This window comes from Eschrichtius robustus, chromosome 11 (assembly GCF_028021215.1).
Source record: "Eschrichtius robustus isolate mEscRob2 chromosome 11, mEscRob2.pri, whole genome shotgun sequence".
In the NCBI taxonomy this organism is placed as follows: Eukaryota; Metazoa; Chordata; class Mammalia; order Artiodactyla; family Eschrichtiidae; genus Eschrichtius; species Eschrichtius robustus.
Window position 1 is genome coordinate 71220511 of NC_090834.1, and position 144179 is coordinate 71364689.

Sequence of the window (144179 nt, forward strand, 5' to 3'; positions counted from 1 at the left end):
ATAATGCAAGATGTCTTGAAAGCTGCTGCTGAATGAACCAGGGAGTGAGGGATGGAGGATAAGGAGTGAAAATCAAAATTCCACAAAGCTGTCTTACCAAGATTCACCTGTTTTTTTTTTTTCTTGATTAAGCATTTGCTTGGTTGTGAACTTTTTATTACTTTCTAGAGGTTCTGATAAAGTTGGTTTTGACAGTTTTGTGGGTTTTTTCCCAGTTTATTTACTGCTTTTATGGAGGGGAAGAACTTTGGATTTCCCTCTCTACTTTAAAATTTTCACTGATGTGGGAGTTCCCTGGTGGTCTAGTGGTTAGGATTTGGTGCTTTCACTGCTGTGGCCCAGGTTCAATCCCTAGTCAGGGGAGTGAGATCCCGCAAGCCGTGCAGGTGGCCAAAATTTTAAAAATTAAAAAATTAAAAATAAAAATAATAAAAAAATTAAAATTTTCACTGATGTCACTCTGATTTAGGTTTCTGAAACTCATTTAAGGACTTTCTACATCTAGAATTATAAATCTATTCCCTTAAATTTTCTTTTATTCTTTGAAAGATATGTTTTTTAAAAGACACATGGGTCTGAGGGACTTCCCTGGTGGTCCAGTGACTAAGACTCCACACTCCCAATGCAGGGGGCCCGGGTTCGAGCCCTGGTCAGAGAACTAGATCCCACATGCCGCAACTAAGAGTTTTCATACTGCAACTAAAGATCCCGCATGGCGCAACTAAAGCCCACATGCCGCAACAAAGATCCCACATGTGGCAATGAAGATCCTTAGCACCAAACCAAGACCTGGCGCAACCAAATAAATAAATAAATAAATAAAATATTTTAAAAAATAAAAATAAAAAACACATGGGCCTGAAATTCATCAGAATTTATGTTTATGAACAATGTGAGAAAGAGATTGTGGTAGGCTGAATAGTGGTCCCCCAAGAACCACTGAATGTTATCATATATAGCAAAAGGAACTTTGCAGATGTGATTAAGGATTTTTAAATGGGGAAATTATCCTGTATTATTGGAGTGGGTCTGAAGTAATCACAAGGGTCCTAGGGTCTCCAGATCTCCTAGGAGATCTGAAAGTGGAAGCAAGAAGTTGGAGTGTTGCAAGGAATGAGCCATGAGGCAAGAAATGGGCCATGAGGAAAGAAATGCAGGCAGCCTCTAGAAGCTAAAAAAGGCAAAGATACATTCTTTCCTGAAGCCTCCAGAATGAATACAGCCCTGCTGATATCTTGATTTTAGTCTTCTGACCTCCAGAACTGTAAGAGAATAAATTTGTTTCGTTTTAAGCCACTAAGTTTGTGGTAATTTTTAACACAGAAATAGGAAACTAATACAGATTTCTTACTTTAAATTTTAGCCAAAGGAATGAGATATGACCTCACACCTGTCAGAATGGCTATCATCAAAAAGTCTACAAATAACAAATGTGGGGAAACGTGTACCCTAGTACACTGTTGGTGGGAAGGAAAATTGGTGTGCACTATGGAAAACAGTATTGAAGTTCCTCAAAACACAAAAATAGAGTTACCATATGATCCAGCAATTCCACTCCTGGGTATATATCCAGAAAAAAATGAAAACACTAATTTGAAAAGATCCATGCACCCTGATGTTCATAGCAGCATTATTTACAATAGCCAAGAAATGGAAGCAACTTAAGTGTCCATCAACAGATGAATGGATAAAGAAGATGTGGTATATATGCAATACAATATTAATTAGCCATATAAAAAGAATGAAATTTTGCCATTTGCAACAAGTGAATGGACCTGGAGGGTATTATTGCTTAGTGAAATAAGTCAGATGGAGAAAGACAAATACCGTATGTTACCACATATGTGGTATCTAAAAAATAAAAGAAACAAATGAACATAACAAAACAGAAACAGACTCACAGATATAGAAAACAAACAGTGGTTACCAGTGGGGAGGAGCAAGATAGGGGTAGGGGATTAAGAGGTACAAACTACTATGTATAAAATAAGTACACTGCAAAGATATATTGTACAGCACAAGAATATAGGCAACATTTTATAACTTTAAATTTATAAAATCTATTTAATCTATAAAAATATTGAGTCACTATGTGATACACCTGAAACTAATATGATATTTTAAATCAATTATGCTTCAATAAAAATATTTAACCAAAGGACTATCCAAATATACCCAATGCCAAGTACTGAAAATGTATCCTCTCACTGATTGGAAATGCAGGGGTTGGGGTGGGGTAGAAGGGTTGTGCAAGAGTAACATGATCTGAATTATGTATTAAAAGGATCATTATGGCTGCTGTCTTAACAATAGACTATGTGGGAAGGTGGGGATAGAAACACAGGAAGATAAGTGAGGAGGCTATTAATCCAGATGAGAGCTATGGTGGCTTGAAACAGGGTAGCATAAGTGGTGGTGATAAATGGCTAGATTCAAGTTATATTTTAAAGGTAGAAGAAACAGGATTTCCAGAGGGAGTGGATATGAGGTGTTAGAGGAATCCAGGATCATTTTTTGTCTGAGCAATGGATAGAATGGAGTTGCCACTTATTAAAATAAGAAAAACTATACGAAGAGCAGGTTTGGGGGAAGAAAGACAGTGTTGGACATGTAAACTTTTACACTCTCCAAGTGGAGACACCAAGAAGTGGTTGTAAAAGTTATTGACTTGGGAGTGGGGTAAAGGTCAGGACTAGAGATAAGAATTTGGGGGAGTCATCAGCATATAGATGCCACTTAAAGTAATGATACTGGATGAGATAATCTAGGGAGGCAAGGTGGATAAAGAAGAGAGCTGGGCATTAAGCCTTGGTAGACTCCAATAAATGCTGAGGAGGAGAAATCAACAATGGAGGCTCTGAACGAATGGTCTATGAGGTAGAAGGAAAATCAAAGAGATATGATGCCCTTAAAGCCAAGTGAAGAAATATTTCAAGAAAGAGGAAATGATCAAGTGTGCCAAACACTGCTGGCGGTTAACAAGATGAAGCTGAAAAATAATCATTGGACCTGGAAACATGAAGATTGATTACTTTGCCAAAGTTATAGAGATAAAGCCTGAATGAAGTGAATATAAGAGGGAATATGAGGATAGGAAATAAAATAGAGATAATAGACAACCCTTTTGAGGAGTTTTGCGGTAAGGTGGAGTTGAGAAATAAAGAAGCTTTTGCAAAGGGAAGTGTGGTCAAGAAGCATTTTTTGAAAGATGGACGTACTAAATTATACAGCTCTGAGCATCCTCTAGCTAGTGATCTGACGCAGTATCATATTCCTCTGCAACTTCCCCAATACACTCTGCCCTTTGGAAGTCTTTGTCATAAACAAAATGTTCCATTCTCTCAACCTGTTCTCTGAAACTTTGCCTATTTATATGGATCAGCCCCATGTACACCAAGTTGGGCTGGGAGTAGAAGAGATCAAATCCCAATCACAGATATTCCCTGCTCCTTCTCCTTTATGGGGAATTTATCACTAGATACCTTTTGTTTTCAAAGATGCATTTCCTAGGGATTCTCAAATTAGAATCACTTTTGGCCTGTGTTAATGATGTAAATACCTTGCTTCTACCCCAGACCATTTATGGCCCATGCTGACCAAGTAACCCTGTTTTATATTATGTGACTACCTCACCCCATACCACATGGCCACAGCTGATTGAGGCCAGGTAGGCACCTGACTGAAGAACCACCAATACATAGGCTGGCCCACATCCTGTACGGTGGAATGACATGAAATTCTTTGCCTTAACTGAGGAAGGAGTTTGCTTACTAAAGACTGAACCTTACAAAAAGAGTAGATGCAAGAACATTTTCATTTTATATGCTGCAAGCACCTTCTGCCACACAGGATGGAAAAACAGATTACTTTTAGGAGCAGACCCTCCCCGTACTCTGGAAAGTATTATTTTTGCATGACTTTTTAGTTACATGAATATGAGTCAAGTATCTATCAACTTTCCTTGGGGAATTCAGTAAAAATATACAAATATAGATGGTTTATGTTGAAAAATTGAGTGTCATATTTAGAGGGGTAAATTGGTTTTTTTTTTTTTTAGCAGAACCACATCCTTGAAAATGATATTAAAAACATTTTTTCTTAATCTGGAAATAGAATAGCCTACACCTAAAAATCACTGTTTTGAAGGAAGGGATGTGATTTTGTTCAAGTAACTAGAAGTAGGAAATATCCAAAACGAGCTTGACTGCTTGGTTGTAAGCCTACATGTGATATTATAAAAGATTGAGTTGTTCACATTTTGGAAAATGGATGGCTCATTATTTTCAGAGGAATCTTATGATGAGAGCCTAAGGTAAGGGAGAATAGGTCTGAGAATCGGGGGGTGAAGAGAATGTGTGCTTCCACCTTCAATCACCCTGGGACAAGGTAAATTCTGGAGCATAATATGAGGACTCCGTGGGAAAGATAAAAGCAAAGGCCCCCTCCCAGAACCTTGGGGATTTGAGGAATGTACTTTAGGGAGGGGAAATTGGCTCAAGGGCACTCTAGCAAGCATTAGGCCAGCCCTCCAAACACTGTGCTGAGGCAGTCCAGGGCCAGCACTAGGGTGAGGCCAGCAAGACCGCCATGGGGCAACATATCAGGAGGCGTTCCCTCTTGGGGTTGTACAAGTGTGTGGTTGGCATCACAGAGTGCATGCCTTTGAAATTCTGTTCTCTGGGGGCCTTGCTTGCTTCACCCTAGTCCTGGCCCTGTGTGGCACTCTGATTATTGGGGAATGAGCTGTGGCAGAGTCTCACTCACAGAAGTTTACTTGCTGAATCCTGAAAGTTTCAGTAAATTAAGGATGAAAGCAGAGGCTCAGAAGCCTGATCCCTGAGGGGAGCAGAACATGCCAAATGGGAATTGAAATACGCAGCTTTGACACATTGATTATTTTGAGTGGAAGGCATTTGAGAAACAGCAGATGCAGGAAGGGCTCTCTGAACGTCTCCTTTCTACGTAAAAGCAGATCATAAAATTTCCCATAAGAAAAGTGTCCTCCACGTATCAGGAAGAGAAGAACATTCTTATCACCAGAGACTGGTAGTCAATGCCAAAATTGATCTGTACAAACCAACCTACTAAAACAACCCTTATCTTTTATTACTTTCCCCTAATATTTCCTAGTCACTTCCTCACAATTTACCACTTCTAGAAGGTTAAACTCTTTTCCTTTGTCTTGTCATTTCTCCACAAATTTATTGCCTTTTTGATTAAAAAAAGAAAAAAGGTATATAAGCTCTTGGTCCTAATTGCTTCTTCGGGTCTTCAGTTTTCCTATAAAGGCTCCAAGTGCACATAACAATATTAAATAAAATTTGTATATATTTCTCCTGTTAATCTCTCTTATGTCAGTTTAATTCTCAGGCCTGGCGACAGAACCTAAGAGGGTAGAGGAATGGTTTTCCCTCCCCTGAAGGGGTCATGAATGTGTTGAAGAGACTAATTGAAAGTTTGAGTATACAGGAACTGTGAGCTGGAGAAAAGATAAAGGGTGAGGATGAATTCGTAGTAGGGAAAGAAACAGATGCAGAGAATAGCAGACAAAGAATAGTTGATCATGGGGCACTAGAGAGATAGTACTTCAGTTTTTACTGCTGAGGACCCAAGAGCTGTTTTGGATTCTGCATGACCACCCAGTCCCATGGGACCCAGCTCTACCATGGTTCCAGCCATTCATGAGTGAAGCTCTCTGTGGCAAGCTGCAGAAAATGGCTCTAACTTAAGCAGAAGGGAATTTATTCAAAAGGCATTGGGGGGGACTTCCCTGGTGGTCCAGTGGTTAAGACTCTGCTCTCCTAATGCAGGGGGCCTGAGTTCGATCCCTGGTCGGGGAACTAGATCCCGCATGCATGCTGCAACTAAAAGATCCCGCGTGGGGCTTCCCCGGTGGCGCAGTGGTTGAGAATCTGCCTGCCAATGCAGGGAACACGGGTTCGAGCCCTGTTCTGGGAAGATCCCACATGCCGCGGAGCAACTGGGCCCGTGAGCCACAACTACTGAGCCTGCGCGTCTGGAGCCTGTGCTCCGCAACAAGAGAGGCCGCGATAGTGAGAGGCCCGCGCACCGCGATGAAGAGTGGCCCCCACTTGCCGCAACTAGAGAAGGCCCTCGCACAGAAGCGAAGACCCAACACAGCCATAAATAAATAAATTAAATAAATAAATAAACCCAAAAAAAGTTAAAAAAAAAAAAAAGATCCCACGTGCTGCAACTAAGACCCAGCGCAGCTAAATAAATAGATAAATAAATTTTTTTTTTTTAAAAGGGGGCATTAGGGGGATAATCAAATTGACAGGAGGTGGGAGAGTCAGACTTGAGGACTGGTGGGAAGCAAGACAGCCCTAGAGACAATAGCTGTCTCGGTGGCAGGAATGGTCTGGTCAAGATGCTGCTATACAGACAGAAGGGAAATTTGATCATTGATAGCTTCAGTCTCTTTGTCCCTGTGCCAGAGATTCAAATTCCAGGGAGGGAATATACAATGCCCTAGCTTGGGTCATGGGCCTGCCATCCTAGCTTGGGTTACAAGCCAAATCTCAAATAATAGCTCCAAATTAATCAAAGTGGAAGAGGCAATAGGGGAAAAGGAAACTGGGGGGCTAAGAACAGGAAAAGATGAATATTGGGAAGCCAAACCAAGAACTGTCCACTGCCCAGCAACATGGCTTTCTGTCCTTTCCTGTGTTGCCATAGGCCTTCCCATATGATTCTGATTCCTGTCTTGTGATTCCTGTGAGTACCATTACCCCGGCTATCCCATAACTGTTACTTGAATGATTCTCAGTCCCTTGCAACAGAGAAAGCTGAGGCAGATTGTGAGGAAAAGGGTGCTCTTCTGCTTTTTTTTGGTCTGTCTCCTACAGAAATTATTAAAAACCTCTCAAAAAAAGATCCCAACTTGCTTCTTCAGAGACTGTTTGGCTCTGCTGGATTCTCTTGACTTGTCAGCTTTTTCTTGGGACATTTTCCATGTGGGAAGGGAAAGGGGTCATAACATAATAGTATTACTTTCTCAGTTAATGTTTAGCATGGTTCGGCTCAGAGATCAGCCTAAAGGGGCAATACATGGGCCCTTACACTCCCTCATTCTTTTTTTAATTGAGCTATAATTCACATGCCATAAAATTCACCCTTTTAAGGAATGCAACTCAGTGGTTGCTGTATATTCACAAACTTGTGCAACTATCACTACTATATACCAGAACATTTTCATCAGTTACTCCCCATTTTCACCTCCCTTCAACCCCTGACAACTACTAGTCTATTTTCTTTTAATAAATGTATTTATTTATTTATTTATTTTTGGCAGTGTTGGGTCTTCGTTGCTGCGCATGGTCTTTCTCTAGTTGCCAAGAGCGGGGGCTATTCTTTGTTGCAGTGCACAGGATTCTCATTGCGGTGGCTTCTCTTTGTTGCAGAGCACAGGCTCTAGGTGCGTGGGCTTCAGTAGTTGTGGCACACAGGCTCAGTAGTTGTGTCTCACGGGCTCTAGAGCGCAGGCTCAGTAGCTGTGGCGCACGGGTTTAGTTGCTCCCCGGCATGTGGGATCTTCCCAGACCAGGGATCAAACCCATGTCCCCTGCATTGGCAGGCGGATTCTTAACCACTGCGCCACCAGGGAAGTCCCTACTAGTCTATTTTCTGTCTCTATGAATTTGCCTATTCTGGACATTTCATATAAATAGAATCATATAATATGTGGCATTGTGTGTCTGGCTTCTTTCATTTAGCATAATGTTTCAAGGCTCATCCATGTTGTAACATGTATTAGTACTTATTTCTTTTTATGGCTAAACAACATGCCATTGTATGGATACATCACAATTTGTTTATCCACTCATAATGATAGATATTTGGGTTGTTTCTACTTTATAGCTACTGTAAATAATGCAGTTATGAACATCATGTACAATTTTTTGTGTCCATGTGTGTTTTCAATTCTACTGGGTATACACCTAGGAGTGTAATTACTGGGTCATGTGGTAATTCTATGTATAACATTTTGAGAAACTGACAAACACCATCTGCAAGCTATAAGGTTCTATTCCAGATCCTCAGCAACACTTGGCCCTCATTTTTATTTTTACCATTCTAGGGGGTGTGAAATGGTATCTCATCGTGGTTTCCTTTTGCATTTCCCTAATGGCTGATGATGCTGAACATCTTTTCATGTGCTTATTGGCTATTTATGTAACTTCCCTGGAGAAATGTCTATTCAAATCCTTTGCCCATATTTTAGTTGGATTGTCTTTTTACCATTTAGTTGAAAGTGCCCTTTATGTATTCTGGATACTAGTTTCTTATCTGATATATAATTTGCAAATATTTTCTCCCATTCTGTGGTTAGTTATTTCACTTTCTTGACATTGAAGCACAAACATTTTAAATTTTGATGAAGTCCAATCTAATTTTTATTTGGTGGCCTTTTTTTTTTTTAACATCTTTTTTGGAGTATAATTGCTTTACAATGGTGTGCCAGCTTCTGCTGTATAACAAAGTGAATCAGCTATACATAAACATATATCCCCCTATCTCCTCCCTCTTGCGTCTCCCTCCCACCATCCCTATCCACCCCTCTAGGTGGACACAAAGCACCGAGTTGATCTCCCTGTGCTATGTGGCTGCTTCCCACTAGACATCTATTTTACATTTGGTAGTGTATATATGTCCATGCCACTCTCTCACTTCATCCCAGCTTACCCTTCCCCCTCACTGTGTCCTCAAGTCCATTCTCTACCTCTGCGTCTTTATTCCTGTCCTGCCCCTTGGTTCTTCAGAGCCTTTTTTTTTTTGTTTAGATTCCACATATGTGTGTTAGCATACGGTATCTGTTTTCCTCTTTCTGACTTACTTCACTGACAGTCTCTAGGTCCATCCACCCCACTGCAAATAACTCAATTTCGTTTCTTTTTATGGCTGAGTAATATTCCATTGTATATATGTGCCACATCTTCTTTATCCATTCATCTGTCGATGGACACTTAGGTTACTTCCATGTCCTGGCTATTGTAAATAGAGCTGCAATGAACATTGTGGTACGTGACTCTTTTTGAATTATGGTTTTCTCAGGGTATGTGCCCAGTAGTGGGATTGCTGGGTCGTATGGTAGTTCTATTTTTAGTTTTTTAAGGAACCTCCGTACTGTTCTCCATAGTGGCTGTATCAATTTGCATTCCCATATTTGGTGGCATATTTAAGAAATCATTGGTTAATCTAAGGTTATAAAACCTTATACTCATGCTTTCTTCTAAGAGTTTTACAGTTTAAATGTTTACATTTAGTTCTTTGATTCATTTTGAGTTAATTTTTTTATATGGTGTGAGGTGGGGGTACAAATTCACTCTTTTGCATATGGATATCTTGCTGTCCCTGTGTCATTTGTTGAAAAGATTATTCTTTTCCCCTTGAGTTGTTTTGGTATCCTTGTTGAAATCAAATGACTGTAAATATAAGGGTTTATTTCTGGACTGTCAACTTGATTCCATTAATCTATATTGCTATCTTTATGCCAGTACCACAATGCCTTGATAATTGTAGTTTTGTAGTAAGTTTTGAAATCAAGAATTGTGTGTCCTCCAACTTTGATCTTTTTCAAGATTACTTTCGCTATTCCAAATCCCTTGCTATTCCATGTGAATTTTAGGATCAAAAGAAAAGCTGTTGGTATTTTGATAGTGATTGCACTGGATCTGTATATCAACTTGGGGTATATTGCCATCTTAACAATATTAATTTTTCCAATCTGTGACCATGTCTTTACATTTATTTAGGTCTTCTTTAATTTTTTTCAAAATTTTTAATAATTAAAAAAATTATTTCTAAATATTTTATTTGTTTGATGCTATTGAAAATGGAATTGTTTTCTTAATCTTATTTTCTTACTGTTGTTTGCTGGTGTACCTAGGTACAATTGATATTTGTATATTGATCTTCTATTTTGCAACTTCAGTGAGTAAATTTATTTCTTAGTTTTAATGGTCTTAATGGAGTCTTGGGATTTCCTATGTACAAGATTATGTCATCTACAAGTAGAAGTAGTTTTACTTCTTCCTTTCCAGTCTGAATGGGGCTTTTCTTTTTTCTTTTCTTTTCTTTTTTTTTCTTTTTGCCTAATTGCACTGACTAGACTCTCTAGCACAACGTTGAATAGAAGCGGCAAGAGCAAACATCCTTGTCTTGTTCCTGATCTTAGGGGGAAGCTTTAAAACTTTCACCATTAAGTATGATGTTTGCTGTGGTTTTTTCACAGATGCCCTTTATCAGATTGAGGAAGTTGCCTTCTATTCTTAGTTTGTTGAATGTTTTTATCAGAAATATAGAGATTAGATGATTTTTTAACTTTATTCTATTAATGTGGTGTATTACATAGCTTGATTTTTGTATGTTAAACCAACATTGCATTCTTGGGATAAGTCCCAATTGGTCATGGTATATAATCCTTTTTCTATATGTTGCTAGATGTGGTCTGCAAATGAACAAATATGCAGCTATTATTTTGCTGAGGATTTTTGTGACTATATTCACAGGGATGTTGGTCTGTAGTTTGGTTTTGTCGTTTTCCTTGTGACGCCTTTGTCTGGTTTTGGCATTAGGGTAACACTGGCCTCATAGAATTAGTCAGGAAGTTTTCCCTCCTCTTCCATTTTTTTGAAGTTTGGAAAGGACTTTAGTAATGCAATTAAAGCCAAGAAAATGAAAGACGGTTTTGTGCTGCATAATTCTACCCTTAGAATACAAAATATTACATACCAAGATAGACTATTACGAACAAGGTACTAAATATTTAAAAGACAAAAATCAAGCCAACAAGTTTTGTCCCAGATTAAGTTTACCCCCTCCTAAAATTCCTAGAGATAATTTACTTAATCTATATCACAAATTTATTTTTAAACCAATGACTACTGTGTTAGTGAAATGGCAAATAAAGCATACTCTTTGAAAAGCATTCAAGAAGCACAGCAACATATTAATAAGAAAGTAAAAAGAAATAAAAATACTACCCTCCAGAAATAATCATCAGAAATATTCGGTGAACACCATTTCAGACCATGCTCTATATCACAGTTATTTAACTCCATATTTAAATGTACTCATTGTTTACCACCAATCCTCTTACTTTACCTTCTCTATACTTAAATCTCATGGATATATGGATTTTTTTTTTAAGTAGTTTCGTGCTAGGACTCCTGGGTAATGTGATTCCTGAGTTCCTTTCTGCTTAGGGATGTTAATATGCTTCCTTACATGTGCAGTATTCTTGTCTCACATTTTAACTTACTAGAGATTGTTCTATTATTTCCTGGCATGAATACTGTTGTGGAAGAGTCAAAGGATAATCCCATTTCCCCCTCTTATAGATCACCTTCTTTTTCTGGGTTGAGGCTTGAAGAACATTCTTTAATCCTTGAAATTCAACTTAATTTGACATGTTTCATCTCAGGTAGATCATTCTGGAATGATCAAAATCAGCCCTTTAATTTACAGTTTCAGTTTCTTTTAATACTTTTTTTTGCTGCATTTTTTTGGTCACCTCTATTTAGACCTTTTTAAAAATTTTTTTATTGGAGTATCATTTATTTACAAGGTTGTGTTACTTTCTGCTATACAGCAAAGTGAATTAGTTATACATATACATATATCCACTCTGCATTTTTTAAGCTCACTCTTTTAGGGATAATAATTAGTCTTATGTTGGATAATGTTTGTCCTCTGCAATGACTAACTTCTAATTGCTTTCACCTTTGTTTTCTTCTCTTATAAGTGATTAACCAGGCTTTCTTTTGTGTTAGATATCTCTTTTCAGTTGTGTCCATTCTATTTCTTCCTATTTCATATTAATTTGTTAGAGAAAGTTAGTGTTATTTTGGTCCTTGAATTGTTTTCGCAACTCTGCAATTTCCCTTTCCATCTCCTGGTCTCATTTTATCTGGTATTTGAGCTCTTGCTTTATTGAACTGAAATTCTTATTAAATTTTCCTTAGGTGTACTTATGAACATTTTTATTCCGCAAAGTATTTAAATAGTTCCAGATGTTTCTTCTTTAACATCCCACACTCATCTAAACTCTCACCATTTGGGTATTTTGCAGGGGCAGAGAATGTTTAATGCATGTCCTTATTTCTGTCATGTTTTAATACTATCAATAAGGATGCTTTTGCCTGCAAATAACAGAAACTCTAACTAACAATGTTTTAAACAATAAATACTTTCTGTTATCTTACATATCTAGTATCTAGAGGTAGTCAGCTCCAAGGTTATTTCTGCAGTTTAACTATGTCCTTGAGGATATAAGCTCTTCCCATTTTTCTGTTCTGCCATACCTCAAAATCACAGGATAGCTGCCACAGCTCCAAGATTCAAGTTTATACACACCAGCATCCCAGGCAGCAAGGAAGGGGATGGGCTAAAAGGGCCTTATCATTTTTTATCTCTCTTTTTTTCCAAAAAGAAACTTTTCCTAAGAACCTCTCTCCCTTCCACCCCAACCCCTAAGCAGACTTCTCCTTTCTTTTTTCCAGAACTTGATCATATGCTCTTCTGTAAATAAGTCACTGAAAAAGGAGAACTGGATTGTCATGATTGGTCTAAGACAGTGATTCTCAACTTAGGGTGATTTTGACCTCCAGGGGACATTTGGCAATATCTGTGAACAGTTTTGGTTGTTACAACTTCAAACCAAAATCAAACCAAAACCAATATTGGCAAGGATATAGGGGGAGAATAGTAGTGGAGTATATGCACTACCTACCTATACACCATTGTCTAGTGGAAGGAAACCCATTTTCAGCTAGAATACTAATGAATAATTTATTTTTCTCACCAAAAGGGTTGTTAAATTGTCCTTCCTTTGCCATACAAAGGACAAAATAGAACTCAGAGAGAATGTAGAGGTCCTAGATATATAGAGAGAAATGCTTCAAAATCATGCAGTCAGAAAAAGAGAAAAGTAATTGGGGTTTAACAAGTGAAAAATACTTCTGCAGAGTATAAGAAGAATAAACATATGAAAATAAACTAATCAAAACAGTCCTTAATGTGAACTTTGTAAATAACTCTACGAACAAAAGTAAAGGTTAAGTAAAATAGAGGATAAATTAGAAAAAAGGACATCTGTGGTAGACAGAATAATAAGTCCTCAAAGATACCCATGTCCTAATCCCTGGAATCTATAAATGTTACATGCAAAAGGGGTTAAGATATGAATAAATTGTCATGAAATAATCAAAAAATTGTCATGAAATAATCAAAAAATCAAATATTTTTTGATTATCCTCTGAGGCCCAGTGTAATCACCAAAGTTCTTACAAAAGGGAGGCAGGAGGGTCAGAGTCAGAATAAGAAAAGTGACAACAGAAGCAGAGTTGAAGTGATGCCATAGCCAAGGAATGCAGATGGCCTCCCCAAACTAGAAAAGGAAAGGAAATGGATTCTCCGTTGGAGCCTCCAGAAGGAATGTAGCCCTGCTGACACCCGTGTGAGACTTGATCTCCAGAACCGTAAGATAATAAATTTAAGTTGTTTTAGGCCACTAAGTTTGGGATAATTTGTTACAGCAGCATTACAGCATCCAAGTACAGGCTGACATACAATAAGAACAGCATGAGACAAAGCAAAGATCATCTACAGGACTTGGACAATGCAGACAAGAGGAATCAAAACTGGATCAAAACAGAGGCAATACCTAGCTAAACACTAATTAAGAGTTTTCATCATTTTTCATAGTAAGAAAACTGGACATTTCTATGGAAATTCACTGTGTATTTGTTACAGTTTGATGTATGTATTATTTAAGGTTCTCCAGAGAAACAGATCCAATAGGAGATTTTATATACGTGAGGTGGTGTGTGTGTGTGTGTGTGTGTGTGTGTTTTAAGGAATTGTCTCATACAATTGGGAGGGCTGGCAAGTTTGAAATCTGTAGGGCTGGCCAGCAGCCTGGCAATTCAGGTTGATGTTACAGTACTGAGAATTCTGTAGGGCAGCAGGCTACGAACTCAGTTAAGGTTTCTATGTTGCAGTTGTGAGAATTCCTTTTTCAGGAAACCTCAGTCTTTGCTCTTAAGGCCTTGAACTGATTGAATGAGGCCCCATCATATTATTCAAATTGCACTGATTTAAGTGTTAATCACATGTTAAAAAAAAAAAGCCCTTACAGAACATCTAGTCTGTTGTTTGACCAAACAACTGAGCATATAATCTAATCAAGTTGACAGATAAAATTAACCATCACAATGTACACATGTACATTTAACTCTATAGTAGAATACACTCATTAATTAACAACAAATCCCTTGTATTCATCAATTTGCTTTACTAGTATTTAGATAAAGATTCTTCATCTGGAATCCATGGACCTCTAGAGGGTCTCCCATCTTCAGGTGGGGGGAGGAGGTCCATGAAACATTCTAATTATATACAGCATTTTGAGTTGATGTGTGTTCATTTTTCTGGGTGATGAGTCCATAGTTTTCACCATATTCTCAGAAGACTCTAGAAGGGTATGAAACTGGCCAAGAAAGGTCAAGAAGCCACTATAGACAGTCATCTAAACTGAGTGGACCACTTTTGCCATTTGAAGACTGGGTTCTCATGTCTGAACAAGCAGCACCCTTACCAACTGCCCTGGGAGTTACTCATTACACAAAGTCCTCACCAACTGCAAATAATAGATTAAATATAAATCTTTGCTTTCCAACAAAGTTTTCTATATCTTACTCTGATATGATAATACAAAGTGGGGGGATGGAATGGTCCCATAGTTCAGTCCCAAATGAGTCTTTCAGAAGCAATTTTTGGGTCATTATAATTTTATGGGTGAGCTATTTAGTTAATTCCTGGCAGTGGAGTGAGCAGCAGTGAGGAGCCTTCTAAAATTTTAGAAATGAGAAAGAATGCTGCTCTTTGAATCCTAAACCTATCAACTCAACACATATAAGAAGCCAGCAAAATGTCTCCTAGGCCCTGAGAACAGCTACATAGTTAAAGTGAATAAATCAATTAATAGGAAAAACTAGTATTTTAAAGCAGTTCAGACTACAAATGGGCTGCACAGGGGAATTTATAGGGTGATGGAAATACTCTATATGATGCTGTAGTTGTAGACAGATGACTTATGTCTTTGTCACAACCCATAGAATTATGCATCACAAATAGTGAACTTCTGCATGCAAATTTCAAAAATATCAACCAGGATGCCCAGGGATCCCAGGATGGAATGCAGACAATGACTAATGAACATAATTGTATTACAAATGTATAATGTAACTTGACTGAAGGAAGTGAGGAAAACAGGAGCTAACTTAAGTAACTTTGGAAAACCATGTTTTGACTGGATACTTTAAGGCTAAAGACAAAAGTAGTTGACCTGAGTTAGCATTTCTGAAACTGCTTTATATATATACTAGGGTAGAAGAATTAAATAAGTTGTGGATAATAGGAGGCAGATTTCCAACTGTCAGATAATAGTTAAAAAATTAATTACAGAGAAAGAGGCTACAGTTAATCCTATAGTGCTGTATTAGAGTTGGGGATGTATGGACTCATGTTTATTTTAAGATATATGCAGGCAGATACAGAAACATATATATGTGTGTTTACATGGGTTAGTATCTACGTGTACACACGCATACATACACACACACACACACACATTTGCTAGCTTTGTTCACTGAGTGGGCTGAGAAACAGTGGCAACTCAGTAGCAATGAGCACACCCAGGACCCAAACCTTGGTTTCTAAGTATAATTCTCCAATAAAAGGATACTGGAGGTAACCTGAAATAGCTCTCAAAGCTAGAAAAATTTGGCCAAAGCTGGAACTATTTGAGCAACAAAATAATGACAGTACTCTATTATGACCCAAAGAATAAAATATCCATGAACCTATACTGATATAAACAATTGAATAAATAAGTAGATAGGTAAGTGCTGAAGAAAGAACAAATTTTTCTTACAGAAGAATTCAAAACAATATTTGTAGATACTTCCTCCTCCAGGAAGTAGAGATAATTCCCCTCTCCTTGAGTGTGGGCTGGACTTAGTGACTTGCTTCCAAAGAAAGTATGGGAAAGAAAAATAGTAACTTTCAGTGGAGAAAACTGGCAGGTACTACCTTAACCAAGGGAATAAGGTTAACATCATCAGTAATAAATCATTTTGATATCATATACCTCCTGATACATGATGTGCAGAGAAGGCACTTCACCTTTGTGGTAATTTCCCCCAAAACTCATAACTCTCATGTAATCATGAGAAAAACCCAAACTGAAGGACATTCTCAAAGTATCTGACCAGCTCTCATCAAAACTGTCAAAGTCATAAAGAACAAAGAGACTGAGAAACTTTCAAAGATTGGAGGGGATTAAGGAACCGTGATGACTAAACGCAGTATGGGATACCGGGTAGGTTCCTCAAATGGAAAAAGGACATTAGCGGAAAAACTGGTAAAATACAAACAAAGTGCAAGGTTAATGGTATTATAACTATGTTAATTTCTTAGTTTTGACAACTGTACCATGTTTGTGTTAAGATGTTAACAGTAGGGGAAGCTGGGTGAAGCGTACATGGGAACTCTTGATACTACCTTTGCAACTTTTTGGTAAATCTAAAATTATTCCAAAAGCATAAGGTGGTTCTGAAAAGCAAATTCTGACAGAGTGCCTAGTACAAGAATAACGTTCTTCTGTGGGTCAAGAATATTTCCCCAGGCCTGAGCTGGCTGAAATACACCTCAGGTCTAACTATATGCTTTTACTGGAACTCCCTGCTTATCCAACAACTTTCAGAATGTTGATTCAGCCTACAAGAGACTGTGGTCTTGGGAAAGGAATGCAGTGAAGAGGGCACAGGAGCATAATGTCACTAGAAAGATATATCCCCTTAATATAAATCAATCATCCAGCATTCAAGCTAATTGCACCAACTCAGAAAATTCTGTTATGAATCTCTTACTGAGAACCTGTTCATTCTAGGGTCCGAAGTCTATTTTCTGGACTAGCAAGCCTCAAATTCAGACCTTACAGTCTGGTGGGTTCCCTCCCCAATTCCTCCCCACCCCCACTCCCAGCACCCCTTTATCCACGTTGTTGTTCCAGCCCATTAGGCCTCCCAATAGTCAGCTCTCCCAGTGATACCTCCAGTAACACCATACCAGCTATATACAAGGTATTTCTGGTATCTTGGCATCCCTTTTACTTTCTTGAATAACATGAATACCAGTTTAAAAAGTGAGACTCCCTCAGCTCCCTTGATATTTTTACTAAGTAAATGTTGTGGCTGTATCCTATAAAAATTAGGGCACAACACCAATAAACAATGACTCTAGAATCCAGCCTCTACCAGGTTTTTACTGTGCTGAAAGAAAAGAACTTGATTCTCTCCCTCCTGTATAACTAATTTTTCTTTAATCTCTGTGTACATTACTTGTGCTTTTCCTTATCATTCTACGTTTGAAGGCCTATGTAACCTGAATTGCCACTTTCCTTTTCAGAGATGAAGAGAGAAGTACTCATGTCATTTGTATTTCAAGTATGAAGTCATTCCTCTTTCTCACTTTTTTATCCATTCTAAAATTTTGCCTTGAACTTCAAGTTCTTCTGGCCCACATGACTCTAACCTGGTTGTCAATAATTTTTAGTAACTATTGTAACTGAGAGCTTTCCTTTCCACTCAAAGTTCACCAAACCCTACACTAAAAACAGAAATGTGTTAGTGAATCAAGCAGAGGCATGCAGAGCATCTTATTGTGTAAGCCACAATGAAAAGTAAAGTTGCCGAATATTTGTTTCCTTTTCATTATTCAAACTTGATTACATATAATTTTGTGTGTGTGTGTTTCCTACGGTAAATACACACTTAACTTTGAGAAATGGATGGGGTGATTTTTGACTGAGAGAATTTCTATCTTATTACTAGAGACAAGCCTGGACCTTGAAATGCCTGACTTCTGTGTATTTCTCTCACAGGATTGGGTAAAGAGTGGGAAATTTCCTTCCCTTTTCATTGTGGATGAGCAGTTAACCCCCCTCATTCTTCTCTCTGGGAGCTGATCCTTGCCAGGGTCCCAGGGCCTTGACTCAGTTTCCTCCTCATTCTGGTCCCCTGTTCCATACTGTGCTCACAGTAGGTGAGGTGAAGGGGAAAGCAAGCAAGGAAGGGGAAAAAAAGCCCAACCTGCTGTTGCCACGGTATTAGTCAACACCATGTCCTTCTGCATCACCTCCTTCCTAACTTTTATACTACCCTCATGGTCAAGAAAGGCTGACTGGACTGGGAACTTCCCCAGTTGAGATTTTATGAGAAGAAGGAGTGAGAAAGGGTAAACTCCATCCCAATACATCTTCAGACCCTAATTCTCCCACTCCCTGACATAATGCCTCACCCTTTTCCATAGAACTTTCTTTTAGGTTCTTTGTAGACTAATTTCTTGCCTCATGTTTCAGCCTTTGGTCAGCCCCTATTCTCCCTGCTCCTCAACCATCCCACACCCTACTCCATTGTCATGCTGTTCTTGCACCAGTGCCGGTAACGTGGAGGGTCCACTCTCATTGTCACAGGGAAGAGAACAGCACCTCCAGGGAATGGTACTGAAGAAAGATTTGCTTCTAGCACCTCAAGATGGAATTCTGTCATTTACCTTGATAAACCTAAAGAATAAGCATATACCACTATCTCTTGATTCATTTGTTTTATCAATGAATGATCAATTAACTGCCTAGTCTCTCCATCTTTTCAACGTACTCACATATTTCCAAGTGAAGATACTTAGTAGGCAAAGTTCAGGGGACAGGAAAAGCCTGGATGTTTAAATTTGGGAGTTGTCAGCATCCATATGATATCTGACATACAGATTGAATAAAGGCGCAAGCTTCAATCCTTATAATAAATTTTAGTAAAGCTCAATTTCTTTTTCATTTCTGTATATATACATAGTTTAAAAACACATCTATAGAAGTTCTCACATTTTCTTCCCACACATGCCTGGGGTGCTAGAGCCTTGCTTTAGAGAAAAGTGCTCAGGGATACAGAAATCCAATGGCCAAATTCTATGAAATGTACATTTCCAGTTTTACTGCAAACTGCCAAATTGCTTTTCTAAACGCAACGTACTAATCTGCAAGCAGTTTATGAAAGAGTTCCTGTTTCTTCACGTCCTTTCTTAAACTTTATATTATCAGACTTCATACCTGCCAGTCTGTGGATTGATCTGTCCCCTCAGGGATCAGATTCCTGCTCTATCTCATTAGAGGAGGAACTGCCACTCTCACCTTAGCACAAGACTTTTGACCATTTAATGTCCCTGAAAATAAGATTATTCCACAGAAATAAAAGTTTCATTAGTGGGCCAGTAATTAAATGTGGATTTAATACTTTCTTTTCTGATCCCTATAATCACATAACGTTAAGACATTGTCCCAGGAGCCCATTAAGCACTACTACCTACTACTTGGCACATAAGTAAGCCTTCAATAAATATTTTGTGAATGAACAGAAGGAGATGTCACTACATAGCCATGTACAAATACAACTGGGCATCTCTCTTGATCCCTCTCTTTTTGTTGCTTCCCTGACATGAATTACCAGGTCCCGTCAGTTCTACTTCTGAGATATCTTTTGTGGCCCTGTCTTATGGATTCCCACTACCATTGCCCAAGTTATGGCCATCTAAATCTCCTCTCTTCCTTTCTCATTCTTCCATCCCCAAACTGAAAATGCGTGGGTTAGTCTCTCATGTTTATGTGACATTCTACATGCTCATCTTCTGCCTGGAAAATACTCACCTGACAATATTCTTACTTATCCTTCGGAATTCAAGTCAAATATTACCTCCTCTGTGAAGACTTTCTTGACTCTTGGGCAGTTTCTCCTCTGTGCTCCCACAGACGTTCTAGTGACTCTTCTCATTGGACTTACATTCTATTGTGTTCATCTTTTTTGCTATCTTGACCAATGCTGTCCAATAGAAATATAATACAAGCCACATGTAATTTTTCTAGTAGCCACATTAAAAAGTGTAAAGAGAAACAGATGAAAAGAATTTAAATAGTTTAATTTAACCTGATACATCCCAAATACTATCATTTCAACATGTAACAAATGTAACATTTATTAATGAGGTATTTTATTTTTTGGTACTAAGTCTTCAAAATTCTGTGTGTTTTTTATACTTATAACATATTCCACTCCAGACCGGCCACATTTCAGGTACTCAATAGCCACATGTGGTTAATGGCTCCTGTACTGAAAGACTAGTGTGACGTTCAAAAGGAATCATATCTTGTTAATTTTTGTATTCCCAGGTGTTCGACTTGTCAGAAATACCTAACAAATGCTTGCTAAATGAATTAATGAATAAATGAACAATGATAAAAATAGCTAGTGCTGATTGCATGTGAAAGGCACTGTGGTAAGCAATATACATAACTTCATTCCTTTCCCTACCAGCAAATGCTTAGTTGGTATTCAATGGCTACTTAACAGTCATTAAGTAATTAGTCTTGGGAAAGCCACTTGTTTGTTAAGAACTCAGTTTTCCTACTTGTGAAAGACAGAGGGGATGGGCCAAGTGAGTCTTAGACCAGTTCTGAAATAGTGTGGATATAAATAAATGCAGAGCATTTAGAGTGGAGTCATGAAAACAATGAATGATCAGATAAATTTTAGGAGACAATGTTGCACAGTGGAAGGGCACAGGCTTTGGAATTAGGCACACCTGGTTAGAATTCCCAGCTCCACTACTCAGTTATGTGTTCTTAGGCAAAGAAATTAAATTTCCCAGTCTTCCACTTCTTCCCTGTAAAATGGAGACAATAATACCTACCTGTTGTGGGGTTCGGAAATAATATCTATAAAGTGTTTGGCATATTAGTATATCTTTAAAAAACAGAAGACATTATTATTGGTTCTGAGAAGTCTTTCATTCTATTTTTTCCCCCTTAGGATTTAACAATCGTAAAGGTAAGCCTTTAGATAGGGCTTACCATGTGCCGGAAACTGTGATAAAAAGCTTAAAAATATTAACTCATTCAGCTTGATAGCACCCCTGTGAGGCAAGTGCTATTACTGTCATTTCCATTTTACCCCCAGGGAACTGAGGCATAGAGGGTACGTAACTTGCCCAGGGTCCCACACATAGTAAGTGGTAGTGCTTGGATTCTACACCCAGGTGTTCAGTGCCAGAGTCAGGACTCTTAATCACTGCTCTATTCTTCTCAAGCCAACCACTGACTAATTTATTAGAAAAAACCTACAATTGGCTGCTGTAATAAATATCATAACAGAGTAGTTCAATGGCTTTTTTATGGAGAACCTAATCTGCGCACTGTTCTCTGATCTGGAGAATAAGTGATTAGGAACTGAGTTAAACATAAGTTTTATTTCCTTAAGAGTCATACCTGTGTATACACTGAGTTTTGTTTTACACATAGGTGTGGTTTGCTGTCTGAGGTTCTCCCAGTTCAGGTGCTTTGTTTCAACTGTTTCTGGGAAGAGGCCTTTCCCTAGAAGCTCAAGGGTGAGCTGATACTGGTCTCGGAGACTTCAGGCACAGTTCTCAAAAAGCACCACCCAGAGAGCAGGACATAGGGGAGTCAGTCTGTGGCTTACACCTTGGACACGCTGTGATGTTCTAATACAGATGCTGAGCTAGTGATTCCCACTTCTGGGCATCTGCAGCAGCTCGGTTCTGACTCATGTGCAAAGAGAGTAAATCCCTGAAAAAGAAAGAAAAAGAAAAAAAGAATAATCTCCAGGTCTCAGGGTCCTACTGAGTTACTACTGCCCCCAAAGTGAGCTCCAAACAATGACAATGCCACCCACAAAAGAAGGGCAAATGACCACCAAATCAGTTGTGGGAAGAAACTGACCAGCAAGATGGTTACTTCTTTCCATAGTGACACTTGGAAAAAAGACAGCAGATGGTATTTAAAGAAATGTTACAAATACTGTTCCTCTTCCTCCCAATACCTGTGAGTCAGGTAACACCAGAACACTGTTAGCAATAAACAGGGTCTGGAGGAGACACTTGAGAATGTAGGGAAGGCAAAATTTTACCTCTACCTTCTTAGGGGTTTTCAGCTGGGCCTGAGAATTAAACTGACATAAGACAGGAGAAATGTATACAAATTTATATGTTTTACGTGACACGGGGGCTCTGATAAGAAAACGAAGATGCAGAGAAATGGCAAAACCTACAGGCTTTTACATTAGGTTGAACAAAGAGAGGAAATTGTGGGAAAGTAACTAAATTATATGGGGAGGTTAAAGGAAGATAAGAATTAACAGTTCTGTTTATACAGGATTCTCTCAGCTTTGATTCCCCATTGAAGAAAGTTTCTTTCTCCTGGTATAGGAAGGGTATCTTTCACATGGGAGATTTTATCTCCTGTTTTCAGGAAGAAATGGGGAGATTAGAAGGCCATTTTGGCATCTGCTATTCTTTCAAGTGCCTTTAGTTCAAAATAATCCCTATGTCACAGTAGCATATTTTGGGGTGGTATATTCTGCCACTTTTTATTCCTCCCCTCTGAAACTTCACCCCAAAGATTCATAGTGCAGAATCTGAGCTGGCAGATTATTCTGTTTCTCCTCGAATTAGTCTTGAGAATAGGTCAGTTTATTTGAACAGTTGTGTCTTAGTTCAGGAGGCAGTGGTGCAGGTGAGAGCAGTAGCTCATCTAAGTTAGATCTCTATATGATGTGAACAATCACGCATTTAGTGAGGGGTATTTTTTAATGGAAACAAAAGAAAAACAAATATTAATAGTTAGAAATCTAGTTTCTGAGTCCAGAGGACAGCAGGTAAGAAGATTTCTAGACTTAAGCTTAGAAGCATCTTTAGATGGTGGAATGAGGATAGCAGTTTGTAATTTGACAAATTTCCTGGTTTGAAGTTTGAATGTTTCTGGTTATGGCATTGGGTATTCTGGTGAATTTTCTGAGTGGCCCACACAGCAGCAGGCATGAAGGTTGTTTATATATGTTTTATTGTGGTGATTTTTCTGAAGTTTATATCAAGTCATCTAGCTTTAGCTTGTAGGGCTTGGGGAAAAGGGCAGTTTTAGTTCTTAGTGATTTCAAGTCAGAAGAGTGGGAGAAAAATTGGAAATGGTAACTTGGAGAGTTGTAGCCATATATTTTAGGAAGTTAAAAGAATTCAGGATCCAGACCAGTTTATAAGTAGATAACAAAACCTCAAAGACAGTGAACACAGCTAGAATCTAGTAATCACAAGAGTGTGTTATAGTTTTTCACTGAAACATAATTTTCTCTCTAGAGTCAACCCCATTTTTACTAAATATAATTACAGTAAGACTTTTTTTGTAAAGTCTTGTTAAACTTGGCATGATTATTTACATAAGTGCAGCAAGAATGATTTATCATATAGGTTCTTTATAAGTCTGCTTTGTTAGAACTTTTAATAAGGAATCTTAGATTGAACCTTTAAAAGTCTTTCAAGGATAAGAAGCCATGTCAAGAATTCACCAACAGACTTTGCCTACAGCACCCATATATTTGGGTGAATTCCTCTCTTCCTGAGGTACCCAATATATCTGAAGGTTCTTGGGCCTGCCAGGAAGTGACCTTCCTTACTCAGCTGTAGGGCTGGGAACCCTGTAAGCAAGGTATCAGGGTGGTATTTCAAGGGACTTTATAAGCACTGACTTCATAAAGTCAACTTCAGTTTCTTAAATCTGTCTAGTTAATTGAGTATATGTACATCACTGTCAAATATGACATTACAATCAAAGTCTTGATAATATAACCAATGTTTCCAATTGTGTTCTGTTATAAAGAGAAGAAATTCGTATTGAATCTGTGTAAATAACTGTATTCCCATGAATAAGAATATTTCTTAAGAATTTCCAAATTCTCAGCGGATACGAAGAGAGAAAAAGATCAATGTTTTAATTTTTGTTTACAAAGGTATAATTGCTGTAAGTTAATAGACAGCTTAAGAAAAAGAGAAATGGGGTCTTCTTAAATCTGGAAAACCAACAATGCTTTAAACAAGTTATAAAATTATAATTATCCTCATTGGTTCATTCAGTCCCATGTAATTACTTTTTGTTTGCTTGATCTTGAGTTAGCAGTTTTATGAATCAAACAGTTTTTCCATTAGAATTCTAGAAATAGTTATCCAGTTTAGTGGTATGATCTTAGAGTTATCAGAAACCTATATTCTAGAGTATTTCTCAGGGTCCTTTTCATGAATCTCCTTGAAGATGAAGCATTTTCCCTTGTAGATGATTGTAAAAGCTTTCCAAGAAGAATCAAGAGTGAAACAATAACTGTCTGTGAATGACAAAAGACTTCAAAATAGCCATGGTTAAAGATCTGGTGAGAGTTCACTATTTAAAGAAATGATACAATTATAAGGGACAGTTGGTTATTTCTGTGACATGCAATGTTTCAAAATAATAATTGGGTTTATGATTGCTTATACAGATAATAAGGGCACTGACAAATTTCTAGGAACTTTGTAAAATTTTTGAAATATTAGTAACATATGCCCATACAAATATAACCTTAACAAAGTTAATCAGCAATTTGACAATGTTTTCTATGTAATTTAATACATCAAATAAGCTAATTAGTTTAATCTCTCTCTCTCTCTCTCTCTTTTTTAAAGGAGAGAGAACAAATCTTTTGAGATCTTCCAGGGGCCATCTGGAAAATCCCAAAGTTAGTTCAAGGTCAAAAAGTCTTCATTTTGAATTTGATTTGGGGAAGTTTAGCAAAATTGTCAAAAGGTTTAAAACACTTGATTAAGTAAGTATCACAGGTCACAGAAAAACAGATACTTAGTTACCCATCTAATTAAGGTTGACAACTGAAAGATTTTAAAGATAAATTAAAAAATTACATAATTGTAAAATAAAAACCGCTCAGCTTCTTTAATACTGAAGACTCAGTTTTTGTAAGTAATCAAAGACCTGATAAAGACAATGCGAAGCATAGGAAATTATTTTGATAAGACACAAAATCTTTGTTTCCTTGACAGATTATATGAAAGGTAAAGAAAAAAACCTTTTATAATCTCTTATTAAAAGCAGACCAAATGGAGCATAACCTTTAAAAACTGTACAAAAAAATTAAAAATTAAAAAAAAGCAGACAATCTAATAAACTTTGTCATGTTAACAGAGAGAAAATTAAACTCTAGTTTTGTATCAGTACATTATTGCGCTCATTTAAAGAAGTCTTATAAGTAAATGCATTTAATTTTAGCCAGCTTTGACCTTGCAACAAAAAATTTCTGTTCTACAAACCTTCTGTAATTTTCTATATCCATTTTGATTTTGTCCTGTTCCTTTTCTCTTTCTCAATCTGGAACATTCAGTCATTTTACTTTAGGACAAAAATTACTTTTTTTATTTTTTAACAGAAACACATCCTACATTCCTTATATGCTCTTCATAATAAGAATACACCTCATTCTCCACCTATACTTTGCTTACAAAGTTGTTTTCCTTTGCTGTTATTGTTTTTAGTAGTTTTATTTTTATATATTGATTATAAATTGTAGGCAGGCAATTATAAACTGTCATATATTAGCATTCTTAGTAGATTTGCAAATTTATGAATACAGGCATACCTCAATGATATTGTAGGTTCAGTTTCAGACCAATACAATAAAGTAAATAACACAATAAAGCAAGTCCACAAATTTTTTGAGTTCACAATGCATATAAAAGTTATGTTTACACTATACTGTAGACTGTTAAGTGTGCAATAGCATTATGTCTAAAACAATGGACATGCCTTAATTAAGAATACTTTATTGCTAAAAAATGCTAACCATCACCTGAGTCTTCAGCAAGTCATAACCTTTTTACTGGTGGAGGGTTTGAAATATTGTGAGAATTACCAAAATGTGACAAAGAAACACTAAGTAAGCAAATCCTGTTGGAAAAGTGGTGCTGATAACAAAGTATTATGAAAAAGACTGATAGATTGATTAAAATTTGCTATAGCTGGGAATGTCAAAAAAGAAAAAAAAAAAGGAAAAGAAAAAAAAAGGAAAATAAAAGTGGTGCTGATAGACTTGTTCAATGTGGGGTTGCCACAAACTTTCAGTTTGTAAAAAACACAATATTGGGACTTCCCTGGTGGTCCAGGGGTTAAGACTCTGTGCTTCCACTGCAGGGAGCGGGGGTTCAATCCCTGGTCGGGGAACTAGGATCCTGCATGCTGTGCGGTGGTCAAAAATAAAAAAACACCCCTCCCACACACAATCCAATATCTGTGAAGTGTAATAAAATGAGATATACCTGTACATTATTATAAAAATTTATAATTTTTAGAGACATATGTACAATTTTTTAATGTGGCAAAAATATGTGTAGTTAACAGACCACCAAATATCTTTTTTCTCTTTGTAAAAATTAAGAAGCCAAAAGTAGATAAACTTATGTTTAGCAATTAATGTTTTAGTGTACTATCTCATTTAGAAATGATCTAGATATTCAATGAATAGCCATAATTTAACATAACTTAAGGCCTCAAGTTTCAAAAAAGATTTTGGAAACTATTTTTAAGTAGATGTAACACTTTGTTATGTTAATGTTGTTAATGAAACAAAGCCAGGATAATCTTAAATTATTTTTCTTGTAGATAAATCAGGCAAATATTTTTTAAAAATCACAGAAATACTACCAAATGTAAAATAAATAGCTAGTGGGAAGCAGCCGCATAGCACAGGGAGATCAGCTCGGTGCTTTGTGACAACCTAGAGGGATGGGATAGCGAGGGTGGGAGGGAGACGCAAGAGGGAGGAGATATGGGGATATATGTATGTGTATAGCTGATTCACTTTTTTATAAAGCAGAAACTAACACACCACTGTAAAGCAATTATACTCGAATAAAGATGTTAAAAAAAAAAAAAGAATAGATATGAAACTGATAACACTGGTTGACTCAGGGAATAGAACTAAAAGGCTGAGGACAGAAATGAAAGTTAAACTTTTCACATATACCCTTCGAATCTTATGAATTTTGAACTGTGTAATGGTGTTAAATATTTTTAAGGTTATTTTTTGTTTGTTTGTTTTGCTTTTGTTTTGTTTTTTTTGGTTGCACCAGGTCTTGGTTGCAGCAGGCGGGCTCCTTAGTCATGGCTCGCCTGTTCCTTAGTTGTGGCATGTGAACTCTTAGTTACGGCATGCGTGTGGGATCTAGTTCCCTGACCAGGGATCAAACCTGGGTCCCCTGCACTGCGAGCTCGGAGTCTTGACCACTGCACCACCAGGGAAGTCCCAATATTTTTAAGTTTTAACACTGAAAAAAATCTTTTAACTCACGAATTCCAATTCTAGGAACTAATTCTATAATGTATTTACACATGTTCCATATGTACAAAGATATTCACTGCAGTATATTATATAATGGCCAAAGACTGGAGACATCCTAAATGTTCGCTAATAGAGGAGGGCTTAATAAATTACAGTACAGTCATACAAAGAGTTGCATGCGTTGATTAAAAAGAATAAGGAAAAAATAACTTGGTAGCACTATGTGGGCTGATAGAGAATAATCTTAAACAGTTTTGAATGAAAAAAGACTGTATGTAGTCTGTATTATCTGCTTATGGTATGCTTGCATATACATAGACTATTTATGGAAGAGTATACAAGAAATTGCTAATCTTGGTTGACAGGGAGGGGTACTGAGTGGTTGGAGGACAGATGTGGGAACACAATTTTCTTTTCACTGTATATCCCTTCGTAGCTTATGAATATTTTACCATATGGCAAATACAACCTAATCAACAAAAAATGTTTAAGCACATTATGTTCAAAACTAGGGGAGTGTCTGGGGGACGTTCCTGGTGGTGCAGTGGTTAAGAATCCGCCTGTCAGTGCAGGGGACACGGGTTCGAGCCCTGGTACAGGAAGATCCCACATGCCACGGAGCAACTAAGGCCATGTGCCACAACTATTGAGCCTGCGTGCTACAACTACTGAAGACTGCGGGCCTAGAGCCCGTGCTCTGCAACAAAGAGTAGCCCCCACTCGCCGCAACTAGAGAAAGCCCGTGTGCAGCAACGAAGACCCAACACAGCCAAAAATAAATAAAATAAAATAAAAAATTAAAAAAAAAAAACCCCACAGAAGTGGGACTTCCCTGGTGGTCCAGTGGTTAAGACTCCACACTCCCAATGCAGGGGGGCCGGGTTCGATCTCTGGTCAGGGAACTAGATCCCACATGCTGCAACTAAAAGAGCCCTCATGCCGCAACGAAGATCCCACGTGCCGCAACGAAGATCCCTCATGCCACAACTAAGACCCGGCACAGCCAAATAAATAAATAAATAAACATCACACACACAAAAAATCACAGAAGCAAAGAACCTAGAAGTTAAAACATGACTTTCTCCAACTTTTTTAATGTACTGCTGTGTTTAACATACATCAAGCAATTTATTTGTACTATACGTCCTGATTTTAAATTGAGTTTAAAATTTTACAATCTTAAACATCTAGTAGAGATAACATAAGTTCATTTGACTAGTAAACCCAAATAGAATAAGTGCTATGTCTTCATTACATTTAATGTTGACAACTCTGAAGACATGACTTAAACAAGCTTTTATCCCAGATCCTGTGAAATTAAGGAACATTTGGGTTAGTTTCTATATTTCTGAGAGTTTTAGGAATACTTTTTATAAGCATTTATTTTTTTAAACCAATTAAATAGAACTCCTTCACAGAGTAATTTTGGCAATATCATCCAGAGGTAGAAAAATATTACATATATACATAGACATATAGAGACATATACAAAAGAGATCTTACAGTTTTCATTTTAAACCTTAGCCATGAGTTAGGTATAAATATAGAAACACAAAATTTACTAACTTATACAAGAGTTATCTTTGTCTTATTAATTTTTTCCTTTCAATTTGACCTTCCCATAGGTAACAATAGGATAATTGTATAGGGTGAGAGCTCTCTAAAAACTCCTTTTAGATCTAAAAGTCCAAATATTCAAGAGCATACCTATTTTAATTATGACTCAAAACCAATAAGCCTTTTATGGTTTAGCCACAGACATGAGAGGCATCCCCAAAGAGAGTACAAAAGATGCAGCCCCCCCAAGATCCAGAAAGTTCACTCCCAGAGTTAGCCTAAGAATGCAAAGAGCTTTACTGTCACAGGCAGTAAGAATAGTGTTTGTGAAACTGGTGTCTCTTGTTTCCTACAGGAACTTGAAATGTCTCCAGCTATAGACCAGCTAATTTGTGGCATTGGGTGGGTGACATTAGGATAAGGGCTCCCTGGCACTATGAAGACAACAAAGGTAAGACAACAAAGGCTCCTTATGGACTGGACTCTCTCAAGACAAACTGGAATCTCGCTTAGGACACACTTCTCTGAGAGGTGGCAAGGTTGGACAAAGAGAATGCTGCTTGTCATTTTGTGCCTTGATTTCCAGCCTGTTTGGCTGGTTACCTGACTCAAGCCAATACTTGTACTGTACAGTCCAGCTGCTGGAGACCAGAGAGAATATTTTACCTGGTCACAAAGCCAAGCTGTGAAGATGTGAAACAAGATGAATGGAGCAGCTCATTTTATGATTTTCCTCCTTATGACAAACACCACTAAAGACAGAGACAAAGAAACAAAGACTAGGAGGCTGTGGGTTATAACCAATGGGTACCCAGAACCAAATACAAAGGTCACAACTCAAAGAACTAATTTTACAAACTTTTTCTCCTGCCAAGCTACATTTAGAAAGGGAAAAAGATGAGGAGAGACTTTTATTATTCTTGCTTTGGTTGGGCCATGCAGGCAGAGATCTAAGGGATTGATGTGTAAGAATTCTTACCTTCTGCTGGCTTTTTGTCAGCTGTCCCAGGATCTCTCAGTGTCCCAACCATTGAAATCCCAACCTCACAACCAGAAACCGTAGAGGAGGCAAAATTTTACCTCTATCTTCTTAAGGTTTTTTGGCTGGGCCTGAGAATTAAATTGGCATAAAACAGATTAACAGTAGAATTGTATACACATTTATGTTAAATGAAGACTCAAAGAAATGGCAAAATCTACAGGCTTTTATACTAGGTTGAACAAATAAAGGCAATTGTGATAAAGTAAATTATATGGGGAGGCTAAAGGAAGATACGACTTATTTTAACAAAAAGTCTATGTATACAGGATACTAGGCTTTGATTTGCCACTGAAGAATGTTTCTTTTCTTCTGGTATAAGAAGAGCATCCTTCACATGGGAGCTTTTATCTCCTGTTTTCAGGAAGAAAAGGGGAGCTTAGAAGGCTCTTCTTGCATCTGCTGTTTCTTTAGTGACTTTAGCTCAAAATAATCCTTATGCTAAAGTGGCATATTTTGGGGTGGCATATTCTGCCACTCTTCAAGAACCAGAAAGTCAGTGGTCAGGACACAAGGAATATTTTAGAAGAGCCAAGAACATAGCAGCTCCATTTTTGTTCCACGTAGATTAAAGCTGTTGAATAACAGGGTCAGATGATTCGCCTCCACGTGAAAACCAAACTTATTTCACAGATCTCTAAAACACTCAGAACAGATACTGGGCATTAAATTTCACCCTCCTTTTAGAGATGAGGAAATGAAGCCACAGAAACCTGTGTGTACTCATTCAGACTGACAATTGATATATTAGCAGAAATGTTAGAAACCTGGTAGAATTTTTTTGTTTGCTTTTTAATAACAAGCTTTAAAAATATGTTTAAAGCAGACCAATTCTGGACGTCATAATTGAATACAGGGCAAGGTAGGGATCACCAAATGAATTGCAGAGGGTAACTGTGCTCACTAGAAATTTGGTTCTCTTGAGAAAAGCTGCCTGAAACCCTTTCTATGCTGTGCTCAGCCTATGCTACGAAAGTGAGCATCTCTGATGCACTCTAGATAGCTGTAATGGGTTCTTCACTGCAACTACAAAGTTGTGTTCCCTTTAGTTTTGTCAAAAGAAGTAGTTTCTTTTAAATAGTTCACACTCTCTTTTGTCATGAAATCTGTAAAGATGAAGCATGGTGAAAATAATTATTAACACCATGAGTTCCATGAGAGACATACGTAAGATTCTGTGCTACTCATTGTGGGGAACACAAAGATGTATGAGAAGGCAAAGTGACCAGATCTTGTTTTGGAGGAGGCAAATGTGGCATAGTAAAAAGATTATGGAATTTGCCTTCAAATAGACCTAGATTTCAATCCCACTTCGGCCACCTAACAGCTGTGTGACTTTGGGCAAATTACTTGTCTCATTGAACCTCAATTTTCTCTTCTACAAAATTCAGATGAATAGATGAACATTTGCACAGGGTTGTTGTAAAGATGGAGTGAAGAACCTCAACAGAACTATGTTTAATGAGACGTTGACAGAACAATATATCATATGAGTTAGAAAATGATACATGCCATGAGAAAAGTATTTCCTCAGAGCAGGTACTGTTTGCATAAAAAAATTAATGCTTGACCTTACTTGACTTTGGTTTTTAAAGAAGTTATGGAAGTCTGAGGGAATGCATAAATAGCTATAACTAGTTTATGAGTAACATATGTGGTTTTTTTTTTTCACTGTATTTTATTTTTACAAGAGATAAATAGACTGACACCAAGCATTGTACATGGATGACCACAACAAAAGCAACAATGATTGCAATTACCAAACATGAAACACACTCATACTATGTCATAATATTGACATTCAGTCCAGTAATCCTCCACTGTAACAGCTCCTTTACTTTGCAGTGAAAATTGATTTGTATATTCTTTGCCTCTGAGTCCTTGTTGGATTTTTTTTTTTTTAAATTCAGACAGAAAGTCACAAAAATTATACTCATCCTCATCAGTTCACTCAGTCCCATGTAATTAATTTTTTTTTCATCTTGATCTTTTGTTAGCACTTTTATGAGTTCTTCAGTTTTTCATTAGAGTTCTGAAAATTCAGTTCTGCTTATTCATTCAGTTCAGCAGTACAGTCAGTTACCAGAAACCTGTACTTGTCAGAGTCTTTTCCATGAATTTCTTAAAGATGAAACCCTTTTATAGGAACATATTTGCAATAGCAACATATGTGTTTTTGGTGTCTATTCCTATTTATTTTCTCAGTAATATATGGTATCCTTAGGCTGTAAACTATAGTAATACATTTTTGGCTTGGTATAATTTACCTTCATTTACAGAACTGTGTTTCTGTAGCAAGAATCAAAAGTATATACAGGTGTTCCATATGTGAATAAAATTACAATGTAGTAGATTCCAATATATGGCAGCCCAATTTTCGGGGCTCTTGTTGAAAAGAGATGGGAAAAGCATTTGAATGAATTATTACTTTTTTTTGGTATTACTATATTTTAAGTGTTAGACTCTGGGCAAAATCCTTCATTACCTTTTGTGAAGACTATTAGTCACTTTTTATAGATATATGACTTGGAATTCACTTAAAAATGGTGGTGCACTACAAGGGACATGAGCCACACAACATGCCCATGAGACTGTACCATCTTGGATAGTAAACCGTTGTTTTAATTTTAAGTCCTCTTCCAGAATGCATGCTGCCCATCTGTGGGGGGGGTCTCTGCTGGAGGGACATGTTACATACACATCGACTTGAATCAAATGAATGCCTTTAAGCCTGCAACCCTAAAGTTATTTTTGAAAGTCATAATGTATTCATTAAGCAATTACTTAATTTCTTCACGTTTTTCTCCGAACTAAGTATTAATTTATATATTTATATATAGCTATTGTATTGTTATATTTACATATAACTATTTTTAAAAAATCAAGCTTTGCACAAAAATTTAAAAATTTGTAATGAAAGTACTCTCCAGAAATAGTGCCTAATTGCTTATGGTATGGTGACAAACCTTAGCAGTGGTTAACTTAGCTCTGTGTCTTCTAAGATGCCCCTAAATTCCCTAGGCTGGGTTAGATCCTTTTTATATATATTCTCTCATCCTGCATTATACTGGAATTATCTGTTTAGGTCTGTCTCCCTGTTACACCCTATGCTCTGTGGGAAATACTGTCTTACCTAACTTTATGTGCCTAGTTCAGGGACAAGTACTTTAAACAAAGGTATTTATCTGAAATGAACAACTTAATGACTGAATTAATAAACACGAATCCTGTAATCTTTAACTTGTTTTGTTGCTGATGCCCTTCCACAGGCTAGCATTTGGCCCATAGTTCTTACGGCTATTTTGGGAAGAATATTACTCACCTATAGCTAAGAAGTGTTTCATCTGACCCTGGATATTTCAGAATTTTGCTAATGGACTGGGTTTTAGACACACACACATCTTGCCTAGCCTAGGGAAATGACTCATCCCTGAGGGTAGGCAGCTGTATTAGTTTTGTGTTCTGTGCCCTCCGTCAGGAATGACTGTACCGGTAGCCTCAGTAACCGTAGGTTCCACATCTGTGAATTCAAATAACTGTGGATTGAAAATATTCAGAAAAAAAATTCTAGAAAAGTTCCAAAAAGCAAAAGGTTGAATTTGCTATTTGTCAGCAACTATTTACCCAGCATTTACATTGTATTTACAACTACTTACATAGCATTTACATTGTATTAGGTATTATAAGTTACCTAGAGATGATTTAAAGAATGTGGGAGGATGTGCACAGTGGTTATGTTAGCAGTGGTTAACTTAATTTTGCATCTTCTAAGAAGATGCCCCTAAATTCCCTAGGCTGGGTAAGATCCTGTTTATATGTATTCCCTCATCCTGCATTATAGTGGAATTATCTGTTTATGTCTGTGTCCTTATTATATCCTGTGCTCTGTGGAAAATACTATCTTACCTAACTTTATATGCCAAGTTCAGAAACAAAGATTCTTCACCATCTTACATAAGGAACATGAATATCTGTGGATTTTGATATTTGTGGGGGTGGGGTGGGGTGGGGAGAGTGTGTCCTGGAGCCAATTCCCCACAGATACAGAGGGTGACTGCACTTGGTACTGGACTGCGAGCTCCTCCAAGGCAGAAGCCACGGTCTTCAAAACAAAGTAAAGTACGCAGCTCCGTAAACTTCTGTAGTTCCCAATTGGGTGCAGCACCACGGGTGCTTTAGTTCTAGTAACAGTGTCAGGCACTGAAACAAGCTCTAAATCCTCAGAGAAAAATCATTCTGAACCATCTTAGCTCATCCTTAAAGCACCAACCTGTGAATGTTATTCACCGTGCCAGGAGCTTTCACTCACTTTAAATTCTCACAGTCCTTTTTTTCTTCCTCTGGTTTCTAGTTTTTGAATGCTAGCTAGCTAAATCCTAGTGGGATTGTTTATACCGTGGGTGCCCCTGGAGCCTAAGGTTATGGTAATATTAGAGTTTTTCTCACAATCCTTTTATCATTTAAAAAATTGAGATATTATACATCAAGTGCGTTGAGTGAACTAATCTTAAGTGTACAACTCGGTGAAGTTGTACCTAGGCAGACACCACCTCGGTAACTACCACCCAGATCAAGAGACAGAACGCTCCGAGCTTCCGTGAGGTTCCCTTGTGCCCTTTCCATTTCCCCTCCTCCCCCGCGAGATAACCATTATTCTAATTTCTCTCACCATGGATAAATTTTGTATGAAATTACTCTGGAAGCAGTGTTAAGTGGAAATATTTGACCCACAGTCCTGCGGGGCTGGACGAGACGCACGCTCGGCTCCCTCTCTATAGGGCACCCCGCGGAGGCGCCAGGGGACCACAGAGCCACGGCTCCGCTCTCACCGACCGAAACCAGCCCCGCCAAGAGGCGCGTCGGGCCTCACGAAGACAGTGGGGGAGCACACCACAATGGCTGCCAGCGGTCACCCGCGGCTGCCTCGCCGCATCCTCCCCACCTTTCCAGCGGGCGTCGCTCCTAAACGACGGGCAGCCCGGGCGTGTCCCTGGAGGCGACCCGCTGGAACACGAGCTGCCGGCGGGGGCGCTCGTGAGCTCGGGATGTGGGGTGCGCGCCCATTGGATGAACTTTCCCCGCGAGCTGGCCGGGCGCAGAGCCCACCTCCCGGCCCTCTCTCCGCCCTCCCATTGGCCGTTCGCGTCCCACCCGCGCCCGCTCTCGTCCTCCTCCCGCCCGGATAGAAACGGGGTTGAGGGGGTGGGAGGCCGAAGCCAGGAGGAGGGTGAGCGGTCCTCCTAGTAAGGGGGCGCGAGAGAGCCAATCAGGACAAGACGTGGAAAAGAGGCGCCGCGTCAGCCAGTCACATTCCGAGGTCCGGGTCGGGGTCGGCTGACGCGAGCGCGGACCGCAGCCAATGGGCGTGCCACCACTCGTCCGCTCTTCAGCGGCCGGTCGCGGGCGGTGGAGGAGCGAGTGAAGGGAGCGCGACGGCGACGCCGACAGAGACCTCGCTGGACTGCCGGGAGGAAAGCGAGGCCCGAGCCTCTGCGTCTAGGTGAGAGGCGGGGACGCCGGGCGGGAGAGGCGGGCTGTGGGTCCCTCCTCGCCTGGACGGGGCCGCGGCTCTGGGAGCCGGGGAGGCAGGCCTGGCCGAGGCGGGGGCTACACCCGCTGCCCCGCCCCCGCCCACCGCTGCGTAGAGCGGGGGGCACCCGCTTCTGCCCGGATGGTCTATGCGAGGCTTGGCGGGGCCACCGCCCTCTGGAGAGCCGGGACTGAGAGCGGTGCCATAGGGAGGGGCCTGGTTTGCAGACGCGGAGCCTGGGGGCGCCGCCTGGGGCGGAGAGACCGCGTAGAGGTGGCGAAGGTGGGGCGGGGTAGTTAACGGAGGAGCAGGTTTGTGCGCCTGAGGGTGGCAGTGAAAGGAGGCCTGTGATGGAAGGATTCTGGGTCTGGGGACGAAGAAAGTGATGGGAATAGGGTGATGCTCAGAAAAGGGTGCCCGGGGAGAAGGTGCGGAGCCGGGGCGTGTGGTTGGCCTCTTGGAAGTAGGCATTGATTGAGACTGGGGGGAAATCAGCTGGGAGTGAAGGGAGGACAGGCTTGGGACACGTGAATCTGGAGTAAGAGGCACTTACTAAAGCCGGAAGGTGACCGAGAGGCAAAGGTTTTAGGTGAGGTGTAGATGGAGGCTGTTTGACTAGAAGGCGTTAGGTGGCCAGTTAGGAGAAAGTATACAAGGAGCAAACGAGGTAGGTTTATGTATGGTAACTGAAGGGTGTGGATCTTTTATGAGTAAGTCAGCAAGAATAACTGTCGGTTTTGTCAGGTAGGAGTCAGTCAGCCACGTCCATAGGTTCATTCACTACTCATCGATGGCCAAACTCTCAGACTTGTTAACTCTCACTGCTGAGGTTGATTGTCCTCCCTCCCCGACCCTCCTCCTTCCTCCCCAACCCTTCTCCCACCCGTGTGACAGTTCATCTCATTGTTTTGCCTCAGCAGCGCACGAACTCATCTTCTCACAAGCCATGGCACAAATATTGTTTGCTTTTGATTGGATGGCAGTGAGGAATCGATTAATTCTTATATCAAAAAAAAGTAGAATATGTTTGTTTAAAGACAACATCAGAGGATACTTTCCGAAAACTGCAATACAGGGGAGTTTCTCAACAGTCATGTGTAATATAGCATAAAAATGATGCAAGATCTCTTACAGTAACACAAGTAAGAGTGAACATAAGTACAATTCTGTTACTCTATAAGAATGAAGCATTTTGATGTAGAATTTGATTATGCATCATGCTTGTTGGGAAATTTTTCAGCCTTGGGAAGAGTTTTATAGCTAAATAGGTTCAAAGTTCTTTTCACTTAGAGGAAAGAAAAACATGGTGTCACTGCTACTACCTTTCTGTTTAAAGCTTTGGAAGTTTTATTTGTGGGGTATGGGCAGAGGTTGGGGGCAGAGAAAAGATAGTAGAAAAGAAAATGGTCCATTACTACATTTTCATTGGATTTAAACAGGAGGAGGTGATACAACTGAGGTATAATTTCTGCCTGAGGATAGGACAAAAGGATTGTGAAGAGTTAAGTGCTTCTTTACCAACATGAAATAGTACAGTGTTAAGGACAAAACCCAAAGAGGGCATTTGTCATATAGGATGTTTCCTTATTAACCAAATCAACAAAGCATTATGGGTAATGGACCATTCTTTAGGATGTAGAAATAGTTTTGTGGAAGTAATTTCTTGGTAATGCTATTCACTGATCACATTTTACTCTTAGTATAACAGAGTACCTAAGTGCTGAGGTGCTGAGGCGACTTGGAGCAGAGAAGTAATCTGAGTGGTGTGGAGTTAATCAGGGAAAGTTTCCTGGAAGAGGTGAGTGTTGAGCCATCTTTTGAACTAGGAGTTGGGACATGGGTTATTGCAAGATAAGAGGATGGCATTCCAGTAGTATGGACATGTTATAAGCAACTGTGGACAAGAGTGACAAATTAAAAATGGTTTTTAAGGAGGATTGAAGATTTGAATGAAGATTTTTTTTAAATAAATTTATTTATTTTATTTATTTATTTTTGGCTGAGTTGGGTCTTCGTTGCTGCGCGCAGACTTTCTCTAGTTGCGGTGCGCTGGGGTTACTCTTCTTTGTGATGCTTGGGCTTCTCATTGCGGTGGCTTCTCTTGTTGTGGAGCACCGGCTGTAGGTGTGCAGGCTTCAGCAGTTGTGGCATGCGGGCTCTAGAGCGCAGGCTCAGTAGTTGTGGCGTACGGGCGTAGTTGCTCCACAGCATGTGGGATCTTCCCGGACCAGGTTTTGAACCCGTGTCCCCTGCATTGGCAGGTGGATTCTTAACCACTGCACCACCAGGGAAGCCCATGAATGAAGATGTAAAGGTGTAGAAACCAACTAAGTTTGTTGTTATAGCTTAGTTGATAAATGATGGTTTTGTATGGTGGCTAGGAGAGAAAAATTAGAATAGTTGATGATGGATTGGAGATAAGTAGTGAAGAGTACAAAAATGTTTTTTGATAGTTATGATAAGAGGAATATGGTGAAAGTAAATTGGGTTGTTGAGAGGTAGATTTGGTGTTCAACTGTATATAATAGTAAGTATTTTTGATTCCTGTACTAGATTATGTTGATAATAATAGCAAAATTTATTGGGTGCTACTTTGTGCCAGAAACTGTTTTGAGCTTTCCAAGCATCATCTTCCTTTGATTATCCCTACTTTATAGGTGAGAAAACTGAGGTTCAGAGAGATTTAATTTAACCAAGGTAACACAACTAGTAAGTGGCAGGTCAGGGTTGGCAAAGTCAGTAAGTAAACGTGAATTGAGCATCTGCTTCATGCCAGGCATTGTGTTATTAAGTGCTAGGGATTCAAGGTTGACAAGCAAATTCAAGGTCAGGCCTGAGCCATGTTTTAGAGATTGTCAGGAGTTAACAGAAGAGAACCAGTGAAGAAATAGAAAAAGATTAATTGGAGAGACTTTTGTAGACACTGAGGAATATACTGTTTAGGGAAACTTAGTATAGAGTTTTAAGAAAGAGGAAGTGATCAGCAGCAAAATATGTAGCTGAGAGACTCAGAAGAACAGAGATTGAGAAGAAACCATTGAGTTAAGTAACGAAAAACATAGTGTGAATTTGGTCTCAAGAAAGCCAAAATGAAGATACTAACATACAGGCTGGTAGTTAATTGTGTTTAGTGGCAAGTGCTCTATACAGATTTAAAGTTTGGTATGATCACAATTATGGTCAAATTCATAGGAAAGATGTTGGTATGTCCCTTTGTAATATTTTAGTTATTGGCTGGTAAAATCATGGGTAGTTTAAAAATGCTGGTACTTTTTGTATTTTTCCAAGTTTAAAAAAAAGCATTGTTATTTTTATCATTAGTGGGGAAAAATCATTCAACTAAAATGAACTAATAGAGAGGGAATATATGGGTGGTCTAGTCTGTACTATGTTTGGGGTGGGAGAGAAGATGGTCTTATTTCAGTGTCTACTGCATATGAGCCACTTTGCTAGGCACAATCCCATCTTGGCAATGACTTGTTATTGTCGGAAACAACCTGAAACTACATTTGCTTAATCTGAGGGATCAGGTTACTAAAGCACCGTGAATCATGGAGATATGGTCTTGGCTTTTCTGAACATTGTTTAATAAATGAATTTAAGGTTAAAAAAACCAAACCAGTCGTACATTGAATCATTTTAACTGTGTCTTTTTGGCGTTATACCCTTCTCTCCTCCCACACGTAGGTTTATAGTTCCTCTCTTCAGTGGGTTTGTATTGGGCTTAGAGTCTCAGTTCAGTAAGGCAACATGAAAGTGCTGAGTTTACATATAACAAATTTAACTTAAACACTTAAAATTCGTCATTGTTTTCAGTTCCCAATTTGAAGAAGAAAAGAGATAAATTTCAAGAAAATAAGCTTTTCTTATCAAATAATTATTCCAAAGCAAATTAGTAGTATTTGCCCTAGGGCTAGTACAGATTTATTCCAATCTTATAAGTCAAGAATGGGACGTAGTTTTTAGTTTTAATTTCATTTGGTCCATAGGAATTGTGGAAGGAAACTTAATATTTCATCTAGGCACTGTACTGTGTTCCTTAAATAAATTATTACATTTAATTCTCAGGCAGTTCTCTAAGGTGGATATCTTATTTTATGAAGAGAATGAGATTCAGAGAAATTAGTAACTTTCCAAAGGCCAGAGAGCTAAGTGGCAGAGCTGGAGATTCAAATTTGCTTTCTCTGACTCCAGAGCTCATGCATATGAGATGTATGGCAAGAAGGACTTGTTTATTAATACATACAACTGAAAAAAATGCCACATAGCCTTAGGTATTTAGTAACTATTCGTTACTTTAGAAGATGGGACTCTTGCTCTGTGTGTTTGTGCCTGTGACACGGGGTATTAAATGATAGTGATTTTTGTGTCTTATAGGGTGCGTTATATTTTATTGCTTTAGAGGTGTGTGTTTTCACATTTTAATATTTTTTGAAATGAAGATTTTACAGTGTCTATATTTTTTTAAAAATGTTTACAAAATGGATACTATGTCTTAAAGTCAAATGTGTCTCAGAATTAAGGAAGTGTGGTATGTGCATATAGTATTCATGTATATCTGTCTTAGCAGTTTGTTTGCATTTTCTTCCCAGCCTCCTCCCTTTACTTAGCGTATTGCTTTTTTTTTTAGTATGGTAGAATACAGAATTGAAGTGTATATTAATAATAAAATAGTCATTCTCTTTAGGTAGTGAATATTATGGTGTAGGAGAAAATTTTTTATGTAGAAAATTCACATTGCACTGTGAATGAGCAGATCTGAATTTTAATTTTAGTTTTGTTAGCAACTTGATGTGTAACTTGAGGCAAGTCACTTCCCCTCTCTGAGCTTTAGTTTCCTCATCTGTAGAATAGAGTGGGGAGGGGAACTTTTAGACCTGTCTAGCTTAAAGAAACTGTATGCCTTCTTTCTAATTAAAGATGTGGATGCCTTAGAGACCTTTCTTAAAATACTGTATTTGTTGCTTTTTACTTTTTTTTCTTTCTCTTCATCTCCCTGTCTTCCCTCCCTGCCCTTTTTTCCATGGATCCTTGAGGGTATTGTCAGATTCTTAATTTATTAGAGAGTATGAATTACTTTTTATATCCTCCATTTGTCAAGACAGGATATCTGAGAAAAGTAGGTAACCAGTAAGTAGTGAATGAATGAATGAATGAATATGTTTTATCTGGTTAATAAAAGAATTGTTTAAATAAAATACCATCAAAGAGTTGTTGAAGTTTCATTGAAGGATAGTACTGCTACCTTTCACATAAAGAATGAAATATGTTCAGCAAAGTAAGTATCTGCTCTCTACTGGGCAGATGTACAAAGAGGAAAGCTCCTGGACCCGTCTTTCAGAAGCTCTCTGTTCTAATAGGCGAGGCAGATGTCTTTAAACTTTGTATTACGGAAAATTACAAACATAAAAATACAGTAATATGCATATCACTAGCTTTAACATTTTTCAACTTGTGGTCAATCTTGTTTCATCTGTATCTCCACCCACTCCCCTCCCCCTTTTTAATTTTGAAGCAAGTCCCTAGACATTTTTACCCATTTTTACCATACAGCATGGTAAGTGCAACAATAGACATGCTAATCTAAGTGAAGTGGAAATTTCTTCATATAAATATATTTGAGACTTGTATTTTATACTGTTCTGAGCAAGAGAAATTAGATATAATAATCTACTGTAGGACAGGGATAAGTAGTTGGAGAGACTGAATATACATATATAAAACAGAATGTAGCAACGTAAGATCATATGTCAGTATTAGAGATTCTAAAAGGGAAATGACATTGGTGGAGTGTGTGTATGTATGTGTGTGTGTGTTTAAATTTTAACCGTTTGACAGTTTTAAGATTACTTTGAGAAATCTAGTCTAGATCATTCTTGTCCTTTGTGGAATTTTTGCCAAAAATGTTGGCATGGCAGTCACATGAGAAATCGTTCTTGAATGTAAGGAATTCTTACCACTATATCTTATTATTTTGGAGTATTGACTTAAAGACTTTGAACTATTAACTGAGAATTAAAATCTTAAAATATATCCCGTAATGCAGAGTCTTAGTCAAAGGTCATAAACTTCTTTGAGCATCTCAAAGCTTTGTGCTGTCTCTCCTCCTCAGAAAAAATATACCTATACACTTAGTTTTTCAAATAATTTCAGGAGGCTAGTAATAAGACTTTAAAAACCCATTCAGATATCTTTGAAGGTTTATAGATTCTGGTTTAATAATCCATTCTTTAATGTATAGGCAGATAGCATACTGCTAAAATCCAACTTAATATTTATTACTTTGTGCTCTTCACCTTTTACAAACAAGTGTTTTTTTTTTTAACTTTAAACAATTTTTATTACACAAAGGTTGTCACATAATTGGATATTGCTCTACTCTGTACACAATTATTCTTACTCTCCACAAAAAGGCTGCTTCTTAACTTCTCATCTGTTGATGGCAATCACTAAAATCCTGATTTTAACAGAATAGTAGTAAAAATGCCTCAGTGTTTTAAGTTGAAAGCAGTACATTGGTACATGGCTCTTATACTCATTTACCAGGAATGTACAAATGTCTTTATTCAAAACTACAAAATATATTGTCTGTAGGCATGGACAATGACAGCAGTAAACCATTCTATGTTGTCAACTGAAACCAGTAACTGATGGTTATAGTGATTTTCTTAAACATCAACCAGCCTTTTCTTCAGTCATCTCCTTCAACTGACCTCTCAAAGTTATTGGTGAGGAACGCTGCCTTGAGCTTCCTCTCACAGCTCATTAATGATGGTAAAGCACTATTCTAGGAATTAGGACATGCCACCTCCCATACCACCTCCCATTCCACCCATCCCGCCCATTCCAGGATCCTTCTCTTCTTTAGGAATTTCTGTGACTATGACTTCTGCTGTAGTTAGCAGAGAGGCCACTCCAGCAGCATCCAGTAATGCACTTCTTACACCCTTAGTTGGATCAGTGATTCCTTTTTCCACCATATTCACAAAATCTCCATGCATAGCATCATAACCAACTTCTGAAGAACTTTGCAGAATTTTCTCAACTATCAGTGATCCTTCGACACCTGCATTCTTAGCAATGGTCATTGCAGGAATTTTGAGTCAAACAAGTGTTTTTCGTTATTGAGTGAAATTATAAAATTCATTATGCAAATGCCTAATTTTTTAAAAGACCAATTCTTAATTGGATTCTTGGAGGAAAACAAGCTGTAGCCAGTTTGAATACGTAGGAATGATTTTTCCAAAGATTTTGGAATAAGTGTATGGAACTTTATATAATGGCTGCTATCCATCCTGAATTAAGATGAAGTAGAATATGACTTAAGAATGAATAAATACATAAATACCACTTTTTCAGAGGTAAAGGAGAAAACTTCTTTGACCTCTCTTGACCTTAAATAGTTAAGATCTATGGAGGAAAGGATCTGTTAAAAGTATTTTGAGGTTCACATTTGTGTTAAAACAACTCCTAGATATGATACACAGAGGCTTAGAAACATGTATTGGTCTGACAGAGGATTGATTCTCAGTAGAGTCCTGAGATCATAAGTGTTTATCGTCCATCTGCTTTGAAGGATGGTCCTAAATATATTTCTCAGAAGTATGGGTTTTTTTTTTTAACATCTTTATTGGAGTATAATTGCTTTACAATGGTGTGTTAGTTTCTGCTGTATAACAAAATGAATCAGCTATATGTATACATATATCCCCATATCCCCTCCCTCTTGCGTCTGCCTCCCACCCTCCCTATCCCACCCCTGTAGGTGGTCACAAAGCACTGAGCTGATCTCCCCTTGCGATGCACCTGCTTCCCACTAGCTATCTATTTTACATTTGGTAGTGTATATATGTCAGTGCTACTCTCTCACTTTGTCCCAGCTTACCCTTCCCCCTCCTCGTGTCCTCAAGTCCATTCTCTACATCTGCGTCTTTATTCCTGTCCTGCCCCTGGGTTCATCAGAACCATTTTTTTTTTTTTTTAAGATTCCATATATATGTGTTAGCATATGGTATTTGTTTTTCTCTTTTTGACTTACTTCATTCTGTATGACAGACTCTAGGTCCATCCACCTCACTACAAATAACTCAATTTCGTTTCTCTTTATGGCTGAGTAATATTCCATTGTATATATGTGCCACATCTTCTTTATCCATTCATCTGTCGATGGACACTTAGGTTGCTTCCATGTCCTGGCTATCGTAAATAGTGCCGCAGTGAACATTGTGGTACATGACTCTTTTTGAATTATGGTTTTCTCAGGGTATATGCCCAGGAGTGGGATTGCTGGGTCATATGGTAGTTCTGTTTTTAGTTTTTTAATGAACCTCCATACTGTTCTTCATAGTGGCTGTATCAGTTTACATTCCCACCAAGAGTGCAAGAGGGTTCCCTTTTCTCCACACCCTCTTCAGCATTTATTGTTTGTAGATTTTTTTTTGATGATGGCCATTCTGACTGGTGTGAGGGGAGAAGTATGGGGTTTTAAAAATTTGTGGATTGTACCTAAAATATAATCATAATAATGGTTATTAGCATAAGCAGAATCCTTAGGAGATAGGAACAGATCAGTTAGCTGCTAAATGGGACATTTGACTCTGCAGAGCAGAGCATAGGTTGTTTGAAGATCAGTGAATATTAGGTGTATGGCTTTAAAATGATAACCTTGTGACCCATTGGAGTTAATAATTTTCTGAGTATCTAATGTATTACTAGGAAATAACTTATTCTAATACACAGTAATACATAGACTTTGAGAGCCAGAAGAAGATTTATCCATCAGTGATTTAGCCTCCCCTTCAGTGAATTTTATGAATGATCAGAGCAGTTAATTGACTTGCCCAAGGTCAGGTGGTTAGTGGCAGTCCCAGCAGTGTAGTCTGTTGCTCTTATTTATCTTGGCTGTCTTTTCGTTCTGGATCTCAGTTTCTGGAGAAGGAAATATCTTGATACTTAGAGTTTTTAGCATTGTGACTTTGATTCTTAGTTGATAAATTGACTAAGAATTCCCTGGGCTTCTTAGATGCGTTAAGTCAGTTTCAGAGCTGGAAAAAGATTCTAAGAATCCACAAAGTCATCAAACACTTCCCTCCTGTTTTCTATACCTTTCTGTGCTTGACAGCATTTTGTTCGTTGCAAGCTGTACATAAGAACCTGGCAAGGTTTTAAAGCTAGACCAGGAAGATTTTTGAGAAGAGACTTTGTTATGGGATTCAGTTGTTTAAAGAGATTCCTGGAAGCTTCCTACTAGAAACTAGAGACTGGAGGGATCATTGACATTCAAGTTCAGAGAAGTTTGAATTACTTCCACGAAGGGCTCTGAGTCCAAGTCCTCATGCCACATTTGGTTGGTGTGGACCTGGTGACCAGGGAGAAGACCTGCCCCTGTAGCTGGGGTAAAGACCTTTAGAACAGTGACCCTCCAGCTCTTTTAATCCCGGCCCTTTAGCTGGGTCATTCTTTAGCTCAATAATTCCCACTTTCTAGTGGAATAATAACTAAATTGTCAAGGTATAAGCATTTTGGTGGGGAGAGGGACTTTCTTCAGCAGTTAGGGAAATGGACGGTTCCTATTTGAATCGCAAAAAATATACTTATCTTAAAGTCTAGACTAGTTAGAAAACTGTAGGTCTCAAATTCTAGTGATGGAATTATATAACACATTCTGCTGGTTTAGTAAAACAACTAAAGTGTTAATAATGAAGCTCAACTTAATTAGAAGTAAGAATAATGATAATTGAAAACCATGACCAGTTTCACTGACAGTGATTGATTGTTCCTCTTGAAAATTACAGAATTCCAGGTTTTGAGTGTGCATATTTGGTAGAAGCTTTGCAGCATTGTGAGTTGCAGCATGCAGAGTTATTAATTGTATACAAACTGAAGTTTTCGGTACATTCTAATAACACACTCATATTTGCAACGCTTAATACCTGGCTTTATAGTTTATTCATAAGTAGCCTTGTGGATCAATGGAAGGTCATGCTTTCTAAATCATTTGTAGACCATGGGAGGTTTGGTCCGTGTTTGTATAGTCATTACCTTAGAAGGCTGATGTGGTAATAATGAGCTTTTCAGGAGCATTGTTTCCCTAGCGGTGTCGGGAAATTGGTGAAAGACCAGCCTTAAAAAGAGGTCAGATGAACCGGTTTGCAGGGCAGAAATTGAGACACAGATGTAGAGAACAAACGTATGGACACCAAGGGGGGAAAGTGGCGGGGGGTGGGGGTGGTGGTGTGATGAATTGGGCGATTGGGATTGACATGTATACACTGATGTGTATAAAATGGATAACTAATAAGAACCTGCTGTATAAAAATAATAAATAAAATAAAATTCAAAAATTAAAAAAAAAGAGGTCTAGGAGTTTCTTCACCTCAGTACATTTTGTAGGTCTTTGATATGCTAATGCACTTTATAGCTCTCCTGGTTGGGGATAAAGTGTACAGCTTCCCAGCCCCATTTACCACAATTTGGAAAATGCTGCCTTGGCGGACTAGAGCCTGTTTTTAGGTTTCAGCCTTGGGAACAGATTCAGAAGGCTTCATAAGAAAGTGACACAAGAGAAACGGAGAGGAAATACAGCATGCAGCAGGAGCTTCAAAGCACTTTTCCGTAGTTAAGAGTTGCAGGTTATTTGCTATAATAATCAGACTGAGTATAAACAGCTTTTAAACAAAGTCTACTTCTGTAACCAGTGAAATACCTGACTCTAACAACTTGTTCTTAAAGTTACTAATCTTCATGAATAGGCTTTGGTAGTTTTAAATCAGACCACACAAGAGACATGATTAGTAATCTGCCTGAGTCAATTTTTTGGGTAAACTTGTATGTGTACGTCTACATGTAATGTTCAGGGTATACATGGAACATTTTCATGTTAAAATCAGTTCTTCTGAGTAATTTGAAATGTGTATATATTTTCACATAAAAGTTCTTAGTTTATTAATTGTCTCATGAAAAATCTGCACAGTCACCACAGATACAGTCACTGCAGAGTCTTTACTCCTTCTGTTGTCCAATCTCCAGCTCACTTTTTCCCAGCACCAACGTTGGCCTTTGCAGTCCTCTTGACTTTCTTCATTCTGTTCTTCGTTCCTTTTGCTGTTTTCTTGAAGTCTTTTTCTTATGCAGGCCATGTCTTGCACATCTATGTTAGGGTTCATTTTTCTTTCTGTAGTCCAAGGAATCGTAAATCCTGCCAAAGCCAGTTGTCTTGCCACCGCCAAAATGGATTCTGAATCCAAATCCAAAGATGACATCTGGTGTGGTCTTGTACGTTTTGGCTAGTTTTTCCTGAATATCTCTCTTAGCTACTTTTGCCTTCCCAGGTTGAAGGATGTCGATGACCATTTGTTTCTGCTAAAGTAGTTGGTTCGTCATGAACTTCCTGGTCTGGAGAGCTACTGTGTCATTTATGATGGTTGCTGATCTTCAAGCAGCCAGAGAGGAAAAGAGTGAAATATTTTTATATTAATTCTTAGGTATATTATGGAATCAGATGCACAACTTTAATGAGTTTTTAAGCAAAATGGGATATTTCGATTTCTGTGTTGTGTTGGAGAAGTTTAAGAAGCCTTATCTTTGCTAATACACTTAAAATACTAGTATGCCTTTGTATATTGTATTTCACTTTTTTGAGTCAAAGTGTTAAGATAAAAATTACAATATTTAACATGAAAACATTTTTATTAAGGTAAGGAGTCTGTAGCACAATAGTTGATCTAAAGAAAATCATGTATGACTTTTGGATGTTCTCTTTTAAGATTGTTTTCTCCCAGAATGGAATTGGATACATGTTTTTGCAAGCAGTGGAACTGTTTATTACCAAACTGTGTTAACAAGAGCACAGCCCTTCTTCTGTAGGCTTTACAGTAGAGAAATTACCCTACTGGTACAGGCCTTGAGGACAGAAACAAAGGAAAATGGGTATTGCTAAAAAATTTAAGTTTTCTTGTTAGTAGATAATTTTAATGCTGTAGAATTGACATTTCCTCTCTGATGAAGTAGAACTTGACTTTTAAGGATGTTTTTGTGTTTGAGTTTTACATCACTCAAAGGAATTCTGAGTCTGATTTTTCTTAACGTGTAATATTTTCCAGGATAATGAGGTTTTAGAGGCATTTTAACTTGCCAAAGTGCCATGCTTACAGAGCAACATCAGTATACAAAATAGTTGTGTAGTGCCCTAAGAACTAATGAACCTACTGAGATTCCTTACCAAGATGTGTCGCAGACATTGGGGAAGATTGGATATAGAGAGTTAAATATTGGCATATCAATGTCTGTGTGGGCAAACAGAGTGGCCATTATATTCACTTCAATGGGTGCTTACAACAGGGTTGGACACTAGCATCTTTTATTGAAAACCAAGATGCTAGAGTTATTCTTTTGTTTGTTGAAAAATGCTTTGTAAGCCTTAATTTTTGAAAAGAAAAAGGAACCCACTATTCTTACCAACTTGTACATTTTGAGTTTGCATTTTTTAGTCCTTTTTTTGTTGTTTACAGCTCACTTGCAGAGGTTTTCTTTTACGTTGAGCCTTAATCAAAACACTAAATAAAGATTCTAGAGTTATTAAAATATAGTAAAAAGACGCTAGACCAGTGGTTCCCGACATGCCTCCAGATGAGAGTCTATCAAAAATTTTAAAAGGAAATATATGCTTACCTATAATATGAGGCCTCTTAATAGTCTAACTAAAATGAGTTGGCTTGTTTTTGGCTACAAGTATGTCAACTCCAAGTAAAAATCTATTGGTTAGAAGTTCACAATTAAGTGAATATGGGAAAGTGAAATTTTTATTCAGTGAATGAGATTATTTGGTAGGCAAAATCAGTTGACCCTGGAGCAGCAGTGAAGGTTATGGGTGCCAGTCTTCCGAGAAGTCAAAAAAATCTGTGTGTAATTTTGCAGTTGGCTCTCTGTATCTGTGGTTCTGCCTCCTCAGGTTCAACCAACTGCAGGTTGTATAATGCTGTAATATGCATTTGTTGAAAAAAATCTGTGCATACGTGCACGCATGTAGTTTAAACCTGTGTTGTTCAAGGATCATCTGTACTTAAAAGTATGAGGCCCATGGGGCCATATTTTTTTTTTAAGGTATTTTGGGTAACTTGAACATGGATCAAATGTGTTACTGAACCAGGTTTGTTTGCCTGATGTGCAGCATGCCAAACGCTGAGACACCGAGGTTTGCAGCAGAGAAAGTGTTTATTCAGGAGACAGCCAAGTGAGGAGATAGGAGACAGGAGAGGAGATCTCAGATCTGCCTCCCTGAAGGCAAGGGGTTTGAAATATTTATGGGATAAAGAAGCAGGGTGGTATTAGGCATGGGGAAAGGTGATTGGAGGTAGGGAAAAGGTGAGGTAATTGGTGTTCTTTGCAGGCATATCTGAGTTACATGCTTCTTCTTGAGATACATGTCCAAAAATGGAGGCACTTAGCATGATCTGAGGGTGGAGTTTTGAGTCCTCTGACGTCAAAAGGTCATTTATTGGACACCTCTGCAGGCCCAGTTTTAGGGTCAGTGGTCCCAACCAAAACTCTTAGCCAGCTTGAACTGGATAAGAGCTGACTCCAAGTTTCTGGAAAACAGCATAAGCCCCCAGTACTGTAGGGACCCATACGACAGAGGTGTTATCTATAGGGGGTGGTTAAGGAGCCAAAAGAAATAATTAAGATGAGCTTGATCAGTGAAAGCATATTACAAGCAGGGGGGTTTTTAATAAGCTGTTCCCTTAGCTGCTGTTCTGTAAGACAAGCTCAAGAATTTCTTTTAGTCATCAGTTTCTTTTAACCTATGGGACAGTTTCAAATGGTTGACCCTCTCAAGAGTAATGAGCAGTTACTTTACCATATTCTTTGTGGCAGATTGTATTTTCCAAAAGTAGTTGTAACAATGTGTCCCTTCTCACATGTTCTTGTGACCTTGACCATTCTCTCATCCTGAGGTGGAGTTTATGTTCCCTTCCCTTGAATTTGGGTGTTCCTGTGAATCACTTGTGAGCAGTAAGGTGAGGTCAGAAAAGGTGAGCTTGTATCCAGCTCACCAAAATACTGGTCCTGAAGTCTTCAACAGCTTTTCAGCAGTATAGCCTGAGATTGCCATGCAGTAAGGAAGCCCAGACTGCCTCATGTGGACAGACCACGTGAAGAGGCTCTAAGGTAGGAGCTAGAACTGCTCAGCTAAAACTGCTTATTCGAGCCCTTCTCAAATTCCTAACTCTCAGAAACTATGAGAGAGAATAAAAATGATTATTGTTGTTTTAAGATGTTGTTTTAGAGTAATTTTGTTACATAGCAATAGATAATCAGAACAGTGCTTTCCCTGAATCTGCTACTATATACTGAGATTTGTCAGTGTACAGACGTACAGTCAGTGATATACCCCAATGGTTTGTTCTGGGATCTGAACATTAACTTTATTTTGGTCTTTACCTTTGATATATAAAACTTTTTTCTATCTTTCTTTCCTGTGCCCATTTGGAAAAGCCATTCCATCCTTAACTATTTAGTAGAATGTATTTTGGTAATTGAAATTGTCATGTTTGTTGGAAAGTGTCCATGATATGTTTATTATGTCATGAGAGCATATGATCATCTTTAGAAGGCCTTTTGCTCTGTACCTTAATTTTAGTTACTATGATATTTGGCCTTCTATTAGTTTCCTAGGGCTGCTGTAACAAAGTACTACAAACTGGGTGGCTTAAAACAACAGATATTTATTGTCTCACAGTTCTGGAGGTTAGACGTCCAAAATCCATGCTCTGTCCGAAACCTGTAAGGGAATTCTTCCTTGCCTCTTCCTAGTTTTTTCTTAGCAATTTTGATATTCCTTGGCTTGTAGCTGTGTAACTCCAGTCTCTGCTTTTGTTGTCAGGTGGCGTTCTCCCTGTGTATCTCTGTGTCTTTACATGCCTCTCCTCTTATAAGGACACCAGTGATGTTGGATTAGAGACCCATTCTGCTCCAGTGTTATATCATTTCCCTTAACTAATTACACCTTTGACAACCCCGTTTCCAAATAAGGTCACACTCTGAAGTCCTAGGGATTAGGATTTCAACATATCTTTTTAGGGGGAACACAGTTCAATCCATAACAGGCTTCAAGGGAGATTGATATAATTATGTTTTAACCATTTACACATTTTTACTCCAGATTAGATGTGAATGGGGTTTTTAATCAGTGATCATGAAGCTCTATTCTCTGCAGTTTAGGTCCCCTTTCTCTCTAGCATACACACATAAAATTTGATAGTAGTTTTTTACTGTTTACGTTCATTGACCCTTTTGAGAATATGATAAGAGCAGTGGATTTTTCCCCTAGAAAAAATGTACAGATATATGCACAGGAGTGCACACTTGTACACACACACATAAACACACTCAAAACAATATTTTGCATGAAACTTTAACATGTTCTTAGATTTCCCCGCCAGCCCCCAAGCCTGTTCATGAACTTCTGGATTAGAGAGTTATTAATTCCCATCAGTTACAGATGCCTAATTTCTATTTCCCTTTTAGTGGAAAAGCAAACGAAAAGGAAAAATAATGAGGAAGCAAAGTATGTATATGGAATCCCCTCATGATCATTGTAGCTCAGTGCAGCTTTTTGGGGAATTTTCATAATTCTGTGATATTTACCATGTGCTTAGTCTCTTTTCTGCTTCCATTCCCGTTCCCTTAGCCATGTATAACCTTTGGCTACATAAAATTATAAGTAATGTTAGACTTTTATGTAAAAAAGAATAATCTATGTAGTTTTAGACCTGTACACAGTATCTAAACAAAGCTTTGTATCTTGCAACAGTGTTGGGTTAACTCTTTACCTCTTTAAATTATGTGTTATTTTTTGATTATTATATCAAGATTTTTTTGAACATGGTAGCGGTCTAGGGTTTCTGAGTCTGCAACAGGATTATATTCTGTGCTCTTCTTCACTTGTAGCCTTTTCTCCAAAATAATATCACCCAAGCTTCACCCCTGAACATCTTATCTTAATGGGCTTTCCTTTTAAAAATACAGATTTTTAAGTACACCTTGAAAAAGGCAATAGGTCATGTCTTTGTGTTGTGTTTAGTCTCTGGCATATCTGTGTTTCTGAAGCCTGTCATTCATTTATTATTATTATTTTTTTTGAAAATATTATATCAAACAGTTATTTATTGTCCATTTTAGAGTGATATGCATAGTAACTCTAGTAATAGTGAAATCATAGGCAATGGATATTTAGACTGTGCTGGTTTCTCATTGATGCCTTTCTTAGTAGTTCATTTTTCTTTTTATTTATTTATTTATCTGTCTGTCTATTTATTTATTTATTTATGGCTGTGTTGGGTCTTCGTTTCTGTGCGAGGGCTCTCTCCAGTTGCGGCAAGTGGGGGCCACCCTTCATTGTGGTGCGCGGGCCTCACTATCGTGGCCTCTTGTTGCGGAGCACAGGCTCCAGACGCGCAGGCTCACTAGTTGTGGCTCACGGGCCTAGTCGCTCCACGGCATGTGGGATCTTCCCAGACCAGGGCTCGAACCCTTGTCCCCTGCATTGGCAGGCAGATTCTCAACCACTGCACCACCAGGGAAGCCCCAGTAGTTCATTTTTCTGAATGTGGAATATTCAGAATCTTTATTTAGAGCAGGGGTTGGCAAACTGTGACCTGCAAACTGTTTTCCTGTCTTTGTGAATAAAGTTTTATTGAAACAGAGCCATGCCCATTTGTTTACTTACTGTTCATGGCTGATTTTGTGCCCCAAATGGCAGAATGGAGTAGTTGCTACTAAGATTGTATGGCCCACAAGCTGAAAATATTTACTACTTGACCCTTTACAGAAACCTTTGCCAACTCTTGGTTTAGAATATTTTGGAATTAATTCCCCCTCTCTTAAGGATATTTGAAATTCTTTTTTTTTTTTTTTTTTTTAACTTTTTCAGCCATGGAATCTAAGGGATATTAAAAGACCATTTAGCATTCTATCTACTGCTGCTTGAATTTCCTCCAGTACTCCTGCCAAGTGGTCCTCCAGCTTAGAGGTGTAGTAGGATTATGAGACAAAACAGCATTGGCTGTGTCTGTGCTAAACACAGAATTGCCCCTGATTGGGAGTCAATCAGTGACTCCCAATAAAAAGATAGATGAAATAGCTTATTCTTTGTCTCTTTGCTCTCCCCACTGTCTCCATTGGTAGGTTATTTACTTTGGGTTTGTTTACATGCTAGAGGCACAGAGGAGCCACTTTTTAAGAGGAAGACAACTAAGTAGATCCTGGTTTAAGGTGTAGCTGTAGGTGGAAATTTATAGGAAGCTTGAATGAATGTTTAGACATTGTCTAGAGATTTTCATGTTCAGTGCTTAGTTTCCCTAAATAAATTTATAGCAGCTAAAACATGGAACTAAGAGTTCTTACAATTACCTTTTGTCAGTTTTTACTGTATGTTCAATAAATACTGGTGCAGAAAGAAACAGATAGGTAGAGCCAGTCTCACTGCAGAACTTCACTGCAGAACTTCACTGCAGAACTGTGTTTGGTAATTCTGTGTACTTGACTCCTTGGTGAACATGGTGAACGTAGGGGTCCTCTCAGGAGATGGGAGAGAGTGGTATCTGATCCAAAGATCAACATTATCCAGACGGGGGAAGAATTTCTCACATTCCATTTAGGAAATCCAGCCTGCTAAAGTCTTGTTAAACAACAGTTTCATAGTTAAAACATCATCTGGTTTTTAATCTAGTAGGTTTGCCATCTAATAAAGAAATGAAATAATAACTCAAGTAATAAAGATTAGCAGAAGAAAGATATTACACTTTTTTTCTTAACACAATGCTCGTCTTTTATTTTTCACACTTTTTTTCTCATAGATGAAAGTAAGTTTGTAAATTGTTAGAGGACAAAAGATAGTATAGACTGGCTAATTGATGGGAAAATATACACTTTCAAATATTTTTTTGGTACCTTCTGATTTTTCTATTTACTGGCTCTACCTGTATGTTTCTTTCTGCACCAGTAGTTAAAAATACATAACACATGCACTTCGTACATAATTTTAAATTGTGCAAAAGGATATACAGTGAAAAGCAAATGCCCATCATTTCTCTTCCCTAGTTATCCAGTTCTCCCTCCCAGAGGAAACCATTATTACCAGTTTTTTGGCTTTTTTGCCAGAAAAATCTGTGTATTTATAAACATATGCATTCATTTTTTCATTCCTTTTCCATAAAAGGTGGTATATCATACAGAGTATTACATCTTGGCTTTTAAAATTAATCATGAATGCTGTGTTTCATATCAGTATAAGTTGAACCACCTCTTTCCTTTTTTAGTCCTCAGAGGTTTGGTTTAAACCTACTTCTCCTAAAATCATTAATTTCCTTCCCAGAATTAAAAAAAGGGTATATGTGCATGTGACTGTAACAGTATATAGTCCAGAGATAAAGTAGCTATTAGTTTTACTTTGGTAATAAAAATTTTTTCCTAGTCTAAAAATTACACTCATAAGTAAATGATCATTTCCATAAAAAAAAGATAATTAAAGTTTTTTAGACTGAAATATTACAGATCAGACTGACTGCTGAGGGACCACAGAGAAATCACTGCCAATGAAGTAGGGGGAAGATGAATAAGGAAATGTAATTATGTGCCCAGCCTTAATCCTTACACAAATGCTATGAAGTGAAGGGGTGGTGGTGTATATGCTGTCTATATGTTTTAGAGATGAGGAAACTACAGAAACAAACAGATAAGTAAGCTCACCCCCAAGATAAATGGATGAGCCTGGATTCCAGCCCAGCCCTGCTAGACTCAGAGCCCAAAGGTCCCCACTACATCATGGCATTGGGTTATCTGAAAGGCTTGTTTCCACAAAGGGGGCCTACCTTATTTATCAGGAAGCAGTTTATAACAGGGCCAGATTCAAGAGTACTGAAAATGGTTTCACTAGAGACTTAATTTCTTAATAGCTTATGTAAGGGAGGAAGACTTTTCTTCTATCCTTTTATGTTCTAGGACTGATGCCTGCAAATTAAACTGACAAAAGACATTAATAGAAAAGGCATATGTATATTTTTAAAATGTGCATAAAGGCTTCACAGAAAAGTGAAAACCCAAAAAAAGATGGTTAGACTTGAGAGCTTATATACAATATTAACAAAGGGTTATAAATTATGGAGAAGTGACTAGACAAAGGAAAAGGAGTTTGGGCTTCTAGGGGCAATAAATTGTGGGAAGGTAAATATGTGGGAAAACTAATAGAAGGTATCGGTTGCTAACATTCCATCTTCTTCCTGGCCATAAAACTCACCCAGAGAGTCCTCATTATGGCAGCCCTCATTTCTTGGAAGTTTCTGCTTTTAATCAGATGAGGGAAGCTCTGAGAAGAATTCTTTCTGCATCTGTTGAATCTCAGTTCCTTCAGCTCAAAGTAACCCATGTGCTATTAATGATAAGCTTTGGGGTGCAAATTCTGATCCCATACCCCCTTACACAGAACTCACTGTTTTTCAAAGGTAGTTAAGTGTGATACATAGTATATATATTGGTATAGATATTTGCATATATTGGTATAGATATTTATAGAAACATGTTTGAATTTTGTTATTAATCTTAAGCAAGACCTTAAGAAGCTCTCAGAGCTTCTTCTCTTTACCTTATCTTATTACCTCTACTGCCCTGAGTTTTTTGTTTCTAGTCTTCCAATAAATAGTTCTGTTTAGGAAGGGTCTTTCAGTGGGTCGGGTAGAGTAGAGTTGGAAATGAATCCACTAACCTTCGATAAGTGTTTATTTCTTAACCTGAGAATGATGTCTTTTTATTCAGACTGATAGTGGCAATAGTTAAGTCCGCTTCGGTGGTCTTGTGAGTCGAGTTCTAAGTTTGACAACAGACCTTTTCCTTTCTCATTCTCTTTGTTGGGTGCCTCTGGAAATGGCCTTCAGGGGAATACTGGTAAAGTCTAATTGCTTTTGAGCTTTAATTGTTTAAGAGTCTACTTGAACCAGTTAATAGTCTCATTTCTAAACTGTGTTGCTGAATTGGCCCATCAACTTTTACTGTGAAATGGTGTGGAGTTTTAAGGATTTTTCAGCCAGAATTTGCTTTATTTCATATGCTAAAATCTTCTGTGGAGCAGATTCTTGTCTGTTACATGCCAAGGAGACCCTGTAGTAAAGATACTGTCCATTTCCTCTTATAGTGAATCATACAACTTTAGAAATGGAAAGGAAGACCATCTATTCCAGCCTCTTCACTTTCCTGAACTTCTCTTCCAGTGCTGTGCACTCACTCCTTACCTATGAGTTGATGCCTTTACCTCACTGTAGGACAAGTGAAAACTTTTTATACTCTCTATAAATGTGGAATTTAGTTAGAAGATACTGGTTTAAATTTGCCTCTGTCTATATATAGGTGCTGAGTGACCTTAGGCAAGAAAAATTATTAAGAAGACTTGTAGGAAATTGTATCGGAAAGCATGAGGGATATAGTTTTTTGTGCTTAATCTCTCCTTTTCCTGTCTTCCTTTTATTATTTATTTTTCTCATCACTGATGAGTCTTCTGTAAAACTTTGCTTCAAGCCCATGGACCCACCTCGTTCCTCTCACCGTATCCTAATCTCCATGTACTTGTTCACATTTGTCTTTCTGCTTAGCAAGTTTCTGAAACAACTACTTGACAGTATATTAAAAGTCTTAATTAATTTGAGTTGTTTTTAACGCTAATATAGGCAAAGGAATTCCCATTTCTTGGCACTAAAGAGCTGCTTTTTTTTTTTTTTTTGGCAGATTTTTGTGGTTTTCATGTTACTGTAATACCCCAATCTCTCACTTTGATTGCTTTGTCTATTTAAAGAACTCTTTTTTAAAAATTTAAGTTTATATTTTTAGTTTTTTACACATGTCCGCTTTTTTTTGGATTTTCCTCCCATCTAGGTCACCACGGAACACCGAGTAGTGCTCCCCGTACCACCCAGCAGACTCTCACCAGTCATCCACTTTATACACAGTATAAAGAACTTTTTTAAAAAGTTGAAAATGAGAGAAGGAACTTGTCTCTAATTATTTATCTTAACTAGGTTTCTGAAAGTAGGGAGACAACATGACTGGCTTTCCATTAATTTTAGGACATCTATTAAGAGACTACAATTATGTTACAAGGGTGCAGTTTATATTGATTGAGTGAGTGCTATCTTAGAATTATCTGTGGTTTCTCCATTTGCGTCCATTCCAGGCTCTTTTTGCCCATGAACCTGCATGTTCTCCTTTTATAGATAAGGAAACAGGTTAAGAGTAGTAGTTTTATCTTAGGATCTCATGGCTTCAAAGTGACAGAGCCTGGACCTCAGCCACTAGTAAGTGAAGGTAGCTTTGTAATATGTTCTCTTAATGTAAGTTTATGTGCATAATATAAAACCCACTAGGAAAACCCACTTTAGCAAGAAAGCCTCGAAAGTAATTGTGATATTTGGTACCCACCATTTTGCTGGTCTTCTGAAAGATTTCTGCCTCTTTAACTTTTGAACCATAGGATAAGGTACTTTTTGAAGAAAATACCCAGCTGCCACTGCTAGGTGGTGTATCCTAAGGCATCTCAAGAACAGTGAAAATAAATATGAATCATGTTTCACAGCTTCTCTGCCCTGGCACATGGAATAATATTGCTGCTTTTCTCATTATTGCAGTGCTGCAGCTACTTTTTAACAGTTGATAGGAGCTTTAGATATTTTCCTATGTAAGTAGAATCACACAGTAGGAATCTAAACAGCATGCTCTGGAAGGATTGGCAGCATTTCTTTCCTGGCTTCTGCTTTTCCTGTAGCTTTTGGCCATACTAGCAGGACTATGTGGAAGATGTGATAAGTCTAGACTTTCTTTAAAAGGAGTGCTCAATTGTACTTGCTTTGCCAGTAAGTTAATAGGGTAAAGTATATTGGTGGGTGGGGGAATCAAGAATACCTGGAGACAGAGTTTAAAAATACTTGGTGCTTGTAAAGTTTTTGGTTGCGTTGTGATAAAGTTGGGGAGCTGTGGGAATCTGTTCTTTCTTCCATGAAGAGAACCTTAAGGATAAAATCACATGCAATTAGCTTTAAGCTAGTTACCTGAAACTGGTAAGAAGTAGTTTCATTCTACAACTCTCTTAGCAAATAATCTTTATACTGTTAAGGAGAGAGTATTAAGTTCGGTAAAAATTTTCTGTTGTTTGGTGTTAACAGATTTTTATAGGGAGGGTGTCCTGGTAGGTGAGGAAGAAAGTACGTAGTTGTGTTTTTTTTAGGGTTGAGCCAATCACATATTCAGGCTATAAATCCTCAATTATTAAAGGGCAAACTGCTTAGTATCTTTTTCTGTCTTAAATGCATGTGTACACCTATGGAAAACTTTCTGGTTCCTTGTATCTGGTAGGTGCTTAATAAATATTTCTTGAATAGATTTTTACATATGAAGAAAATGAAGCTCAGAGAATTAAATAACTTGTTCTAGGTCATGTGTCCAGGACACTGTGTTTAATATATATTTAGTATGTGATTGTCATTAATACTTACCAGATTTGTTAGGTGTATTGATGTAGAATTATTCTTCATTTCTCCCCTATGACAACATTTTAACTTTAATGCTCTATAGTTTTAATTAGGTTTGGGGGTCAACGAAGTCTTGAAATAGTCTTATTAGACCTGAAGCAGGTTATAAGTAGAGTAACCATACTGTGAAAACTGGAACACTTTTGAGAAGAGGGGGCTCTAATCAAAGTTAAGCTGGAATAATGTGTAAAACCAGGCTTATTCCAGGAAAACCAGGACATATATGGTCACCCAATATTTACTTTTATTTTTTACAGTAAACTTTTTATTGACATGTAACATACCTTCAGAAAGTCCATAAATCCTGTGTACAACTTGACGAGTTTTAAAAAATGAGCCACTCAGATCAAGAAATAGAACATAACCAGTATCCCAGAAGCCTCCCTCACACCCTTTTTGGTCACTACCTCTTCCTCCCCTGGAATATAACCATTGTTCTGACTTTTAACTGTAGATGATTTTTGCCTGTTTTTGAACTTTATATGCATGATATCATACAGTATACACCTTTTGTGTCTGGCCTCTTTGGCTCAGTGTTCTTTTTGTGAGCCCCATCCATGTGGTGTATAGGATAATTCCTTCATTCTCATTGTTTTTTAATATTCCATTGTATGAATATACTATAATTTATGTAATATACTATTGACAGACATTGGGTTTTTAAAATTTTGGGTCAGTAGGAGTAGTGCTGCTACAAACATATAAACATTGTTTATGAGTCTTTTGGTAAACAGATGTACCCATTTCTGTTGGGTATATAATCAGGAATGGAACTGCTACATCATATGATATGTGATTGTTTAGCTTTATTAGGTAGTACCACTTTTACTAAGTGTTATAACAATCTGCACTTCCTCCAGCAGTAGATGAGAGTTCCATTTTTCTCTCTCTGCAACTTTACCAATACTATGTGTTGTCTGTCTTTTTCATTTTAGCCATTCTGGGGACAGTGTACCAGGATCACATTGAGGTTTGATAACTAATGAAGTTCAGCCCTTTTTTTTTTTTTTTAAATTGTATTTTTATTTATTTATTTTTGGTTGTATTGGGTCTTCGTTGCTGTGCTCAGGCTTTCTCCAGTTGCGGGGAGCGGGGGCTGCTCTTCATTGCATGCGCGGGCTTCTCATTGCGGTGGCTTCTCTTGTTATGGAGCACAGGCTCTAGGTTCGCGGGCTCAGTAGTCGTGGCACACAGGCATAGTTGCTCCGTGGCATGTGGGATCTTCCCAGACCAGGGATCGAACCCGTGTCCCCTGCATTGGCAGGTGGATTCTTTTTTTTTTTTTTTTTTTTAAGTTGTGATACAGGTGTTTTTCATTCATTATTTCATTTAACTCCTACAACCTGGCAGGTACGTTATGATCCTAATTTTATATCTACTTTATTTATTTATTTATTTATTTATTTATTTGTTTGTTTGGCTGTGTTGGGTCTTCTGTTCGCGCGAGGGCTTTCTCTAGTTACGGCAAGTGGGGGCCACTCTTCATCGCGGTGCGGGGACCGCTCTTCATCGCGGTGCGCGGGCCTTTTACTATCGCGGCCCCTCCCGTTGCGGGGCACAGGCTCCAGACGCGCAGGCTCAGCAGTTTGTGGCTCACGGGCCCAGCTGCTCCGTGGCATGTGGGATCTTCCCAGACCAGGGCTCGAACCGTGTCCCCTGCATTAGCAGGCAGATTCTCAACCACTGCGCCACCAGGGAAGCCCAAGGCAGCTGGATTCTTAACCACTACGCCACCAGGGAAGTCCTCAGCCCTTTTTTATGTGCTAATTGGCCATTTGGATATTTTTTTATAATGCCATTTGGATACTCTCCTTTATGCTTCCTTTTCTGTTCAAGCCTTTCCCATTTTTGTATTGTTTTTTTCACTTCTCCTTATTGATTTGTAGTTCTTCATATATTCTGGGTAGTAATCAGCTGTCATTTATACGTACTACTGCAAATATCTTTTACCTGCTTTGCCTTTTCTCTCTGTTAATAGTGTTGTGAGATGAACTCAGTTTTAGTGTCTTCCAGTTTATCAATATTTTTCCTTTTTGGTTAGTAGCACTTCTTGTGTCCTATTTAATAAATGTTTGCCTACCCCGTGATCATGGAAATGTTCTGTGTCATCTTTAGAATCATAACTATTTTACCTTTCACGTTTGCGTGTATAGTCTGTCTGGAATTCATTTTTGTGTGTGGTGTGGTATAGAAGTCAAGATGCATTTTTTGCTATATGGATATCCAATTGATTGTACTCTTCTCTTCTTGTCCCAACACTACATTTCTGTAGCTTTATAATACATCTTGATACATGGTAATATAAGTTCTCCAGCTTTGTTGTTCTTAGTGCTTGTCTTGGCTACTCTTGGCCCTTTGCATTTCTGTAACGTTTTAGAGTCTTAGTTTCCATACATAAACAAAAACAGCTTAAATTTTGATTGGGATTGTATTGAATCTAAGGAATGTAGTACATCTCTCCATTTATTTAAGTATTGTTTGATTTCTCTCAGTGTTTTGTAGTTTTCCATTAATATCTTTTACATTTATTTCTAATTTTTGGTGTTCTCAAAAAAAATAATTCAGGGGCTTCCCTGGTGGTGCAGTGGTTAAGAATCCGCCTGCCAATGCAGGGGACACGGGTTCGAGCCCTGGCCCGGGAAGATGCCACATGCCATGGAGCAACTAAGCCTGTGCGCCACAACTACTGAGCCTGTGCTCTAGAATCCGTGAGCCACAGCTACTGAAACCCATGTGCCTAGAGCCTGTGCTCCGCAACAAGAGAAGCCACCGCAATGAGAAGCCCACGCACCGCAACGAAGACCCAACTCAGCCAAAAAAAAAAAAAAAAAATTCGTTGAGGTGAAATTCACATAATATAAAATTAATCAGTTTAAAGTGAAAAATTCAATGACATTTGCTACATTCACAGTGTTGTGCAGCTGCGACCTCTGTCTAGTTCCAGAATTCCTTCACTCCAAAGTAAAGCTCCTGAAGCAGTTTTCCTCCACTGCCCACTCTCTCCACTCTTCAGCTCCTGCCAACCACCAGTCTGCATTGTCTCTATGGATTTATCTATTCTGGATATTTCATATAAATGAAATCCTATAGTATGTGATCTTCTATATCTGATTTTTTAAACTTAGTATGTTTTTGAGGTTCATCCCCCATTGTAGTACGTGTCAGTACTTCATTCCTTATTATGACTGAATAATATTCCACTATAATATACCATGATTTGTTGATCCATTCATTTGTTGATGGACTTTTGGGCTGTTTGTACTATTTCACTGTTGTAAACACTGCTGCTATAAACAAGCGTGTACGTGTACTTTTTGAGTACCTATCTGCAGGTCTTTTGGGGTGTATACCTAGGAGCAGAATTTCAGGGGCATACGATAATTTTTTGTTTAACTTTTTGAGGAACTGCCAAACTTTCCCACAGCAGCTGAATCACTTTTCATTCCCATCAGCAATGTGCATGAGTTCCAGTTTCTCTGCATCCTCATCAATTGATACTTGATATTTTCCATAATTTTTTTGTGTTTTGGATGGTATTATAAGTGGTATAGTTTTTTTTTTAACTTTATTTCTTGTGTGTTGGTGGTGTATAGAAATACATTTGTTTTTTTTTTCTGTATAAACCTTGTATCTAGTTCTTAAATTCACTTGGTATTTCTAATAGTTTACTTATGTATTGATTGAATTTTCTACGTACATTTGCATTTCTGATTTCCAATGCTTTCTTTTTTTTTTTTTTTTTTTAAACATCTTTATTGAAGTATAATTGCCTTACAATGGTGTGTTAGCTTCTGCTTTATAACAAAGTGAATCAGTTATACATATACAATATGTTCCCATATCTCTTCCCTCTTGCATCTCCCTCCCTCCCACCCTCCCCATCCCACCCCTCTAGGTGGTCACAAAGCACCGAGCTGATCTCCCTGTGCTATGCGGCTGCTTCCCACTAGCTATCTATTTTACATTTGGTAGTGTATATATGTCCATGACACTCTCTCACCCTGTCACATTTCACCCCACCCCCTCCCCATATCCTCAAGTCCATTCTCTAGTAGGTCTGTGTCTTTATTCCCGTCTTGCCACTAGGTTCTTCATGGCCTTTTTTTTTTTTTTCCTTAGATTCCGTATATATGTGTTAGCATACTGTATTTGTTTTTCTCTTTCTGACTTACTTCACTCTGTATGACAGACTCTAACTCCATCCACCTCATTACAAATACCTCCATTTCATTTCTTTTTATGGCTGAGTAATATTCCATTGCATATATGTGCCACATCTTCTTTATCTATTCATCTGTCGATGGGCATTTAGGTTGCTTCCATGACCTGGCTATAGTAAATAGTGCTGCAATGAACATTGATGCGCATGTGTCTTTTTGAATTATGGTTTTCTCCGAGTATATGCCCAGTAGTGGTATTGCTGGGTGGTCATATGGTAATTCTATTTTTAGTTTTTTAAGGAACCTTCATACTGTTCTCCATAGTGGCTGTATCAATTTACATCCCCACCAACAGTGCAAGAGGGTTCCCTTTTCTCCACACCTTCTCCAGCATTTGTTGTTTGTAGATTTTCTGATGGTGTCCATTCTAACTGGTGTGAGGTGATACCTCATTGTAGTTTTGATTTGCATTTCTCTAATAATTAGTGATGTAGAGCTGCTTTTCATGTGCTTCTTGGCCATCTGTATGTCTTCTTTGGAGAAATGTCTATTTAGGTCTTCTGCCCATTTTGGGGTTGGGTTGTTTGTTTTTTTAATATTGAGCTGCATGAGCTGTTTATATATTTTGGAGATTAATCCTTTGTCCGTTGATTCGTTTGCAAATATTTTCTCCCATTCTGAGGGTTGTCTTTTCATCTTGTTTGTAGTTTCCTTTGCTTTGTAAAAGCTTTTACGTTTCATTAGTCCCGTTTGTTTATTTTTGTTTTTATTTCCATTAAGAGGTGGATCAAAAAACGTCTTGCTGTGATTTATGTCAAAGAGTGTTCTTCCTATGTTTTCCTCTAAGAGTTTTATAGTTTCTGGCCTTACATTTAGGTCTCTAATCCATTTTGAGTTTATTTTTGTGTATGGTGTTAGGGAGTGTTCTAATTTCATTCTTTTACATGTAGCTGTCCAGTTTTCCCAGCACCTCTTATTGAAGAGACTGTCTTTTCTCCATTGTATATCCTTGCCTCCTTTGTCATAGATTAATTGACCATAGGTGCGTGGGTTTATCTCTGGGTTTCTATCCTGTTCCATTGATTATTTCTCTTTTTGTGCCAGTACCATATTGTCTTGATTACTGTAGCTTTGTAGTATAGTCTGAAGTCAGGGAGTCTGATTCCTCCAGCTCCGTTTGTTTCTCTCAAGATTGCTTTGGCTATTTGGGGTCTTTTGTGTCGCCATACAAATTTTAAGATTTTTTGTTCCAGTTGTGTAAAAAATGCCATTGGTAATTTGATAGGGAATGCATTGAATCTGTAGATTGCTTTGGGTAGTATAGTCATTTTCACAATATTGATTCTTCCAATCCAAGAACATGGTATATCTCTCCATCTGTTTGTATCATTAATTTCTTTCATCAGTGTCATATTGTTTTCTGCATCCAGGTCTTCTGTCTCCCTAGGTAGGTTTATTCCAAGGTATTTTATTCTTTTTGTTGCAGTGGTGAATGGGAGTGTTTCCTTAATTTCTCTTTCAGATTTTTCATCATTAGTGTATAGGAATGCAAGAGATTTCTATGCATTAATTTTGTATCCTGCAGCTTCACCAAATTCATTGATTAGCTCTAGTAGTTTTCTGATGGCATCTTTAGGATTCTGTATGTATAGTATCATGTCATCTGCAAACAGTGACAGTTTTACTTCTTCTTTTCCAATTTGTATTCCTTTTATTTCTTTTTCTTCTCTGATTGCCGTGGCTAGGACTTCCAAGACTATGTTGAATAATAGTGGTGAGAGTGGACATCTTTGTCTTGTTCCTGATCTTAGAGGAAATGCTTTCAGTTTTTCACCATTGAGAATGATGTTTGCTGTGGGTTTGTCGTATATAGCCTGTATTATGTTGAGGTAGGTTCCCTCTTTGCCTACTTTCTGGGGAGTTTTTATCATAAATAGGTGCTGAATTTTGTCAAAAGCTTTTTCTGCATCTGTTGAGATGATCATATGGTATTTATTCCTCAGTTTGTTAATATGGTGTATGACATTGATTGATTTGCATATATTGAAGAATCCTTGCATCCCTGGGATAAATCCCACTTCATCATGGTGTATGATCCTTTTAATGTTTTGTTGCATTCTGTTTGCTAATATTTTGTTGAGGATTTTTGCATCTATATTCATCAGTGATATTGGTCTGTAATTTTCTTTTTTTGTAGTATCTTTGTCTGGTTTTGGTATCAGGGTGATGGTGGCCTCATAGAATGAGTTTGGGAGTGTTCCTTCCTCTGCAATTTTTTGGAAGTGTTTGAGAAGGATAGGTGGTAGCTCTTCTCTAAATGTTTGGTAGAATTCACCTGTGAAGCCATCTGGTCCTAGACTTTTGTTTGTTGGAAGATTTTTTTTTTTTTTAATGGAATTGGCTGCTTCTTTTTTTCTTTCTTTTTTTTTTTTTATAAATTTATTTATTTATTTATTTATTTTTAGCTGTAGTGGGTCTTCATTTCTGTGCGAGGGCTTTCTCCAGTTGCGGCAAGCGGGTGCCATTCTTCATCGCGGTGCGCGGGCCTCTCACTATCGCGGCCTCTCTTGTTGCGGAGCACGGGCTCCAGACGCACAGGCTCAGTAGTTGTGGCTCACGGGCCTAGTCGCTCCGTGGCATGTGGGATCTTCCCAGACCAGGGCTCGAACCCGTGTCCCCTGCATTGGCAGGCAGATTCTCAACCACTGTGCCACCAGGGAAGCCCTGTTGGAAGATTTTTAATCACAGTTTCAATTTCAGTGCTTGTGATTGGTCTGTTCATATTTGCTATTTCTCCCTGGTTCAGTCTTGGAAGGTTATACCTTTCTAAGAATTTGTCCATTTCTTCCAGGTTGTCCATTTTATTGGCATAGAGTTGCTTGTAGTAGTATCTTAGGATGCTTTGTACTTCTGCAGTGTCTGTTGTAACTTATCCTTTTTCATTTCTAATTTTATTGATTTGAGTCCTCTCCTCCTTTTTCTTGATGAGTCTGGCTAATGGTTTATCAATTTTGTTTATCTTCTCAAAGAACCAGCTTTTAGTTTTGTTGATCTTTGCTATTGTCTTCTTTGTTTCTATTTCATTTATTTCTTCTCCAATCTTTATAATTTCCTTCCTTCTGCTAACTTTGGGTTTTGTTTGTTCTTCTTTCTCTAGTTCCTTTAGGCCTAAGGTTAGATTGTTTATTTGAGCTTTTTCTTGTTTCTTGAGGTAGGTTTGTATTGCTATAAACTTCCCTCTTAGAACTGCTTCTGCTGCATCCCATAGGTTTTGAATCGTGTTTTCATTGTCTTTTGTCTCTAGGTATTTTTTGATTTCCTCTTTGATTTCTTCAGTGATCTCTTGGTTATTTTGTAACATATTGTTTTGTCAAAATATAAACAGACCAATCACAAGCACTGAAATTGAAACTGATTAAAAATCTTCCAACAAACCGAAGTCCAGGACCAGATGGCTTCACAGGTGAATTCTATGAAACATTTAGAGAAGAGCTAACACCCATCCTTCTCAAACTCTTCCAGAAAATTGCAGAGGAAGGAACATGCCCAAACTCATTCTATGAGGGCACCATCACCCTGATACCAAAACCAGACAAAGATACTACAAAAAAGAAAATTACAGACCAATATCACTGATGAATATAGATGCAAAAGTCCTCAACAAAATACTAGCAAACAGAATGCAACAACACATTAAAAGGATCATACACCATGATGAAGTGGGATTTATCCCAGGGATGCAAGGATTCTTCAATATATGTAAATCAATCCATGTGTTTGTGTTCTTTACTTTTTTTTCCCTGTAATTGCTTTCTAATCCCATAGCGTGTGGTCACAAAAGATGCTTGATATGATTTGAATTTTCTAAATTTACTGAGGCTTGATTTGTGACCCCAGATGTGATCTATCCTGGAGAATGTTCCATGTGCACTTGAGAAGAAAGTGTAATCTGCTGTTTCTGGATGGAATGTTCTATAGATATCAATTAATTCTGTCTGGTCTGTTGTGTCATTTAAAGCTTGTGTTCCCTTATTAATTTTCTGTTTGGATGATCTGTCTGTTGATGTAAGTGAGGTGTTAAAGTCCCCCACTATTACTGTGTTACTGTCGATTTCCTCTTTTAGAGCTGTTAACAGTTGCCTTATGTATTGAGGTGCTCCTATGTTGGGTGCATATATATTTACAATTGTTATATCTTCTTGGATTGATGCCTTGATCATTATGTAGTGCCCTTCCTCTTCTCTTGTAACGTTCTTTATTTTAAAGTCTATTTTATCTGATATGAGTTTTGCCACTCCAGCTTTCTTTTGATTTCCATTTGCATGGAATATCTTTTTTCCATCCCCTCACTTTCAGTATGTATGTATTCCTAGGTCTGAAGTCGGTCTCTTGTAGACAGCATATATATGGGTCTTGTTTTTGTATCCATTCAGCCAGTCTGTGTCTTTTGCTTGGAGCATTTAATTCATTCACGTTTAAGGTAATTATCAATATGTACGTTCCTATTACCATTTTCTTAATTGTTTTGGGTTTGTTTTTGTAGGTCATTTTCTTCTCTTGTGTTTCCCACTTAGAGAAGTTCCTTTAGCATTTGTTGTAGAGCTGGTTTGATGGTGCTGAATTCTCTTAGCTTTTGCTTGTCTGTAAAGCTTTTGATTTCTGCATCGAATCTGAATGAGATCCTTGCCAGGTAGAGTAATCTTGGTTGTAGGTTCTTCCCTTTCATCACTTTAAGTATGTCATGCGACTCCCTTGTGACTTGTAGAGTTTCTACTGAGAAATCAGCTGTTAACCTTATGGGAGTTCCCTTGTATGTTATTTGTCGTTTTTCCCTTGCTGCTTTGAATAATTTTTCTTTGTCTTTAATTTTTGCCAGTTTGATTACTATGTATCTCAGTGTGTTTCTCCTTGGGTTTATCCTGTATGGGACTCTTTGTGCTTCCTGGACATTGGTGGCTATTTCCTTTCCCATATTAGGGAAGTTTTTGCCTATAATCTCTTCAAATATTTTCTCAGGTCCTTTCTCTCTCTCTTCTCCTTCTGGGACCCCTATAATGCGAATATTGTTGTGTTTAATGTCCCAGAGGTCTCTTAGGCTGTCTTCATTTCTTTTCATTCTTTTTTATTTATTCTGTTCCACAGCAGTGAATTCCACCATTCTGTCTTCCAGGTCACTTATCTGTTCTTCTGCCTCAGTTATTCTGCTATTGATTCCTTCTAGTGTATTTTTCATTTCAGTTATTGTGTTGTTCATCTCTGTTTGTTTGTTCTTTAATTCTTCTAGGTCTTTGTTAAACATTTCTTGCATGTTCTCGATCTTTGCCTCCATTCTTTTTGCGAGATCCTGGATCATCTTCACTATCATTATTCTGAATTCTTTTTCTGGAAGGTTGCCTATCTTCACTTCATTTAGTTGTTTTTCTGGGGTTTTATCTTGTTCCTTCATCTGGTACATAGCCCTCTGCCTTTTCATCTTGTCTATTTTTCTGTGAATATGGTTTTTGTTCCACATGCTGCAGGATTGTAGTTCTTCTTGCTTCTGCTGTCTGCCCTCTGGTGGATGAGACTATCTAAGAGGCTTGTGCCAGTTTCCTGATAGGAGGGACTGGTGGTGGGTAGAGCTGGCTCTTGCTGTGGTGGGCAGAGCTCCGTCTCCAATGGTTTCTTATTCTCTGTTCCTTTTTCGTAGTAGTTTACTCGATGGATGCAATATTCTTTTGAATGACTTGGAGAGTATTTATTAGAATTTAAATTTCCTGTAAATTTTTCATTACCTTAGTTTTCTTCGTGGTTGGTTCTGTTGCTTTTCATTTTAGTCCTTCTTAATTTTGTAGGTATTTCTTAAATATCTGATGATCCTTAGTTATCCATATTTATGAAGGACTAGTATGATTGGTTTTGGTAGCTGATACTGCCTTCCTCTCAGTTTCCTGAAGCCTGATTTTCCAAGAGAGCTTTTCTCCAAGTGGAATTACTGAGAGCTCTATATGAGTTTGTTTTAAGGGCCAGCAGCAGCCAGATAATCTGAGGACCTAAAATTTATTTCTGGGGCACGAGTGCTCTGAAGACGTTTTTTCTTTTGGTTGTTTCTGTTTCCTTTCTCCCAGTGCCCCACCTCCATTTGTGGATGTACAGAGCAACCTCAAACTCAGCCCTACTTCGCTTTTGTCCCTAGCACCCATGCTGGATGTTCTCAGCAGATCTGGATACTAAGCCTGGGAGCCAAAGTTTATACAGGAAGTAAGACTGTCAGGAGTGGCTCTGCTGTTCTGTGAGCAACCTTTAGTTACCTTAATTTCCCTAAGCTTTTATTCAGCTTCTTGATCCTGAACTTGGTGTTTTCTATTTAGGGGGTTGGGACAGCTCTTGCCTTCTTATGGTCCTTTCCTATGTTTGTTTTGCTTATTAGGTTGTTATTTCTTATGCTATGGCTTCTCTTATCAATTTAGTCTTATCTATTTCTTGTGGAAATTCTTTTTTCTTGCCTTCCTTCCTACCTTCCTTCCTTCTTTTCTTTCTGCTTGTTAATGGGTTTTCAGATTGTTATGAATTTAATTTTTTATAATTGTGAAAAATTTAGATATAAAATACAGGTATCTACTTCTTAGCTTAAATAAAACATAAATACAATTGAAGCTTCTTATTCTCTTCTCTGATTGTATTATACTCTCTCTAATGCATTTATTAATATTATCATGTGTATGCATTTCTGAACAATAAATAGCATCATTTTGAATGTGTTTGAGCCTTGAATAGTGACATACTGCATGAGTCCTTCTGCATCTTGTTTTTTCCACTCATCATGGTTCTTTTGTGTGTTCATTCTATTAGTATACTCTCTTTTCTGCTGTTTCAGTGGAATTTGGGTAGGGAGGATAAGTCAGTCTATATATTTCTTACTATGACTTTTTTAAAAGGGAGATTTAAGTACCTTTTGAATACATTGTCACTACAGACGTGTAAAAGAAAGGACTTGGTGTTACCTCTTGTTTCAACTGGTGATGATAGGTGAATATGACACCTCACCCTGTTATACAAGCTAGGCAATTGAGTCTTGCTGCTGACCTGTATTTGGTGTTATAAATACTTTTGGAGACAGAGAAACACCACTTATTCATGTTTGGGGTTTAACTGAGGTTTAAGTGGAGATTTGGATTCTTATTGCTGAAGGAATTTTTAGAGGTCACTTGGTACAAACTGTACTAAAGAAACCCAGGCCCAGAGAAGGTGAGTGACTTGTCCGAGGTGGTCCAGGTGAAAACAGGGATTAGAAGCCAGTGTTGCAGTTCATTGTACTTTCCACCATGCTACAATGAGCCAAACGTTAATGTCCCCTTTTGTGTTAACGTTGAACTTTGATTTTTGCCTGTCCTTTAAAATACTTATTTGAATACCAAGAGATTTTCAGTATGTAACAATGAACATAAATCTTTGAAGTGATGCTTATTTGTCATATTTTCCTTAGGATCAGAATGGTTTCAATCCCAGAATACTATGAAGGCAAGAATGTCCTCCTCACTGGAGCTACTGGTTTCCTAGGGAAGGTACTTCTGGAAAAGTTGCTGAGGTCGTGTCCTAAGGTGAATTCAGTGTATGTTTTGGTGAGGCAGAAAGCTGGACAGACACCCCAGCAGCGAGTAGAAGAAGTCATTAGTGGCAAGGTAAGTATGGAAAATGATCATTTGGAAGAGAGAAAAAAGTGTGTGTTTGTGCATCTGATTATTGTAATCATCAACAGAGTATATTTCTTAAGTATCCTGAAAAAAATTGGTAAAAAAAATCCTATAAGAATGGCAGTAAACTGAATATGACTTGTGATCAGTAGGAGAAAAAAGCTTTCTTCTATGATGAACAAAATTATATAACAAGTTCTAAATTACCTTTATGGTAAAGGTTTAATGTGTTTTTAGAATATTTGAGGCAGGTTATTTGTAATTACTAGGTGTTTAAATAGATTCGGAATAATAATAATGAGTTAGTTTTTAACTCCTACTATGCTGTGAGACACAGTGCTTTGATAACAGTTAAAGATTTGTAAGCACTAATTGCTCCCCACAAAAGTATTAGGAAGTAGCAAAGTCACATATTCCCATTTGACAAATAAGAACATGATGACAGAAGGGTTATATAGAATACAAGAGTATGTCGTACATTTGAACCTTTAGTAAAATATGGCTAAGAAAAAATGGAAATAAGCTGGAGTAAAATTATTTCATAGTCACAAGCTTTAGAATTTATCTGACATTCATTGTTAGTAAGTTTGGTATAGTAGCTATGTAATTTTTTAGTTACTAGATAGGTATCTGGTACCTTTTAATCTTCTAGGGCAGCTGTGACTTACATGTAAAAAAACAAAAAAGACCAAAACTAGAAACCTCTGAGTTACTCTGAGCAGGGAAAGAATTGCTGAAAAGTATCAAAAGATATGTTGATTAATTATAGATTAACAATTCTCTAGAGTTAATAAATAATTTATTAGACATGATTTGTATTCCAGCCTGTTTTGATCTTTCAGTAGAAATCCATAGTTAATAGTGGCTGACATTTATTGAGTGCTTAAGTTGTGCCAGGCACTGTGTGCAAAGCACCTTATATGTATTTAATTATCACAGGAACTCTTCAAGGTAAGTACTGGTCTTATTCCCATTCTACAAGGTCATATAGTTAGTGTTAGAGCCAATGTCTGTGAACTCTGACGGTTGAACCCAGAGCTCATGCTCTGGTAGGGACAGATGTTGATATGTCCCATTTTACAAATATAGACAGTGAATCTCAGAGGTGGTTATTTTGTCTGAAGTTGTGTAGCTAATAGATGTCAGATATAATGCAGATGACTTGATAACAAATCCCTTTCTACTTTATAGCATTACTTCCCCAATAGATAAGAAAGTAAGACAAAGATGATGGAACGCTTTGTGATAAAATGGGAAAAGTAATCTTGAGAGTTGGATACCTTACTAGTTGTAAATGTTGTAGCTGGTACACACTGAGTAAAAATAGCTTAATTTCCTGAAGCCAATGGCAAAAAACTTGGTGCCCAAGTTTACAGAAATTAAAAGAGAAGATGACAAAAGCGAAAGAGAAGTGTGTGAAGGGCAGCGAATAACAGAGGTTAACATCAGAAGGAATAAGAGTCAGTTTATGGGTTAGGGCAGTAGTGGGAAGCTTATCTCCTAGGAGTGATAAAGTATAATAACAGAAAAACAATTAAGAGAAAAAGAGAAGATACACAATAAGACCTGTACAGAAGTGTGGGAGGGTTTAAATAAAACTTTTAATTTTCTTAACATTACAGCGTTATAATAAAATACAATCACCAATATTCACTACAGTGACTAAGGATAAATTAAGAAAAGGTTAAACTATATTTAGAATGTTTTCTTTACTAAGATGTTACGTTGTTTGAGAATGATTTCCATTCAAATATAATTTTGGTTCAGAAAGATAAACTTCTCTCTTTTGTGAAGCATCCATGTTTTTCTTGTTTGTATTCCCCCTCCTCCCCATTAAGAGGTAATCCTAGACCCACAGGGTTTTAACAGTGAGGTGTAAATTAATATTTGTTTTTCCTTTTAAAAATAAATTGTTTGAAACTATTAATAGGGCATTAAAGAATAAAAATAATATTTACCTTTGTCCCACTGTTTATTGAGTTTGTCCCCATATGAAAACTTTAAATAATCTTTACTTCAACTAGAAAAACTTCTTTTCTCTGAATTACTTTTTAAAACAAATCTACTTCTTTGAGGGCTACTCAGTTGACAGTATAGCTCACAAGGGTAGTTATACTCTAGTAACGTTCTTCCCATTGCCCCAAACTCTCGTGCACTTGTGTTCTTCCCATTTTCCCTCCCTTCCACAAAGATGTGAGTCCTGCTATATACTAGAAGCTGTTCAGGTTACTAGAGATACGGCAGTGAAGAAAACAAAATCCCAGCATTTGGAATTTACATTCTAGTTAGGGAGACAAGTTAACAACTATATAACATGTTGAATAGTGGCACGTGCTGTTCAAAAGTAAAGCAGAAAAGGGGGATTGACAGTGATGGAGGTGCTGCTTTAGATACGATGGTCAGAAAAAGTTCTCTCTGAGGTGACGTTTGGTCACAGACCTGAATGATGAAGTGAGGAAGAATCCATGTGGTACGTGGAGGAAGAGTGTTAAAGGTAGAGGGAACAGCATGGGCAGAGGCTCTGAGAACTGCTTGGCAGGTTGGAAGAGTGTCAGAGCAAGCTGTGGTGTCTGCTTTACTGGACTCTGTATAAGGCATGTAAAGTAAATACTAAGTGCTGGAGTATTCCTACTAACACTCTTCCTCTCCCCAAGTGAGGTTTCTGCCTTTTAAAATACAATTAAAATTGTTAATTATTCTTTTAAATTTTTGCTTGTTTGACTTGAGGAAGAGGGCTTTAAACAAATATTTATACTTACACATGAGAAAAATGTAGCTAGTATTTTTAAACTCTTAGATTAAGGAATTATCACATGAACTTTCTACGTACTTATTTTTAAAAGTAAGATGTGGGTTAAACATGAAAACAGAGAACAGAGTAGTGATTACCAGAGAGGAAGGGGTTGGGGGTAGGGTGAAATGGGTAAAGGGGGTCAACTGTATGGTGACAGATGGAAACTAAACTTCTGTTGGTGAGCACGCAGTAGTGTATATAGGAGTCAAAATATAATGTCCTAATCGTGGAACTTATATGATGTTATAAACCAGTGTTAGTTATCTCAATTAAAAAAAAAGACAAGGGACTTCCCTGGTGATCCATTGGTTAAGACTCTTTGCTTCCACTGGAGGGGGCATGGGTTCGATCCCTAGTCGGGGAACTAAGATCCTGGGTGCCATGTGGCATGTCCAAAAAAAAAAAAAAAAAGACAAGTTGTAGTCATTTTCATTATTGTTCCTAATTCTTTAGAGACAATGAAAAAAAGATGTGAGTTAATATTTCAGTATTTACTACCGTAAAATCTAGCTACATAATAACTATGCTTGAAGAATTTGCCATCTTAAAGTGTGGTAGGTACAAAGGTCATTTTCAGTTTTTCCTGAGAACTGGGAAGATCGACTAAACTGTATTCAATATCATTTTAAAATTAAAACTATTTGGTAGCCTAGTATAAGGACTTTTTAAAAAACGTGATATAATTTATAGCTTTTTTCCAAGTGACTTTTAAAACTCTTGAGCAAATTATTTGATAATGTATATTGACTGCAGTGTATTGCAGACTGATATTATTACCTTATGGCTATATTTTTTCATATCATCCAAATAGGTTGAAAGATTCTGTTTATTTAAGGCAGTGATTCTCAAACTTTTGATCTCTGGACCCCTTTACACTCTTAAAAATTATTGAGGACTTCAAAGAGATTTTGTTTTTGTGAGGTTTTATTTCAAGTATCTTATTGATGTTTATCGTAGTAGAGATTAAAATTGAGAATTTTTTTTTTTTTCAGTCCGTAACACCTCTTTATAAAGTTTTGAGACTTTAACAATACCTTACACAGACCACGTGTTAAGTACATGTTGAATGATTGATTCAAATAAGATACTGCTATTTAAAACATTTTGCACAAAGCCTGGGCCATAGTAAAAACTCAAAACATGATAGAAGCAGTAATAGCAATGATAGTGATTTAGTAGTTATGATAATTGTAGTGCAATATTAATATTAATATTGATTTATTTTATACTGGATTGCTAGATCATTCATCGAGTGCTGAGAGTTAACAAGAACAATTTTCCAGTCAGGTATTCACACTGTAGTTATGATCTATGCTTCCCCAGTTCAACTCTTCACCCATCTTTTTCTGTGTATAGATTTATCAAAGTAAGCTTTATGCTGTATTCCTCTTCTAGTTTCCTCTTTTCTTTTTTTTTCTTTTTTTTAACATCTTTATTGGAGTATAATTGCTTTACAATGGTGTGCTAGTTAATGCTTTATAACAAAGTGAATCAGCTATACATATACATATATCCCCGTATCTCCTCCCTCTTGCGTCTCCCTCCCACCCTCCCTATCCCACCCCTCTAGGTGGTCACAAAGCACCGAGCTCATCTCCCTGTGCTATGGGCTGCTTGCCACTAGTTATCTGTTTTACATTTGTTAGTATATATAAGTCCATGCCACTGTCTCACTTCGTCCCAGCTTACCCTTCCCCCTCCCTGTGTCCTCAAGTCCATTCTCTACGTCTGCGTCTTTATTCCTGTCCTGCCCCCTAGGTTCTTCAGAACTATTTTTTTTTTTTAGATTCCATATATATATGTTAGCATACAGTATTTATTTTTCTCTTTCTGACTTACTTCACTCTGTATGACAGTCTCTAGGTCCATCCACCTCACTACAAATAACTCAATTTTGTTTCTTTTTATGGCTGAGTAATATTCCATTGTATATGTGTGCCAATTCTTTATCCATTCATCTGTCGATGGACACTTAGGTTGCTTCCATGTCCTGGCTATTGTAAATAGAACTGCAGTGAACATTGTGGTACATGACCCTTTTTGAATTATGGTTTTCTCAGGGTATATGTCCAGTAGTGGGATTGCTGGGCCGTATGGTAGTTCTATTTTTAGTTTTTTAAGGAACCTCCATACTGTTCTCCATAGTGGCTGTATCAATTTACATTCCCACCAACAGTGCAAGAGACTTCCCTTTTCTCCACACCCTCTCCAGCATTTATTGTTTGTAGATTGTTTGATGATGGCCATTCTGACTGGTGTGAGGTGATACCTCATTGTAGTTTTGATTTGCATTTCTCTAATGATTAGTGATGTTGAGCATCCTTTCATGTGTTTGTTGGCAATCTGTGTATCTTCTTTGGAGAAATGTCTATTTAGGTCTTCTGCCCATTTTTGGATTGGGTTGTTTGTTTTTTTGATATTGAGTTGCATGAGCTGTTTGTAAATATTGGAGATTAATCCTTTGTCAGTTGCTTCATTTGCAAATATTTTCTCCCATTCTGAAGGTTGTCTTTTTGTCTTGTTTATGGTTTCCTTTGCTGTGCAAAAGCTTTTAAGTTTCGTTAGGTCCCATTTAAAATTGAGAAATTTTTAAAGTAAAAGAATATACATACAAGCACACATTCCATTAGCCATCGAGAGTGATGATGTCATTACACATGTAGCTTTGGAAAATTCCTCTCCATACTTGTGAGAGAATGAAAGTGAAAAATGCAAATAATGTTTTACTTTTATTATGAAAGTAGTTTTGACTTTGTGCACTCCCTAAGTAGGAGTCTCAGGGACTCCTAGGATCTTCCACACTTTGAGAACTGGTGCTGATTAAGAGTGTACAGTGTTGCTTAGACCATGTGGGGACAGCCTACAGACACATTCTAATGTATATACTGAATAGGGGCAAATGTTCATGCTTTAAGGAGAGAGTTGACTTTTGCAGACATCCAAAATTAATTTGAACCCAAGCTTGGCAGTAAAGATTCAGATAATGAAATTGGAGTCAGAAACAAAAGTGATTAGAAAGCTGTGAGCTCAGTTTTGCAAGGGCTCAGACTCTATAGGCATATACCTCCAAAGAAATGTCAGTGATAGCATTATTTTTTTTTTTTTTGGAAGAGAATGATGCTCATTTGTCTATCTAAATTCTTATAGTCTGGTTGGAAAAAACAAAAAAATTAGCAAATCCTTACATAGCAACTAACCAGACTTTTTACTTTGAATGAACTTCGTATACCTTTGTGATAGTTCTTTGGATTAGAACTAATTGTCATGTCACAGTAGCTTTTCTTCGACATCATGCAGCAGATACTTAACATGTTGCTTTTATTTTTATTTAACTGTAGGATGTAAAATCCTTTCTACAAAATTTAGAAGTTATCCCTAAACTTCTTAACTATTCAGATAGTGTACGTTAGTGTCTCTTCTTTTTCCTCTTTCTGATTTTTTGCCAAATCCTTTTGGAATTCTTTGCTTCCCTTAAAACCTGTGAGAAGGGAGTCATCAAGGGGGCTATAAGACCACAAGGCCTATTTTAAGTAATAATGCCTCCATGTGTGTTTTGCTGCCATCTCTGCCCTTTGTTTACTCATCTTGGCATTTTTATCATGAACCACTTGTAATTGGTATATTGTAATTCCCTTCCCAACACCCTCCCTCCCCCTAGTGAGAGGTTATTTATTCTTATTCATTTTTTATTTTTAAGAAAACATTTATTGTGCCTACTCAGTGCTGGGCACTTGACTTGATGTAAGGGGTTGAATTCAGGAATAAATAAGAGTCCCTGCCTTAATGGAGCCTACAGTCTAGAGAGTTTTTAAGAGGGAGGAGGGAAGGAAGAGAGAGTGTAGAGGTGTTAAGAGAGATTGGATAGGAGCAATTATTGAAGCTGATGTCTTGGTTGGAATTGAGGACCTAAGTTAAATGTGAAAGAGTTGGGCATCTTCTCTGGGGTCTCCAGGGTAATGCTTCTAAAATTTTTCTGCACCAGTAAGTCTAATTTGTAAAGAAAATGATTATCTTTTACTGAAAGCCTGAAATTTCATTGAACTTTTATAGTTTAGTCTAAACATATGGCCATTATTTTCAATATAAAAATGCCTTGTCCCCAAGTATTTGTCTAAAAAATACTTGACTAAAATACTCTAAAATTTTGTCATTTTATCTTATGCTTTTAATTCCCCCCGGCACATCCCACCACTTACTCCTAGGGCCATTCATTCCCACTTATGTATAGCATTTCTGGTGAATCAATAAAATGAGTTCTTTTTATATCAAGTAGCAGTGAATATGTACACTTAAAGTTGTTAAGAAACTTTTAGGTAGAGCCTTCTGTGATTTTGAAACAGGAATAAAAGCATAGGCATAGAGCATATACTGTAGTGGGACATTGTCTTATAGCAGAATTTCTCAACTTCAGCACTATTCACATTTTGGGCCAGATAATTCTTTGTTATGGGGAGCTGTCCTATGCATTGTAGGGTGGTCAGCATTCCTGGCCTCTACCCACTAAATGCCAGCAGCTCCCTCTCCTCACCATCCCAGTTTTGACAAAGAAAAATGTCTTCAGACATCACCAAATGTTCCCTGGGGGCTAAAATTGCCCCAACTTGAGAACCACTGATTTACAGGAATGTCTCTGGGAAGGTAAACCTCATTGCTGGCAAGGAGTGAAAATAGTTGACCATGAAATAAATTCTGGAAAGGGAATAAAATACATTAAAGAGGGCATTAGTGGACTTAGTAAAGTCGGAACTAATTGGGGTACCAGTGGGTTAAAAACTTTGGAGGGGCTTCCCTGGTGGCGCAGTGGTTGAGAATCTGCCTGCCAATGCAGGGGACACGGGTTCGAGCCCTGGTCTGGGAAGATCCCACATGCTGCGGAGCAACTAGGCCCGTGAGCCACAATTACTGAGCCTGCGCGTCTGGAGCCTGTGCTCCGCAACAAGAGAGGCCGCGATAGTGAGAGGCCCGTGCACCGCGACGAAGAGTGGCCCCCGCTTGCCACAACTAGAGAAAGCCCTCGCACAGAAACGAAGACCCAACACATCCATAAATAAATAAATAAATAAATAATTTTTAAAAAAAAACTTTGGAAAAGATGGTATTGAATAAAGAGATGGTAGCTAAAGAAGGGAAGAGCATCGCATTTGAGATGTAACTTGTAAAACAGCGTGATCACATATTGATGGTAGTGGTGGAGATATCTGATATGAAGGGGAATTAAAGGTCATTGGCAATCTGGGAGAATGAAAAAGTCTGAATTCAGTGTGTTAAAAGTACTTTTCTGGTCATTTTCAGGCTCCTTTTCTCTGCTAACCCCTTAAATATTCTTCAGAATTCTGTCCTTGGCCTTGATCTCTTCCTACTAGGTCCAGTTAGGTAATTACTCAGCACCTTCTGTTGTATGTGAGGTGAAAGGTTGTATTTTAAATTAGATTTGGAAAAAGCTTCATATAGTCTGGACCTTGGGAGCTCATCACTGCTGCTACCTGGGTGATATTCTCCCAGGGCTACCTGTGTGGTTAATAAAATCTATATCAGTAGTCTGGCTCTTTCTTCCCTGAACTCAGGACCCACAGAGCCAGTTATCTCTACTAGATCAGTCTTCTGGGGTGTTCTCATTGACACTTTACACTCAATGTTCACAAAACTGAACTCGTATCTCCATAGCTGCACTTCTTTCTCTCCCAGTGTTTTCCACCTAATGAATTTATTCACTTAACAGATGTTTATCATGTCACTGTCTTGCCAGGCACTCTGTTATCTGGGGCCTTTGTTCTGAGCAAAGTAGACCCTAGTCCCTGTCCACGTGGAGTTTATATTCCTTATCCCTCGTCCAGTCATTGGCCAAGTCTTACTGAGTTTTTTATATTTCCCAAACATTAGTGCTCTATTACTTCTAGGTGGTTATACATGCTACTTTCTCTACCTGCAACACTATTCTTCTACTTTATAATCTCAGGTCCTTCCCAACTAGCAGGGCTAGATGTTGCTCCTGTACAGTCTCATAACACTTATATTATCCCTATTTTATTACTTATAACATTATATTTTAACTGTCTGTTTACTTGTCTAATTTTTCCTATTAGACTCTAAATAACTTGAGGCAAAGGTCATAATTCTTGTTTTCTCAGTGTATAGAAGGTACTTAGTTCATCTGAAATGCTTAGTAAATATTTTATTAATTAACATAAGAAAACAATAATATTGAAGTCACTAGCTAGCAGTGGTGGAGGGGAAGACTGTTACTTACTAAAAGTCACCTGGGAAGGTGAAAGCGAGTACCATATATGTTTTATAGACTTTTTTCCCCAGATTTCAGAATCTCTGCTTAAACTACAAATATGGACTTTCAATGGAGTGGAGAGTCAGGGTGTAATAGAACAGTGATCTGGAGGTGACATCAGTGTTCCTCTATAAAATCTGGGTTAAAAAATTAAATTTGACTCACAATTGAATGTACCTTTATACTGTAACCATTTTGGGATCTGATTCTCTAGTTAAATTTATTCCTTTGAGTATACTTAAGGAATATTGAATTTTCTATTTTCAAGTTAGAATCCTATATGTATATCTCAAGTTTATCCAGCTTCATATTCACATTTGCTTACCAACTTTTTTTTCCTTTAACATACTTTGTTTTTCCCTTTAAAATTTTTCTAAGATTTTAGGTAGAGTATGATTAATGGTATTTTAATCTACTAAAAGAGACTAAAACCAAAATGAAATGAAGTGATAAATTAAGGTTTGGATTTTAGAAATCTGAATGATCATTTTATTTTTATTTATTTATTTTAAAATGTAATTTATTTATTTTTGTCTGAGTTGGGTCTTTGTTGCTGCATGCAGGCTTTCTCTAGTTGTGGAGAGCGGGGGCTACTCTTCATTGAGGTGCACGGACTTCTCATTGCGGTGGCTTCTCTTGTTGCAGAGCATGCTCTAGGCGCGCAGGCTTCAATAGTTGTGGTGCGTGGGCTCAGTAGTTGTGGCTCGCGGACTCTAGAGTACAGGCTCAGTGGTTGTGATGCACAGGCTTAGTTGCTCCGCAGCATGTGGGATCTTCCCAGACCAGGGATCGAACCCGTGTGCCCTGCATTGGCAGGCGGATTCTTAACCACTGCGCCACCAGGAAGTCCCTGAATGATCATTTTAAACATTGTTCTGATGTCTGTACTGCTTATGTCTATTCTGAGAGATAATATAATCTAATCAACAAAAGCATGGACAGTTAAAATTTAATTCTGCAAGCTACCAGCCCTGTGTCCTTTGGCAAGTTACTTAACCTCTCTGTGTCTCAGATTCCTCATCTATAAAATGGGGATAATAATGTGGACCCCATAGAGTGTTTTTCATACAGAATGATAGCAATTTAAGCAACCTTAGGATTCACGTAGTTGAAATTTAAAAAATAGTGATCCTTGGGGGAGGAAAAGGTGGTGATGATGGGTTTTAGAAAATTGAAAAATACTGCCCTAAAATGTTTTTCCCCTTTGATAGCTTTTTGACAGATTGAGAGATGAAAATCCAGATTTTAGGGAGAAAATTATAGCAGTCAACAGTGAACTCACCCAACCTAAACTGGCTCTTAGTGAAGAAGATAAAGAGATCATCATAGAGTCTACCAATATTATATTCCACTGTGCAGCTACAGTAAGGTTTAATGAAAATTTGAGGTAAGTAAAGGTACTTATATGATATTTGAACTGCGGCATAGTTAAAAGATCTAATTTGAATTCTACTTTTTAGTCAAGTCATTTGAAAGTGTTTTGAAAATGTTTGCTCTCTGTTAATTGTAGCATTCCGTGTCCTACAGAGCATTAAAAGAATTTTCTTTCTCAACAGTTTAAAAACATCGGATAGCTAGTATATGTTTATTAGAAGAAGTTGCCATGAATTTATATATGGGGCAGGGAGGAGGCAAGAGATGGGAAGTGTGGAGTAGAAGAAAGAGAAGTTTACCTTGGGTAGGAGTATTAGTCTTAACAACTAATAGTGTTTATTTCCTCTGCCTTCCATTCTTTCAGAAGTGTATACCCCAGCAGCTTTGTCTACTTCACACATATTCATCTGAAAATTTTAAAAAGTTAGGCTCAGGTTTTGCAGAGTAAGATGAAATGGCTTATACATTGAAGTCATACTTTGTTTTTGTTTTAAAACTTTGGTATCAGTGTTAAGGGCAGGGTACATTGGATATAGGTTTACTTTAAAAACGGTTTGGACTTCCTTCAAGATGCCCTATTTCAAGAAAAAAATAGCATTTTAAATGGTCACTATGTTTTTAAAAATCTAACAAATACGCATTTCAAATAATGGTGCTTAATTCAGAGCATTTTTTGATGTTATATACAGTTTTATAATGCTAATCTAATTGTATGGTCTTATAGCAATTAAAATGGTGCACACTTCTTTAGGTTTCATAATTGCTTGAAGGGCTTCTTAAAATGTTTTTAAGTTCAATTCTGATTGTAAAGGGTTTTGAGATTATCCCCCGTATTGTCTATGTATAGAAGTATAAACCTTAATCGACGTTGTATAACATGACAGTTCAGTGCCAAAGCATTACAGTGAGTTTTGCCTATATTGCAGGTGAGGATACTATAATAGTCCCTTAGATTCCTCTAACAATGCTTTATAGTTTCAGGGTGTTTTCTCGCTCATTAGTTCATTCCATGCTTAATGTTACCCAATGTAATATAATGGTCAAATCCATTTTATACTTGAGGAAGCTGAGGCAGCACTGTATAATGGAGAGGGCGTGAGCTTTGGAATTACATACCTTAGTTCTAATCTTGACTTTATCCTTTATTATCTGGTGGTAATAATTTATTTACATTTTAGTTCTTTTTATGCAGCAATTATGTGTTCAGGATTCAAAAGTGACAAAAGAATCTTATTAGAACTATAGTATAATCTCATTTTCATAAAATATGTGTGTACATAGATGTGTATTTATATACATATCTTTTAGTATCAGCCAGTTATTATATTTGGATAGTGTGATTACAGGTAGGTTTTTAATATGAAATAGTCCATCTAACTGGTATTTTTCCCTGTAGTTCTAGCTTTCATTTCTTTCATAACCAAAAGAAAGAGTTCACATAGCCTTATGAAACTGTTTTCAAGGAAGAAGGTATATAGATACTTGATAATTATGGTATAGTCCTCAAAGGGAAAATCAGATGCTTTTAAAGGGGAAATTGTTTTGCAGACAGGCAACATTCATTAGGGTGAAACTCATCCAAGTAACCTTACGAGGAGGACCAAAGTGTAATACTTTTGGGGAATGTTCTCTCCTCTTTCTCTTCCCCTCAGGGTAAGCAAGGTTACGATTAACAAAAGGGAAATCTTTTTATTATTATTCTTTCTTCTTTCACTAGAGATACCATAGTGGAAGGAGGTAGACAGGTGAACAAGAAAATTTATTGTTCTTCTCTTCCTTGTCAGGGCATGCATATTTACTGACCTAATCCTAGTCATTAATTGAAATTATTGTCTTCTGTGGAGCAATTTTAATGGATATTGATGTCTAAGTGGTGATACTACAACATTCTAAAATACTGTAGGTTGACATATAATAACTACTTACAGAACAATTATTCTTTATAACCAGTTTTTAAGTTAGCCCACAAATAAAAAATGGTTCAGAGCCTTTACTGCCAGGACAAGAAAATCCAGATTTTACTCCCAACATTATACTCTGTATTTTGGGGGAAATCAAAATAAATTGTACACAGATCCTATTTGCAAAGTCCATATTGTCTATTAGAGGAGATGGAATATACTTAAATAACCATAAAATAGGATAGAAAATGTAGAGTTACTGAAGAGCATGCATTAAAGTGTTGTGAGAGTTGAGAGGTGGCAGAGCTCATTTATTTTCAGATATGGTGGTCTATAAATCTTGAAGTGGGAAAAAATGGATATCAAGATTAGGGATTATAAAGAAATACTGACAAAAGATGAGGAGAGGGTGATATTGAGGATAATAAAGGGAGTTACTTAAATAATTGACCATAGGTATGGTATCTCTTAGTAAGGAAAGTGAAGGTAGAACAGGGCCATTGGACTTGAGAGTAAAGAAGTGTCAGGAGACTAGAGACCATGATGAGGACAGAAAACAGGCTTAAGGGCAGAAATGGGAGGACAGATAGTGTGGTCTGGGGAAAATTCATAGTATGAGATTTTAGAGATAGAGCAATTTTGGGTGAGAGGGCCCAGGGTATGAACATGAGAGTAGGTGTTCAGAAAGGAGTGGAAGTAAAGATCGATGATTTAGAAAAGATCAAGAAAACTGTTGAGCCTAAGGGCATGGATTCTCAAACTTTAGAATGTATTATGAATCTTAAGGATTACTGGAAAATGTGTTAAAAATGCATAATCTTGGACTGTATTTGCCAAATTCAGACCCTCTAGTTTTGAGATAATACCCAGGAATCCTCATTTTTAATAAGAGCCTAGGGTGTGATTTAAATTACAAATGACTGGGTCCCCTACCCTGATTGATTAATTGTCCCCTTAATAGACATCTGTTTCTATATCTTCATTAAGTTAAAATAAAATCAGCAGCAATATAGTGATGAGATCTCATGTAGGTAGTATTTTCTCAGAGGTGGGGAAGGGAGTGATGAGGGAGAGATCAGAATGGCCTGGGGAACTTATATAAGATGTGATTTAAGACACATTAAAAAGTGTCTGAAGATGAGGTCCAGCAATCTGCATTTTAAATAAGCTCACAGGTGTCTGTCAAGCAAAGCATGATCTCTGGTTTAAGGTCTTGTAAGTGTTATCAGCATAGATTTTGAACAACCCAATATGTCAATAGAAGACAGGTGAATAAGAAAATTTATTGGCAGTTCAAGTTGAGTTTTTTCCTTTATTAAAGTGGTTTCTATGTCTACATTAGTGATGGACCATAATTACAAAGATTTGTTCATTTTTGCTCTCCCCCCCAAAAGCCAGTGTTATATAAGATGCGTTGAATCCCCATAACCAAAATATAGTGAGAACTTTATTTTTGTTTGGTACTACTAAATGCTTTCAGATCTAACATGTCAGGGTCTCAGCCTAAAGTTCAAGGTGTACAAATTGGATGGTAGTGAAACAGAGTGAGGATACTAGCCTGGCAGAGATCCTAAGAGTTATTTACATGGGCACAAAATGCCTTCAGGTTTGCGCTGTCAGGTGCAGATGGATGGGAAGAGGTGAGTAGGCAAAGCTCAGGAGTGCTTCCTCTCTCAAGTTATTCCTTATTTTCAGTGACCCAGAAATTCTGTCACCATCCTCAGGAACCTGTAACAAAATATCCTTTGTATTCTGCTCTCAAAACATCACTCTCCCTACCACTATTGTTTTGCAAATGCAAAAGAAAATGGCACATTGCCTTATAGTCTAGTGGACAGTATCCTCTCTGTGAAACGTCTTTTTTGCTGGATATCTATTTGAACAGATTTTCCTCCCTCAGTTGAGATAAGGAAGGAAAAAGATACACTCATGTTTTTAAGACCCCAACCCAATTAGTCCATTAAAAAATTTTTTTTTCCTTTCAGTATGTTTTCATAGGTTCTCAGATAATATGAAATTAAAAGAAAAAATAAGTCCCAAGAGTTTTTCCTCTCATGAACTATTTCTTATTCCTAGTGACCCAGAACTTGTTGTTCTGTCCTCAGAAACCTGTAACAGGATATTCTCTGTATACCTTTTCCAAAACAGTACCCTCCCATTCCCACTGTTTTGCAAATGTGATACGCATCAAAGAACTACTTTACAGTCAAGTAGACCAGATTCTATCTGTGACATATCCTGACCTTTTAAAAGAACAGTTGGATTTTTTCCTTCTTAAATACTGAAAATGTAAGAATTTCGGAAAGTACTCAAAACTATTTTTATTTTTAAAAAAAATTTTCTTGTGGTCTCTCTTTGAAAATATGTTGTTTTCCATAAAACGTAAACATAGAATTTGTAGTTTTACTTATTGAAACAATTTCCATATTTCTAACTTTTTCATAGTTATAATTTTCATGATGTGATGATATTACATCATGTTACTATACTGTAATTTATGTCATGTTCACTTAGTATAGCAAATACAGGGAATTTTTCTGAGGGTGTGGAGAAAAGGGAACCCTCCTACACTGTTGGTGGGAATGTAAATTGGTGCAGCCAATTTCTATGGAGAACAGTATGCAGGTTCCTCAAAAAACTAAAAATAGAGTTGCCATATGGTCCAGCAATCCCACTCCTGGGCACATATATCTGGACAAAACTATAATTCAAAAAGATATATGCAACCCTGTGTTCATAGCAGCACTGTTTACAATAGCCAAGACATGGAAACAAGCTAAATGTCCATCAGCAGATGAATGGCTAGAGAAGATGTGGGGTGTGTGTGTGTGTACACACACACACACTGAAATATTACTCAACCATGAAAAAGAATGAAATAACACCATTTGCAACTACATGGATGGACCTAGAGATTATCATATTACATGAAGTAAGTCAGAAAGAGAAAGACAAATACCATATGATATCACTTATATGCAGAATCTAAAATATGACACAAATGAACTTATCTACAAAACAAACTGACTCACAGACATAGAGAACAGACTTGTGGTTGCCAAGGGGTAGGGGTGGGGGAGGGTTGGATTGGGAGTTAGGGACTAGAAGATGCAAACTATTATAGATAGAATGGATAAACAACAAGGTCCTAATGTATACACCGGGAACTATATTTAATATCCTGTAATAAACCATAATGGAAAAGAATATGAAGAAGAATATATATGTATAACTGAATCACTTTGCTGTACACCAGAAGCTAACACAACGTTGTAAATCAAGTATACTTCAATTAAAAAACAAAAGCAAAAACACAACCAAAAAACCCAAAAAACAAATTTAGGGAATCTTAATTTCTTTCTGTTTGAAAAATTACAGTTAGAACAAGTTTTTCCTCTCAGTTAATTTCAGTGGGTTAACTAGATTAATAACTCTGTCATTTCTATAATTCCTGGTACTTTGTCCTAGTCTCTTTCAGATCAGTTGTATCAGTTTATAGTGTCACCAACAGTGTATTACTTTGCCAGTTTTTTCACAGTATTACTGGTTTTGGGTATTTCAACTTTTTTTCCCCTCAAGTAAGTTATAAACAAAAGTATAATAGAAAGCAAAAACGATCCACCCCTTAAGTAATATTTATTGAATGCTTATTTTGGGACTATGTTAAGAATAATACTGATGAATACTTGCAAGCTATTTTGTTTAATTTAACTTTATACAAATCTTAGTAGTTAGTCTCCATTACATATTCTCCTTTACAGATGAAGAAATTGAGGCCTGAGTGCTTGAATGACTTTACAAGGTCACCTAATCCTAGCTGATAGGCAAGCTAAACCAGATTTGAACCCAGGTCTTATTCCAGAGTCTTGTTTTTAATCCTGTTTCACTTCATAATCTATATATTTAAAAAATATTATTCACACAGATTTTCCATGTTTTTATAGTTGTCAATTATTTTAATGGCTGTATTCTTTCGTTGTGATAAGATACCTACTTTATTAAACCATTTCATAGTGAATATTTGGGCTCTCTAGGCTTTTGCTATTACTAGATGATGCTTCATCGATTATTTTTCTGCATATATACTTTTGCATTTGTGAAATTATTTACCTCAAATAAATTTCAAGAAGGGAATATATAGATCATCTTGGGGTCTTGCATTTACCTCTCGTAACAAGTGTATTATAACACACCTTTGAATTTTGTAAGGTAGTCTTAAAAAGGTGTTTGGGTTAATTGCTACAAAGAGAGAAGTAAACATACTTTTACTTGATTATATATTAATATAATTTAATGTTTTTGAGTTTTCTTTGACTGTTCTACCCTTATTGATGACTCTACCACAGCATTTTAGAATTACTTAATGATTCTTACTTCTCCTGGTGGTATAGCCATTTCATAAAACAGTATGCTTTCAAAAATCAAGAGGCAAAAGAAGTCTAAAATGACTTCAAAAATGTATGCATAAAAGCCAAAGACTGAAATTATCTGTGTCTATTTCTGGGTAATTTAAGAATTTTAATTTGTGCTTTTATTTTTACAATCCTAATATGAAGTTTATTTTATAATCAGAAGAATTGTAAACACAACTGGTAGAATGGTTGTACTTCATGTTGAAATAACACACAAAATCTGAGCTAAGGGGTCAGTTGTAAAGAAACAAAAAACTCTTTGTCCCTTTCTGTCTCTGATGCTCTAAAATGGAAATAAGATTTTTTTAACAGGTGAAAAAATGACACAGCTTCCCAATTTTTTATTGTCACTTTTTCTTTTACAGAGATGCTGTTCAGTTAAATGTGATTGCTACACGACAGCTTATTCTACTTGCACAACAGATGAAGAATCTGGAAGTGTTCATGCATGTATCAACGGCATATGCCTACTGCAATCGAAAGCATATTGATGAAGTAGTCTATCCACCCCCTGTGGATCCCAAGAAGCTGATTGATTCTTTAGAGTACGTTTGTTTGAAATTTATATACATTAGCTTTGACCCCAAACTTTGGATCCAAGTTTATCTATTTACATGTATCTCTTGGTCTGTTTCAGTTTCTCTCTCTTTCTCTCTAAATCTCCACCCACACTTATGTATACATTTATCTCTTCCTTATTCAACAAATTATTATGTATCTACTATGTTCTTTTTATTGTATGGATTTGTACCTAAATGACTCTCCGTAAAGTCAATGTGTAAAGTCAGTGTAGAGCTTTCACTTTTGACCAGGTGTGATGGTTGGAGGAAAGCCTCTGAACAACTCATCCATGGTATTAGAGTCTCCGTTTTCCAAGGAATCAATCTTAGCTGCTAAGAAGTGCCTGATATCCGTGGAGACTAATGACTGCCTATTCAATAGCAAGTTCTAGTTTATTAAAAGATTATCCTTTTATTTTGCCCGATAGAGTACAGTTGACCCTTGAACAACACGGGTTTGAACTATGTGGGTTCACTTATACGCAGATTTTTTTCAATAAATAAGTACTCTAGCACTACACAATCTGCAGTTGGTTGAATCTTTTGATGCAGAACCATGATACAGAGGGCTGACTGTAGAGTTATATGTGGATTTTTGACTGCGCAGGGGTCAACGCCCCGACCCCATGTTTTTCAAGTGTCAACTGTATATCTACAGAGGGGCCTTGAATTATTAGGGAATCAGAGGAGTCATGGTCCTTTAATTGATACTCCTAGTGTTGTTGTTTATCATCTTTCTGAGGACTAGGATCCTGTCATCAATGATTACTTGAGAAATGTTTGCATTTGATGGATACAAATAGGCATGGCCAAGATTTCATTTGCTTCAGCCTGTACTTTCTCATCGAGTGAAACAAACAAACAGGATCAGAGCAAGAATAAATAAAGGGTCTTTTCTTTTATAGACGATAATTATAGAAAATTCCAGTATCCGTATCTTCACATATTTGTTAATCCTCATATAATATTCCTGTGAGCTTTTTCCTCCTTTATTCTGTTTGCTCTTAGGTCTCTTTTCTTCCAAGGAATCCTATTCACGTTCAGCTCTTCAGTTACCATCCCCTGTTTTCTCAGTCGAATTCTTTTCTTCCCAAGGGTGCTACAGAATGTTGATAGCTCCTTCTCCAAGTTTTCTTCTAAAATAAACACATAAGTCCATTTCTTTAAGGCTTTCCTGGAAATATGAGGAAGTGGACAGATTTGTAAGAAAACTAATAAGTATGGGAGCTTACTGAGACATTCTTATGGTAATTCCCTGGTTTCTGTTTTCTAATTCGTTTCTTAGATGGTCCCAAATATCTACCTCATTTTCCTCAGGTCAGTAGGCAGAAGTGTTTAATATCTCTGGGAAAAGCTGGGTGTGGAAGTTAATAAATCTTTTTACTTTTTCTCTTATTAGCAGTTTGTATATCCAGACATCGAAGTTGCTGAGAAAGAGCCTATAACCTTCTAGTTCTATTATTTCCTTTCTTCGCTTACAAAGAAATCTGACCAACTGGCCAACAGATAATTTTAGGATAACTCATAGATTGGCTCTGTAAACTCACTCCAGTGATGAGGCTTACTGACTCTAAAGTCTTTCCTCGGTTTAGCCAGTTTTGTTTTTTTTTAATATAGCAACCCTCTCTTCCAGTTTTCAAAGTTCATCTCCACTATGGAATTTTTCCTAAGTTGAGTAGCAACCTCCCTTCAATTTTGTTAGTGTTCTTTTCCTTCTACACGCAAAAAGTACTTCCACATACAGAAGAAAGTTTATCTTGATAGTCTCCATTTTATGCATCCTTATCAGTTGGTATGGGTATCATTTGTGCACTGATTGAATACTTAGTATGCATACAAGTATGCATTGTATTATAGACAGGAAGAAAAACTATCTGAAAACAAGTACATAATGTATTGGAATTAGAAATTTAGACTGGAAAAGACTATAGAGATCACCTAGCATATCACCCTCCTCTTACAGATTATCATAGTAGAACTTTTCTTCAGAGACACTTGAGAGAATTGGAAGAATTTTGTGACTTCATAGTAGGTTGCTAATTGAATTTTTATAGCGTGGTTGAATTTATTTTTATCATTTACCCCAGTATTTGTTAGTGTTGCTAGTGAGAGCATAACAATTTTTAGTGCTTCACCTTAAATATTTAGATTACTAGACCTTTTATGTTGATTGTAAATGTATGTTCATTTAAAATGTATATAATTTACATGTTATGCTGTTATGGTGATTATATACAAATCTATAATTCCTAATCTGAAACCCTTGGGGCCAGATGTATTTTGGAATTTATTTAGACTTTAGAAAGGAAATATAATTTATGTATTGTGTAATATGAAATAACTTCAACTGGATTCGGGGTAGCACCCCTCATCAAACACATATGAAGTATATGAATACTTACAACTAAATGATTTTTAAAAAAAAAAAAAAGACCATAAATCAGTTCTGATTCACTTTTGCTACCTACCATATGATTTATGAAAGAACTCTTGTTTTTCAGACCTTTGTGGGTATAGAAACTGGATATAAGAGATATGGAGTTCTGGTTGATATTTAATGAAAGTAAAGCTAATTTCCATTTTTTTAGTAAAAGTTGTTGTCAAATCACTTGAGTCAGAGCAACAGATATGTTTGAAATATGCAAAGTGGTTTTTCATTTTATAGTAAAACATCCGAAAATATTTTTGCATGCAATTTCTTTGTTTACCAGGTGGATGGATGATGGCCTAGTAAATGATATCACACCAAAATTGATAGGAGACAGACCTAATACATACATATACACAAAAGCATTGGCAGAATATGTTGTACAACAAGAAGGAGCAAAGCTAAATGTGGCGATTGTAAGGCCATCAATTGTTGGTGCCAGTTGGAAAGAACCTTTTCCAGTAAGTTGTTAGAAATCTTTGTAAATAATTGGAATTGGGAATTTTAAGGCATAGTTCTGTACAAAAAGAGTTGGCAATTTTTTATGAGCAGGTTTTGTTTACTGAACATGGCTTACTATGGCAAAGTTGTTTCCGTTTGTAGAAAGAGACACTCTTATTGGTACTTTTATTTCTAATGTAATACTGTATGTATAGATATGCAGATCAGTTTTTAAAATGTTAATTGAAAATTAAATCGAAGGCTATGGTGTTGTCTGGAGTCAAAGGAGACCATGAGTTTTCTTCATGATTGATGAGGGATTGGACTCTGACACGTCAACATTTGTTGGCTTTTAAAATTATTTGCAGATTAGTTTCCCTTGCAGAGGTGAAGGAAATAGAGATGAGAATATTCAGATCTTATTTTATTTCATTTGCTTTTTAGTACCAAAAAGAGGCAGGCCTTCCAAGAGGTTGACTCCTCCCTGTATAGATTACAAGCTAAGGAAGATAAGAGATTTCTGTGATCTGCTGTAGAAAAGCAAGGCATTACGGTATTTGTGAATCCCTGAAATAAGAGAAAACATAAGAGATAAATTGATTTAGGAAAAACTTAGGTCTCTGTAATGGTAGTAAATGATAGTATCTCTTCTGTTGCTTTGGCATTATTCTGTTTTCTTCTGTTTTATTCAGTAATTTTGAGGAGGATTTACCATTTCCCTCAATCTCAGGCTACTGCCTTAGTAAATAGCACAAAATCAAACTTAAAACAGTCACCATTTAGCTAAAATATTTGACAGATATAAACTCCTTTTTAAAAAATTCTCTTTGCAGAGAGTTAATGGAAGAGTAGGTAGCCCTTTGAAAACGATTTTACTTAGTCATTTGCAATCTCAGAGGAAGACTGCTTCTATTTAAGATGGGGAGAAATATTCTGGCCTGAATCTAGTCTGTTTTTTAGTTTTTAGAAGAAAACTACCAAGTATATATGTGGAGTTGTAGATTTCAAATGATAAATCTCTAGTTTCATAATATTTCTAAGCTCCCTCCCTTTTTTTAATTTTTGGTATTAGGGATGGATTGATAACTTTAATGGACCAAGTGGTCTCTTTATTGCGGTAAGTAAGCCTTTTGTTTTATTGACTATTCTGTACTTTTTTCTGTTTTCTGTGTATCTGTATATTGTGTATATGTGCTTTGGCTTATATTTCTTAAGGTGTTGTTTTTAATTTCAACAAAGGCAGGGAAAGGAATTCTTCGAACAATGCGTGCCTCCAACAATGCCCTTGCAGATCTTGTTCCTGTAGATGTAGTTGTCAACATGAGTCTTGCGGCAGCCTGGTATTCCGGAGTTAATAGGTATATGAGATGACAATGTCGCTTGTTAAATATATAGTAACTGAGATGGGAAAACTAATGTTAAATAATCCCTCATAACTGATATTTATCAGTTTTATTAACCCATACCAATATTATATAGGCATTATCACTTTCAACTGCAAGAGTTGGTTTAAGTAGGCGATGAAGTGGTTCCATCAGCATTTATTAAGAATTAACATAAATTCTTGTGTACTACCCACAGGATGGACAAGGTCATTAGAAATTAAAAAAAAAAATTACACAAAACATGATTTTTTTTTTTTAATCCAAACTAGAACTTGGTATAAACTTGGCATATATAAAGAGCTAAAATTCACAGAGAATGGCTTACATATATCAAACATGCACACTAGAGCACTTTAATCAACTCATGGGCCTCCTTTTAAAAGGGAGTAGTAGCATTTACAGGTAACACCTAAACACCTAAGCTTCTCAATAACTTTTTTTCTAAATAATAAACTGCCCTTATTTTTGAAGTCAGTATTTTATATCTTAAAAAGGAGGGATACGATTATATGAATATATTGTTTCTGGTGAAAGGGAACTCAATTCATAATTTTTTTCAGCTAGAGCCTCTGAAAATGGGAAGGAGATAGGAAGAGCTGAGGTTGTTTGTTGTTCTTTTTCCTCGCATGAAAAACAGACACTCCTGCTAATACAAAGAAGAAAATATGAAGTCTATATTATTTTTTATAAATAATTTTTTGGTAGGATAGGGAAAAAGGGTAGTGTAAATAGTCGTTCAGACACAAAAATTAATCCTTTAAAGATAATATTTTAAATATTCACTGTAGAAAAGGCACCCATCATCCTCATTTCTTCCTACTTAAGTATCATGTAAGATTTAGATTGGTTAAGTTTAGCCTCTTTTTATGTTTCATTGCTTTGATCTTTGTCTTTGCAGACCAAGAAACATCATGGTGTATAATTGTACAACAGGCAGCACTAATCCTTTCCACTGGGGTGAAGTTGGTATGATTTTACCTGTGTTTTTGAATCTTAGAATAAATTTTAAAGAACTTAAAATGTTCACTGAGTTTTTACGTTAGAATAACCCATGAGGCATTAAAGCCACCAGTTACCAATTTATTCTTATTTTAATTGCCATGTTAGAACATCTACTAGTACTGCCTTTTGGTCCTTAATAATGTTTCATAAATTTTAAAATATCCTGCTGTATATTCCCTCCTCATCCTACCCTCGTCTGACCCTTACTATTTCTCTGCTGCCATCTGCAGCAACGCCGATAAATACTCGTGGTATGGAAATAATGCTTTTTTCCTCCCTCGTGGGTACTCTCAATCCTGATGTTCCCTGTTCACAGGCAGTATCACTTCCAACTACAAGAGTTGGTATGTTGTAGGAGATAGCTAGTTGTCCTAAGAGTAATAACTGAAGGAATTAGCAAGTAGAATACATGTTGCCAGAGTATTTTCTATTATATTTATTAATCTGTTTAAATTCACAGATTCATAGCAGGTAGTGTGTATGCTATGTTACTTGTTTTAGAATAGGAATAGTATAACTTAAAGGCCTACTTAAATTGAATCATTTTTAAGTTGTTGGTTTATGTTTTCAAATTTAAAGTAAAATGTATTTACAGTGTTGATTTAGTACTAGGTCTTATTTTACCTCTAATTGAACGATTTTTGTTACCCTTGTGGAGCGATTTGATTTTAAAGTAAACCTTTGTCTTTCATCCTAGGGTTTTTTATGGCATTTTTATTTCAATTGAAAGATTGACTATTAGAGCATATAAGAAAAAAAAATCTAGGGTGCTTTTAATTTTATGATAATTATTTGTATTCTTTTAAGAATTTTAAAACACTTTAATGAGTTAGGTTTTTTGTAGTCTTTCATTGTGTTATGAAGTTTAGCAAAAATCAAGTTGAGCTTTATTTTAGTGAATATTCCAGTATACATTTCCATTGAAGTATTAACATACATGATAATAGATTATTTTGATATTGCATAACCTAAATAAATTACAACAGAACTTAATTTGGGGTTGTTTTAAGCTTGTTGATATATGTTAATTTGAGCAACTTATTCACAAGCAAAGGATGATGATTTCCCTTTTCTTTTTTAAGTAAGTACAGTAATAAGAATCTGGAAAGAGGAACAGAAAGAAAGAAGCTGTCGTGAGAGATGAAATATAGAAAGTGACATTGTAAACTGATATAGGTAAAACATTAAAAGGATTTTTAAGAGTGAATTTTAGCAAAAATTCATTCATCTAATAAAAATTCATAAATAGTGGCAGTTCTAAAACCATTTGAGTTCAGCAGTCTAATACCCATATTCTCTTAGCTACTATAGAAAATAGGAAAGTTTGTTTTTTAAATGAGCAAACTCTTACATCTTTGGTGAAATATTTTGCTTTGTAAAAACATGTGTTTTTTTTTTTTTTCAAAACTTCATTACATGGTTATTATCAAAGCTGTTACACAACTTTTCTTCCTCAGAATACCATGTAATTTCCACTTTCAAGAGGAATCCTCTCGAACAGGCCTTCAGACGGCCCAATGTAAATCTAACCTCCAATCACCTTTTATATCATTACTGGATTGCTGTAAGCCATAAGGCCCCAGCATTCCTGTATGATATCTACCTCAGGATGACTGGAAGAAGCCCAAGGTAATGGTGACTAGCTCTGTCTTATCTGTTCCTCTGACTGTTAAGCAACCCATGCTTACTCTAAAATGCATATTAACTCTGTATTTGTTTATGCTTATGATAAGGCTTAATGGCCTTTTGTGAATGAGAAGACTCTTGAATTTAAGAATTTGTCAGAAAAGCAAAGGTGGTGTTATAATTCACTCTGTTCTAAAGTTTGGATGATAAATTATTGTCATGTGCTGAATTCTAGGTCTAACTTCAGGTATTTTTTCTGAATAACAAATAACATTCAAAATGCTTTTTGACGCTTATTTTTCCTACAGGATATTATCTAAATCATTCCTTCAAGATGAATCCTTTAAACCAAGTATTCAGGCGCCCCAATATTAAGTTGTATTCCAACAACTTATTGCTTCATTATTGGAAGGGTGTCAGACATACAGTACCTGCATTATTGCTCGATCTTGCACTCAGGTTGACAGGTCAGAAACCGTGGTAAGAAGAATAGCAGTAAATACACTATGTATTGGTAAGGTGGTGGAAGCTTGCTGGAGAGACAAAAAGTCACTAGCATGAGCTTTACCTTTAGAATTACTAACCTAATTAATCACAATCACAGTCAGGATGCTAGGACATTTCTTAGAAATTAAGGATATTTGGGGAGACTAACTGTGGATCTCATCTTATTGGGCCATTGATCCTCCAGAATCCCATAATATAGGAAATGTCCAGCGTCAAGGTTGTCATTGTTATTATAAGCTGAAATTGAGCCCTTCTCTCCCCGTTAAAAACTTGGAGGTGAGTTTTATAGTGGATTAAGGGTTAAATGTTTTGCTTTAAGTGGATTGTGCAGTTTTATATGAAAAAACCTAGGATGCTTCTAGAAAATTAACTGCTTGAGCTATCTCAGCTTCCTATTCAGCTTATAATATGGTAATTACCGTTTCTGACTAATTTTTCAGGTTGAGAATTTAAAACAAAAGTTAACAAATGGAAAACTTTCTATTATAGTTGTTATGGCCTTTCTTTCTTTTCTTTTTTATTGAAACCCCACAAACTTAAATAAGTAATCCTACTGTCTTTACCACAATTATAGTGAAATGTACTTTAAAAATATTTATTTTTTAACTACATTGGCATTATAGTGGAGCCTTTGATTAGAGAGTTCAGGATTTGAGTATTTATGTGTAAAGAAGATGCTGATTCCAGAACTTCCATCAACTTAAAAAAATAAAAGTGAGGTATCTTCCAGTTATAGTGTATCAGGATCTGAGTTACATGTAGGGAATTTTCTGTGGATTCAGTTGTCCATTATGTTTCTAACCCTGTATGTTAAATATTGAAATACAAGAGAGGTGTTGAACAACTTTAGAATAGGTAAAGAAATACTCAGTGGAAAGAAGATCCAAAATATATTAAAACTATCTTCAAGTTTTCCTAGAATGATCTGCAAAGTGCAGTATTTGTCGTTGGCAACATTCTTTCGTGGCTAAAAAGCAGATGTAAATTTGTGAGTGATGGCAGTGATGCCGTCTTGATATTAATAAAGTTGTTGCAAATTAGAGCAGAACAATCAAAACTAGGTCAAAAAAGTAAAATAAGTTAAATACATCACAGTGCCTTACACAGAAAGTGGGGCTTAGTAAACTTAAAAAATGAATGAAGAGCCAAAGTTTATTAAATAATTTATAGTAGATGTTGCTGCATAACAAATCATCTCAAACTTAGTGGCTTAAAACAGCAGTAGTCATTTTATTTCTTTCAGGATCTGGAATTCAGGAAGGAATCCACTGGGCAACTTTGTCTTAGAGGTCTTTCATGTGATTGTGGTCAGATGGAGCTGAAAGGGGGGTGTGCAGTGGAACAGCTGGTATCACTGTCTCTTCATATTGTGTCAGGATCTCTTCGTAGAGTCTTTTTGCAAGGACCAGTGGTAACCTTAGGGGAATTGGACTACGTACATGGCAACTGAAGGCTTCAAGGAAAAGTGCTTCAGCAGGCAAGGTGGAAGCTATGTGCATTTTCTGACCTACCTAAGGAAATCATGCAGCACTACTTCCACCTCATTCTTTTAGTCACAGGCGAGTCACAGATCCTCCAAGATTGAAGAAGAAGGGATATAGAGAATAGTCAAGATCATCTTGTAAATGAACGGGTGAGATATGAAAGGTATTGTTGCAGCCATTTTTGGAAAGTGCAGTCTGCTATAGTCAGGCTTCTGATGCAAACAATTCATATTCCTCCCGCATGGAAAATACTCTTGCCTTTTCCCCCCAAAACGTCTCTGACATCAGCTTGAAGCCAGTGTGGTCAGCGAAATCTGGTAAATTGTGGATGAAGCTCTTTAGGAGTGTTTTTTCAGGTATAGTTCCTCAAGTATTAATCTGAAAACCTGTGAACTAAAGTGACAGGTTACCTGCTGCCCGTCCACCCAACATATAATAGTGAGACAAGCATAGGAAATACTTTAGACAGTCTTGTTCGAAAGAGAGAAAAAAGAGAGGCACGCAGCAATCACTGGTCCATAACAGTTCTGCATTCCAGCAGGGTCCTGTTTGATGGTTTCTTAGTTAGGGCTCATTCCCACTCTCTGGTGGTTTTCTGAGGCTTTTGGCTCTCCCCTCTGAGTCATCCTTCTTTTCCCATAAAAAATGGCCTGTGTTTGCAACTAAATAGCCTTCGTACACTACTTCCTGCCTGTAAAAAGTTGGGAATCTTCAGGGCAGGGATTGGCAAACTTTCTGTAAAGGGCCATATAGTAAATATTTTAGTCTTTGTGAGCCATATGGATTCTGTGGTAACTACTTAACTCTGCTGTTAAATGTAGCTTCCACCTTGTAGCTACTCATTTCTTCAGCCTTAGGCAATATGTAAATGAATAAGCATGACTGTGTTCCAATCAGACTTTATTTACAAAACCGGTGGATTTGGCCCCTAAGCTCTGGTTTGCTGGCCCTTGATCCATAGGCCTCTTTTCATTTGGTACTGTCTCTGTCCTTTTAAGTGTAAACTCATAGGATTCCTTTTAAAACTGTGTGGGTTTCCCATGTATCTATTTTAAAACAATCCACTCCGTTAGACGAAAGTACACATATCTTTTTGAGACATACCTTTCTCTATCTTGGGTTCCTTATGAGGTTGCTGTGGGATAGCACCCTTGGATCTTAGATCCTTAGACTCTTACTTACATCCTGCCTCTTAAACAGTAGTGCTTATGTAAGACATGTCTTTAACATCTAGAGTGAAACTTTTGTTTGTCTGAAAGGTTCTATGAAGTATACTACCTTAAATCTTTCTGAGGTCCTAACAAAGAATCTTATGTTTACATTCTGGATTTGATCTATCCCCAGAAGATGTTTCTTAAAGAATTCCTGGCTGGAATTTTACATTCCTTCCAAATTGCACCCAAACAGATAGTTCATTTTTTAAGATCATCTTTGTCCTCTTTGAGGAAATCTTAGCTAGATCATCGAGTTTATTAGATACATTTTCTATTTTCCATGTGACCACGGGTGACAGTTTTGTTCTTTTAACTTCCAACATTATTTTCCTCACTTACCTTGAAACTCTCACCAACAGTTTCCTTAGAGCCCTTTTATTTTTTCCACTAACATTCTTGGTCCTTCCAGGTTTTACCAGTGGTTTCAAGGGCCTTCCAGTTTCTGTCTGCCCCCTAATCCTAAAGTCAGTACTGCATGTTTTAGATTTTTATTATAGCAGTCCCTCACTCCCAGTACTGATATCTGTTCCCATTATTTGTGCTGCATAACAAATCTTTCAGTTCCCATTATTTGTGCTGCATAGCAAATCTTTCAAATTTAATATCTTTCTTTTCTTAAAAAATTGAGATCTAATTGACATCAAACTTAGTATCTTAAAACAGTAGTCATTTCATTTATTGCTCATGATTTCTGTGGGTCAGAAATTCTAGAAGCCTTTGTTGGGGTGGTTTTTTCTCAGGATCTTTCAAGTGGTTGCAGTCATAGGGGCTGGAGCAGGTACACTGTAGGAGTGGTAAAGGAGAGAAAGGGTACAGAGCAGCTGGGTGGCCAGGCATCTTTCTCTCTTCATATAGTCTCAGAGCCTCTCAATGTGGTCTCTACACATGGACTAATTTGGGCTTCCTCACAGCCTGGCAGCCTCAGGGAGAGTTGGACAGCATACATGACCTCTGAAGGCTTCAAGGGTGAGTATTCCAGTGAGCAAGGCAGAAAGCTACATCACTTTTTCTTACCTCCCCATGGAAGTCACACAGTGTCACTTCCACCTCATTCTTCTTATATAAGTTACCTTCACCTCTTAATGGGGTGATAATTAAGGTGAACATGTAAGATGGGAGGTAATATTTGCAGCCACCTTTGGAAATCAAAATTTGCTACAAATAGGAAACATCAAATAAAGAATCTTCTTACCTGAGGTTTGTCCTGTACAAGGCTTCCTAAGTATCAAAGCAGGAATGCTTTGGGAACCTATACTGTAAAAGCAACAAGAGACGTAAACGTTTTTTATTTAGGCAATATTATAAATGTTAAATATAAATCGATTATATATAATATAAATTACATATTTACAAATATAAGTATGTAATTTATATTATTTAATTTGTTCAGATATTTACTGAGCAAGGTACTGGCCTCTATACCTTATATTGGGGCCTTAATATAATGCCTACTTCTGCATTAAACTAATGTCAGTCATGTCATTCGTGGTGTCCAGTTTACTCATTTACATTATTCTGAGTACCAGCTAGATAAAAATCTGACTTACTGTATATCTTGACATAATTTAAAAAGTATACACATCATATGGATTCCTGGTTAATAGTCACTGGGGACTAGGATGCATGATATTATCACATGTAGAAGCAGTATAAATTATTTGCTCTAGCTCTTGAAATGTAGTAGATATTTCATCACTCTTAAAATGGTATTTAAAAAAAACGTTTCCATTGTCTTGTTTTTTTTGATTATTTAGCTTAACTTTCTCCAGCTTAACTTCTCTGAATCTGATATTTTTTATCTTTGTGATTCTCAGTAGAGGACAATTTTGCCTCCCTCAAGGGACATCGGACAATTTTTGGAGATGTTTTTCGTTATCACAACTGGGGGATGGGTGCTACTAGCATCTAGTGGGTAGAGACCAGGGATGCTGCCGAGCATCTTACAGTGCACGGGACAGCCCCTACCACAAAGCATTATCTGCCCTAAAATGTCTATAGTGCGGAGGTTGAGAAACCCTGGACTAGATGACCATTAAGATCTTGCCCTCCTCTAAAAGATTGTGATTAGTTTTTACAGGTTGCTGTAATAAAGAATAAATACCCAGAACATACATGGCAGTGTAGTCCCAGGCATCTGCTCTTATAGCATGTTTAACCAAAGATTGGTGATGCAAAGTTTTAAGTTTCTTTTTATCCCCCGTAGTATTCAATCCAGAGTTTTATTGCTTGATAAGTATTCTGTGAACTTCACACATATGTGACCTTTCAAATTTCCTTCTCCCCCTCCAATTTTTTATTGTAATTATGGCTGAATCAGTGATTGGTTTTAGGGTAATTCTGTCACTTGAATGAATCTGCAAATAAGACTAGGTGAGAATTGTCAGTGAAAAAGGAGTTAGGAAGAAAAACTTTTTAGTAAGATGTATGTTGGAAAATCACATTAACCAGATATGTGTATATGTGTGATTCAAGTGTACTATACTGGCTGTGATAGTGGATATTAATTACAAATCTGTTAAATCTTTATGTTGTGTTTTAGAAAAAAATTGCCTAATCTCTTTTCTAAAAGCAGCATGTCTTGTTTTTTTTCCCTTCAAGTGCTTTCTATCTATTTGAACTATTCCTGTCCAAATTTAGCCTTTGATGCTAAATAATTCTTTTTGTGCTTAATGGAGGTTTTATTTTGGAATTGCTTCCTTGCATGAAGTACAGTTTTTCTTAACATAGTCCATGTTGCCTCATTTTCTTTCAGTATTCTGGATTTAGGGTTTCTTTCTAAATGTATTGAATATGTCATCAGAATTTCTTAGCTAATGTTACTGTTTTGATTTCCCCCCCATTTCTAATGTTCTAATTTTCTCCTATTTCCCCCATTACTGAAGCCCCTAATTTTGGGACTTCTAAACTGCATATAATGCTAATCCTTACTGTGGAACTATAAATAGAATTCTTTTTAAGCATTACTTCACACGTAATTTTTCTGTTTACCAGAGGTTAGGAATTTTTGGTGTGTGTTTTGTTTCAAAAAGTTCTTTCTTCCGTTCCTCTACTTAGCATAGGTAATTATTATTGTATAGATGTTGCTTTTCTGGTTAATGTTATGATATCAATGACTTATAGTGAGCCATGATATATAAAATGACAAATTTAGAGATTAAAGCCCTTCACCCTTCTAAAAAGAAACAAAAAAAGTATCGAACTCCCTTATTTCCATAAGGATGGATATTGGGGACTTGGAAAGGTGAGTGAATCTCTTGAATATCTATTTCAGAAAGCTGTCAACATGAGTCATTGATTTCATGGCACGTCCAGACAATCACGGTACCCGTTAGTGTTCAAGAGAAAGTTATTTAAAATATATAGAGAGAGTTGACTAAATGGCAAATGAATATTTCTGTATACTTTGCTTCCATGATGCTGAAGAGTTGAGATTATAATGGAACAGTATGTTATGAATTCACAGATAATCTTAGTAAAATGCAGCTGAACTAAAATGTGGCTTAAGGAACAAAAAGGAAAGGAATACTAATTGAATCCATTTATTTGCTTAGTATTGTATGTAGAAAATTTGACCTTGAAGTATTGTATTTCCTCTGAAAATTAATTTCATATATCAGCAGAACTCTCTTTAGGCAGTATTAAATTCATTTACTGCTGCTTAAATTCAATTACTGCTGCTTAAACTTGCTGCTGTATTAAATTCATTTTGGATTTATAAAATGTTCTTCTAAGACGCAGAAATATTCTTATTTCCTTGTGGTTTGGTACACTTATTGAATTACGTGTTATAATTTTATTGTTAATGTCTCAAAATAGAAACTGGTACCCTGGGTGGTGATGAGATTTTTCCCTATCTATGCAAATTATGAATCTCAATTTTTCTTATAATACAGGATGATGAAGACAATAACTCGTCTTCACAAAGCTATGGTGTTTCTTGAATATTTCACAAGTAATTCTTGGGTTTGGAATACTGACAATGTCAATATGTTAATGAATCAACTAAACCCGGAAGATAAAAAGGCAAGTATTTTCTGTTTTATATTAGAAAACAAGTAGCATACTAATTAGAGTATGCTAATTAGCAACCCGAGAAATAATTGAGTATTTTCCCCAACCATTATACAATAATAAAGTTGATCTATTTATAGTCTCCCATTAAAGCTTCAGTCATAATTGGTGGTGATAAAGTTGCTTTATCCTAGAATTTATAATGTAAGTATGAGAGTAGCAGAGGTATTTTCAAAGCATGATTGACATGTTGATTCTCTTTTTCTCTTTAATGTCAGATTCAAAGAGAATTTTGACTTCTTTATGCATTTTCCCCCCAAACACTCTGTTTTCTTTAAGTTTTAAGGAAAACCTTCTCTCAGAAATTGTTTTTGTATACTCTTTTACTTTTTGCCATTCCACATTTTGCTCTTTGTTAATTTGAAACTAAAACTCTGTATTCTCTTTTTAAGGTTACCTTAGATATTTGAACATGCATACTTAACAAAGTCTAAATTGAGTAATTTCTATAGCCTCTTCCTTAATGATATTTAGGACCATAAAATGTTTTAGCTCTGATTACCATCCTCATTAACTTATATGGTTATATGTTACTTTAGTTCTCTACTTAAACCTCATAATTAGAAATGATTATTTTGTTCAGTTTTACTTAGATTTAACTATATATTAGTGTCTTTGCTATCAGATCTTCTCTTTAGGGTCATTTTTTTTCTGCTTGAAATATATCCAGAATACAAGAATATGATTGAGTAGTAGGTATGTTGGTAGTGAATTCTCAGTTTGTGATTATGTTACATGATTTCAACACATTAAAGACAACTTTCTTTTTATATTTGTCTTATTTTCTTGGTGTTGAAAAGCCAGTCTGATTTGCGGCTGCTTTACTATCCTTTCTTAATTTAGCAAGGTCTAATATAATATTGATACTTCTACCTTTTCTTGGATAATGCAAAGGGTAACACCTATCTGCTATGTTGTTATGTTTTTTAATTCTATATTTATGTTATGTGCCTCACAATCATTTCTATTGTAGTCTAGTCAGTTAGTATTCATATAGATTTACTGGCATAATTGTCCTTTTACTGCTCTTATTTCTTCCTCCATCCTCCTCTAATGATTCCAGACTTCAATCTGGAAGCATTTTCATTCTGCCTAAAGAGTACCCATTAGTATACTTCTTCTAGTGTGTGTCTTCTATTGATGTCAGCTTGTATCAGTTTTTATTCTTCTGGGAATATTTTTATTTTTCAAAGATATTTATACTGGTATAGAATTCTATGTTAGCAGCTTTCTTTGAGCACTTGGAAGACATCTTCTCATAGTCTTTCGGCTTCCACTGCTCCTTTTCAGAAGTCAGTTGGTCAGACTAATGTTTCTTTGGAGGTAATCCACAGTGCCCTCTCTGGCTTTTAAAAAAATTTTTTCCTTGACTTTCAGCAGTTTTACTCTGATATGCATAGATATATGTGTGTATATGTGGTATATGTGTGTTTTGAATCTTTGGCTTGGTGTCTCACCATTTTTGGAAAATTTCCAGCCATTGTCTTTTCAGATACTGCTTCTATTCTATGCTTTTTCACTCTTCCTATGGGAATCCAGTTGCACATATGTATGACCTTCTCATAATATCTCATATCTTAAGTCAAGTCTCCATTTCAGTGCACTGGTACTTTAGTGATTTATTTATGGTAGCTCTTTTATTTTTGGTCTAGAACTTGCTATTTTCAGAAATGATGGTAAATTAAATTGTGAATAATCTGTTACACCAAAAAAATTACCTGATTGTGTGTGGAGGAGCACTGAGCAGTGTATAGCCCTCTTATTTTGTCATGAAATAGCATTTTTGTAAGGCTTTCTTTTCCAGATTTATCTACCCTTTTCATCAGATGGCCTACTTACAGTTATCTAAACTCCTAAGCCAGCTTTCGTAACATATTCTATCTCTTGATGTCAAAGCTGTTTCTCTAGGAAAATTAATCTGTGTGGTATGCAGGATGTTCAAAAAGAAGAGATAGTATAGACAGAAGGAAACTGGAAATAGGTGTATTGATTCATGTATAAAAGGAATACTTAGGTCTATTTGGACAGTGGGATTTTGTCGGTTTATTTATTTTTAATGGTGCAGGCTTCTTTCTTCTTCATGTACTCCTCTTTAAAAGCTGACATGAGTTTTCAGATTATCTTCTCAAATGTGTCTTTGTTTAATGGACGATATGAAATAGGAATAAGAACTTTTTTGTGAATAGCAGTAACATTTAAAAAACTAATACAGTAAATGTTTTGTAATCATGTCATGTGGAATTAGCCTTTAGAAAAAGTGTGAATTTTTGACTGGTTGTGAAAAAAATTATCTAAGAAAGTAACCAATAATTTTTTTGTTTATGTAGACTTTTAATATTGATGTACGACAGTTACATTGGGCAGAATATATAGAGAACTACTGTATGGGAACTAAGAAATACGTATTGAATGAAGAAATGTCTGGCCTCCCTGCAGCTAGAAAACATCTGAACAAGTACGTTTTATATGGGTTTGATTTCATCTTGTCTTCCTTATGAAATATTACAGTTTTTTCTAAGCTGATAAATTGAGACACTGCTAATAATATATTGTATCAATATTTAAGAAAAGTGGTTGCCTTTGGGCTGTAACTATGGTAGTATTAATTTAGCCTATGATTGTTGAACCTTACTGTTTTCATCAGCTTATACTGTCCATTAGTAATAAAGCCAGGTGGAATTTAGTTTTAAATATCACTTTTATCTTCCCTTATTGCTAGTGAAGAAGTAAAGATATTAGGAGAAAATAAAAATATATTTTAAACTGGAGGTAATGTAACGTTTCTTTTACCCTATTTAAATACATCTTTAGAAGAGGAAAAGAGGTATAATAATACATTATTCACTATAGAACTTTTTTCCTTGTTTATAAAATAGTTGTAATTATTCCCTTAGTCTCTTGTAAAAGTAATACATACTAATTGTTAAAAAAAAACCTCAGAAAATAGAAAAGGAAAAATTACTATTAATCCATTATTCAGAGATGCAGTTAGTTTTAAAAGTAATCTCTTTTATTCATAGTAATTTTTTAATACAAGTTTTATAACAGTTTTCAAAAGTTTCACATTATTATTATTCTTGTGCTTTCAACTCTTTGAGAATTTATAGGGCAGCTAAGTGTATAGATGAGGAAACGGAGACTTAGGAAAGTTGTGTTTGACAAGGTCATACTGTATTAAGTGGCAGGGCAAACTAGAATACTGATCTTTGACTCCTAATTCAAAGCTCTTTTGTCTACACCCATTGTTCGTGTGTTGTACGGTTAACCCTTGAACAACATGGGTTTGAACTGCGTGGGTCCATTTATTGATACATGTAGATTTTTTCTATAAATACATACTATATTACTACACAATGTGAAGTTGGTTCAATTCACTGATGCAGAAACACGGGTAAGAAGGGCTGACTGTGAAGTTATACTTGGATTGTTGGAGGGTCGATGCCCTAACCCCCATGTTGTTCAAGGATCAACTGTAGTCCTATATCTTTCACTGCCTGTTGAAGTTAATGGAATTTATGTAACAGTATTGCATATGTAAAGGATTTATATTCCTTTCTAACACCATTAAAAAGCATCAAAAATGTTTTGAAACATGAGCAAGATAATGAGCATGTTGCTCTTTGAGAATAGGAGGGTCTTCCTATATAGAGCAAGTGCCATGTTTCATTCACGAATGAGGACTTGTCCAGTTGGCTTTTGATCCTGGGACTGAAGGAGTAAATTCACTTGTCTGACAACTTGTAAGCAGCTAAAGATGTCCAAAAAATGTTTATTTTGTCTGTAGGATGATGTATATGATGAATCTACCTTTTTAGATTAGATAGGAAGCTCTGAAGTGCAAGGGATATGTCTGTTTTACCTACTAATGTACTTGCTGACTAGCACAGTATAGGGCATATGGAAGGATGCTAAATAATACTTGTTAAATAAATAAGTTTGCATCCCAAATGTACTGTTATAAAAAAACTTTGTGTTATTCATTGTTAATAGAGGTAATGCATTGTTTGATGGACTCTTGTCCAGAATGTGCACAGTCAGGTTTGTTTGATGTTTGCTAACTTTCTAATTTAAGGACTTCTGGTTAGTTAGTTGTTTTTTTTTTTAAATAGATTTATTTATTTACTTTTGGCTGCGTTGGTTCTTAGTTGCTGCGAGCGGGCTTTCTCTAGTTGTGGAGAGTGGGGGCTACTCTTCATTGCGGTGCGCAGGCTTCTCATTGCAGTGACTTCTCTTGCTGCAGAGCACTGGCTCTAGGCACACGGGCTTCAGTAGTTGTGGCACACAGGCTCAGTAGTTGTGGCTCACGGGCTCTAGAGCGCAGGCTCAGTAGTTGTGGCGCATGGGCTAGTTGCTCTGCGGCATGTGGGATCCTCCCGAACCAGGGCTTGAACCCACGTCCCCTGCATTGGCAGGTGGATTCTTAACCACTGTACCACCAGGGAAGTCCCTTCTAGTTAGTTTTTAAATAAGTTGCAGCTTAGTATGGATTTGAACTTTGATTAGATTAAAACTGAGCATGAATTATCTGCTATCCAACAATATTCTATTCTAGAAAATAGTATCCAGTACATTTCTTGATTTGCTTTTCAGGTTGAGGAACATACGTTATGGTTTCAATACTATCCTCGTGATCCTGATTTGGCGCATTTTTATCGCAAGATCACAAATGGCAAGAAACATCTGGTACTTTGTGGTTAGTCTGTGTTACAAGTTTCTGTCTTACTTCCGAGCATCCAGCACTATGAGATACTGAAGACAAGAATTTAGCATTAGAACATCTATGCATATGGTGGTCTAAATGCACAAAATGTAAAATGTACTTAAGTCATTTCACCTTTTGTCAAGACATTAAACCATCTTAACTCAGAGTGTGGAGTAAATTATGGTACATTTTATGTAACATTTTAACGTATGCTCATAAAAACCTAGTGAACACACTGTGGTATGCCAACTCAAATCTATAATAGCCACCAAAACCATGACTTAACATTTTGATCCCTGGGGAAAAGGGGTTGGGTGAGGGTAGGAGTGGGGAAATAGGAACACTGACCAGTATAACTGTGCAATTCTGGAACATATTAATTAAAATATGCCTTAACATACAGTGATTTTCTAATTATAATATTTAGTGCAGTGGAAAGCATTTATTTGGACAGGAATACTAGCTAAGTGGTAGATATTTGATTCTTTAGTGTTTGATTTTTTTCATCAGTTCAAGTGGGTTTTAGTTTTGTTAAAATTACAGCCAAACTATTTTCACCTCATCCTGTAAGTTATTGAGTGGTCTCAGACATGAGAGACACGTTCTTATTTTTCTTTCTCTGATTAGAGGTCTGATGCATATCATTTTTCTATAAGCAGTCAGTTGCTTTCATAATCAGAAGGCTATATATTATTATAGAGGCCCTACTGGATCTAAATGAGTTTGAGAATCCATGTCAACATATGCTATGTGTTTTTAGAAGGAAAATGAAAATTCAGTAAGACTGTTAGTATCAAAAAGAATAGGAATACATTTTTCTTGACCACATTATGACCAAATGAAAATCAGTTCTGTGACATTTTGTTCATATTTTGAAGCTGGATGATTACTTGAGACTTTGACAAGCAGGTGTGGGTGCAGGGAGGAATTCACCATACTTGTGCTCTCTGCCCTTTTTAAATTTTATTAATAGGACTTTAAAAGGCTTATACTGTCTTTCCAATGAAAACTAAAAGTACATTACTATGGAGGAATGTATTTGCAGGTAGTCATAGCATTAAGAAAATGTTTTCATATGTGTGTAAACACATACTAATTTTTGACCTTGAGAGCTGAATTTCTTCCAGAAAAACTAAATAATACATAAAATAATGTGTATAAAATTAAAGAACTTTATTTACATACCACATAAAGTAGCAAACTGTTGAATGAGTTTAAAAATATCATTTATTTTTTTCTGCATGTGGTTTTAGCTTTTAGAAAGGAATTCATTATAGAAACAAGTAATAGCAAGAAAATCGATGTATATTTTAATGATACATTATAATTCCCTTTAAATCTTAATAGTAGGTAACTCTCCTTACTGTTATAACACATTTGCTTTAACATATCAGCATAACATGTTCTAATTTAGCTGATCAAGTTGTACTATATTTAAATCATTAACAATGTATCTTGAATATGTTTAATGAAGTCAGTTCACAATACAAAAAGTTACATAGAACTTTACATCTTAATTTTCTTCATCAATTTAAATGCAATGTATAAGAAGTTTATTTTGTTATTGTGAAAAAACTAAATGTAAAGGAAACCACCTTCTTCCATGCAGGTGTATAATCTTGAAAAGGAAAATGCTTCCATGTTGAAGCCAGATTTTCTGTAGTAAACCTTTTAAAACATTATTTTAAAAGAAATATGTATATAAATATAAATACTTATGTATTCTTTGCAGTGATACTAAAGTCTCTGGTCTAGGACCATACCTTGTGTAAGGTGTGAGAGACCATGGCAGTGTCTAAAAATGGAATAAATGATGATGCCTTTGATTTGAAGTGGCCCACAAAGTTAACTATAGATGTCCTATACATTGAGTACTCCATCTCTCCAAATACATTTCCATAATGTGTTGAAAACATGCTAACATTTGTATGATTTTTACACATCTGCTGAATATACTTAGAATCAGATGAATTGTCTTTGTGTCTTGCAAAAGAATCAGGTACAACTTCAGCAGGCGTGTGAAGTACATGGAAGGTGTATGTCTCTGAACTCTGTCATTGTTCCTGTAATCTAACTTAAAGAAATGATAACTGGGAGGGTGCTGAGGCCACTGCATTAATTTTGTGTGTTTAGAATTCTTTTGTCAAAAGAAAGCTAATGAATAAATTAATATGTCATTCTGGAACTTAAAAGTTCTAAAATTAGTTTAAAGAGTATATAGGTTGTTAATCCTCACCAACTTGACTTTAAGCTTAACTCAAACAAAGATTTTGGAAATCATTTGTATTTATGTCATTTGCTAGACATGGTTTTTAGTTCTTTCTGATTGTGTTTTACACACAAACTCAAATTTTAACAGGATAGCCTGTTAAATAAATCTAATATTTCATTTAACTCATTTGATAAAGCTGTTTTTTAAACATTGGGTTTTTTTCCCCTATTCACCCTTGATTCTTATAATTCTGGCATATGCATTTGTCAGTCGTGAAGTCATTATAACTATATTTAAACTTGACTTGGCAACGTTAATATGTTCAAAAACTCAACACAGAGAAGCATGGCAATACATTCTTTGACTTAAGGATGGTATAAAATAAATATTTTCTGAATCTGCGTAATAAAGCTTGGAAGCAGGGAGGAAAAATCTTCTCTCCCTTTTTTGTGCTTGTCTGTAGGAACTGTTTCAGGGTTTTTTGCTTTTTGTTTTAAATGTAAATCGATAGTCTTTTATAAGAAATAAATAGAAGCATTATTGGGTGCCTTTGTTTGTAAACCAAAAAGTAATAAATGAATCCCTATATTTCCATTATAGTATTTATTGTATTTTTACAATAATTGTCCTGAAAATTACTCATGAGGTAATGTGGTTAGGATTACAGGAAACAGTTCTCATTTATACTTCTTACCTTTTTAAAGGTGTACTCATTACTTTTTATATCCTAATTTTATTGAATTCTAAGTCTCTTACACAGCATTTTAGGGGAAGCATATAGGCAGGATGAATACTTTTTGTTAAAGTATTATTTTTATTTATTAGCTGGAATGAGGTGGTTTTTCTAAAAACAGTGCCAGGGTGTCATTAGGCTCCAGCTCCTCTCCTCCACCTTGAATGATATTATATTAATTTATAAATACATTTGTTGTAATTTGTCTATTGAGTAAGTATAAGGAATCATTCATTAGTAATAGAGGGTAACTAAAAAAGGAGAGAGCTGATATCAGGCTGGGGTACAGGTGAATATAAATGTCCTTCCTAGCCAAGCTCTTCTAGGCTGACTCCAAGCTGTGACTTGAAAATATTAGCACTGACTTGCTGTATTTTGAGAAAAACTCCCTAATCTTTTGCATGAGAAGCTAGAGAAAGGAAGGTATACTGCATAACTTGATATAGAAATGAGTTAATTAAATTTACAGTCTCTGTGATAAAAGAAATATGAAATATTTTCTTATTGAATTAGTATTTTTATCTTGAGACATTTTCAAGTCATAGAATGAATGAATGCCTTTTTTTTTTATGATGGTACTCTCTTAGCGTACATCTCTGCTACCCTTAAGATTCCTAAACAAATCATCTTTGTCATTTGAGCATATTTGTTAAATTATTCCTTTGATTTTTCTTTATTAAAGAAAAATTTGAGTAACATTAAGTTTGACGTGCTCCTTTGCAAGTTGATTGCTATAAAAATACATTTATATAGAAAAATGTAAAGTGATAAATATGAGTTTAATATCTTTATGGTGGGCAAATAAGGCTATAATTGTCGTTTTCTTTCTCCCTTTCTTTCCCTCCTTCCCTCCCTCCCTTCCTTTGTCACAGATCACATACAATACCTATACTTTTATACAAGATGAAGAGAGGAAGGGACTTCCTTGGCAGTCCAGTGGTTAAGACTCCGCACTTCCAATGCAGGGATGCAGGGGGTGTGGGTTCGATCCCTGGTCAGGGAACTAAGATCCCACATGCTGCGTGGTGCGGCCAAGAAATTTTAAAAAAAGATGAAGAGAGGCAGTGAAGATTTTTCTGAATTCATTAAAATATATAAGCATACCTCATTATTCTCTTCAAAATATTTACTTTGAGATTCTCTCCTAGACATTTGACTTTGTTTTTTTATGGGGTTGAATTAGGTGTCCTCCAAAGATGCTTTGGAGGCAGAATTCCTTTATTTTCTGCTGTTATACAGAAAACCTAATTCTCTTTCTCTTTCTCTCTTTCTTTCTCTCTCACATATATCTGTGGAAAGCTTATCTTCAGTTTTTGAGAGCAAAGTGTAACTAGAAAGTGTTAGGTTGAAACACGTAAAAATGCTAATACTTGATGGTCTTTGAACTACAAAGATAATCTCATATGACTCTACCTAGTATTAGAGCTGCTTTTTTTGTTTTATTTTTTAACAAACACACCTGAACCTAAACATACAGATGAATGGATTTTATTTAAAATAGTCATCCCAGGAGAATATATATTTATTTCATCAGTACTTAATTTTTTGACATATAATACCTACTTCTCTGCTTTATGTTACATCTTTCACAGGTTTGTCATTTTTCCGAACTGGGTTGTTGATTTCTGGTTGTTGAGAGGAAAACCAGCTCGCACCTTTTACACTGTAGAAATAACATTAGTGAACACTTGTTGAGCACTCACTATGTGCCAGGCACTACTCTAAGCATTTTACATGTATTAACCCATTTGTGCCTTACAGCAACCCTTTGAGAAGGGCACCTCTGTTACCCATGTTTTATAGGTGTGGTAACTAAGGTGTGTAACATTAGTAGTTTATCCATGTTACACTGCTAGTGGCAGAGCCAAGGTTTGAACTCAGGTAAGTCCAGCTCAAAAGCCTGCTACACTTGTCCATCACACTATACTGTCTTTCACTATAGGAACACGTGCTTCTGGACCATTTAGGGAGGTTCTCTTATATGCTGTTGGGTTAGGCACTATGTTTTATATATTGCAATTATCTGTTTATCTGTCTGTATAACTCAACACACTCTAAACTTGTCAGTGGTTCAGATCGGAGTATGACACACTACCTACCCTTTAGGGTTGTATGACTTAACATAGGTAAGTAAACATAGTTTTAATATAACATATAAAGAAAAGAACAAAATACTAAAAGCACAAAGGAGTGATTACTGCTTAGTGTTTCAGGGAAGAGCTCATACAGACATACAGTATTTGAATTGTGGTTTTAAGTCTGATTGGAAGAATGGTGGGAAAGGGAAGCGTTCCAGGTACAGAGAAGGGCATGTGTAAAGGGAAGTGTGGGGAGCCATGAGGAAATATTTTGGTGCCAAAGGGGAGGATGACTAAGGGAAGATGAGGCTGGGGAGGCAATTGGGGGCCAACTGAGGGCCTTTATATGCTCAGAATTCACTATGGAATGTGGAATGGCTGTGGTCAAAAACACTCAGAATGTCCTCCTAGCCAAAGCACACCAATTTCTATTAAATATGAATAGATTTTGGACTTCAGTGAACTGACCTATTACACTTATTTCCTGAATGAAATCAACTTAAGAGAAAAAATTCTACTTAAATAGTGACACTAAGTATTTTTGAGAATACAAGCCACACCAGTGTTTAAACAGCTGGTCTCTCTGTTTTTCAGTTTTCTGTGATTCTCAAAGTATGATCCCAGACCAGCAGCATCAGCATTTGCATCACCTGGGAACTCAATAGAAATGCAAGTTTCAGATCCCACCCAGACTTACTGAATCAGAAACTGGGTGGGGCCCAGCAGCCTGTTCTGACACGGCCTCCAAGTGATTGTTATGCACGCTAAAGTTGGAGAACTGCTGGTCTGAATAGTCAGTCTTCGTGAGATACCAGCAAGGTCCAAGTAGAGTGCATTCCTAGGACCTGGGACAAGGTCTGGAAAGTCCCACTTGAAACTAAAAATCAATATATAAAACATGACACATTTAGGTTGCTTCCATGTCCTGGCTATTGTAAATAGAGCTGCAATGAACATTTTGGTACATGACTCTTTTTGAGCTATGGTTTTCTCAGGGTATATGCCCAGTAGTGGGATTGCTGGGTCGTATGGTAGTTCTATTTGTAGTTTTTTAAGGAACCTCCATACTGTTCTCCATAGTGGCTGTATCAATTTACATTCCCACCAACAGTGCAAGAGTGTTCCCTTTCCTCCACACCCTCTCCAGCATTTATTGTTTCTAGATTTTTTGATGATGTGACCGGTGTGAGATATCTCATTGTAGTTTTGATTTGCATTTCTCTAATGATTAATGATGTTGAGCATTCTTTCATGTGTCTGTTGGCAATCTGTATATCTTCTTTGGAGAAATGTCTATTTAGGTCTTCTGCCCATTTTTGGATTGGGTTGTTGGTTTTTTTGTTATTGAGCTGCATGAGCTGCTTGTAAATCTTGGAGATTAATCCTTTGTCAGCTGCTTCATTTGCAAATATTTTCTCCCATTCTGATGGTTGTCTTTTGGTCTTGTTTATGGTTTCCTTTGCTGTGCAAAAGCTTTTAAGTTTCATTAGGTCCCATTTGTTTATTTGTGTTCTTATTTCCATTTCTCTGGGAGCTGGGTCAAAAAGAATCTTGCTGTGATGTATGTCATAGAGTGTTCTGCCTATGTTTTCCTCTAAGAGTTTGATAGTGTCTGGCGTTACACTTAGGTCTTTAATCCGTTTTGAGTTTATTTTTGTGCATGGTGTCAGGGAGTGTTCTAATTTCATACTTTTACATGTATCTGTCCAATTTTCCCAGCACCACTTACTGAAGAGGCTGTCTAAATGTCCATCGACAGATGAATGGATAAAGAAGATGTGGCACATATATACAATGGAATATTACTCAGCCATAAAAAGAAATGAAATGGAGGTATTTGTAATGAGGTGGATGGAGTTAGAGTCTGTCATACAGAGTGAAGTAAGTCAGAAAGAGAAAAACAAATACAGTATGCTAACACATGTATACGGAATCTAAGGAAAAAAAAAAAAAAAGGCCATGAAGAACCTAGTGGCAAGACGGGAATAAAGACACAGACCTACTAGAGAATGGACTTGAGGATATTGGGAGGGGGTGGGGTGAAATGTGACAGGGTGAGAGAGTGTCATGGACATATATACACTACCAAATGTAAAATAGATAGCTAGTGGGAAGCAGCCGCATAGCACAGGGAGATCAGCTCGGTGCTTTGTGACCACCTAGAGGGGTGGGATGGGGAGGGTGGGAGGGAGGGAGATGCAAGAGGGAAGAGATATGGGAACATATTGTATATGTATAACTGATTCACTTTGTTATAAAGCAGAAGCTAACACACCATTGTAAGGCAATTATACTTCAATAAAGATGTTTAAAAAAAAAAAAAAACATGACACAAAACACATAGTAATACATAGGAAATGGTCTGGCCTCACAGGAATAATGCCAAAATGTTCAAGAAGTTAGCCTTATGTGATAATTATGGGTGGTCTAGCTTTTTGACCCTTATATTTTCTACGTTTTCTGCAATGAGCCTGAGTTTTTTGTAAACTAAAGCAAAAGTTTTTATTTTACAGTAACAAATGAGGGTGTGTGGAATCTGGAAAAATAACAAAAGCCTTAAAAAAAAAAAAAAAAGTCCATTCATTCTGGGTTTTTAACTCCAGATCTTGAGATGGCATTTTTGTCTCATGGTTAGAGAACAACAATCTACTATGCTATGATAGCCTTTGAAAATGTCCAGGTCTTTATTATGTTTTTGGTAAACTCGGTAAGTATATTCATTTCTGTGCTTACTAGTTTCTTACTCGGTCTTTATCTGGTACTAACCATGAGTGTATGTCCTTTCTGTGCAGCCAAGTTACCACAGTCCTCCAACTAACTTACTTTCCCATTGTAATTCCCATTATAGTGCTCATATTATATATCAATTAATTGTGAGTTTATGGAGAGTCAGCTGTCACAGAGAGTGCTTAACTCTTCGTAGATTGAGAAGGTGTTTCTGTCCTTAAAACTGGGTTCTAGAGCCTGTGTCATGGGAACCTCGCATAATTACCAAAGCATGCAGGCAGTTGAAAGTATTGCTAATTTTAGAATGTTTTACCTGAGAAAATCTGAAATGATTAGGGGGTTTGCCTTAAGCTATATGAAAACAGGATCTAACCCCATTAGATTGAAAATACCTGTTTACTTTGTTTCCTTCATACACTTGTGAGCCCTCCCATAGGGCAGGGCCTGTTTCTTTAAGGAACCTGGCACATAGAAGTTACTCAATAAATATCTCAGCTTAATTGATAATATGAAGTTTGTCCTTCCTTCTATCAGCCCCAGAATTGTTAAGCTTCCTTTTCCTGTATAATACAAAATTTTACAGTCAAGAAGAATTTGCCAAAAGGAGTATAAAAGTTGACACCAATAATTTCATTTTTTTCCCTCACCTAGAGATGCTAACAAAAGACAATGCAAATGCTCCAAGTTAGGAACTCCACAATTGACAAATTTTACTAAGTCTTTTATTCGATAAGCATTGATTGGCTCTTTGCTATCCACTAATGTAAAGTCATGCTAAATACAATCTTCTGAATTCTTAGTACATCATAAAGTACTAGTTCTGCTGTCTGTACTACTTCTAGAGTTTTTCTTTATGAAGACACTTATCCAAAGAAATCTAGTTGTCTAGATTGAAGGGCAACTTGATTCCTGGTGTGTGGTGATTCCTAGTCGTGTGTGCTTTAGATTAGAAAATCTCTGGATAAGCTTTGTGAATCTGCTTAGCTCAGTGGTGCAAAAGCCACTGGAAGGGTCGACTGTGCATGTAACATCTGGCAGCACAGTAGAATGGCCTGATGGCACATTTTTGACCTGGCTATATCATCTGCCTTCTTCCCCAGTATACCAGAATGATCTTGCAGGCCTAGGCCAATTTTTGAATTTTTTCCCTTTGACACAAGAGGTAATGTTCAGTACACTATATGAAATGCCCGCCCTGCTCTGACATCACTTCAACCCTCAATTTCCTCATTGTATAATTTCAGTATTGTTCAAACTTATACCGTGTTATGAGCACCCTCCTACTTCTCGAATTGTCAGATGCACTTTACCTGCAAGCATATTGTATCCATATACATCAATACTCTGCTTAACAGACCATAAAATTCTAGGTCATCACAGAGCATAAGGACAAATTCTTCAAGAAATGTCAGTACTGGGATCCTGGAGTATCCCGAGATCCTCCTTGGCACTAGGCACACTTATTAGCATAATCTCAAAAAGACACACAGAACCATCCCCTAGGTTGGGCATCCTAGGAGGAATCCCTTTTGTCTGAAAAGAAACCTTTTTTTTCTTAACACAGAAAAAATGCAAGGGGAAAACGTTGACTTTGAGGCATTTTAAAACTCCAGCTCTGGAACTTCTTCACAAAGCCCAGGTAATGTAGTAAAACCTAGCCTCATCTGTTTGAGAGTCACTACTGCTTGTTTGCCCACTCTGGTCCCATTGCTACTCTGCCTTTTGTCACATAGTTCTTGACAGTTCTCTCTCTGCTCTTGTCTTCCGCATTTCCCATTTGAAAACTCCCTTTCCAGCTGCAGTGAGTCTTCCAGGATTACTGACATTCTTCTTGCAGGGAATTGGACTAATATTCCTTCTAGGAGGCTTAATTCCTATAAGGTCCGCACACATGAAGGATTTGCTGTTTTGAAAAGTAACTAAGCGGAATTCCCTGGCGGTCCAGTGGTTAAGACTCAGTGCTTTCGCTACCGTGGCCTGGGTTCAATCCCTGGTCAGGGAAGTAAGATCCCGCAAGCCACGTGGCACAGCCATGTTAATAATAATAATAATAAAAATAACTAAGCAGTTAAAGATTAGTGTCGAAAGGGATTCTCACAGATATTCTAATTGTTCTTGTAAATGAATACTCCATGTCTACTTTTCTAACATACTGTTCCATGGTAACTGGAGCACAAGTACATGGTCACTTCTAAAATTAAAAAAAAAAACTATTACAACAAAACTTCCGTAAGGACAGAGAAGCAGAATTGTGTAGTAGAAAAAGCATTAGTTTTGCTCTAAGACTAGGCATGAATCAACTGCCACTTATCAGCTGTGTGACTATGAATGAGTCATTTAACCTCTCAGACTCAGTTTCCACTTTTGTAAAATACCTGCCCAGGAACGTGGTTGTAAGGATTAAATGATATAATGAATATAAAGTGTGTGTTACATAGTAAGTGTTCAGTAACTGTTTCTTCAAAATCACCAAAAATGCCTAAGGAATAAAACTATGGAATAATTATGGAATTAGTTATACTAATGCAACGCAATTTATATTCTCCAATTTTATACAGTGATTTCCCCATTTCTGATATCACTTTTTTTGAAAGATTTTTTTAATGTGGGCCATTTTTTAAAGTCTTTTTTTAAAAATATAAATTTATTTATTTATTTATTTTTGACTGTGTTGGGTCTTCATTGCTGTGCGCGGGCTTTCTCTAGTTGCGGCGAGCGGGGGCTACTCTTCGTTGTGCGCAGGCTTCTCATTGCAGTGGCTTCTCGTTGCGGAGCACAGGCTCTAGGCCTGCGGGCTCAGTAGTTGTGGCACGTGGGCTCAGAAGTTGTGGCTCATGGGCTCTAGAGCACAGGCTCAGTAGTTGTGGCACATGGGTTTAGTTTCCCCGTGGCATGTGGGATCTTCCCCAACCAGGGGTCGAACCTGTGTCCCCTTCTTTGGCAGGCGGATTCTTAACCACGGTGCCACCAGGGAAGTCCTCATTTTTTAAAGTCTTTATTGAATTTGTCACAATATTACCCTTGCTTTTATGTTTTTGGTTTCTTGGCCCCGAGGCATGTGGGATCCTAGTCCCCAACCAGGGATCAAACCCGCACCCCCTGCATTGGAAGGCGAAGTCTCAACCACTGGACCGTCAGGAAAGTCCCTGATACCACTTTTTTTAATCATTAAGGAATACGAATTTTGAACATTTTGAATAAAAGTATAAGAAATCAGTTCTCTTTACACCTTGCAGTGTTAATGTTATTATCACTTTAATTGAGCACCCTTCTCCACTGTGGCTTTTCTGCAATCAACAGGACTTGCCCACTGGAAAAAATGAGGATCCTTCAAAATTTCCTCATACGGGAACAGAAGTCCCACTTAGTCATTTCACCCACGGGCAGAAGAATTCTTTAAAGGTAGCCAGTTCCCAAATCATCCATTCCCACAGACTTCTTATTAGCCACATGTTGAGACAACTGGCCCTCTTTATCTGCCCTAATGATGTGTAGTCAACCCAATAGTTTGTCTTCTTGCTGAGGTAGAGAGATTATAGCACATGACCTGGGCCTCATTTGTGTTCCAAGAATTGTTTGGGGAGTTTCCCTCCTCTTGCTTTTATTTAAAAGAGATAAAACAAACTTGAACTGCAAACTGTCAATTTTTTCTAATTGTTTATATAACTTGGCTGCTGGAGCATTTTGCATTCCATTTGCTCTGTAGTCCTCAGTCCTGATAGGTGGCCTGTAATTAGGAAAAGCCTTGAACTATCCAGAAGCAAATTCTGGAAATCATCCCACCCTCACACATACACATTTAAAATCTTCCTTTTTGAACAAGTCTTCTTCCTCAGAATCAAAAATCTTCCGGAAGTTTTCACTTACAACTAGAAATTGCAGGGTACGTGTATTTGTATACTGTTAAATCACAGATTCTTAGCTCTAGATTTGGTTCTCTGCTTTGCCAGGCATTCTGTACAGCTTTCTCACTCTTTCTCATTTTCAAAGGAGAATGTACAGTGTTTCCACATCCAGTTGTCAGGTTCCCCTCTTCCCCCCACCCCACCCTGGGCTTCAATTATTTTTTTTCCAAGATAAGGCTAGTTACTTTTTACCTTTTTTCCTTGGTTAGAACTTGCCGGTTATTTCATTTGAGTTTCTAATTCTGATTCACAGTCCTCACTTTAGAGGCCCCCCACCCCCACCCTTTTCCCTCAAGAAGGAAGTTCCTCTGCTGAATGTTCTTCTTTGCCCCTGCAGACCCACTCTCTTCTCCACGCTGCTCTTTGCCACATCAAGCTGACCTCTGTGGATGACACATTTGGGTTCCCTTGCCTTCTGGCTTCCAGTTGGATTCAGCCCGTGAGAGGCACTGACAGGAGTAGAGGACAAGAGGAGAGAAAGGAAAGGGCTGTTTGCTTCTCAGCCGTTCCCTCTGAGCTCTGGTTTGGCAGTGGTTGCATTCCTCTACCAAATGCCATTGCTGCTGCAGGGTGGCCTCCCTCCTACAGCTCCACATTTCTCAGAGTTCCAGTCATTGTCTCCTCCCCTTGCCTGCAGCTCCCCACTGTTGCTAGTCCCTGTGCTTCACCATTCCTCGTTGTTGCCTTAACCCTGCTCATACTTCTGTAGTCCCTTCCTTGACCTCTGTTACTTTTCTCAGTGTGCCATCTGTTTCCTGTCCGGTTTGGATACAGTTCCTCATCTACATCTTAGCAATGCTGGTACCTTCCACTAACACAGTTCAGGACCCCAAATGTGGTGGAATAAAGCCTACTGATTGGTCCTGAAAAAATGTTCACTGCCTTTCTCACTTTTTCAAGTTGGCTACTACTTCCTTTGTCAGTCCCTGATATGGGCACACCATCATTACATGGGAATCATCCTTGCTCTTCCATATGTATTATATCACTGTGGAACCGATTGCTAATTCGCAGATTTGGTCCGCCCACCAACATCTAGAAGGCAAATTCTTTGCCTGAAAACAAAAAACAAAACCCCACTCTTTCTACCTAGTCTGTCTTCCCCTATGTATACATCCCATTCCCAAAAAGGCGTGCGCGTGCGCAGACACACACACACACATTATTCTGTTGTCAGATGGTGGAGTCACAGTTGTAGTACCTCAATAAAGAGCCCTTCATCCGTTCCTTAAGATGAACTCAGCTCTGGAAGAGACTGTTCAAGGTTGTCCAAAAATGGAAATTATCTCTTATATTTTTCTCCCTGTCCCCCAAACTCTCCTCCTCTGTCCCATCAGATGGACCCCATCATCCACCCAGGTAAACTAGAAATGGGAATCGTTCTTTGCTGTTCCCTCTCTTTATACTAATTTTTGAATTAGTCACCAGATCTTTGCCATTCTATTCCCTTAACATTGGGGATATGTTAACTTCCTTCCATCTTCATTGCTACCGCTGTGGTCCAGAGACCAACATCTCTCTTCCCTGGATCATGATGACATTTTCCTAACTGATTTCCATGCCTCTAGTCTGGTTCCTCTCCAAAGCATGCTCTCTTCAACAACTGAATGATCTTTCTAAATCACAATTCTGATATGTTGGTTTCCATACTTAAAACCCCTAAGTGACTTCCCATTTGTACACTGTACCCAGGATAAAGTTTGTACTTCATAACACAGATTTCTAAAGCTCATTACGATCTGAACATTCTCATCTCCTACATTTTTTCCTGTTCCTCATGCCTCAACCACTTGCTCTTCTACCAAAGTTCTAATCTCTGTCTTGTCTTGATCACGACGTGCCTCTACCTGCAAAATTTTGTCTGCTCTCACCCATCTTTCACATTTCAATTTAGGCATCAAGTCTGTATCAAGAATGCTTTCAATGGCAAATATCCAAAACCAGATTGCTACTAATTTTTCTTATATAAGAAATCTGGAGATAGACAGTTGATAGCATTGATTCGTTATTACTGTCATCATAATCATTACTGTTATTATTTATAATAATAAGATTAGTCTTCTAACCTATCATCCTTAGTGATCCCAGAGTTCTGATAAAACTCCATTCCACATTTCATTCTTCTGGTCCAAACCAGATATCATAAACGGACTTTATCTTAGGTATTATTGCCAGTCAGTTGATAACTAATATCTGTATTGAGAAAAAATTTGAGACCCAAGAGAGGCTCAGCAGAAGAGAATGCGAGGCATGATCATTTAGTGATGTCTGCCATGGGTGCAGAAGACAGAAACATGGCATGTGTGCAATATATCTGCCATCTTTTGTCAAACTTACGCATCTCTATGTGGCCTGGTTGAAAGTTGCACAGTTAGCTTGTCAGGATGGAAAAGGACAATTCTAGAATAGGAAAAACATTATGATTATTTTTTTCTCCTTTAATTTGCATAGAGGGAATTATTCCACTTTAAATTATAAAACAACCTGACTTTTCTAGGATTAAACCCAATTTAGTTTTGGTGTAGTGTCTTTTGTCTACTGAGTTTGGCTTGCTAATATCTCTACTTATCACAGTCTACTTGGAATTAATGTTACACCACTTAACATATAAGAACGTTAACAACAGTATATTTCCAATTACCCCCTTCCCATTCTTCATGATACTGTTACCAAACATTTTTCTATTTCTTTTTTTTTTTTTACTTTTCCAAATGTTATAAACTGTAATAAATTGTTAATACTTTTGCTTTAAACAGTCAGCTGTTTTTCTTGTAATGAAAACAAGACTTTGTATTTTCTAAAGTACTTTTAAGAAAAAGTATTTAACATTTCTGGAGTTCTTCATTTCTTCATGTAGATCTCATATTTCCATCTGGTGCCATTTCCCTTTGGCCTGAAAGCATTAACATACCTTGTTGTGTGTGTAGGTCTGCTGGTGATGAATTCTTCTGCCTTTGTCTGGAAATGTCTATATTTCATCTTCATTTTATAGGATATTTTCTCTGGAAAAAGAATTCTAGGTTGACAGTTTTTTTCTTTAGCACTTTAAATATATCATTCTGTTGTCTTTTTTTTTAAACATCTTTATTGGAGTATAATTGCTTTACAGTGGTGTGTTAGTTTCTGCTTTATAACACAGTGAATCAGCTATACATATACATACATCCCCATATCTCCTCCCTCTTGTGTCTCCCTCCCACCCTGCCTATCCCACCCCTCTAGGTGGTCACAAAGCACCGAGCTGATCTCCCTGTGCTATGCGGCTGCTTCCCACTAGCTATCTATTTTACATTTGGTAGTATATATATGTCCATGACACTCTCTCACTTTGTCCCAGCTTACCCTTCCCCCTCCCCGTGTCCTCAAGTCCATTCTCTAGTAGGTCTGCGTCTTGATTCCCGTCCTGCCCCTAGGTTCTTCGTAACCATTTTTTTTTTTTTTTAGATTCCATATATATGTGTTAGCTTACAGTATTTGTTTTTCTCTTTCTGACTTACTTCACTCTGTACAACAGACTCTAACTCCATCCACCTCATTACAAATACCTCCATTTCATTTCTTTTTATGGCTGAGTAATATTCCATTGTATATATGTGCCACTTCTTCTTTATCCATTCATCTGTTGATGGGCACTTAGGTCGCTTCCATGTCCTGGCTATTGTAAATAGAGCTGCAATGAACATTTTGGTACATGACTCTTTTAGAATTGTGGTTTTCTCAGGGTATATGCCCAGTAGTGGGATTGCTGGATGGTATGGTAGTTCTATTTTTAGTTTTTTAAGGAACCTACATACTGTTCTTCATAGTGGCTGTATCAATTTACATTCCCACCAAAAGTGCAAGAGGGTTCCCTTTTCTCCACACTTTCTCCAGCATTTATTGTTTGTAGATTGTTTGATCATGGCCATTCTGACTGCTGTGAGGTATTAACCTCATTGCAGTTTTGATTTGCATTTCTCCAATGATTAATGATGTTGAGCATTCTTTCATGTGTTTGTTGGCAATCTGTATATATTCTTTGGGGAAATGTCTATTTAGGTCTTCTGCCCATTTTTGGATTGGGCTGTTTGTTTTTTTGATATTGAGCTGCTTGAGCTGCTTGTAAATTTTGGAGATTAATCCTTTGTCCGTTGCTTCATTTGCAAATATTTTCTGCCATTCTGAGGATTGTCTTTTCGTCTTCTGTATGGTTTCCTTTGCTGTGCAAAAGCTTTTAAGTTTCATTAGGTCCCATTTGTTTATTTTTATTTCCCTTTCTCTAGGAGATGGGTCAACAAGGATCTTGCTGTGATTTATGTCATAGAGGTGTTCTGCCTATGTTTTCCTCTAAGAGTTTTATAGTGTCTGGCCTTACATTTAGGTCTTTAATCCATTTGGAGTTTATTTTCCTGTATGGTGTTAGGGAGTGTTTTAATTTCATTCTTTTACATGTAGCTGTCCAGTTTTCCCAGCACCACTGATTGAAGAGGCTGTCTTTTCTCCATTGTATATTCTTGCTTCCTTTATCAAAAATAATGTGACCATATGTGTGTGGGTTTATCTCTGGACTTTCTGTCCTGTTCCATTGGTCTATATTTCTGTTTTTGTGCCAGTACCAGACTGTCTAGATTACTGTAGCTTTGTAGTATAGTCTGAAGTCAGGGAGCCTGATTCCTCCTGCTCCATTTTTCTTTCTCAGGATTGCTTTGGCTATTCAGGGTCTTTTGTGTTTCCATACACATTGTGAAATTTTTTGTTCTAGTTCTGTGAAAAATGCCAGTGGTAGTTTGATAGGGATTGCATTGAATCTGTAGATTGCTTTGGGTAGTATAGGCATTTTCACAATGTTGATTCTTCCAATCCAAGAACATAGTATATCTCTCCATCTATTTGTATCATCTTTAATTTCTTTCATCAGTGTCGTATAGTTTTCTGCATACAGGTCTTTTGTCTCCTTAGGTATGTTTATTCCTAGGTATTTTATTCTTTTTGTTGCAATGGTAAATGGGAGTGTTTCCTTAATTTCTCATTCATATTTTTCATCATTAGTGTATAGGAATGCAAGAGATTTCTGTGCATTAATTTTGTATCCTGCTACTTTACCAGATTCATTGATTAGCTCTAGTAGTTTTCTGGTGGCATCTTTAGGATTCTCTATGTATAGTATCATGTCATCTGCAAACAGTGACAGCTTTACTTCTTCTTTTCCAATTTGGATTCCTTTTATTTCTTTTTCTTCTTTGATTGCTGTGGCTAAAAGTTCCAAAACTATGTTGAATAATAGTGGTGAGAGTGGGCAACCTTGTCTTGTTCCTGATCTTAGTGGAAATGGTTTCAGTTTTTCACCATTGAGGACGATGTTGGCTGTGGGTTTGTCATATATGGCCTTTATTATGTTGAGATAAGTTCCCTCTATGCCTACTTTCTGGCGGGTTTTTATCAAATTGGTGTTTAATTTTGTTGAAAGCTTTTTCTGCATCTATTGAGATGATCATATTGTTTTTATTCTTCAATTTGTTAATATGGTGTATCACATTGACTGATTTGTGTATGTTGAAGAATCCTTGCATTCCTGGGATAAACCCCCATTGATCATGGTGTATGATCCTTTTAATGTGCTGTTGGATTCTGTTTGCTAGTATTTTGTTGAGGATTTTTACATCTATGTTCATCAGTGATATTGGCCTGTAGTTTTCTTTCTTTGTGACATCTTTGTCTGGTTTTGGAATCAGGGTGATGGTGGCCTTGTAGAATGAGTTTGGGAGTGTTACTCCCTCTGCTATATTTTGGAAGAGTTTGACAAGGATAGGTGTTAGCTCTTCTCTAAATGTTTGGTGACTTCACCTGTGAAGCCATCTGGTCCTGGGCTTTTGTTTGTTGGAAGATTTTTAATCACAGTTTCAATTTCAGTGGTTGTGATTCGTCTGTTTATATTTTCTATTTCTTCCTGGTTCAGTCTCAGAAGGTTGTGCTTTTCTAAGAATTTGTCCATTTCTTCCAGGTTGTTCATTTTATTGGCATAGAGTTGCTTGTAGTAATCTCTCATGTTTGTATTTCTGCAGTGTCAGTTGTTACTTCTCCTTTTTCATTTCTAATTCTCTTGATTTGAGTCTTCTCCCTTTTTTTCTTGATGAATCTGGCTAATGGTTTATCAATTTAGTTTATCTTCTCAAAGAACCAGCTTTTAGTTTTATTGATCTTTGCTGTTGTTTCCTTCATTTCATTTATTTCTGATCTGATCTTTATGATTTCTTTTCTTCTGCTAAATTTGGGGGTTTTTTGTTCTTCTTTCTCTAATTGCTTTAGGTGAAAAGTTAGGTTGTTTATTTGAGATTTTTCTTGTTTCTTGAGGTAGGATTGTATTGCTATAAACTTCCCTCTTAGAACTGCTTTTGCTGCATCACATAGGTTTTGGGTCGTCGTGCTTTCATTGTCATTTGTTTCTCGGTATTTTTTGATTTCCTCTTTGATTTCTTCAGTGATCTCTTGGTTATTTAGTGGTGTATAGTTTAGCCTCCATGTGTTTGTATTTTTTACAGATTTTTTCCTGTAATCGATATCTAGTCTCATAGCGTTGTGGTCGGAAAAGATACTTGATACGATTTCAATTTTCTTAAATTTACCAAGGCTTGATTTGTGACCCAAGATATGATCTATCCTGGAGAATGTTCCATGAGCACTTGAGAAGAAAGTATATTCTGTTGTTTTTGAATGGAATGTCCTATAAATATCAGTTAAGTCCATCTTGTTTAATGTATCATTTAAAGCTTGTGTTTCCTTATTTACTTTCATTCTGGATAATCTGTCCATTCGTGAAAGTGAGGTGTTAAAGTCCCCTACTATGATTGTGTTACTGTTGATTTCCCCTTTTATGGCTGTTAGCATTTGCCTTATGTATTGAGGTGCTCCTATGTTGGGTGCATAAATATATACAATTGTTATACCTTCTTCTTGGATTGATCCCTGGGTCATTATGTAGTGTCCTTCTTTGTCTCTTGTAATAGTCTTTATTTTAAAGTCTATTTTGGCTGATATGAGAATTGCTACTCCAGCTCTCTTTTGATTTCCATTTCCATGGAATATCTTTTTCCATCCCCTCACTTTCGGTCTGTATGTGTCCCTAGGTCTGAAGTGGGTCTCTTGTAGACAGCATATATACGGGTCTTGTTTTTGTATCCATTCAGCCAGTCTATGTCTTTTGGTTGGAGCATTTAATCCATTTACATTTAAGGTAATTATCGATATGTATGTTCCTATTACCATTTTCTTAATTGTTTTGGGTTTGCTATTGTAGGTCTTTTCCTTCTCTTGTGTTTCCTGCCTAGAGAAGTTGCTTTACCATTTGTTGTAAAGCTGGTTTGGTGGTGCTGAATTCTCTTAGCTTTTGCTTGTCTGTAAAATTTTAATTTCTCCCTCGAATCTGAATGATATCCTTGCTGGGTAGAGTAATCTTGATTGTAGGTTTTTCCCTTTCATTGCTCTAAATATGTCCTGCCACTCCCTTCTGGCTTGCAGAGTTTCTGCTGAAAGATCAGCTGTTAACCTTATGGGGATTCCCTTGTATGTTATTTGTTGTTTTTCCCTTGCTGCTTTTAATATTTTTTCTTTGTATTTAATTTTTGATAGTTTAATTAATATGTGTCTTGGCATGTTTCTCCTTGGATTTATCCTGTATGGGACTCTCTGCACTTCCTGGACTTGATTGACTATTTCCTTTTCCATATTAGGGAAGTTTTCAACTATAATCTCTTCAAATATTTTCTCAGTCACTTTCTTTTTCTCTTCTTCTGGGACTCCTATAAATCGAATGTTGGTGCGTTTAATCTTGTACCAGTAGTCTCTGAGACTGTCCTCAATTCTTTTCATTCTTTTTTCTTTATTCTGCTCTGCAGTAGTTATATCCACTATTTTATCTTCCAGGTCACTTATCCGTTCTTCTGCCTCAGTTATTCTGCTATTGATTCCCTCTAGAGAATTTTTAATTTCATTTATTGTGTCGTTCATCATTGTTTGTTTTCTCTTTAGTTCTTCTAGGTCCTTGTTAAACGTTTCTTGTATTTTCTCCATTCTATTTCCAAGATTTTGCATAATTTTTACTCTCATTACTCTGAATTCTTTTTCAGGTAGACTGCCTATTTCCTCTTCATTTGTTTGGTCTGGTTCGTTTTTACCTTGCTCCTTCATCTGCTGTGTGTTTCTCTGTCTTCTCATTTTGTGTAACTTACTGTGTTTGGGGTATCCTTTTCACAGGCTGCAGGTTCGTAGTTCCTGTTTTTTTTGGTGTCTGCCCCCAATGGCTAAGGTTGGTTCAGTGGGTTGGGTAGGCTTCGTGGTGGAGGGGACTAGTGCCTGTGTTCTGGTGGATGAGGCTGCATCGTGTCTTTCTGGTGGGCAGGTCTGTGTCCAGTGGTGTGTTTTGGGGTGTCTGTGACCTTAGTATGATTTTAGGCTGCTTTTCTGCTAGTGGGTGGGGTAGCGTTCCTGTCTTGCTAGTTGTTTGGCATAGGGTGTCCAGCACTGTAGCTTGCTGGTCGTTGAGTGGAGCTGGGTCTTGGCGTTGAGATGGATATCTCTGGGAGATTTTCACCGTTTGATATTACATGGAGCTGGGAGGTCTCTGGTGGCCCAATGTCCTGAACTCGGCTCTCCCACCTCAGAGGCACAGGCCTGACACCTGGCCGGAGCACCAAGACCCTGTCATCCACATGGCTCAGAATAAAAGAGAGAAAAAAAGAAAGAAAGAAAAAATAAAGTTGTTAAAATAAAAAATAATTATTAAAAGTTAAAAAGTAATAGAAAAAGAAAAGAAAGAAGAGAGCAACCAAACCAAAAAACAAATTCACCAGTGTTAACAAGCAGTAAAAACTATACTAAAAACAACAACAACAAAAAACAAAAACAAAAAACGGACAGACAGAACCCTAGGACAAATGGTAAAAGCAAAGCTATACAGACAAAATCACACAAAGAAGCATACACATACACACTCACAAAAAGAGAAAAAGGAAAAAATATATATATATATCGTTGCTCCCAGAGTCCACCGCCTAAGTTTGGGATGATTCGTTGTCTATTCAGGTATTCCACAGATGCAGGGTACATCAGTTCATTGTGGAGATTTAATCCGCTGCTCCTGAGGCTGCTGGGAGAGATTTCCTTTTCTCTTCTTTGTTCGCACAGCTCCTGGGGTTCAGCTTTGGATTTAGCCCCGCCTCTGCATGTAGGTCACCTGAGGGCGTCTCTTCTTTGCTCAGACAGGATGGGGTTAAAGTAGCAGCTGATTAGGGGGCTCTGGTTCACTCAGGCCAGGGGGAGGGAGGGGCACAGAATGAGGGGTGAGCCTGTGGTGGCAGAGGCCTGCGTGACATTGCAACAGCCTGAGGCGCGCCGTGTGTTCTCCTGGGGAAGTTGTCCCTGGATCACAGGACCCTGGCAGTGGCGGGCTGCACAGGCTCCCAGGAAAGGAGGTGTGGATAGTGACCTGTGCTTGCACACAGGCTTCTTGGTGGCTGCAGCAGCAGCCTTAGCGTTTCATGCCGGTCTCTGGGGTCCGCGCTGATAGCCGAGACTCGCGCCCGTCTCTGGAGCTTGTTTAGGTGGTGCTCTGAATCCCCTCTCCTTGCACACCCCGAAACAATGGTCTCTTGCCTCTTAGGCAGGTCCAAACTTTTTCCTGGACTCCCTCCCGGCTAGCTGTGGTGCACTAGCCCCCTTCAGGCTGTGTGCACGCAGCCAACCCCAGTCCTCTCCCTGGGATCTGACCTCTGAAGCCAGAGCCTCAGCTCCCAGCCCCTGTGGGTGAGCAGACAAGCCTCTCGGGCTGGTGAGTGCTGGTTGGCACCGATCCTCTGTGCGGCAATCTCTCCACTTTGCCCTCTGCAGCCCTGTTGCTGCACTCTCCTCCGTGGCTCCAAAGCTTCCCCCTCACCCCCCCCACCCCCGTCTCCACCAGTGAAGGGGCTTTCTAGTGTGTGGAAACTTTTCCTGCTTCACAGCTCCCTCCCACTGGTGCAGGTCCTGTCCCTATTCTTTTGTCTCTGTTTTTTCTTTTTTCTTTTGCCCTACCCAGGTGCATGGAGAGTTTCCTGCCTTTTTGGAAGTCTGAGGTCTTCTGCCAGCATTCAGTAGGTGTTCTGTAGGAGTTGTTCCACATGTAGATGTATTTCTGATATATTTGTGGGGAGGGAGGTGATCTCCACGTGTTACTCTTCTGCCATCTTGAACGTCTCCATTCTGTTGTCTTTTGATCTCCATTGCTTCTCATGAGCAGTCAGTGATTATTCTTATCATTGGCCCCCGTATGTAATGTTCCTTTTTTCCTCTGGGTGCTTTAGTTTTATTTTCTTTTAGCAATTTGACTATGATGGATTTTTAGTTTAGTTTTTTTTTTTTTAATGTTTATGCTGCTAGTGTTTTATTGAGCTGCTTCTGGGATCTGTGGGTTTACAGTTTTTATCAAATTTAGAAAATGTTGGCCATTATTTCTTCAAAATCTTTTCTGTGCTGATCTTTCTTTCCCTCTGAGGCTCCATATATACATATATTAGACTGCTTGAGATTATCTCATAAGTCACTGAGGCTGTGTTTTTCAATCCTTTTTCTTTCTGTGTTTCAGTTTGGATAGTTTCTCTTCACCTGTTTTCAAATATACTGATTTTTGTTTTGTAGTGTCCAACTTGCTGTTAAGCCCATTCAGTAAAGTTTTGTTTTGTTTTGTTTTGTTCTTTGTTTTTTGTTTTTTCTTCTTGGCTATGCTGCACAGCAAGTAGAATCTTAGTTCCCTGACCACGGATCAAACCTGCGCCCCCTGCAGTGGAAGCGCAGAGTCTTAACCACTGGACTGCCAGGGAAATCCCAAAATTTCATTTTAAATATTATAATTTTTAGTTCTAGAATTTCCATTCTGTTCTTTTTTTTTTTTTTTTTAGTAGTTTCCATTTCTCTGCTGAGATGCCTTACCTCTGTCTTTTTTTTTTTTTTTTTAATCTTGAATATATTTATAATAGCTGTTTTAAAGTCCTTGGCTGTTAATTCCAGTGTCCTCTCAGAGTCTGTTTCTTTGGACCATTTTGTTTTTGTTGTTGCTACTCCTGGTTATGGGTCGCATTTCTTGCTCCTTTCCAGGTCTAATGATTGTTATTGCTTGCTGAGCCATGTGGACATTACATTATTGACAGTCTGGATTTGTTTTCTTCCTGCAGAGAGTGTTGTTTTTTTGTTCTTTTAGGTAGTTAATGTATTGGCACATCCAACTGGGACTTGGTTTTAGGCTTTATTAGGGTGGGACTAGAGTAGCCCTTATTCTAAGGCTAGAGCAAACCTACTTCTAAGATATGGCCCTTCTGAGCTCTCCACTGAATGCCTGGGGTGTCACTTTATTCTGGCTAGTTGGAACACCAATATCTCAGCACTGTGCAACCTTCAGAATCCTCATTTAGCTTATACCGACCCCAATGGATAATTCCTTTCTGACAGACCTGTGGTATCTTGCTCTGGGCATCTACAGGTTAGTATTTGGTCAAAGACCCAAGGGGGTTCATATGCAGATTGCAGGAGCTCCTTCCCTGTGCAGCTCCCTCCTCTCTGATATCCTGACTCTCAATTTCCAGGCACCTCGGCAGCTCCAGACTCTGCTCTCTGTTTCCTCCACCTAGGAAGACCACCCTCAATCCTGGGCTCCCCAAGGCTCTGGAAGTCCCTCTGAGAGAAAAGCAGGTGATCTTGCTACTGTTTCTGGCCATCTGATTAGGGAGGTGCCTGATATCCAGGAAGAAATCTGCAGCTCCCTTTCTCCCCCTAGATCCACCTGGGGCACCCAGCTCCCTGTCCCTGACGTACTCCTTGCTGAGTTTGTCTGTACACACAGGGCTTCCAAACCAGAGAGCTCTACCAGATGTCAGTGTGGTGAAAAGGGAGGACTGGAGGGCCTTCAGCTTCTCCATCATCTCCACTAACACCCCGGAGCCACCACTTGGTATTCTTCAGTAGGGATGATTTTTCTCAAATTTATGAAAAGCTTGAATATAAGAAGTTTAGAAAATATTGATATTTGTATTTATCTTTAAATTTTAAAAAATGTGGCAGTTTGGGTTTTGGGGAACAGACTCTGGGTTGGGGTTCTGGGATCAAGCTGTTTGTTAGGGATTAACACCTGTGAAATTGGTAGAGGTGGAAATCAAACTGTGTTGGAGGCTGATAGAGCCTCAGCCTCCAGCAGGGAGCCTAGGAGTCAACATTGCCTGTTAGATGTCTTGCATCAAGCCAAAATGGCTAAGCCTAGATACCCCACCTCCCTCAGTCACCAGATAGGGGCTGCCCCGGTGAGGGCATGATTTTGGACATGGCAGCTCTTCAGCTGAGGCAGACCCTGTAGGAGCTGACATCAAAGGCTGTCTGCTGACCATGCTTCCTGCAGCTGAGCAGCAAGTCCTCCCTCGAAGGGGACTGTGGTGGTAAACCTCCATGTCTACCACACAAAAAAAGTGCTTGCTATGGAAATGCAACTTTAAGACAAATCACCTTGCCAATCTTCCCAACCTGATTGCTACTCCTAAGCTCCTTCTAAATAGAAATTCTGGAGCCAACTGGACTCATCCTTTGAAATACCAGGAAGTAGTGAGAACTGGACTGTCATGGAGCCTCACCGGGGTAAAGTCATGGCAGGGACTGCAGCAGGCATTGATCCATTTATCCACCCATCTGTCCGTCTTTCCACGGGTCCACCCACAAATGTTCCCTCTGCCAGATTCTTAGACATGTGTTGGGAAGGTAATTGTGGCTATGACACCTTCTCTGTCCTCAAGGAACCCAGAGTCAGTGGGGGTGACATCACAGAGAGCACAGCAGCCCTCAGTGTGACCTGGGCAGATGATTGGATGCACAGCAGGAGGGCCTCAGCTAGTCAGTTGTCCCACTGCTTCTGGGCCCAGAAGCCAGTGTCAAGGCAAATGGGAGGCACTGAGAGGTCAGCCCACATGGGAAAGTAGCAGCCATGAGGCCATGACAGGGCTGGGCTGGCAATAGCTGCCATAAAAGGGTCAGGCCTGGGGCTGGGGTGCCTGGGGTGGCACAGGAGAAATAGACCCTGGGCTCTGTGGCAATCCTGCTGGGCCGGAGCCCTGAGGTGTCTGGGCACAGGGTGCAGCTGAGCTTTGAGGAACTGAAGAAAGTGTAGTGAATCCAGAAATGAGGGGGGAGGAAACGGGCTGGGTGGACGTAGGAGTGGAGTGGGGTGAGGGGCACCAATAGTGACTGCGACAGGTGGGAGGGGCACAGATTCAGACAGTGGAGGCAGAAGGTCAGCTTCCTTCTGGGGTTGAGGGTCCTGTTTCTAAGTGTTCTTTCTCAGACGAGCTTACTTGGTGGTCCCTTACTCTCCTTCGTGCTCCTGCTGCCTTCTCCCTGACCCAGGGCTGACCTAGGAGGAGGCTGATCTTCAAAGAGAGAAAGTCACGGTGAATGAGAAACAGGAAGACCAGCCCCGAAATGGGCACCAGCCTCACTTGGCTGATGATGGCCCTCTGCTGAGGACTTCAGCCAACAGAGGGGAGGCGGAGGAAGATGCCCTGGGTGTACCTAGGGTTGCAGCCATCGTTTCTCAGGCCTCTGCTGTTTGGGGAGCTTGAAGCAAGCTCAAAACTCTCCTACAGTATTCTTCAACCTGGAAATATATCCTCTGCCTGCTGCAGAGACACAGCTCCCATATCCAAAACATACCTGCTTATGTCACCACCTCACCCAGGCAGATCCAGTCAGGCTGTGAGGAAAAATGGCCTTCCGAAGGTCTGGAGCCCTGCAGCCAATATTCCAATAGGCGTTGCCTGACCGGGGCCTAAGGAAGCAGACCTGAAAGCCTGAGGGAAGCCTTTTAGAAACTTCAGCAGGAATATTATTTCTGGGCAATTTAGGCCTTCCCTCAAAGCCCTGGCACATGCTGCATCTATGGCAAGAAAAAGACAGCTGAAGGTTTCGCAAGATACTTGCCTTTTGGAGAAAAGCCAAAGAAAAAAGAAAGGATTAGCACGAATGCTCAAGCTGTTGTTTTCTGCTAGGGCAAATTCTCTTGCACCTAGGCTGCAGGGGAAAATACAAACAAAGCACGACTCTTCTGAGCATCCCTGGTGGGCTGCTTTGCCCACTTCCTGTTGTGGTCATTTAGTGCTCTCTTCACTCTCTGCAAGTTCCCACATCAGTCCAGACTCCTTTCCCCCAAATCACAGACCTTCACGCATGAACCCTTCTACTTACAGACTCACCGCTAAGCGCTGCCGCCCTTCCCTGGGTCTCAGGTCAAGGCCAGGCCCACCCCTGTCCTCAGGTGCCCTTCCTGCCTTGACTGTTCCAGGACACTTACCTCTCCATGATTCTTTCTAACCTCTCGCTCCCCCTGCTTCCTTTCCTCTTCCCTAGCCACCTGCTCAGATGTACCCCATCAAGAGGCAGAGACTCTCCACTGGCTCCTTTTCACACTACTGCCTTCTTGTTTCTCTCCTGTCACTTCCAATCTTGAAAGAGCAGTTCTTTCTTGCTTTTCTATCTCGGCTCCCTCCCTGCCACCCAGACTTCAGCACGTTGTGCTCAGGCTAGTCACATCCAACGGATCCTTGTCCGCAAGTCCTTATCTCCTTTGACCTTGCTGTACCAGTTGGCACAGTTGGCCACTCCATTCTCCTTGATCCATCCCCTCCCTTGGCTTTCCCTAACACAGCTGTATCCTGGGTGTCCCCAATCTCCTTTATTGACATTGCTTTCCTTTTTTTCCCCTTCTCTTTACACAAGCTCTGTCCTCAGTACTCTTCTCTCCTTCAAGTGCTCCCTGGCAGTGACCCATCCACAAGCATGAGTTCCCCTCTAGTGATTCCAAGTCTGTATCCTCAGCTCAGATACCTCTCCTGAGCTTCAGATCCACATTTCCAGAGACCACCTGTCACCCCTTGAGGATAGACATACATAGACATTTTCAAAAAGGAGCTGGTCATCTTCCCACCTTCCAGTTCTCCCTTCTCCTGTGTTATCTTAGTCAAGTCTCCTGTGTTATCTGTCCTGGTCACTCAGTACATGTGGTTGCCCAAGCCAAGCACCTGGGAGTCATCCTTGCTCCTCTACTGGTGTACTTGCCTCAGTCCCCCGCCCCCCACCCCTCCTCCTCCCCCTCTTCCTTTCTCTCCTCCATTACCACTGCTCTACTCTGGTCCTTATCTCCTGTTACTCCAGTCACTCCAATAGCCCCCTAGTAGAGTCACCGCCTCCTCTCTGACGCTCCTGAAACTCATTCTGTGTAATCAGAACAATCTCCCAAAGCACACAGCTGATCATCTCACTCCTCTGCTAGACACCTTCAATGGCTCCCTTAAAGTACAATCTCCTCAATGTAGTCTATAAAACCATCTCTGATCCGGCTCCTGTCGACTCCTCCAGCTTCCCTTCTCCCTCCATGCCTTGCATTTTACACTCCAGCAACAACAAGCTGATGCCTCTGTAACTTTGTTCATGCTGTTCTTTCTGTCTGGAATCTGTTCTCCTTATATTTCCCCTTTCACTTTCCCTACTCCTTATTTAACGCTCAATTCTGATGTTCCTTCTCCAAGACACACATCTGATTTACATGCCCCTTCTCTGAGCTTGCACCTATGATAGCTTGTGTCACCATTGCACTGTAGTTACTTATGCAAAAGAGTGTTCTAAGTGAGCCTAGAATGGGAGTCAGAATTGGTGGACTGGACAGCCCTTGGATTCTATTGGCAAGAGCTGATATGCATGAGGGTAGTTTAGGGGGAAGTACTGAGTTTGAGATTGGACAATTGGATGACTGAGAGAAAGATGGGAGATAGGAGGACATTTGGGGCTGTGCAGAGAGGCATTTATTCTCTGCCAAGCCCCTTGAAATGTGAGTCCTGGTGAGGGTGAGCCATAAACCTTGTGCAGCTCTGGGCTCTGGCAGCATTAGTTGGCCCCCAGGTGATGAAGTACAATGCAAATGTAAGGAGAGGCTGTTCTCTCCTCAGCATGGACCAGTATCAGTCTGGCACCCTGAGGCCTAGAGGGGAGCATCCTTGGCACCCAGCCCTACCTTGTATGGTTGCACAGGTCGTGACTTCCACGTGGGCTCCCGGACAAAGGGTTGGGAGTGGAGTTCAAGTCCACCCAAAGTAAGCAAGACCTTCCTCTGCTTTGCATAGAAGATTTTATGGTCTTGTGGCAGCTCTGTTGGAGTAGCCATGGCTTTCCTGGAAATGGCACTGTCATTTCTGGGTGTGGAAAGGCTCCTTTGTGCAGCTGTGAGGACACAGGACATTGACAAGAGAGAACCAGGGCAAGCTATAGGGTAGGGGTTAAGTGTTGGTTAAACTGATGGGTTGATTCATGATTATAGGTCAAACACTCCTTGGAAACTTCAAGAAATATTTCAGGGACTCTTTGTAGGGAATTAAAGTCTCTGAGTGAGTTATTTGAATGCATGAGCCCCCATCTGTATTCATAAGCTGCTGAGGACGGGGGACATTGAGTTTATATTTTCAGTCTCCCCATACTGGACCCCCAAAATCTAAGGACTGGACTATTCTTATTCCTTTTTCACTCCCTGAGGCTAAGCACAGTGCCTGGACATAGCAGATGATAAATGGATGGATGGTTGGATGGATGGATGAAAAGACTATTCTATTGATTCCTTGCCCCAAATCCAAGGGATTTAAGGAGGCCGTAGCAGCCCTGCCCAGGCCAGTCCCAATGGCAATTTTCTCTTGTTTCTTCAGGCAGGATAATAGCCCTCTGATAGTGAGAGACTTGACCCTCACCCAGGAGGATGCAAAGAAAAACACCCAGTGGTGGATCTGGCTTGTGCATTGACTCTGGGGACAGTGAGCTGTGGGCCTTTATGGTGCCCTGGGGAGAGAGGAGTGCTTCCATGAGGTGCTGCCTCCACAGGCTCTGGCTCCTCTTCCCTGTGTAAAGGTGGCTAGATCAGTACATCCCTGTGCAGCCAAGGCGCCAGCCCAAAGCGAGGAATTGGCTGAGGCAACTTTGGGCAGCCCTGGAAGAGAACACCCTGCCCAAGCTCTACTCCCCTTCCTGCTTCCACTCCGCAGCTCTCCTGACCCTATTCTGAGCTGAGCGAGGGCCCGGACAGTAGTGGGCATGGAGCCCTCGCACCATCGTGCACGGAACCCACTGTAGTGCTCTGCAGACCTGTCCTGCCAGGCGGCTGAAAGAGCATGCCTGTCTTCACAGCCTGGGGGTTACCTGGCTTTGGGCCCTTTCCTCCCTTTCAAGAAACCACCATTCCCTTGTGACTGAGAGGAACAGGCCAGTGTAGGGGAAAGGGCAAAGGCCTTTAGAGTCAGAAAGCTCTGGGTTCAAGGCCTGGTTCTCCACTTGGGCACCTTAGGCAACTCATTTACTTCTCCTAGCCTCAGTTTTCTAACCTGAGTGCAAAATGAGTCACTGTGACGATGAACTGTGACCATTTTATGTAACGTACTGGGACAACGCCTGACTCAGAGTAGCTTGCTTAATAAATGCTAGCTCTTACCATCATTACAGGAGAGCTGGCAGAGCAAGTTCTCTGGCCTCCTCCTGGGATGAAAGCCCTTGTACAGGCTCAGAGCAAATATTCTGACAATCCAGTGGTGCCACTTTAGCCAACTGAAATATACACGAGCAACATGGAACAAGGGTTTACTTTCACTGAGCTGGTGTACCAGGTCTTGGAAGTGAATTCAATTTGGCAAATGTTTTTTAATTGCCTGTTTGTATCCACACTTAGTCTGGAGTTTCAAAGGGAGGACGGCATCATTCTGGGGCCAGGAACAGGACGACTGGGAATCTAGGCAAGAGCCGTGGGGGAGGGGGGTAGCCTAGGGAGCATACCTGGGCACCGTGTGAGCACATCCATCACAGCACCTCCCCACAGAGGCCTGCAGGGATGCCTGCTGGCTTTTAGAAATGGTGGGAGCCGTTCCCTGCAGACGAGAAGGAATTCAGTGGCTCTGTGTCACCTGCAGGAGGGCCCAAAGCCCATCATCTAGCCATGAGGCCGTTTACGATTTGGCCCTAATTTATCTTTTCACTTACATCTCACACTCAAGCTTTCCTTCCCCACCCAGACTCTCAGTTTCTCAATGGGGCTGCTACTGCCGTTTCAGGCAGGACATGTCTTCATAATACAGGACTGGCCTGCATGGTTCAGGACATTTGACTTCACTGGCCTCCACTCACTAAATGTCCGTAGCACCCACCTCTTTACCATTCATTTCCAAATGCCCTCCCCCTTTTCCAAATGCACCAGGTGCTCTTTGCACTTGCCTGAGCCTCGGCCTGGAATGTCCCTCCCACCCCCACTTCTCCACCTAGAGAAGCCCTCCTTCATGAGAACCAAGCTCAAATGTCACATCTCTGGAAGCTCCTCCTAATTCCCCTGCAGGCCAAGTCACAGCTACAGTCAGTCCTTCCCTCTGACCCTGCTGGGATCTCCACTATTGGACGGGTTGTTTGGAGGTCGATTTCCTTCGTTAACCTGCAGCCCCTGAAGGCTGGACCACATCTTAGAAGCTTTTTTTGTAGTCCTCACAGTGCCCACCATCAAGCTCGAGATGCAAAAGGTGCTTCACCTTGGGTGCCTCGGAGTAGCGCCGCGTCTTCCCAGGCAGGGCGGGGCGCGCTCCAGGAGACCCGGCGGGACCGCAGCTGGGCTTCCACTGCCACCTGGCGGCGACCCAGCGCTCGCTTTGATGCAATGGAAAGAGCGGCTGGGCCCGCGGCCAGCCCAACCCCAGCCTGGGCTCCTGAGGCCCAGTTACGGAGGCGCTCCTGGCATAAGCCAGGATATTACAGCAACCATCATGATTATTATCACTGTGGCAACCACTGTTTATGCAGCTGTTTACAGTTTAAAGAGCTTTTATTTCATACACACTATTTCACGCAAAGCGCATTGCAACCTTGGGAAGTCGGCAGAGCTTAAATTATTATTCTTATTTTTCAGATAAGTAAAGGGAGATTAATATCATTAACAACACCAGCTACTACTATAAAAATAACATCTCTTCTTCCACCTCCATTCTCTCCTCTGTCCTAATTACTGAGTGCTTAATATGTGCCAGGCAGCGGTCTAAGGGATTTGCAAACATCACATAACAGCCTCTTGAATGGGACTTTTCCTATCTCAGAGTTTGGACCAGGCCCTAAAGCCATGTGCCCATGCATTTTAAAGCAGCGCTATCCAATAGAAATATAACGTGAGCTGTATATGTAATTAAAAATTTCCAGTAGCCACGTTTTAAAAAAGGACAAAGTGGTGAAATCAATTTTAATGAGATGGTAAATTCATGTAATACACCAAAAATATTATTTCGACATCTAATTAATATAAAAATATTAATGAGATATTTTACAATCTTTTATTCATACTAAGTCTTTGAAAACTGGTGTCTTGGTGACATAGTTCATCCCACTTTGGACCAACCATGCTTCAAGTGCTCAATAGTCATACAAGGCTAGCAGCTGCCATGTTGGGTGGTGTGGTTCTGAAGAAAGGAATTTCACCATCCAGAAAGACCTTGCTCACTGGAAGTCTGCAAGCCAGCTTGTGAGTCTTAGCCCACCACTATCAATGTCTAGACCATTTGTAAGAGGAGCTAGGGGATTGGAGGAAGAGAACTGGGGAGTGAGAATTTCTTTGAAAAGAGTTGTTGGAGTTCTGTGTGATTTCATTCCCTTACTAATGGAGGAGAGGAGGGCTGTTCCCTTTCTCCAATTTGAACCAAGTAAGGGAAGCTTCTATGCAGTACAGAAGCTAATGCCTGACTAGTGCCGGGAGAAGCCAAGGAATGAGCCTGGCTGGGGTTGACCCTGATGTCAGAGGAGGGAGAGAGGGCTGCAGAGTGAATAAGGTGAGCCGTGCTTACGGCAGGGCGAAGAGGCATGTTCTCCATGGGACATTAGTCACCTTGAAGGAGCCAGCCCAGAGGACCTCATGCCAGGACAGAAAGGCTGCATGGAATGCACCAAAGGAGCAGGGATGGAGGGGCCAGGTGTGAGCAGCCAGCCAGAGTTTGTGTCACTCACAGCTGAGGATGGTGCAGTGAGAGAGCCCCACTGAAGGGAGTTTTTGAGAAACTCACAGAAGTCCTCCATGGGAGAAGGAGCCAGGATGTTGATACCTCCCACCCAGAGTGTCCCAAACCTGTGTTAAAACGTTATCTATGGAGGACCTTGCCCTTTTCCTCAGATCTCCTGCTCTTCCCTTATGTGACCTGAAAGAAGGCCCAACATGGCAGCTTGAACAAGTGGAAGGCAGTGGAACAAGGAAGAGGGAAGAAACTGACCATTACCTTCTTTTCCTTCTGTGGCTTCTCCAGCAGTGGCAGACGTTATATGGGGAGGTAGGGCAAGCAGGAACTGAGATTCCTAGAGAGGGACACAGGACTACGTAGCCTCATCTGGGTCCTGCCCTGTCTTTTGACAAGGCTTTTTTACTTTGGTGATGATCATTCACCCCATGAACATTTAGGGAACACTCCACAGTAGTAGTTGCTATTATCACATACTAGCCTTTATTATTTGGGTTAAAATGTATTTTAATAAATAACTATTGATAACACAGGTTAAGTTGGAAGCTTTGTAATACAGGCAGATTAATCAGAGATCTCTGATGTAAGCAAAAGAAATCCAGCTCAAACTAGCAAAAGTGGAAATGGTAATGGAGTAGATCATATAAGTGAGAAATTTAGTGGTGACTTACCTCAGGAACAGTTTAATCCAGAAACTCAGACAATAGTATGTCTTCTTTTAATCTTAGATTTTTTTTTTCTGCTTCTCTTTGTGTGATGATCACAAACTTTCTTACTGTAAATGACGTCGCCTGCCAAGCTATGGAAGATGGCTGTCCGTTGCTCCAAATTTGCAGCTTTCTAGCACTGTAACCTGAAGGTAAGATAGCATCTTTCTTGCTAGTGTCAGCCGGCATGTTCTTAAGATTCTAGTTTGACTGACTCAGGTGTCCACCCTTTGGAGTTGGGGATTAGGCATAGACAAGATGTGGTAATTGACCACATCCAAAACACAAGGACTGGGGGTAAGTTTCCTTGGGAATGAGGGTGCTATTGCCAGAAGTGAGCTGGGGAAGCATGCTGAGAAGATAAAACTACAGTTACCACTATCCACTCTGGGGTACACGTGCACAGAGCTGTGGGCACACAGAAGAGGGTGTGACCAATATTGCTTCTTTAAGAAATTCCCAACAACCTTTGTCAAATACCTCATTCAAGTCCAGATACGTTATGTATATTTAATTTCCCTAATATTCCTCAGCTGGATATCTTCTATTTGCCCCTCCAGATCTGCACTCCACCCTTCTCTAGCCTGTTCTGTGCCCAGGAGGCTGACTTCACTGGACTGCATCAATGGCTCCTTTGACCTCTGGTTGGATTTCCAGTTGGGGTTGGCCAATGGAGGCAAGAAATTGAAGGGAAAGAGAAGGACGAGTTGGGATATTTATTCTCCAGGTCCCTTAATTCAAGATTACTTGAGCTGGCCAAGTGGTGTGGCCCTGTAGACAGTCACTCTGCTTCCAGGTTTGCCCTCTAACTCTCACTCCTTCAGGCTTGGGTGGTAACATCCCCACTGTTCTAGCCCAGGGTACTGTACTATTCCCTGTGGTTTTCCTACATCCTGCTCATCTTTGTGTATAGTCCCTTTATAAGACTCTCTTTTAAACCATCCTAATATGTGTACACTGTTACCTGCCAAGACCCAGACTGATATAAAATCTGTATGCAAAGCAAATGAAAATTAGTTGGTTGTGATTGTCTTTAAATCACATTGCCTCCTTATGGTCTCTGCTTTTTTCCTAAGTGCTCACAGACCAATCTCTTCACAGTACTTATTCCTTCCAGACTCTTGTAGAGAGTCAACACCAAGCTTGGCAGCCTGTAGTTTCGGAACACTCTTTTAAAAAGAATCACTGCATTTGCTAGTCTCAGTTCTTTAATGTCCTTCCTTATGCTCTAAAGTGCTCTAGAAGTTTGACCATTTCGTCCCTTTAGTGTTTCAGTCAGAATAACCCAGGTTATGCTGTGGTAATAAACAACCTCCAACACATGATGGCTTCAAACAAAAACAGGTTTATTTCTCGTTCCCAATTCGTATTCATCACAGGTTGGCAGAGGGCTCTGCTCATGGCAGACACTCAGAGACCCACAATGATGGAGCTGCCGTAACTCAAGTGGTGCCGGTCATTGTGCCAGAGGGAAAGAGAATCTGAGAGTCTTGCAAGGACAATTAAATGTGTGTCCTGAAAGTGACACCAAACTAGTCACAAGGCCTCATCCCTGCACAAGGGGGCCAGGAAAGTAGTCCTACTGAGTGTCCCTTTTAGGGGAATGTTGTTATTTTAGGTATATGTCTCGTCCTTCCAACTGGGGTATAAGCTCTCCTGGGACAGAGTTATTTTTACACTGCTTTTTTTTAGCATATGTCTGGACCCAGATCACGCTCAGTAATTACTCACTGGAGGGACAGCTTATCCAACCATGATTTTAAGAGTGAATGACATTTGAAAAAATAAAAGAGTGAATGACATTTGAAAGCAGGAAGGTTGTGGGGTGTTATGATGCTTAGGCAGAAGTTGCTAAGGTTTTGGGGTGTGTGTGTGTGTGTGTGTGTGTGTGTGTGTGTTTTAATGTTAATGGTAAATACTAGTTCTTCCAATAGTAAAATCTCATACAGAAGGTAAAAAGCATAATACAGAAGGAAAAATGCATCTTCTAGATGTGCCAGTTCTACTATTAGGTTTGTTTTAAGGTAAATATACAATTTGGTTTGGAACCAACACAATGCCTGGCACATATTAGGCTAAATATTTGTTGAATGAATGAATGAGTATCATCTCTGCTTATTCACTTAGCCTCATATATCAGCTCTTTCTCATTGCCAGGCAACAGAGACCATATGTTCACTTTATACATAGAATAACGTAGAAGAGCTGGACTACAATGCCAATAAGGTGAAATGAATGATGAGGGTTCTTATTGAAACACAAAGACGGTAGAATCTGGGCTAGAGGGGCTTTGATTGTAAAGGGGGAAAGGGGTGGCTGGAGGACCACAGAGGCCATACATTTGCTGGCCACTGCTAACCTCACCTATGTAACTTTAAACCCCCCTGGCTTCATCTGCCTGAGAGTGTAAAATACACTGAATTAACATAGAATCCCACGTCTTGAGTGCTCTGAGTCCCATCTGCTCACAAAGGAGTTCCAGGTGGTTCCAAAGCCCCTCACCCCAGGTATTTCTACATACCTGTGCTCAGGCTGAGTCCATTCATGCTTTTCTACTCCTCGATGCAGGTTGGTGCCTGCAAACCATGCTGCCCCTGCTAGGGGTGCAGGTGGTTTAATACACAGTTCTGTCATGCACAGCTGTCTGTCCTCTGGCCAATTCTTTCTAACATAAATGAAGAAGCATTTTGAAGGGATGTAAGTATCTCCTTCGACTGTATAGTTTAGGATTAGCTTGTAGATAAGCCAGGACTGCATAGAGTACACAGCTTTAATGCCAACAGAACAAGACAGGTGTGGGCAGTGAAATGTGGCACTGGGTGATGAAAGAGCCCTGGAAAGAGTTGACTTAGAGACAATGAAAGAAGAGGAGAGTGGAGTGGAATACAGTTGTAATTGCTCAGAGACCACAGGAAAAAGACAGTAGATTGGAGACAATGTTTATATGATGAAAACAATCCACTAGGGCTATTTAAGTGTTAGAAACATCACAGTCCAAATCAAATAGATTTGGCTTAGTCCTTTATCTGCCAGAATTAATGAGAAAAGCAAAGTCTGTGCCTCTGTGTGTGTGCACACGTGCATGCCTATGTGCACACCTTTCCTATCCAGCAATTATGCAAGAGCCCTGGGGGCTTATGGGGTATTCCCAAAAGAAGGCTTTTGCAGGTGGGTGCAGCTCTTGCTACTTCTTGGTCATGTCTCGTTGGATCCATTCAGAAGCAGCGGATTCCGTGTATGTTATAACAAGCCCAAACACAGAGATCTTTGCCAAGATTCCTACCTAAGCCCTGGTTCCTTGTGCCCAGTGTTCTTAACCATCTCTGTTTGGAGCCTCTAGTAGTTTTTTGCTACTCAGCATCCATACCTGACTTCTTCCAGTTATAGTATCCAATTCTCACAGTTCCAGGGAAGAAATATGTGACTGGCCAATTAGAGTACTATGTCTCATGGCTTTAGTAACTGGCTCAGTAATTGACATATATTCTATTGAGAAGCCAGTGAGAGTTTGTTTGTTTGAGACAGCTGCTGGGGGAACATTACATGGATCTTGACAATGAAGTCAACAGAGAGAGGGAAATGCAATGTTGAGAGGTGAATAGAAACAGTCCTCGTGATATATTTTAGATCCCTGGATCAACCCACACCTGAAGTTAGTTACCCATGCACTTTTTAGTAACAAACAAATAAATTACCCAACCTCATCTTTTTTCTCCTCTTTAAGCCTGTTTGGCTGTGTCTTCTGTCATTTGCAATAGAAGGAATCCTAATATTACTGAGTCCTGCTCATCCTGGGGATATTAAGTGAGGTGAAGGTCACGGTCATTTATGAACCCAGCTTCTTCCCTCTAGCCTGAGTCTTAAAGAGTGTAATTCTCTTCTTGTTTGAGAGTTTTCTCTCTCTTCAACCCTTGGGATACTTTCTTCTCTGGAACAATCCAGCTCTAGGTTCTAGGTGACTAGGTCCTTGAAAATAAAAGCCTGTTAATTCTCCCACAAGGCAAAGGTCACTTAGATCTTTTGGACACAAATGCTTGTCTGTTCTTCCAGGAATAAGGGAGGGAAAATTTACCTTTTCACTTGCCTTCAGCTGGGGAAATAAGCTAGAATAAATATCTCAGTAAATTGCCTGCTCATTAACTTTAGAAGGTGTAATGGTAAGGCAGCAAGTCCTAGTAATAGAGCACCTGACCAATGACTCAGTTTCAGGCACGTTTGAAACACTATGAGGACAGGACAGCAGAGGAAGACAGAGGGCACCTGACCCAGCCCTTCCTGACTAGAGAACTCTTGCCAACTGCCACTGGAGAGGCTGGGTGGCCAGAGCTAAACTCACTTGGCAGATTGCAAATTCAAATGCCACCAGGGGCCAGGTGGATAACAAAATAAGTGAACTGGGGGAGGACAGAGGAGGAGTGGGGTCTTCTGTGAACAGGAGAGGTTGCCTCAATAAAGAGGCAGCCCCTATTCAATGGAGCCTATGTCTCCATGTGGGAAAATGGGCACAGTGTGGCTCCAGTTTAAGAGAAGCCCTAAATTTTGCAAGTTCTAAATGTTGGCAGCCAATTACAAAAACAAAAGAACAGCACTATTGAGCCAAACAAAATATTCAAGCAGGCCGGATCCATCTTTTTCCGTTCCTTTGTTTAAATCCAAGATAAATAGTTGGTCTAAGATATCATGTTCATCAGAAACCAGATGCCCCAAACCTCACAAGCTACTAGATGGGTGCCTGGGTTGGACCACTGTGGGTGATGGGTATCTGCGTTGATCTGTTCCTCCTTTCCATGCACTGGACCTGTCTCTCATTTGAAGACTGCTCCCTCTCCAAGTACAGGTGGTTTGGCTGGGGCCGACTCAACCCCTGAATCCAAGGGTCAGCCCATAACCTGATCCTCTGATCATCCCTGCTGGACTAGGGCAAGGTTGGGCAGTAGTGCATCAAGCCGCACCAATGAGACCGTTTCTGTTTGTTTGTTTGTTGTTGTTGTTACTATTATTATTTTTGCAAAAATTATTGGGAAAGAGAAGCTCTCTTTCCTCTGGCATTGCTAGCTATGAATATTACAAATCTGGAAGATCCAGGTGCCATCAGCGGGAGAGGGTCTGGAAAAGAAGGACACTATCACCAAGGAAAGTGGAAAATGGGGAGAATGCAGGTGAGAGACACAGGGACCAAATTTGAGCCCCTGACTACAGCTGAGCCTGAAGCCATATCTACAACTGAACTTTTGATTAGGTTACCAAAATGTAATCCTTTTCTTGACATAGTTTGAGTTTAGGTTCCCTCACTAGTAACCAAAATAAACTTGTCAAATATATACTGTATTGTTAACTACCTGTTAGCGCCTCAGACATAATTGAAGCCTGGGAGCCCAGAGCCTTGATGGCGCCTCGCTAGCAGGAGGTGAGACATTTGTGAATCCAACATTGAGTTTGTAGGGAGAGAGGCCAGAGGAAGAAGGGGGGTTGACAGATCCATCCTTTCAGCAGGGGTTATTGTCAGATGTGTTCCAGGGAAACATCCCACGTTCAGTCTGTTAGCTCTAACACTTGTGTGTTTGTGAGTGATTGTAACATAAATTAGCTCAAATGTAGTTGATAAATGGTGGCATGGTGTCAGTGAAACGTGGAAGTTGTGCTGGTTCATAGGAGATGCTCCTAGCCTGTCAGAAGATGAAGGCAAAGTTTAGGACCACGGCTGACGGCAGCAAGCTGAGGAGGGAGGTGGGGTGGTGCATGATCCTCCCTGCCTCATGTCTCCCTGT

At 38.3% G+C, this 144179-nt stretch overlaps 2 protein-coding genes, 1 long non-coding RNA gene, 1 other non-coding gene and 1 pseudogene across 6 annotated transcripts; 2 read left to right on the top strand and 3 right to left on the bottom strand.

Annotated features, from left to right (window-relative positions):
- The first annotated feature begins 5767 nt into the window (after nt 1-5767).
- TRNAR-CCU (transfer RNA arginine (anticodon CCU)) lies at nt 5768-5840 on the top strand. Its single transcript has one exon. It is a non-coding gene; the product is annotated as a tRNA-Arg (tRNA).
- Nucleotides 5841-19840: 14000 nt separating this feature from the next.
- Nucleotides 19841-34688, bottom strand: LOC137772481 (uncharacterized). Its single transcript, XR_011075481.1, has 4 exons — nt 34562-34688; nt 29833-29963; nt 21398-21715; nt 19841-19955 (listed from the first exon to the last, which is right to left on the bottom strand). It is a non-coding gene; the product is annotated as an uncharacterized lncRNA (long non-coding RNA).
- A 547-nt stretch (nt 34689-35235) lies between these two features.
- FAR1 (fatty acyl-CoA reductase 1) lies at nt 35236-112860 on the top strand. 3 transcript variants are annotated; one of them, XM_068554516.1, is made up of 13 exons: nt 35301-35392; nt 37123-37220; nt 69616-69811; nt 80109-80284; nt 86950-87129; nt 89856-90033; nt 91086-91130; nt 91253-91371; nt 92297-92364; nt 93858-94029; nt 101125-101254; nt 103630-103757; nt 112747-112860. In XM_068554516.1, exons 3-13 carry the CDS (start codon nt 69623-69625, stop codon nt 112757-112759), a joined length of 1398 nt encoding a protein of 465 aa, XP_068410617.1. In that variant the 5' UTR covers nt 35301-35392; nt 37123-37220; nt 69616-69622; the 3' UTR covers nt 112760-112860. The 3 variants fall into 3 exon arrangements, with proteins under 3 accessions (XP_068410618.1, XP_068410617.1, XP_068410615.1); XM_068554514.1 differs by lacking the exon at nt 112747-112860 and adding an exon at nt 105893-109651; XM_068554517.1 differs by lacking the exons at nt 37123-37220; nt 112747-112860 and adding an exon at nt 105893-109651 and having other exon boundaries at nt 35236-35392.
- On the bottom strand, nt 35279-35893 carry LOC137772228 (uncharacterized). The gene has a single exon (XM_068556101.1). The coding sequence runs from the start codon at nt 35891-35893 to the stop codon at nt 35279-35281; it is 615 nt and encodes a 204-aa protein (XP_068412202.1).
- On the bottom strand, nt 46380-61027 carry LOC137772229 (small ribosomal subunit protein eS24 pseudogene; annotated as a pseudogene).
- Nucleotides 112861-144179: the final 31319 nt, after the last annotated feature.

Bases quoted from the DNA above. Each gene is read 5' to 3' on its own strand.
- LOC137772228 (XM_068556101.1), bottom strand. From the start codon at position 35,893: ATGCCTACTTCCAAGAGGCCAACCACACGCCCCGGCTCCGCACCTTCT.
- FAR1 (XM_068554517.1), top strand. From the start codon at position 69,623: ATGGTTTCAATCCCAGAATACTATGAAGGCAAGAATGTCCTCCTCACT. The intron at 69,812-80,108 runs GTAAGTATGGAA...CCCCTTTGATAG, and splicing joins AAGAAGTCATTAGTGGCAAG to CTTTTTGACAGATTGAGAGA. The intron at 87,130-89,855 runs GTACGTTTGTTT...TTTGTTTACCAG, and splicing joins AAGCTGATTGATTCTTTAGA to GTGGATGGATGATGGCCTAG.